Source organism: Nomascus leucogenys, chromosome 9, assembly GCF_006542625.1.
Source record: "Nomascus leucogenys isolate Asia chromosome 9, Asia_NLE_v1, whole genome shotgun sequence".
Lineage (NCBI taxonomy): Eukaryota > Metazoa > Chordata > Mammalia > Primates > Hylobatidae > Nomascus > Nomascus leucogenys.
This window is the reverse complement of record NC_044389.1, coordinates 62,269,749-62,413,927: the sequence shown is the minus strand read 5'-3', so window position 1 is coordinate 62,413,927 and position 144,179 is coordinate 62,269,749. Positions and strand designations below refer to the sequence as shown.

General features: G+C 35.7%; 1 long non-coding RNA gene across 1 annotated transcript; it reads right to left on the bottom strand.

Annotated features, from left to right (window-relative positions):
• Window positions 1–30,395: 30,395 nt before the first annotated feature.
• On the bottom strand, window positions 30,396–105,338 carry LOC100581371. The gene is made up of 4 exons (XR_121776.2): window positions 105,158–105,338; window positions 104,341–104,784; window positions 83,200–83,317; window positions 30,396–31,713 (listed from the first exon to the last, which is right to left on the bottom strand). It is a non-coding gene; the product is annotated as an uncharacterized LOC100581371 (long non-coding RNA).
• Between the last annotated feature and the right edge of the window lie 38,841 nt (window positions 105,339–144,179).

Here is a 144,179-nt window from a genome sequence, read left to right as displayed (position 1 = left end):
AGAGGACAAGTGTTGAGTACTACGCTCGGGACCTGGGTGAAGGGATCATTTGTTCCCCAAACCGCAGCATAATGCAATATACTCAGGTAACAAACCTGCACATGTACCCCCTGAATCTAAAATAAAAGTTGAAAGAGAAAATACATACATAAATAAATGTTTGTTGAATGCTGCAATACCATGCCAAGATCATAATGGGATTAAAGATGTAGGCAACCTATAAACCTAGGAGTTTATGGTTAAAAAGTTGAACATTGGTATGAAATATTCTTCAGTTAGAATTGTTCCAAATAATGACAAGATCGAAGGTACGGCTGTGAAGGTAGATAGCTAAGGTGGATAAAGTCGAAGGTTGTCAGAGTAAAACAGATCTTTTAAAAAAATTTCTACACATGCACGTGTACGTTTATTGCGGCACTATTCACAATAGCAAAGACTTGGAACCAACCCAAATGTCCAACAACGATAGACTGTATTAAGAAAATGTGGCACATATACACCATGGAATAATATGCAGCCATAAAAAATGATGAGTTCATGTCCTTTGTAGGGACATGGATGAAACTGGAAACCATCATTCTCAGTAAACTATCACAAGGACAAAAAACCAAACACCGCATGTTCTCACTCATTGGTGGGAATTGAACAATGAGAACACATGGACACAGAAGGGGAACATCACACTCTGGGTACTGTTGTGTGGTAGGGGGAGGAGGGAGGGACAGCATTAGGAAATATACCTAATGTTAAATGAGGAGTTAATGGGTGCAGCACACCAACATGGCACATGGATACATATGTAACAAACCTGCACAATGTGCACATGTACCCTAAAACTTAAAGTATAATAATAAGAAGAAAAAAATTTCTAAAGTCAATATGTTTGTGGATTATTCAAGAAAATACTTATAATTAAAGTCCTTAGGTTAGAAAGAAGTACAAATGCTGGGGTCAAATTATCTATTTGGTTAGTATGGGGGATTTGTAGATGACTAAAACAGGGAGATGTATAAACTACATAGTAAGATACCAAGGACTCCAAATGAAAAGGAGCTGTTATGTAAGATAAAAAGCAAAATGACTGAGAAATGATTAAGTACTGAGAAGACTGTTGAGTACCTATCAACTCACTCACTCTGAGAAGATCCAGCTCTCTAGGATGATGGTAAGGTGTCGTTGACTCCAAAACAGAGCACTTGGAGAATAAGTTCCACCTTTGTCCTGCCCTGGGCTCATGATTTTTTGGTGCCCCTTCAAGTAGCACTGTAGAGAAGATGGGAAGAAAACTGAGACGTATACCTGCATGATTTGTATTTGGTATATCTGACCAGCGTCCTTAGGAGGAGAAATGAGTTAACAATACACAGTGAATATTCGTTTCTTTTTCACTGTGAAAGCTCAGGTTGACCCCTCTGATACGAATTACATTCTTACCCCTCTCTGAACTCATTCTTTTGTGTAGCACAAATTTCTCACAGTCTTCCATAGATTTTGCCCAAAGCGGAGCTAGCCACTTGAGGCTGACCATAATTTACAGCATCCAGTTGCATATCATTCGTTCCCATAAAATTCTAGTACCATAAAATGGGAAATTTTAAGCAAGGAAAAATAGTCTTAGGAGTAATTCTTTTTACTGAGACATTTAAATCTAACTAGCTGGAAAATTATGATACTATTGGCTATCTTAATTCTTCTGAATAAAAGACTGTAAACGATCCCACTGTCCTGCTCGTTTTCTCTCCTTATTTTCTCTCTCTTCCTCCTCAAAACTGCTGATCTTCAATCTATAATTTGACTCTTGTTTTTATGAGATAATCTCTGTATCTTACACTTCCTGTATAAGATATTCTCTCTCTGGTCAATATTTGCTATTCAATAGCATTCACTAACTATGCCTCATTTATCAATTTGTCTTCGGTGTGTATGTGAGCTTCTTACATCAGAGCATATTATACATTGTAGTAAATTAACAGGATTAATAATTTTACTTAAGGCCCACCCTGAATGCACACCCTGTGGTTTAATAGTTCATCCCACTTGAGCACAAGGACTGGCCATGTGACTTGCATTGGCCAGCAAGATGTCAGCAAATGGAAAAACAGCAGAGGCTTTAAAAATGTATGTGTATTTCTACTTGTGCTCCTAACAATTGCACTTGCTCATTCTTATACCTGTCTCTTCATGAGCGCATGTGAAGAAGAGTTGAGGGTATTCTAGACTAGTCATCAGCCACTGATCCCTAAATACATGAGAGCTCAGTCAAAATGAACACAACGGCTTTCCCAACACTCAGCTATTGGTCAGCACATACAGAGCATAGCTGAAACTACAGGAACTTTCCTGCTGACCTGTAGCCTTGTGAATAATAATCCGGTTATTGTGATGGCCAGGCGTGGTGGCTCACACCTGTAATCCTAGCACTTTGGGAGGCTGACGTGGGTGGATCACCTGAGGTCAAAAGTTCAAGACCAGCCTGGGTGACATGGTAAAACCCCGTCTCTACTAAAAATACAAAAATTAGCTGGGTGTTGTGGCACGTGCCTGTAATCCCAGCTACTTAGAAGACTGAGGCAGGAGAATCGCTTGAGCCCGGGAGGTGAAGGTTGCAGTGATCCGAGATTGCTCCATTGCACTCCAGCCTGGGCAACAAAGCAAGACTCTATCACAGAAAAAAAGGAATAAATAATAATAATAATCTGGTTATTGTTTTAAGTCACTGAGGTTTGGAATAATGTGTAATGTAGCATTGTTGTGTCGTATTGAATTAAACACTTAACTAATTATACATTTTCTGCAAAATTTAGTATTCCATAGCATTGTTTTATTTAAAGATGGGTAAATAAACAATGGTCAGGTTTCAGGGTAAGTTAGATGTATGTGAATGAGACCACCATAAAAATATCTCATCTCTGACTCATTACATAACCAGAGACTACAATCCATTGCCAGAAAATGAGCTTTTCTAGAGCATAATCAATGCATTTTTTTTGTATACCCAGTACCTAGGAGAGTGTCCGGTGTATTCACAATATCATAGGCACTCAGTCAATAAGTGAATGAATAAAAAGACAAATTAATTAATTCTAGTCACTTATTTTCAAAATTGAGTACAGTATTTATTTAATGAATAAAGGAATGAGAATTCAACATTGCTACACAGGAAGCTCTTTGTTTATTACAGTTGCTCCCTGACATATGATTAAGGAGTAGAAAACAATCCAATTAAACTAAGCCTACAAATAAAGAAATATATAGGAAGAAAGCAGAGATGGGCAATCCTGGAGAATGGAATGTATTTTGTAATGCAAGCATCCCAGAGAGAGGAAGAGTTAGGAAGGAAAAACATTCTATTTTGCTAAAACAACTTCCCCAGAACTTCACATGCAATGTTTTCAAAGTGAGTGTGCAAAAAGTCTACCAAGGACTTCTTATTTCTGTAACTTGGGCAACATTGCTTTAGAATGAGATGTATGTAGTTGTATTTCTTGTGATTTCAACCAAAACTAATTTTGTTGTTAGTATCTTTTAAAAATAAATGCAAAAGCTTGCGTTTCCTTTTTCAGATTCCAATTAATAGCAGGATTTTAATAGTTATTCTTGGAGACCAAGTAATGTTGATACATTACTATGCAGATAGCTCCATGTTGCAGCAATGATGTTTTGTGCTTGGATGATAATAACTGTCAAAATGCAAGGGGTTAGTGAACAGGACCCACGGGGAATGGCAGGATGACACTCTATGCAAGACATTTTGCTAATAGGTCTGAGAGCAATTACTGTATGGTTTATGATCACAACACTTAACCCTCTCACTCTCAGATTGTGGGAAGCCTAGCCAGCAAACTGCTTGAGGAAATTTTTGACACTATATAATGTTTTATCAGTAAAGTCTATTGAAGGAGCATGCTATGAAGACTGCTAAATATGTCTGTATATCAGAAACATCAGCTTGGTCTATAACATAGCTGTTGTACAGGAAATGAGCAAATCAGAGAAGATAGGGGTCTTTTTAATTTACTAGATCCTGAACTAGCCTATTCTGGTTACTTGCATTTATAACTTTAAGTTCAGCTGATCAGCTACTCTTTTCTCGTCTTCATTAACCGCCCCTTCACATCAGCGTTAAGATCTCTTCGTGTCATACTTGAGTGTTGTTCTGACATTTTGCTAGTTCCTGTTTCATTTGAAGAAAATGTAATTATATCAGTTGTGTTTACAGAAGATACCATGGGCCCTTTACTCATCATTCAATATTCTTCCCAAAATATTCTAAATCTCCTTTCTGCCTTTCTGTCAAACAATAAGATACCTTGGCTTCTCAACCCCATCATTTTTTGTATACACCCACACATGTTCTGTTATTTATTTGCTCTTCATCTGCTATGAATAAAAAGGATCAAGTTATCTTCAGATTAAACCAGAACTAGGAGTGTGGGGGTCATAAACAAATGTGATTATTAAAAGGAAGCTTTATAATTTAGAGATCTGGGAAGAGGGTGACAATATGGTAGAGGTTAGATGTGACATTAAGTCACTAAGTGATTTGGAGATAGGCTCTGAGCCCATGGCATTCAGATGTAATATGTTTCTAATTCCAATCAGCCTGCCTTGCAGAGATTGACAAAAATTATCTTCAAATTTGATAATTATGTATAATATAGGCATTTTTATAAGTAGCCACTATGAGGTCCTTCTAAAAAATTTATGTTTGGATAAGTGAGAATATAGTTTTTTCCCTAAAATCTGATACAATACACTTGGCATTCTTTTCTGCAATATTTATACTGCATCAATTTGCAAAATAGAAGGACAATTGCCAATAATAATAAGCTTCATTTTAAATGTTTATTAAAGAAAGTCATTTGAGGTACCTATCAGTTCATAAGAACCTCAGCCAAGGCTTTTTGATACATGTGTGCATTTGTAGTCATTATAGATGTGTAAGTACACTTATTATAATAAATTTCTAGCCTTAAGGAGTAAACTTTTGTTGAGAAATGAGCAGATTTTTAGAGTTTACACAAAGGCACTGTTTAGTCCAGCATTAAGGGTGACATTTTCTTAGATATGATTTTTAACCCCAAAATGTGAAGTCTCCAGGAGGAGTTGATACTGCATGACTTTGCCTTCCTGGATAGAGCTGTTTGGCTCAGTGGAGGACACGTGCTCATGCTGGGCTGATCAGAATCACTCTCCTGGTCTATTCCTACTTGAAATCAAAAGCTACAAGGTGGTTACTTTTTGCCTTGTGATGAAGTCAAAGAAGCTAATCTCATGAAGACAAGAATCACAAACCGATGAAGAGAAGAATAGGGAAAAGAAGGAGAGGAGGCATAGTATCTAACAGTTGGTTGGCTTCATTTTCAATGGTTTTCCACCTCCCGGCTCCAGGCACTTCTGAAGTCTGGCTATCTTTTGTTGCCATGGATTTTAGGAGATATGCACACATTATTTTAATGAAACAACTCCCTCCCATTTAAGAAAATCAACTTAGATTGAGCAGAGAATAGTAGCCTCATCAATAGAAAAATTATGATATCAGAGATGGAAAAGAACAGGGTGTGGTGAAAACCTACAGAAAAGACCTCAGACTCAAATTTGGGGAATGTGGTTATTTTCTTGGAGACAGTACCAACCATGGGGGTAGAGAGATAGAGTTAGCCAGAAGAATAACAGAATGGACTCCAGAAAGAAAAAACAGTGTCATGAAGGCCATGGATGAGAAAGATCAACGGAAGTTGAGGGAAGGGAAATAGTTCAGGCTGGTGAAAGATGAGGCTGGACAATAAAACAAAGTTTAGATTTTAAGATGACATAATAAACTGTCATGAAGAGTTTGGACTTGATCCTGAGAGCAAAGGAGAACACCATAGGCAGGGGTCAGCCACTTAAGATATTTGTAGACCTTGTGGTATTCATTATTTTTTATCCAAATAGCATGGGAAGAACAGGTTGGCATTTTAGGCAGAAATAGATACATCTAGTTAGAATTACTATAGAAATGTAGGAACTAAGTGATGAGGAAAAGCAGAAAAGGACAAAAGAAGATTACACGGTTATAAGAGATATTAGTAGATAGCAGATAAATTGGATATGAAGGGTTAGTGAGAGGGAAGGATCTTGGAGGGGAGCTGGCAGTATAAAATTTACCACATTATCAAGCAAAACTAGTGTCTTAGTTTATTTGGTGTTGCTATAAAGGAATACCTGAGGCTGGGTAACTTAAAAGAGGTTTATTTGGCTCACAGTTCTGAAGGCTGCACAGAGCATGGTGCCAGCATCTGCTTCTGGTGAGGGCTTCAAGATGTTTCCACACATGGTATAAGATGAAGCAGAGCCAATATGTGCAGAGATCACATGGAGAGAGAGGAAGCAAGAGAGGCAGGGGAAATGCCAGGCTCTTTTTAACAACCAGGTCTCGTGGGAACTAATAAGTGAGAATTCATTCCCCACCTCCTCACTGCAAGAGGGCATTAATCTATTTATCAGGGATCCCCCTGATATCCCCCACAAATCAAACACCTCCCACTAGGCCACATCTCCAACATTAGAGATCACATTTCAACATGAGATTTGGAGAGGAAAAACATCCAAACTATAGAAAACAGTGTGAGATCTTTATTTCTTTGAGAATCATGTTTTTCTCCCATTTATTCACTTGTATGTTGTGATGAAATAGAAAAAACAGGAGCTATTTAAGATAAGACCAAAGGACCCAAATCACTGTAGAACCTATTCTGTCTGAGAGCACCTGGCTAGTCCCAAAAACTATCCAAGGGGTGAGGTGATCTCTCGTCTAATTTAGGGAGGTGTTAACATTCAGAAGCTGTGTTTTTTGTTTTTTAACAAAAGCACCCTAGTTTGAATTCACTTACAAGGCACTATGCTAGGCATTGGAGGATGTATTGGAAGATATATAGAAGACACATCGGAAAACAAGGTATGAAAAGTAACTACCTTCATGGAGCTTATAGACTACTAGGAGAGACAGGCATTGAACAAGTAATTAAAAAAATTATTTATAGTTTGGGAACTGTATAACAGGGAGTTCTGACTAAACTGTATGTGTTTGAGAAACCTTGAGGAAGTAGTGCTTAGGTTGTATTATGAACCAAATAGGGTTCCCCTTCCAAATTTAGATATTGAAGCCCTAATCCCCAATGTGATTCTACCAGAAGACAGGGTTTTTAAGGAGATAATTAAGGCTAAATTAGGTCACAAGATTGGAATCCTCATCTGATAGGACTGGTGTCTTCATAAGAAGAGGAAGAGACATCAGGAGAGTGTGCACATACAGGAAAGACCATGTGAGGAAACAGAGAGAAGGCAGCATCTGCAAGCCAGAAAGAGAGGCCTCACCAGAAACCAATCCCACTGGCATCTCGATCTTGGACTTTCTACATCCAGCACTGTGAGAAAAAAAAAAATGTTATTTAGGCAGCTCAGTCTGTGGTATTCTTTTATGGTGGCCCAGACGGTCTAAGATGGATGGCATTCTAAGGGACGAGTAAGAATACACTTGTCACGTGGGGGCAGCAGGGGAAAGAGTATATCCTGCCAAGGGAAGAGCATGTGCCTGAGGTGAGAGGCCTTGAGGGTGTTGCAACAACCGAGCGATCTGTGTGGGAGCAAGGAGTGAAGCAGCAGAACCAGAATGGCAGCCTTGGAGCCCAGGTATGTTGACTGCTTTGCTTTTTATCTAAAAAGTATTGGAAAACCCACTGAAAGGTTTAAATTAAGGGAGTAATATAAACAGATTTTCTATGAAAAAAATGTAATCTTGGCTTCAGTCCAGAGAATGGGTTGGAAGGAGCCAACACTCAATGCAGGAGGTGAGGTCAGAGGCCGGTGTAGAAATTCGGGAGTGACAGTTGTGGTGGCAGTGCAGGGCAGGGGAGTGGATGGACTCTAGAGTTGCTTAGGAGGGGCCATTGACTTGTTTTGTGATTGGTGACATATTTTGGGACGAGCAGACGGAGGTGTTCAGAATGGCTTTTGGTTTGGAGGCTTGCTTACCTCGGTGGATGACTTACTTAGGGAACCATAGAGGAAAATACTTTTAATGGGGAATATTCTCATTTTTGTGACAGGTGAAACCAAGAGTCTGGTGGGTCTAAACATAATTTAGGCATGGGTGATTCCTCCTTCCTGAGCCTGCTCTCTCAACTTCCAAATGAATGAAAGTCCCACTCCTCCCTTGTAATTATTGGCCAGGAAGCAATAGTCAGGCAGCTGATGTATTTACATATGTCTGCATAAATTCTTATTTAACAAATGTTTATGCAGTGCATATGCTAGTAACTTATTTTTTCCTCACAAGAACCTTATGAAGTACATAATATTATTATCATCATTATACAGAAAAGGAAACTGAGTCATAGAGAAATCTGTGACTCTTGCTAACAAACTCTAGCTATTAAGAAGCATACAGCTAGGGTTTATTTTTGGAATGTTGGTCTATTCTTACCATACCTACTACAATATTAATTGATTTTTTTCCCTTTTATATGTTTAATTAACTGGAATAACATTGACAACTTATGTTATGGAAGACTCAGATGTAAAAAGGCCTGTATCTAGTCCCTTTTGGTTCAAATGAACTCCCAGAATTGGGCCCCAAGTAGGTTCCATTATCAATCCCCACATTTTAGCAGGTCCTTCTTTGGTTTTGCAAAAAAAAAAAAAAAAAAGTGTCACATGCCCTTTTAGAGGAATCCCAAGAATAAACCATGGTAAATACAGTTGGTGCCAGACAGCCTACGCTAGAAACTGATTGTGTCTGCTTGGGAAGAGAACACAGACAGCCCTGGCAGAAAAGAAGTACAAGCTGTCCTCCTGTCGCCCCGGCGATGCATCCCAATTTCCACTACCTGCTGTTCCCACCTTCCTTTAGAAGGAGACAGAGAACTCTTATAAATCTTCTGCTGGGTTTGTCAAGCCAGGTTACAGAATAAAGCAGAAAACTCCCTTGCACTCCAGACTGCTTCGCAGCTCAGTTGTAGCTGCAGTGTGTGTGTGTGTTTCACACCAAGATGTGTCTCTTAAAGAAAGGCTGCAGCGAGGTACCATGAACTGTTAGTGGAGAGAAGGGCCAGGGCACCAACCATCCACACAACTATTACCCTTAGGGGATGTTAGCTTTCAGGCTGCTATTTTTAAAAGTAAAGTTAAAAAAGAAACTTAAAATATGAGAAAGTACACAGTTATAATTTGCTCAAAGAGAATAATAGAAGGATAAAATTGTAAAAATCAAATAAAGAAAAAATAAAAACAAAATAAATAATATAGATGGCATAAAGGTAAAAGAACTGTCAGACAAAATAAATCTAAAGCTTAATACAAGCAGCATGAGACACATTGGTGAGGGCAGTTACAGAGAAATAAGATATTCTGTACTTCCTCCCTTTTCCACAAAAAGCACCTAAACCTGGTGCTTTAGGCTTTGAGGCATGAGACCCTTGGAAGGATTGCCTCAGTAGAAAGTCTCAGGCAAAAGCACTAGAATCTAGCACCCTTGCCTAATTCAGACATGTCTTCATACCCAAGGTTTTGAAGGAGGTCTAATCCACACCCAGCTACCGTGGGGACCCTAGTATCCAGCAGTACAGTAAATACTGATAAAAACCAAATGATCAAGCAGAAATGTCCATTGCCCTCACCTCCATCTGCCTAGAACTTGCCTTAATTCCACTACTATTGAAGAACATATGGTTCCCCTCTCAATATTCATTTAGATTTTCAGTAAGAAGGTTTAAGGCCACCTATCCTATCTCACAGACATCAAATTTAGCAATATAATATTGTTGGTACTACTGATAATAACTGTGGCATTTGTTGCATGGTATTTGATTCTGTGTGTGGCGGGGGACTGTATTTTGAACATATTTTATCTCTTTTTTTTATTAAATGGCACTGATTTAGGTAAGTATGTACGTAGATTATATTAGTGGCCCTGAGTCTTCACCATTCCCTGTACGAAAGCCCTTTGCCATGTGTATTATTCAGGCTTTGATTTAAATATTAATCTCATCTAGAAACAACTTCACAGATATACCCCGAATAATGTTTTACCAAATGTCTGGGCACCGCATGGCCCAGCCAAGTTGACATATAAAATTAACTAGCCATATGAGTTTGCAGTTGCTCCCACAAAAAATATGAACTGTTTCCTCACCCTTTAACTTAGATTTGGCTATGTGACTTGCTTTAATCGTTGAATGTTAGCTGGCATGTTATGACCTAAGGCTTTAAAAGCACTTTCGTGTTTCTACCTGTCCTCTTGCATCTCTGCTATCACTGTGAGATAACGTGTCTGGGATAGCCTGCTGGTCCCAAGGGGAAAATGAGTGACTCATGAAGCAGAACTGAGTTGCTCCAGTTGAACCCAGTCCAAATCAGCCAATTCCAGCTAACCCACAGCCACATTAACTAAATAAAGCCTTACAATTATAAGACTCAGAATTTGTTGGTTTCATTATGCAGTGTTATTGTGCTCCTAGTTAACCATTGCAGCATCCTTTGTGTAGGTCTTTTTAAAAATCTCTTCTATATGTTTAGTTGTTGTAAATTTTCTTATGATATCCAGTTCTTTCATGTGATTTTTATAACAATACCTGAAATTATTGATAGCACAGATGTTTTACGTAGGTTTAATAGCAACCTCATCAATGGTATAATTCTCACTTTCAGTACTGAAAGTTATGAAGGACAAGTTAAACAAAGCCAGCCCTCTGTAAGTGTATAATATAAGGGAGCATATACATTTATGCAAAGATCTAAAGTCTGTGACACAGAGATGTAATCCTGTCAGCCTCCTGTTCAAAACCCTTTGATGTCTCTCCACCAGCTTGCAGAATAAAATCCAGAATTCTTAGTCTAGTAGTCAGCCCTATGCCATTTTATCCAAACTCCTCTTTTTGTCCTGAGTAACCTATATGTTGAAGAGAATTAATGAAATACAATTATAAAAGTAACTTACTTTTTAATCTTTCACCATCCCGTTAAACCTGTTTGGTATGTATAATCCTTCCCCTGCTCCTAGATGCAAACTTAGACAACTTCACAACATTTTTCTTCCTGTTGGATTTTTCTTTCTTTTACTCCTTTTAAGTTAGATGCATAATCTAAATTCTGTGACTAAATTTGCCAGTAAAACAGATGAATCAAAACTCAAAAGCTAACGTAAAGTCAAATCTCTTTTCTTTACCTGTGCTGGGTCCTCTGAGAAACTACTGCTTGCTGTAGAAAAGAGAGATCTTCCTTTTTGTTCATTCATTTCCTCCTTCACTAGTCAACTACTGTTTCTGACCGTGCCAAGGTGGAACTTGGAGTAGGAAGGAGAGAGAGAGGGTAAGGGAAGTCTCATTGACCAACGCTAAAATAAGATGGCTTCACGTTTTCTGGTCCTGGCAAATGTTTACTATTTCTTCCTCATATTAAACCTCTCTGAATGCATTTAACCATGGGAGCAAGTCCTCTCCCCCAGCTGCGTCCCCCAAATTTCTTTCAGCTCCCAGTGGTCCCACATAACCTCTCACAGCTGGAGGTTCACTCAGTATGTAAGACTACCATCTTGGGTACAATCCCTTTCAAAGCAACTAACCCGCTTTAGTTTCCATGGCCAGTCGTTCAAATTTACATATATCTGACTAGCTATAAGTGGAGCTGTAACTCCTATTTTGTTGCAAAGACCATGGGGCCAGAGTTCCATTGCAGTCTGACATATCCCTGATGACAGATACACACATTAAAGCCTCTGAGTGGCCCCCCATTGAAATTCTCACTAAATTGATGTGAAGAAGTAATAATGGAAGAGGGAGAGATCCCCCAGTGCAGGTTTCTCTCAAGAAATCCTTCTGTCTAATTTTTCCACCTTTATTTTTCAATGTTTTTGCAATTTGACATGCTGAGAAGTTCAAAAGAGTCAGATAATTGGTTTTCAGCCAAATCGTCGGAAATGTTTCATATGGTTCAGCATTCTATTGTATATGAACGCCTCAGTCAAAACTTCCAATTTGTCACCTGTTTCACTTGTTTCTTAGTATTTCTCATGTGGCTTATTGTTCACTTTTACATGATTCTTGTGCTTCTCCACACTTTTAAGCATCCATTCCCTCTTATGAGAGTGCTGCTCTTTCATCCACCCTTTTTGCATAAGGCTAAACTCTAGTCTTCTTTCAAAGATTCACATACTTGTTTTTTCTTTGATCTTCTGGTCAAAATCAATATTTCCTTCTATGTTTTCAGGACATGTTGCATCTTTGTTATAGCTCTTAATAAAGCATAGTGTATATTCAAGTTCTCAACCACCATATTTCATGAATTCCAGGATAAATAGATTTTTACACTAAAACGTATTTGGAATTGACATGCATCTTTCAGTGAATGCAGTGATACCTTATAATTACTTGGCAGCGTTTTGTTTTGTTTTTCTTCTACTCTGTGTTACATGAAATAATGGTGCCTCTCACAACTGATGGCACCTTAGTAGTCTGTGAATCCCTTAAATTTCAAACTTTGCCTCATTACATTGTATATATTGCCCAGCAATGAATACAGCGCCTTGCATAAACAAGAAGCTCAAAATTTGAATGTTGAACAAAATGCGTGTTCTATATAGTGCTGGTATACTATGATTCTCTTCAGTGTCCAAAACATTCCCTATTACAATTTCACTCAAATTAAAGAGGCTTTGATGGGACAGTCACTACCTAAAAAGTAACATTTATTAGTCTATCTGTTGTGATTGGAGCTTTAATATCATCAGGAAGAAGTTTAATTTGACTTCATTTTCACTCCATTAAAAACCTTGTAACAATGTTCATAAATTAGACCTCCAGAGTCATAAAAGTGTATGTCATAGTTCCAATCTGCACAATTTAGACCACTTTGGATATTTAGCATAATTTTAGATTTGGAAATCTCTACCATTTATACACATTAATGTTTCTCATGATTTTAATGAGGACACACAAATATATAAATTGTATAATTTTGGTCTATCCTGTTGTCAATGACACTCATAAACCAGGGACACGTTGCAGCAATTAGAGTTCATTTGTTTGCTTAAGATGAACATTTTTTTATTGTGAGCTCATCATAGGCTTGCCTTGCCTACATAGAATTATAATTAGATATCATAAATACAGTCAACTAGACCTATTATTTTAGGAAAAAATAAGACCTAAGGGAACAAAATAAACTGAAATAGTAGTATTATGGAATGATTGTGATGCTTTAATGTCTTCCTATGCCCAAACCTTAATTACCAAGATTCTCAATTTAAAATCATTCGAGAACACACACATTTACTAACTTGCAGGCAATTTCACTTGTTTAGAGGGGTGTATGAAGACCTTAGAGTGGAAAAGGGAAAACAACAATAAAGAGATGATAAGTCTGCAGCAATAGGCCACCCTACCATACCTCAAATGTTCCCTTTCCTGAATGCCAATATGAAAACATTTGGGATGGGAAAACTTACTTCATGCATATACTGAGTGAAAACCTTCTCCTATGCAAGTAAATATGTAGGTTTCTACTAATCCATTTATTTATTCTTTCATTAACTTTGTTCTTAAGTATTTTCTGAGTTTCTCAAGAAACAAAAATAAATTGTTGGAATTCTAATAAACTGTGAGGTAGTTCATCAAAAGATTGGTTATGGAAACAATAGTTCCTAACTAGAAAATTCATGTTCTATTGTATAAGGTTGTTGTGAGTAAAAGTCATTAGCCATGACTAAGAATAGTTGTTTCCTAAAATGTCCTCTTTGCACATATACTAATCAATGTTCACAATAACCCTGGAAAAAGTGTTATCATACTCATTTTAGATTAAAAAATTGAGTAAGAACTACCATAGGGTGAAGCTAAGATTTGAATCTGGGTCTTGATGCGGCTCTGTCTTTCATTCAATTTCACCACAGACAAGAAATTTTGCTGTAACTCTATTTGTTCTAGAGTGGAATTATTCTTAAGGTTAGCCTTAAGATTATTTTAAAAATTCAAATCCTAAATGCATTGTGTTTAGACTACATTAGCTATTACTTGGTTCACCAGGATATGCTCTACGTAAAATTTTGCTTTCTTATATGGAAGAATCTTGTAATGATTTAGAGCACTTCAACAATGGGATGAAAATAATTCTAATCCTGGGGCAGGACCACTGGCAGAGTTGCAGAGTTACCCTGCTTTGGAAGGAAGTTTGGACAACTTAGATCTGTAAGGTCGTTTCTAATTTTCACGGTTCATGACAACATTGTATAAAGTAGCTGTGATGAAGTAAAAAGGGTAAAGGAATGAGTCACAAGTTCTAGAGTCAATAGTCAAGAGATCAGGTTTGGGCTTTTAATACAAGCCTGTTTGAGGGTTAACTTATTGATAGCTCTCTGTGTCTCACTTTATTCAACTAAAAAATAAAATGGGGGGCAGAATTGTGAAGTTCACACAGTCACTATTAAAATAATTGAGAAGTTAAAAGCAAAAACACATAATAAACTTTAATATACTGGCCACTATATTATGTGTTGATACAAGGTATAGTGGATATAGTAATGCACCCAGAATTATTCTTTAAACTGATCTTTAATAGGGACTTGTCCATTCTGAAGAGAATTAGTCTGTTTCCATTATATAATCCTAAGCCTCTCATATGGTTTTCATCCATTTTTTCTTTTTCACTTACTATTTCAAGTAGAAAAGTCTGTTTTCTTTTTTTTTTTTTTTTTTTTTTTTTTTTTTTTTTTTTTTTGTAGTACCAAGTTTGAGATTTCTTTAGGAATTCAATATGGGTGCCTTCTGTCAGAATAATACAAATTTCCTTTGAGTGTTTGCAGTACATCTTTTTTTTTTTTTTTTTTCATAAGCCTCTCTTTGGGCCCATGGCTCCATGCTAACCTACAGATAACACTAGAAAGTAACTGTTCCCTATCCCATTTTAACTTGTCTCTTCTCTCTCATGCACCTACTATTTGAAATGACTTCTTGTTCAGTGTAGAATATACTTGAATGTAATGGTTAATTATAAAGAAGGAAAAGTAACTATTATACCTGCCTATGCTTTAAAACAAGTATACTTTACTCTTAACAATAATTATTGAAATAAAAATTTCTAGCATTTATTTGCTGCCAAACATTATTTGTTTAGAGACCATGTAGGATTGTTTTCTGGATCTTAAGCCTACTCCACTTCTGATAGTGTAAGAAGGGTTTGTGGGGGAAAAAGAAGACATTTCCTGGGCCTCATTTCTTCCCTACTTGTATATTTACCTAACTCTCATAAGCATTTTATAACTTACTAAAACTTATCTGAATGAGAAACTCAAATATCGTAAATAATAAGAGCCCACAATGGAGGTGTTCAGTCTGTGTGGCTCCACAGAGAACAGTCATTGCAAACGAGCAATGACAAGACTGGAGTAGTGGGGTCAAAATCAGGGCCAGAGCTTAAAGGAGAAAACTTAGCTTATGAGGTGTAGGAAAGATCAGCAGTGGTCAGGATCAGATACTCTAAATTGAAAAAAACAGGACAAAATATCAACATTCCTTAACTTGTATAGAATAAAGCAAGCTTCAGCCAGTGAGAAGATAGTACACAAAAGCTGAGAGGGAAACCTGTGGGTCATGACAAATTATTAAGAATAGTGTTAACTTCTAGCCCCTGGTCAATCTGCTTGTATTCACCTATCCAAGACTGTCAGAATCCCCTGACTTTTGCAGTTGACTAAAACAGACGAAGGGAGCAAACATTATGCTTGGATGTATAAAACTGATTATTCCAAGATAATGTCAAATCAGTTCTGCCTTGCCCAAGGGGAGACTGTATTGCTCCAGGAATAACATTCAGTTGTGGCAGGGATAAGAGAATTCTCCTGATCTATTCCCCTGATCTATGATAGGCAGTGAGACCATGTACCCAAGTCTCATAAAGAAGCAAATTACCAACCTTAATTCTGTATTCCTTCAAGCACTAAAATTAACATTTTCGGGGGAGGAAGAAAACTGAGTATCCTACAACAAAAATCTAACTTTTGTCTTTGCAAGAGCATGCTGACTAACAATTTCACATGCTTAAGGAAAAAATGAGCAATAGGCATCTCTTTTGGAGTCTCATAGAACTAGAGCACATATATTCTTCAACCAACTTTATTAATCTCTCTAAGGGAACAGTGCCTGCTTGACATTGGTTTACAATGTAGTATCATTAAGTTACTCCAAGTCGTTTCTTTGTCATTTCTCTTCTATGTCATTAGTGGTTTGATAGCGTCTGCTAGAACTGCCACAGTGAACAGACTGTCCGAGTCTTAAAAATAAACTCTTGTTGGCAAGGGTTTATATCTGCAATTTGGGGTGGAAGTTTGGCACATGAAAGATCAGCTACTTAAATGATTTTTTTTTTGCATTTGTCTGCATTATAAATTTGTTGTACAGAGTTCTCACATAGAGAATAATAAAATGAAAGCCATGATCAGATCATTTACCTATCTCAAAATACAACTTTTTAGGATAATTCTTTATTCAGTCATAAATTCTTATACCAAAACATTTTGCCACCTTCCTTTCTTTATATTGACATTTTTAATTGTAATTATTTGTGACCTCTTTTCCCTTGTCATTAAAAATACATGCACTTACAAACTGGATTTTGCTTTTAAAGATCTCTTATAGATTAGAATAAAATATAGCTCTATATTAAACAAGCTTCTTCCACATACACATTTATATAGAAGATTATAAGTGAATTACTATTCAAGCTTAGGTAGTCCAAAATGGAAGTAGTAGTCAATGAAAATATAAACTCATTTTATCGTAATTAAAATTATACACACAAATATACACATATAAATTATATATACATATTAAATACACATATTATATATACACATATTAAATATTTTTTCCAACTCTTATTTTAGGTTTGGTGGTACATGTGTAGGTCTGTTTCAAAGGTTTACTGCGTGATGCTGAGGCTTGGGTTACAACTGAACGTGTCACCCAGATATCAAGCACAATACTCAATAGGTAGTTTTTCAAACCTTTCTCTTTTCCCACCTTTCCCTGACTTGTAGGCCACAGTGTCTATCTTTAAGTCCATGTGTACTCAATGTTTAGCAACCACTTATAAGTGAGAACCTGCAGTATTTGGTTTTTGTTTCTGGATTAGTTCACTTAGGATAATGACCTCCAGCTGCATCCATTTTGCTGCAAAGGATATGACTTCATTCTTTTATATAGCTGCATGCTATTTCATGGTGTATATGTGCCATATTTTCTTTTTCCAATTCACCATTGATGGGCACGTATGTTTCCATGTCTTTGCTATCATGAATAGTGCAGTGATGAACATATGGGTGCATAAGTTTTTCTGGTAGAATGATTTATTTTCCTTTGGGTATATATCCAATAATATTTGAATAATAAATGGTCACTTGTCCAAGACTGGTCCCCAGCAAGCTGGCCTCTCAGAAAAGAAGCTGATCCCCTACAAATATCCTAAAAAATTTACTACTGCCCTGTCCTTGAGGAAACAGATCTTAGTCCAGCAAAGCCTGGGACCATCATCCTCCTCATCACACCAGAGGAGCAGATAGAGCTTTCCGCAACATAAATGCAGAAGTGGCAAACCCTGCAGCAAGCTTCCCTTGTCATTCAGCTCCACTGTGTGCCTGGGACTGCAGCCCCCTGATTGCATAGTGTTGAGGAGGCTGGTGCTCCATCCTCCAAACATGTGCACTCACTTGCTAGAAAGATGAGGCTGGAGACAAGATTCCTCCACAATCATACTGCTATTGCATCCCAGCCCGTGCTCAAGCCAGGGAATTGATGGAGGGTTCTGTAATTTTCCTGCTTAAGAACTTCCCCGAACAGAGGGACTAGTCTTTCTTCCAGGGTTGGAAGTCTGGCTTGACTAGTCCTCTGTGTCTGCCTGAGAATGCATAGACAACCAGAGTCCCATCTTAGAATGCTGCTCTAGCAAGTCTGATGTGTGTGCTATCCAGCCACGTGCCTTGTTGACATGACATTAATAACAGTCACCATACAACTATTTACTGAGCTAAAGGCAAAAACCCAATGAAGTAATTAAATTGTCTTGAATTAGAACTGGAATTAAAGTCAAAAAACTTTAATTAACAGGCCCACATCTTCTTAGATAATATTGATGAGATCAAGTTTTAAACCCAGATTTGTCTTTAAAGTCTTTGCTCTGAACCCATATAGTATTATTTCCATGATTTATACTTTTCAAATAGAGGAAACTTAACAACTTAAAGTCCTAAACCAAAAATCTTTAAATCACTGTGGGCTGAACATAAAATTTTCTGAAATGGCTAAAACCACACAAAATGTCCTCAGGGGATAAGCATTTATAATTTTTCTTGAATATATAAAGGGGCAGGTGCTCTCATTTGGGGAACTGGAGCAAAACAACAAATGGAAAATGACATAAGACACATCTAATTTTTTCATTATATTTTATTTTTTCTGAAAAAAGTAGGCCACATTTTACTGAGATCATGGATTTGTTACATGTTACATTTGGTCTTCTAACATTCTTCAGTGGATTTTATCTAAAGTAAGTATGTACAGAAAGAGTTGAATAGTTGAATAAAGAGTTGAATACTCTTTACAAAAGAGTAAATCATGTAATCATTGTGAGATTTTTGGGTTTGTCACAACTGAGAAATATTGCTGACGGTGGATGGTCCTTGAGTGTGAAAATGTTCCTTGTGAATTGCTTGTATCCAAAATATACACACAGCATTAAGGGCTGGCTTTTATTTTTTATTTTTTCCAATCCTCTTTTCTTCTCAAGGTGTCCAAGTCACACAGAACCACAGAATCTCACAGGTGTCTCAGAATTCTTTCTCCTGGGACTCTCAGAGGATCCAGAACTGCAGCCTGTCCTCACTTGGCTGTCCTTGTCCATGTACCTGGTCACGGTGCTGGGGAACCTGCTCATCATCCTGGCTGTCAGCTCTGACTCCCACCTTCACACCCCCATATACTTCTTCCTCTTCAACCTGTCCTTGGCTGACATTGGTTTCACCTCGGCCACGGTTCCCAAGACGATTGTGGACATGCAATCGCATAGCAGAGTCATCTCTTATGCGGGCTGCCTGACATAGATGTCTTTCTTTGTCCTTTTTTTAAAAATTATTTTTATACTTTAAGTTCTAGGGTACATGTGCACAATGTACAGATTTGTTATATATGTATACATGTGCCATGTTGGTGTGCTGCACCCATTAACTCGTCATTTACATTAGGTATATCTCCTAATGTTATCCCTCCCTCCACCCCCCACCCCATGACAGGCCCCGGTGTGTGATGTTCCCCATCCTGTGTGCAAGTGTTCTCATTGTTCAATTCCAACCTATGAGTGAGTACATGCGGTGTTTGGTTTCCTGTCCTTGCGATATTTTGCTGAGAATGATGGTTTCCAGCTTCATCCATGACCCTACCAAGGACATGAGCTCATCCTTTTTTATGGCTGCATAGCATTCCATGGAAGACATGTCTAATGTTTAAAGGTTGTAAATAAGGCAAATAACTCATAAATAAGACATGTCCTGTTATCTTGACACATATATCTTAATAGCAACAAGATCAATGTATATACAAGTGCATTATGTATGCATAAAGCTATGTATTTTTATATGACTGCAAGCCAGTAAAATATCAAGACAGCTTAATTTAATTATTATTGTGCTTTTCTGAATGTTCTCATTAGGCCTGCTGTGCTCTAACAAATAATAAAATGAAGATACATAATTCACAAATACATGTTTTTAATAAATTTATGTTTACCATCATTTCAGCAAAATCACCAATTATGTAGTTGCAATCACTATTTTCACATAATTTGGCAATATTTATGGCAATTACAGATTAACCATTCTTTCTTGGAACATTGTAGCTCTTTGATGGTTTGTTTTAATAAGTTTTCATTTAGAGAAACTTCATTTTGTTAGCAAAGTAACACTTGGGATTTTTTAATGACATTTTAAAAACATTCCTTATATTCAGAAATTAACCATGAATTTTACAAATTATGTTTATTCATTGCAATAGGGTAGAATTGGATGCATGATTATCATAGAATTTATCGCAAAACATTTTAAATGTATCATGTAAGTCACTATCACCTATGCAGCAATTTCACCTCCTCTTAAAGCAATAACTAGGTTCAGAGAGTATTTAAGTTTGACTTTAAAATTTTTAAACACTAGAATATTATAAAGAAAATTATAAAATGTAGTATACATTTTCAAATTTCTCTTTAATTCAAGACTACACTTGATATACAATGTCAAGAAAATAGTCTGTAGAGAAATGATTTTGAGGATAATTTGTATCTGATTCTTCTCTTCACAGTCATATAAACGTTTCCATGTGCTTCTTACTTCTACATATTTTTAAATAATGTCATGTTTGTTACTTGGTTTATTTGAAAGTTTTTATGATTTAGGAAAACCTTTATTTTCCAGATTTTTACTAAAAAATCAATCTTTAAAAAGTGAAATACTCAAACTTGTATCTGCTGGGAGTTTTTTTGTATTCAATAACTGTGAATAGAACAAATTCTAAATAAATTTTCTTTTCCATGAAAGACCATGATTTACACTTTACTTGATGATCTTTTGTTATTTAGCTCAAGTATTCTGATATGCCTCATATCTTTTGTAAGTTAAGTCAAATTAGTTTAACATTCATAAAACGACATTTCCTCTCATGTCCAAGAATCCTTGGGAAGAAACCCAGCAGGGAGCGAGTTAAGGGAAATGCCTTCATGGTCTGTTCTAGCTCTCCATTGGCCAAGGTTAGTGGAAGCCAGAAAGCACAGACAGAAGCTGTTGTTATGCAGCCCAGAGCTGTGAGATCCCTCTCAATGCTATGGTTGGTGTGCTCATTCCTCAGTTGCTGTAGGTGCTTCTGCTATAGACTTACACCTGCATCCTTCTCAGAAGGCTTGCCCTTAGGTGATTGAGGTCCCCTTACCTGGGGGTGCCTGGAAATTATACATTCTTTCCCCATCTAGGGGCCAATGGCCCAGGACTGACTGGAGAGGTACTGCAAAGTCCCTGTTTCCTTGTCCCAAGTTGGAAAATACTCTGCATCAGAATTTACACTCCAGAGCTTTCCATGGGATCATGCCAAAGCTAGATTTCACCTGAAACCACATTTTTCCATAGCTCCTTTTCATTCCATGTCTTCCTCCCTCACTCCCCTGAAGGTTGCTCCTGGGAGCACTCTCTCAATACATCATGTGTACTCGAATTCCCACCTCAGGATCTATTTCTAAAGAACTTGGCCTGGGAAAGCATGGTGGCCTGTGGAATGTAGCCCTGGAGATCAGCCTCCAGAGTAGAGAGCAGAGTGAGAAGGGTAGAGAGTAGATCTGAAGGAGCACATGGAAGATTCTGACAAACTGGGATATTGTGCAGCTGTGGGAGGCACTGCTTGTTGCCATTTCTAAGTATGCTACTGCAGTCTTCCTTACTAACACTTTCTACATTTGTTAGAGAGTGAAACAGAAATAGCTAGGTGTCACAGTTCAGGTCAATGAGATGCAGGCAGAAATCTCAAGGGGGGCAGGGGGGGATTGTGTCTCCCTAATCAAACAAAGCTGCACTAGGAGAAAGATGTCTGACCCTTTTTCTCTTCCTCTTCTTCAGTTTGGAACACAGGAGCTGGAAGCCTGGAAGGGCAACAGCCATCTGGTGACCACGATCTGAAAAGCATGAAGACGAAAGACAAGATGTTAGGATTACACAGTGAAAGAGATTTCGGAGTCTGTTGTGTCAGCCTGGACTGCCTACTCCTCAATATCTGGTCTTGCAAGAAAAATAAACCCTTCTCTTTTTATACTACTCTTGGTCAAACTTTCTATTATTTGTCATCATTTGTAACCCATTCCTATTACAGCAGCCATTAGAAGAATAAAGTAGAGTTATACCAGAGACTCAGAGTTTTATTTTATTAGAGCAACACCCACCTATAACAAAAGATTCACACCTTTTACCTCTAAGCATTCAGTGCAGTTTATGGTTTCTGCACCAAGTGCACTGAAAAATAAAGCCTAGCACTCTGGCAGGACATATCAATGCATAGACTCTTGATTCTGTGGCCTGAGACAAACTATCTGGAGAGTATAAAGGCCACTCAGCATGCAGAACAACTTTAACAGGTGCAAGAAAATTAGCCAAATGGAAATGGGCTGAGGCCGAGGCTAATTCTTCATGTCTTATCCAAAAATTTGTCTGGGAATTATTGACCAGTCCAAATGCTCCTGGCTCTGGTTTCAAATCTTGCCCAAGAGAGGAAATAAGTCTTGTCACAACAAAGTATCCAAGTGCCTTTTTGGCAGATATTGTACATGTTTTCCAGGAGGAATAGTTTTCTGGGTCATGTAACATTCATATTACAGGGACACAGACACAAGTGCCTTATTTAAACAGCAATGCACAATTTGATAAGTGCTAATACTTCTGACAAGTGTTAAAGTTTAGGATCTATTTTTTAAGCCCTTGTGGGTAATATCTCTTTGCCTCTGTGACGTGTATATAATTTTATAGTCAAGTACCAGAAGCTATATCTCTGAGATTGAACTGAATAAATTGAGGGTAGGAGAATTATGAAAAATATTGAAGTAACAATAACCAAAATTAATTTATCACAGCCTAAGTGAATATGCAAAAGATGTAACTTTCTAGTTTTCCAGCAGAGGTGATGAAATTCTGTTTAGTCCAGAAAAGATGCTTTACAAGACATTTTTATGTTCCAAAGTAGACCATCAGAATATACACTATACATACTACACATACATATACATACACACACACTTCATACACATATACACACCTCATCCCCCTATAATCTTTCATTTATTTTATAGCTTGAACCTAGTGTTCTCTCTAGCTTTGAACAGTTCTTTATGAATCCCATTGCTGAAAACAAAATTCAGCCAACGTTTATATAGGGGAGAATCAACCCTGAATTATGTAAGAAATGTATTTCCAGATAAATTATAATTTCTGGATGTAAAATGCTATTATAAGGGGGAAATTTAAAGTTTATTCTTACCAACTACAAAAACAATGGGTCTGACTACCTTAGAAGAGTGTACAAATCAAAACTTATTTGACTAGTGTGTTTAATACAGTCAATTACTACATGGACAAGCAATTGTGGAGAAACACGATTTCAAAAATATTTTCAACTTTTATTTTAGATTCAGGAGGTGCATATGCAGGTCTGTCACATGGGAACACTCTATGATGCTGAATTTTGGGGTAGAGATGATCCCATCACCCAGGAAGTGAGCACAGCATCGAATAAGAAGTCCTTCTGCCCTCACCCCTCTTCCCTCCAGAAGTCTCCAGTGTCCATTGCTCCCATCTTCTCGTCTGTGAGAAATACTCCTTTTTGAGAAAAATCGTTTAGTTTTATGTTCTCAATACTCAAAAAGTTTTCATGCAAGGTGTAGATACTAGTGAACCACAGAAGAGGGTTCATCTTCTAGTTTAAGTGCATGGCCTACTTCATTTCCTGTTCATTCACTCATTCATTCATTTAAAACAGATATTGACTAATTACTGTGTGACTGGCTAAGTACAGGGCTTCAAAGACATAAATGGCAAAATTCCTGAAGGAGCTTACAGCCAACTTAGTAGCAAATGCAAATCTATTAGGGAACAATTACAATTATAAATATATGTGCAATAGACACACACAAACAGGGCTGTGTCATTGTACAACTCCAGAGGGAAATGTAGAAAAAGAATGTCAAGAAAAGGTTCACAGAAATATTTAGGCAAAATCTTAGAGAATCAGTGAGAATTTGTCAACTCAAAACTGAGTGTAAGAAGAGAATACCAAATGAAATGCCTTGCATAGAATATAAAAATTGTCATGGGAATAATTGTAAGCCTAAGTCTGTGGCATAAGGCCTGGTCATTAAAATCCTTGTTGGTCACATAAGGATTTGGATTTCAACGAGCAATGGGGCCTTATGGAAGGATTTTAAGTATGTAACATGAGCATTTATGTATTTTAAGAACATGACTTTGACAAACGTAGCTATATTGGAGGGGAATGAGAGTTGAAACAAAGACAGAGATAGCAGGGCAGTAAAAGAGTCACTTTTTGTATTCAATGACTGTGAATAGAACAATATCCAATAATATTTGAATAATAAAAGGTCACTTGTCCAAGACTGGTCCCCAGCAAGCTGACCTCTCAGAAAAGGAGCTGGCCCCCTACAAATCTCCTAAAAAATTTACTACTGCCCTGTCCTTGAGGCAACAGATCTTGGTCCATCAAAGCCTGGGACCATCCTCCTCCTCATCACACCAGAGGAGGAGATAGAGCTTAGAAACTGGACTAAAACAGCTATTTCAGTGATAAAGTGGACAGTGCTGTGAAATGTTTAGATGTAGAAGTTGGTGGGGATAAAAACAGATAAATTATCTTAGATTTCTACTTTGGAGGGTTAGGTAGATAATGGGGCATTCAGTAGTATAGGAAATATAAAGGAAACAGGTACATGACAAAGAGTAAAGAAGATAGTTCTATTATGGTTATTCAAAACACACAGGTACAATTTTCTGGTGGGTACTGGAAAATATAAATATGAACCTCAAAAGAAAGGTAGAAAATGGAAAATCACTTCGAGTAAGGAGAATTTAAAGTAAAAGGATTGGATGCAGTCTCCCTCATGGAATACATTTTTGAAAATGGGAGAGAATTAATGATAGATCCTTAGAAAATATTCCCATTTAACAGTCAATCCAGGAATGAGAGGATGCTAATTTTAATTCTATCATTATGTCTACTTTACTTATGTCTTTTTGTGTGCATTTATTTGCTTGAATATTTCAATCTGGATGAAATTCCATTCAATTGGCCAGTATAATGGGAAAAAAGCCTGAATTTAAATTCCATATCAATAAATGTACTAAATATTTTCAGATAAGTCTCATAAAATCAATATGAACCTATATTAAAATATTATGCACTTTTTTATTTGCATCAAGAATTTTGAGACTTTTGGAAGAAAAGATAGAAGTAGCATCTGCATAGTAACTTTATACAGACATATATTTTAAATTTCTCCGAACTATTTTAAGACTCTAATACAGTGTTAACACAATTCTTTACGGTGATCAGACCTTAGATTATCAATTCACGAGTGAAAATCTGGAAAGCTGCCTAGGAGAATATAAAAAACATAGAAACCTTTCTGTGAAAAGAATCCCTTTTCTAGGTATATATGTTTTAATGAATATTTACTACTGGGTCAATAGTCTTTTTCATTTTTTTTAAATTTTCAGGGAATCTTAAGGGAGATAAAATATTAAGAAACTAAAGGTTTCCTATTTGGAGAATAATAAGAATAACAACAAAATACAGTGTCTCATTTATTAATTGAAAAAGAAAAAATTAATTGAGATGGTGATTTCGTATATATGACATCAATAAATTTTACTTTGTTGACTTAGGACAATGTAGCTTTGTCATTGACAGAGAGTGATAGCTTTGTTAGAGTAACTACTGTCCCAGTTTTACTTTCTTACTGTTAAAGTAGTAGACAGAAGAGAACCTTGAGATTAACATATCTTCTGGCAAAACATTTTCTAAGCCTTAGCATTTGGCACTGTTTTTCCAAGTATGTTTCTGCCCAAGAAAATTCAAGAAAATCATTTATAAATTTCCTTTTTATATGTATAGTTTTATATACCACATTGCCTCATTTGATACTCAAAACAACCTATAGCATAGACAAAGAAGATATAATTATTTCAACTTTAGTGATGAGAAAATAATAAAATAAATTAGTAATTTTTCAAAATTAGCACGTTGCAAGCACTGTGCTATGAGCATTCATCTATAATTGATCTTATCTTCCAGCCAACTATAAGATTAATACTATTTTTAATTTTAGTATCCAGAGGAAGAAACTGAGTTTTAGAGGTCTGAGAAGTTGTCCAAGGTCACATAGCTAGTGAGTGTTAAAAATGGGACCCAACCAGTTTTGTCTGATGCTAAATTCTATGTTCTTAACTTTTGTTCTTCTTTCTGTATATGAAATGGCTTTGCAGAGTTCTTGTCAAAGAAGAGTATTTAGGAAGAGTTAGAGAATATGGATGTTGTAGCAATTGTGAATCACTTTGAAACATATGGCTACTAAATGGAAGAACTGGAATTGAATTCAGGTTTCTGACTCCAAATCATGGGACCCCAAGTCTTAATCTCTGTAGGGTACCCTACATACTGAAACACTTCAGTTAAACAGATGACCAAGTTCACAATCATCCATGAACTCCTTCAATCAGATGGAAAAGTAACTGCCAACTTTGAATTTTAAATTTTCATATCATTATATGATTATCTATGCTGACACCTAGAGTAGTTAAATTTATTTAGCACTGGATGTGTACTCTATCTAGGATTTAAGGACGGTTGACAAAATTTCACTTGAATACTAAACCCAGAAGAGTCATGGCAATAATGATGTCTTAGGAGTACTTTTTATGTTCTAGGCACTGAAGGTAATGATTTATCAACATTACCTTCTTTATTCCTAAAAGCATCTCCATTGTAAGTTTATTTTTTATATATGTGTCACGTTGTAAGTTTATTCTTTATATATTTAACTTTCAAGAGACATCAGGTTTTCAAGGGAACCAGTGTCCAGGAAATGAAATCAGGCTTCAAGAGTTAATAGAATGTCTAAGAGATTTCCAGAAGCAATATATGGAGTTTACAGCAGAATTTAGTGAGACCAAATTGGCTGTATGATTAAAAGGTATTCTTGTCATTCCTAGACTGGGAAGGTGACTAGAACTGAGACATATTCAACTGAATGGCTCAGCTCGGCCTTCTCTGGGCAGAATGCATTTCACCCCTGTGCTGGCTGTGCTCGCTAACCAGAACCATGATTTCAGTCCAATGACCCCCTGAAACAGTATGCTTTCAAGGCCTTCAGCTACAAGGTTTGGAAAGTCCTACACTTCGAAATATATTGCAAAAATTATACCATCATGAAGAACAAAGAGAAAGCATTAGAACTCAATCCTATCACAAGACAAAAATGTGCTGAAAATGTACATACAGGGTAACTGCCTGTTTTTATTCAATTGCCAACTGTATGATATGAAAGAATCCGTTTGCTCACCTAGTGATTATATATGAAGAGGAGTAACAGCTTCCAAATTAAAATAATACTGTTCCTTTGGCGAGTGTACGTGAGCATAATATTTCATGGAATTTTTTCCCCAGACAGTTAAATTAACTCACTGGAAATGTAGCATACTAAATGATTTCTTCCAAAAAGTAACATGTAATCATTTCTTTTTCAGGCTTGATTAAATTTCCTCTGCCTGTACAAATTTTATATCTGTGCCCAAATTTTATGTATCCATTTCTGATCATTGAACAGAGCATAGACCCTGCATGATCCATCTCTATTATTAGGCAAACTCAAGTAACCGCAGTTCTAGGGCATTGCACTGTATTTGGGGTTATGTTCTGAGGAGTGCAATATACATAGGTTATGTGAATGGCACATACTCCCCATCAATCATACAACAGGATCTCGTTTCTATCTAGTGATAGGAGAGCAGTCTAACTAAAGCAGGTCTTTACTGTAAGTGAAATGCATAACCAACTCAACCTTTCCCATCCCTGTCCCTAATGACCTTCTCAGTAATGTAGAGAAACCAGATATCCTAAATGATCTTATCTCACCTTATCTCTGATCTCACCACCTAATATTCTAATCCCAGCACTGCATGCTAATAATGTAAGTTGTCCATCAATACACTGAATTATTGTTATTCAGGTTTAATATACGGGGCATTCCTATGCAGAGCTGGAGACCAGAGCAGAATCTCAAAGCAGAGTCCAGTAGACAAGCTAGAATGAAAGGGAGATTCCAGTGATGGTGGCAAATTAAGCTAGATTGTGAGCATTTACATTCAGAGAGTCACCACTTGTTCCACCAGCAACATAAAGACATGCTTAAAGTGTGAGGACAGGCACAGTAGCCGCCGCTGCGGCAATCCTGCCAGCCCTCCTTCTGTGGTCACTTCCCCAGTCACTGCACTGACTAGCTCTTCAGTCACAAGGGGAAGGAACTGGGGATACCGCAGACCATTGCCAGAGCTTCGTTGTGGAATCATAGACAAGTGACAGAAATAAAAACTAAATGTGGAACTCTATAGCACTTATTATAGTTGATTATTGCCTACTCCTTTAGTTTGAAAGCACTACAAGCTATGTAGCAAGTTTATGAAACTCTTTAGCTGGTATATAAACTGATTTGGCATTTATTTTTACTCAAATATATGTGAAAAACATTAGAGAGAAATCAGCAAAAAAGGATTTTCTGTCTTAAAATTAGGGACATTAGAAATTAGCCATATCCAAAAATCATTATAGTTTAACACTTAGAAATGATGACTGATATTTTTATCCACGCCTAACTTTCAGTGAACTCATAGTAAGAAATAAATGAAACCTCGGCAAAGCTATTAGGACATGTCATTTGAGAAAGCAATACCTAACCTTCAGGATTATATGAGATACTCCAGTGTCTTTGTAATAAAGTCCCCTTCTTCTGCTTAACTTTGTTTGAATATGATTTGTCATTTGCAAACAAAAAGAATACCAACCGACAAACTGGAATAGTGACATTTCCCATGCAGATTTCTAAGGTTTGGTTCATTTTTTTGAAAAGGGATTGGCACACAGTAGGCATTTCATAAATGGTGGCTGTTAATGGCAGAGTAAATTGATCATCCTAGGTTGACATTATGTGTTGTATCCTCAATGAAATAAAGGCAATGGCTATTCTGTAATGTTGGAACCATAGAAAGAGTGACAGATTGGTGAGGGATGAGGACATTGGATGTAGAAACAAAATTAATGCTGGTGGTCAAAAGACGCCAGATGTTAAAGCTGTGTCACTCTCATGTCCCAGTCAGCTATGCTGCCATGTTAATTCCAGGTGTAGCTGTTTAACAACACACAGTGCCTTCAACTAGGGTTAGGGTTAAGGTTATGTACAGAATGAGACTCAAACTGAGTTTAGTTCTAAAAAAATTGATTTAATAAAGGCTCCCTTGTAAAATTTATATATAAAACTAATAAACGTTTAAGCTAACTTCCAAGAAAAATGTTAATTCTTTGTTAAAAATCAGAATAATTGTCACTCTAATAATAAACAATCTATTAAAAAACATGTTTAGGGTAAGAGAGACTATCCCATAATAGGATTAGGCCAGTCATGTTGAAAATAATTGAACAATATTTCTATTTATTTATTTATTGAGACAGGGTCTCACTCTGTCGCCTAGGCTGCAGTGCAATGGTGTGATCTTGGCTCACTGCAACCTCCACCTCCTGGGCTAAAACCATACTCCCCCCTTCACCCCCCAAGTAGCTGAGACTACAGGCGTGCACCACCACACCTGGGTGCATTTTTTGTAGAGCTGGGGTTTTGGCGTGTTGCCCAAGCTGGTCTTGGACTCCTGGACTCAAGCGATCTTCCTGCCTCAGCCTCCCAAAGTGCTAGGATTATATGTGTGAGCCAGTGCACCCAGCCATATTTTACTTTTATCCATTGATTTAAATGATTGAAAAGTTGAACTATAATTATTTTATAAAGACATGAGGTTAAAAATCAGGTATCTAAACTCAAAAGCAACTAAATATTAATCTTGCCTGTACACAGGACTTAATATGATTTAAATATGCATATGAAAATATAGCACATACAAACCTGTCCACATGAATTAGTTCAAATTGTCACCCCAAAACTGTCTTTATGCTCTGAGAAAAAAAAATGTATAAAATAAGAAATACACGCATAAGGGAAAAAATAATGTGTGATAAACCATGATAATAGATAAACGCGGCTATGATCTCTGTCACACATTCTCATCACAGTCATGTAGACATTTGTGGTTTGTGTTATAATCATCTTTATTTTAGAAGGTTGAAGACTGGTTGTAGATATTTTTAATCAAAGAATTTTACCTTAAATAGAAGGAATTACATATACTTGTATGCATATCATGACTGACATCTCTAGTTCCTTTCCAAAAATAAAGCATCTGCTGTCATAATTTGAAAAATAAATAAGCAAAATGTCTGGATTTTGGAGGATACATGAGCAATGCACTGAAAGCATCCCTCTATAGTTTACATCTAGTACAATTTCCAATCAGTAGAGGGCTCCCTCGTCTGTGCAAGGCCCACAGTAAAAATGCACAGTCTGTACATGCAGCAGTCACACATCATGTGCATGTTCACACGCACACACACACACACACACACTCTCTCTCTCTCTCACACACACACCATCTAGATTAATAAATCTGTCATTTTTCATTGTTTTCAAATCACCTTTAATATCAGTTGAGTTTCAAGCTTAGGGGAAGGAACACACAGGCAGCACCCATTGGCAATATGTTAGAACATTCTCTACCTAAAAATACTGATAGGTGTTTACAAGTTTTCTTCATTTCACTGTGACATTCCTCAGCTCTGATGTGCATTTGGCTGCTTTCCTGAATTCACACATCTCTCTGCTCATGTGCTTGTGCATTTTGCAGAAGTGTCACTACCCAAGTTTTGCAAAATAACGAACTCAATCTTCTAAGTGACGTTGCTGAAGCTATGTCTTTATTACGCCCTCCAAAACTTGAGAGTCAAAAATAAAAATTAGAAAAATGAAGCAACTAGTAATGTTTGCTTTTGACTGAAGTCACTGAGTCCAGCTGTATTTTTCCCCACTGAAAAATAGATGAAGACATCCTAACTGGGTTGAGTTTTATTTGGGATTTTTTTCCCCTCTCCTTGGCCTGTAGGCTAGCTGATTCACTGATGCACAGTGAAAATGTCAAAAATACGCAAACCTCGCTGGGGTAGAAATTTGTAACAGAAAGGGAATTTCTGGCGGTGTAAAACCAGGGCTGGAATAATCTCAGACTGTACCCCCAGGCCAGTTTTCATGATAGTTAAAAACTGGCTGGGCTGCCAGCAGAATCAACTGTTTAAACATCTTGCTGATTGTTTATGGTAGTTGCCCAATAGATGCTTAAAAACATTGGTTTTCGTGGACCTCTGGTGGAAACCTCTTATACCCAGCTGATCCTAGGTTATTATTCATATATTTGCTCAGTAGCCAGATCCAAGAATTCATCTGGAAGCTCTTAAAGGACAGAGAAGAGAAAGAGTCTATGATTTTTCAATTCTAGAATCACCATGTCTGAGAAATTTTTCTTGCCCACACTTTAATGCTCCCCACAAGGCCCTCTGCTTAATAATCTCACCAGTTTCTTTATGTGTCACATATTTCCATTGTCTACTCTAGCCTGCAGTTTAAAATGGGGACATTTTGAAAGGAATGTGCTGCTTTTTGCCCTTTATCCCACTTGCTCTTGCTAAAGTTCAACCTTGAAATGCCTCATCCCATTAGCTATATGTTTCCGGGCCTTTCCAGAAGGCATCTCACATATGCTTGAAACAGATCAGTCAGCTCTCAGGTGGCAACTACCGGATACAACAACCACTTTGGTTCAGGATTAGGAAGCCTGATTATGCCACAGATCTGAACCTTGTTCAGCAATCCAAAACTCCTGCCAGTGAAGCAGATATTTTGATCTCCTCTCCAAAGCTTGTGTTGATCTCTCCATTGGTTTCAAAACTGGAGTGGAAGAAAGAAGCATGATTAATCCTGACTATCTCTGCTGTCCAATCTCAACAGCCATGTATTATGATCTTCATAAAGAAACTAAGATTCAGAGAGGTTAAGCAACATGCAAATATCATCCATTAGTAAGCGGCAGCCCCAGAATTCAAATCCACGCTTTCTAAGTCTTAATCCTGTGCTTGTTTCACAGCTCCTGTAACATTAGATAAGAAGCTTACCCTTGCTCTGCAAGGGTTCATATAAAGATTAGTATACTTTTGCCTATAAAACATGAGATAAAAATATAATGGCCTCATAGACTGAAACGATACACAATTCTAAATAAAAACCAATTCTTTTGTTTCGACATTCAAAGTCACCTACTCTTTATGACCACTACCCTCATTGCAAATGCCTCTATTCTGATGTGCTTTTCCATTAAATAAGATTTGCACCATCCTTCTTTGGAGCCTTTGCTCATGCAGGCCTTCTCACATTTCCTCTATTCTTATTTCTCATTCATCCAGTTCTCATTCATGCTTCAGAACCTTGCCTCTAACAACTTTCACCAGTTAGCTCAGGTTTTCCTCTGACAGCTATTGTTGTAAACCTCTCAGTTTGCATTTATGCATCTTCATGTTATTTGGGAATTGCAAGTGGATATACCATTTTCACATGTCTGGATAGTAATCTCTTGAGATTATGAGTAGTCTTCGCTATATATGTAGATATTAAGGGGGCTTATTTATACCAGATATAGGCCATACAATCTCATCACTTATAGATGCTTTTTCACTGTATTGATAGATTAATGCTCCCCTTTAAACATACCTCTAAACTACTCAAACTCTATAAATGTATCTCCATATATCCCTGCAATTCTCTTTTTGAAACTAGAACAAAGTAAGGGAATTGTTTCTAAAAATTTGAGCTTGAAGTAGAAAAGAGGAGGATGAAAAAATAATAAGTAACATTTTAAACTTTTTCTTACTCTGTTCTATATTCAGAAAATGTTTTAATGATACAATTTTGACATCTGTAGTAAGACAAAGTTCCTTTCTTTTAATCACCAAGTCAAAGAATATTTCCATTGAGCTGGTTTCCATGAACAATGAACTCATATATTTCCATTGACTAACAAAGGAATATTGACATCAAACATATATATTTAATTATGGATGAATATCAATACATGAGCATGGAGTCCTTAGCAAAATTACAAATGCCGAAGTACTTTGTAGAGTATTGCATAACTGATTTTATCAGCCAGAATAGAGGATGGATCTTATGCTCTAAATATTTAAATTTTGGGGACAACTTAACAAGTTTTCTTTCATGGTCATCATTTTTAGAAATCTTTCTATAACTTAGGGAAGCGTTATAAATAATACAGAGTGGGAATATCCTAGGGAGAAATGAGAATTTCTGATTCTAAGAGGGACAGTACATAATTTCATCTCATGTACCAAATCTGAGTGGTTGGCAGTGGCTGTCGAGACTTTAGAGTGCTATGTTGATGAGGATTCTGGGTCTGGGGCCAGGCTCTGTCATGTCACGAGTGATTAGTAATGTTTGCAATAAATGCAGAATTGTAAGGGAAAGCACATATCATATTTTGCCGCTGCTGCTGTATTGCTGAGATTCTGCCATTTTTTTGTTCTTCTTTGGTGTCCAGGAAGGGCTTAGACCCATGAATGTTAACATTATAATGCCATATGGGGACATACAGTAAAAATATATGAAAACCTCTATGTTCAGGGTACGCCCATCCTGGAATATGAATGGTAGTAGATCATAGGCAGTGTTGTGTAACCAGATTGCCAAAGTGATGGGGCAAGGGACAGGGGAGAAGGCATTTGCTGGTTTCCATGCTGTAAAGACTTTTGCCTGGCTGATTCCAAGCCACCAATGTGAGGTCATTAAACTCAGAGCTGGAAAGACACGTGTACAGCCCAGGCCAGTATGAGGAGGCTACAGCCAACCAGTAATTATAAGTGAAATTCTAGGGTTCAGGGTGCTGAGTAAACTCTGGGCCATAGAATAGAGGACGGACATAGGGTTCCAAGGAAGGACCCGAAGGCCATAGACAGATCAGCTGTGTGCAGCTGGGGAACAGTATCAGCTATAAATCAGAGCTCAGGCCAACATTTCAAAGTTATGACAACATAAGAATCAGTTTCAATGCCACCCTCCAAAAACATACATTTTACCGTATCTACCAATATAATGCATCTTCCAGGTCCATATGCTGAGACAGCATAGTATATCAGTAATGAGCATGGTTTTTGTTTTGTTTTGTTTTTGTTTTTTGTTTTTTTTTTTTTTGAGAGAGAGTTTCGCTCTTGTTGCCCAGGCTGGAGTGCAATGGTGTGATCTCAGCTCACCACAACCTCCGCCTCCTGGGTTCAAGTGATTCTCCTGCCTCGGCCTCCCGAGTAGCTGGGATTACAGGCATGCGCCAACATGCCCAGCTAACTTTGTATTTTTAGCAGAGACAGGGTTTCTCCATGTTGGTCAGGCTGGTCTCAAACTCCTGACCTCAGGTATCCACCCGCCTCGGCCTCCCAAAGTGCTGGGATTACAGGCATGAGCCACTGCGCCCGGTCCTAAGTGCATGGTTTTTAGAGCCAGACACCATGGGCTTGAATTCTAGCTCCACCATGTATTAAATATTAGCTCTGAAACCTTGAGAAAATTACTTAGCCTCTCTGTGCCTCAGTTTTCTCATCTATTAAAATAGGGATATTAATAGCACCATCGGGTCATTTTAAATTAAATGAGTTAGTAACTGTAAACCGCATAGAACAACGTGTGCATTTGCTGCATGGAGACTGATGCATAAGTGCATAATAAAGGTACATAAAATGTAGATTTGCAACTTTTATCAAAATATCATTTTCAGTATATAATTTGCCCTTGAACTTAGGACAGAGGCACAGGATAGCTATGATAAAAATGCTCACTAGTGTAACTGATTAACTACATTTATAAGCATAACAATTTCACTTGTCTTTCTATATCATCCCATTTATCTTGGGAAGATAAGTAGGAATAACAATTATAACAGCAAATATACACCATTTTTAAAGTTCCATTTTATAGTAATTTAGATTTTTTATGGCAAATTTAGTAACAAGGCCAAAATTGAGATGTTTTTATTCTTACAGATTTCATTTTACATTGAAAAGCGGCACTGTTTTTCTTATGCTGAAGAGTTTACTGAAGAAACTTCATATCAGAGATTTAGTGTTTTAATCTATAATCGATTGTGCATGTAATAAAGGACATTTTTTCCTATTGGAAACCTAAAAAATATGTCAATTTCTCAAACATAAATTCATAAAATAAAAATTCTGGCAGTGGTCAAGCTCATTATACCACAATGATCCTGTTTTCCTCAGCACTAGATTTAACCTTCTAACTCTGTAAATTTCACATTTAGCCAAGTTTTTAGCTAAAACAAGTTAAAATAGAGCAGAAAGAACCTTTCCTGCCAGTTCTATTCAGTAGCATGTTAATCAGATTGCAGTAATAAGTATGAAACAATGCATGCAATTAGCAGTGGTTAATTTGAAACTACTTCATGTCAGTTTCTTTCAGAGCAATACGTTAGTAGAGTAATTATTTATTACCCTGAGGACATGATCAATGATATCCTTCTATAATAACGTCTGCAAAAAGAGTAGCCATCTTCATTTGCATAAAAGGAAGCTATAGAACCTGTTTTTTTTCAGCTAAATAAAAGCAGAAAACTGTTTCTAAGCTCTTTCCAACCATTTCATTAGTAGTAATAGATAAGCAAATCATTTGTTACACTTCAATATTTTTATGGTAACATAATGCTGAGGGGAAAAAAACAGCATTCATGATTTAAATCCACAAAGACTATCTTTATTGAGAAAGGGGAAAATGACCCATTTCTAAATGTCATTGTTGTCATTAATGTGTATGTGCTAGGCCCTTCCACACACATGATAATTCACTAGTTCCTTAGCTGGAGCTTGAGGATAGTATTTATGGCAAGCCCTAAGTGATAGCAAACACGTAGTCTACACAGCTGAGCCATGGTTAGGCAAAGGCAAGAAAAAGATGTCCGTTTAACCAGGTGGCCACAATTAGATGGTGCAGTTAAATAATTGGGAAGGTGATGTTAGAGGATTCCATCTTGGCTTTCAGAGTCCACTGTGTAGGAGGCAAGAAATCCTGTATGTCTTCATGTCCAATTAATTCATCTTATTATATAAAATACCCATCTTTCTGAGGAGGACAAGAGAAATATCTCACCTTTGGAAGTAGTTAGTCTGGACAATGGAAGAGAGGAGACTGAAAAATGTAATAGGCTGGAAAGGCCTAGTACAGTAGAAATGGTTAGAATGATGCACAAGTCTGAGAAGGATCCTCCACATTTTACCACCCCAGGGGCCTCCATTCATTTGGAGAATGGCATTCTACCAGTTGGGCAGTTGACAGCCTGCACATCTATATGTGAGGGACCCAAACTGAGACGATGATTTGGGGCAGAGGTCAAGGTCAAATTTCAAAGTAGGAGGAACAAATGAAAGACACAGGCAGGTTTTAGAGTTCAAGTGAGGTAGGGGTCTCCAAATTCTATTCAAGATGTCCTCAGTATTTAGCCATTTGTGGAAGGATTTGTAGCTCTAATAGAGTCAAAGATAAAGCTAAACTGGTGAAATTACCAGTCATATTGTACCTTATGTACAGAAAGTCAGCAGAGTATCATGTGTGGAAGAAAAAAATTTTCAAACGTATAAAATGAAAATAGCCAGGCACGGTGGCTCACGCCTGTAATCCAGCACTTTGGGAGGCAGAGGCGGGTGGATCATCTGAGGTCGGGAGTTCGAGACCAGCCTGACCAACATGGTGAAACCCCGTCTCTGCTAAAAATACAGAATTAGCTGGGCGTGGGGGTGCATGCCTGTAATCCCAGCTATTCGGGAGGCTGAGGCGGGAGAATCGCTTGAACCCAGAAGGTAGAGGTTGTGGTGAGCCAAGATCGTGCCATTGCACTCCATTCTGGGCAACAAGAGCGAAACTCTGTCTCAAAAAAGAAAAAAGAAAAGGTGAAAATAATAATCTTTAATAAAATAAAAATATTTGCTTTTAAAAGTTTTGAAAGGATTACATGAGAATTGTGTACATGGTGGACTTTTATGTTACAACCGCTCAGCTCCTTTTTGTTTTTCCAGGAATAGTGTTCCCTTTCTATGAGAGCCATCCTCCTTCCACACCATCATTTCTGCTGGGTATTGTTATACTTGTATATTACTCAGGCAACTTGATCCTATATTATCAATGTGGGTATGGGAACTACCTGCCCTGTTAGGCTAGTTTGAATTCTTTTTTGCAATGTTTTGCATTCAAATAGGGAAAGAAAGTAGCATCTGGTGTGGTACCCATGAAACGTAAAATGAAGAGCTGTCAGCAGCAATGTTACCTATCATATGGAGGAAGATGGTCTGCAGTAGGACAGAAGAGAGCTGGCATGGAGAGAAGGAGAGAGAAAGTCCTGATGAAATTCAGTTCCCTATCATTTTATTTTTATTCTTTTAGGGACAGGGTCTTGTTCTGTCATCCAGGCTAGGGCGCAGTAGCATGATTATAGCTCACTGTAACCTCGAGCTCCTGGACTCAAGCAATCCTCCCACCTCAGCTTCCTGAGTAGGTAGGACTATAGGTGCACACTACTATGCCCTGCTATTTTTTTTTTTTGTAGAGATAGGGGTCTTGCTATGTTGCCCAAGCTCTTCTAGAACTTCAAGCAATTCTCCCACCTTGGCCTCCCAAAATGCTGGGATTACAGTCATGGCCTGTCTGCTTTATCATCTCATTCTTGAGGCCCAGTGGAACCCTTGCTCTTCCTGCAGTTTATTTAGTCAACTCTTCTTTCAGTATTGTTATACACTCCAGTGTCCTTTCAATGAATCACCTTCTCTCCTTAAGCTACTTTGAATTAGTTATCTGAGTAAAGCAGAATGCACTATACTCTGCTTAGCATGAAACACATACGAGGTCTAAAGAAAAGAAAAGAACAGAAGATGAAGAAGAAAAATAGAAAAAAGAGCAACATATTAAACATAAAATCCTATTAAGCTTATAGATAGTTCTTTGTAGATGAGTATTTAATTGCTTTCTAATTGTTTCAGGTATATTAATCATGCTTTACTAAATAGTATTTGACTTTTTAAAATAAGATAATATATAGTATATTAAGTTATCTCAAATAATATCCACTACAGTTCCAGCCTAAAAATAGTAAACAAAAAAAAACTAATTAATTGATCTAATAATTTGCTTTTGTCCATTCACTTTTTAACTTTTCTAAGACTCTGGGTCACCATTTAATGCACCAGAAGTAATAACTTCCTAATGGTGTGCCAATGATAGACAAGATCTAAGGTATCTCTGGGGAGCCATTACCACTTTTTCCATCAGATTTGGCACAATATTTACATGATTCCGTGTGTTACTAATTTGACAAGAATGGTTTCACTTCATGAAAACCTGAAGCATAAAGTAGAATTTGGGGCAGCTTCTTAGTTTATCCACCAGCCAATAAACTTAGTAAAACCTAGAGTAATAGCCAAGTCCCAGACATCTAAGGAAAAAAGTCCTGAGAATCAAGTTGTTGAGATTTTTTAGACTTCTCATCCAGTAAACGGGATAAGTACAGTTAGCAGCAAAGAGAAATGTTTCCTATTTGATTTTATTAACTGATTGATATGAATTAATGCATTAAGATATTTGATTGTGTCATAAAATGTGTATATGAGCATCATGACTCAATTTAATGTACCTATTACTGGTTGATGTGCCATTATATTAGGCTAAATTAAAAGACTTCATGGAAAAAAATTACAATTAAAGACTCAAAATTGATTGCATTCATAACTTAAAAGAAGATATTCTGTTCCATTAATATTTTGAATAATTAAAATAATATATCAGAAAACAATGTGAAAAAATTGAGAAGTAGACAAGGTAAAACAAAGACAAATAGATATAAAGTCAAAAATTAAGTTCACTTTCTATGTTAAATCAGTATTTTCTCTTTAGCTCAAGTTTTTAAGAACTGAACGAGTAAGAAAAGTCACATAGTTAACTGCTTGTCTCAGCAAGTAAGTTTTAGGTCACATTGTCATAAAAGAGATGAATATCCGTCCTTTCTTCTTTCAAATTACAAAACAAATTGATTCCAAATACAGCATTTTAATTTTTTAAAATAATGTTTTCATAGACAATAAGATGACCCTTCGAATAGACCATGAAAACTCTCTAAATGCAACATGTGCCTTATGAAGGGTGGCCATTTGTCCAGGACTGAGGGATTTCTGGGTCATGAGACTTTCAGTGTTAATATGAGGACAATCCTCCGGGCAAACTGAGGTGGTTGGTCATCCTATATGAGCAAATTACTTAGCTTATTTGTAAACATAAGTATCCAGAAGCAGATTTTTTTTTAATGTTGTGATTTACTCTTGAAGACTTAAATTTTCTTCTCTTCCATTTTAAGTAGATAAAGGCTGATTACTATAAAGATATATGGCATTGACATATTGGGATTTTTCTAAGATTTCTTATTTCTCTTAATTCTAAGGATCAGGAAATATTCTACTTTTCCTACTGGCAGTGTGGTCCATGGACCAAAACCATCAGCCTCACCTAGGAGTTTATGAACAGTTCATAATAATAAAATTAAACCCAGGCATACTGAGAACACAGAATCTGTATTACTAACAAATTCCCAGGTGATTCATATATGCAGTAAAGTTTAAGAGGCACTGATCTAAATTCTCTTAAGAATTTTCTAAATGGACTCCAATTTTTCTCTATTGTCAACTCTTTTGAATTCCTGTCTAGTCCACTACAAAGCCAATACAGCCTCATTAGCTCAGCAGCAATTAATTTGAGATGTGTAATCATTTGACCTGGGTTGGACTGACAATTTTGCCCTGCAACCCTTGCCCTACATATGAAAAGGAGTTATCTAAGTAAGAGGGCAGAGTTGGAAAAACCTACCTTTTTAACTTGTTAACAAATTAATTCTTCGTAAAGTATTGAATGCTATCTGGAAATTAAAATAGGCCTAACAGGACCTTTATTTGAAAACTTTTTGCTTGCAGGCAATTCAAATTAGTGAAAGAAAGAAAACTATATGGGATTAAAAAACATTTACACAGCCATCCCCCAGTTGGCCTGATTTTGTGAAGTTTGATTGAACATTTTAGCAACTCCTGTCTAATTAGTTAAGCTCATTTAACGTAATTTCCTGATACATTATACTGCAAAATTGAGTCTAATTCTTGGAAGAAGCCATATTCTTTTAGGCCTCCATGTTTTCTTTGCCTTTTTGTTTTCTGATTAGGAATCCCCTCTGCACCATCCTCAAACCCCGTACCTGTTTTCTGACCAGAAAACTCATACTCATCCTTTAAATGTCATTTTAAATGCTATTTCCTAGGTAATCAATCATCCAGGTTTAGGTTCTCCCCTAGTGTCTCACTCTCTTTCTGTCTTTGAACAGTGTTTAACATTTATTACATTGAATTATTAAGGTTTGTATGTGAGAGATCCTCCAAATGGACTATTGAGTCCTGCAGGCAAATTACCTTTATAGGCTTAACAACCAACTCTGACTATGGGCTTAATAGGTATTTGTTGAATGTCTGTATGAATGAGAAACTGAGTGAATGAATGAATATGTTTTAAGTGATGAAAGCTCACTGAGAATGAACATTTTTAATGTTCATATATATTTATTTCAATAAATTCTTAATGTCCTAGAAGAACCAGAAGAGAGAGGAGATACAGACATGTGTGTCTAGAAATCTGATGCAGGTCCATCATTTCAGTACACATAAACATGTTATGGAAGCTGAAACTGAAGTAACTGATGCTTTTTGCATTATTTCTTCAAAGTTTTCTTTGTTTAAAAAGTCAGCCCATTTGTACCACAAGGCAGATTGTTCTATGGTTTGCTCCAGTTTCCACTAGTCCTGTGCTATGATGATGGGGCACACACTGGCTTGGTCTTTCCAGTCTCACCGTAAGAAGATAGACCTTTAATCTCCTAATGCATTACTGGAATGAAGACTGGCGATTGAGATTTGTTGACATTGGCAAAAATGCCATTTAAAGTTTACAAAGAGCTATGAACTTCAAGGATGAAGACTGAAATTTAATTTTAAAGTAAATTACACTTTTGGAGAAGATTCATGCAAATTGTTAGACGTGAATTTAAGTCAAATGCTTGCCCATAGTTTTCGTAAAATACCTATCTATATGTATGTCTTAAAATTAGCAAAAAAGCACCATTCCGGATCAAGAAGGGTAGTGTTTTATTTAGGAATCTAAATTAACTATATCTTAGTGTACTTACACCCTTGCGGATTTGGGAGCAGGGACTGAATCTCAAATGCCTTCAGAGAGAAGGCTGATAAAGTAAATGAGTGAAGTGAGCCAGGTGGGGCTTGAGGTAACCCAAGAGTTTATGCTATGTCGAAGGGGTAACATTTACTTTGCCTCAACAGATTATGATCATGCAGAAATATGACTTTAAGATTGCCATATATTTTAGTTTTTCAAAAGAAGCTAATGTTCTAGACATTTATACAAAATATCCCATCATTTAAATGTTGGCAAGTAATTCATAATTTTAAACCTGTGTGAGTTAAATAGAATATGTCTGCTGAGTGGATATGGCTCACTAACTAACAATGTATACCCTTTGTTATGGAGGAATGTCTCTCTTTGAAATCTGAATTTAGTCTGTTCTGACTCCATAAATAATTGGATGTCATTGCATGGTAGAATGTGTTCTGCGAGAAGGTCTTTCCTAGTTGTAATGCCTAGTTGGAAAAGACTGCAGAAGGGTCATGTAGACTCTGTCTGTAAAGAAACTAGTCAAGGATAAATGCAATGCAATCTGAAATGGATGGGTGATATGTTACCCAAGATAATTAGTTAAAAATAAATAATCCTGCCGGGCGCGGTGGCTCACGCTTGTAATCCCAGCACTTTGGGAGGCCGAGGTGGGCGGATCACGAGGTCAGGGGATCGAGACCATCCTGGCTAACACAGTGAAACCCCGTCTCTACTAAAAACACAAAAAATTAGCCGGGCGTGGTGGCGGGCGCCTGTAGTCCCAGCTACTCGGAGAGGCTGAGGCAAGAGAATGGCGTGAACCCGGGAGGCGGAGCTTGCAGTGAGCCGAGATTGCGCCACTGCACTCCAGCCTGGGCGACAGAGCGAGACTCCATCTCAAAAAAATAAAAAAATAAAAAAATAAATAATCCACACTTCAAAAAAATGTATTTCAAGACTCCAGTGATAGTTCCTTTGGGGACATCGAAATCTGTGTGGATGTTTCCCCTATGGAAAATAGTTCTTTTAAGTGTGGCCACTTTTAATAGGTGATGAAAGTTTCTCTACACCACACTTCACATCCATTATCCCTGAGTCTTGTTTAAAGTTACAGTGTGATCTATTTTGTGCTATGGAAAATTTAAAGCACCTATACCATATTTTAGGAAGAATAACTAGTGAAAGAGCTGTCTCCTTTCCCTAAGACCATATTGGAAATTCCAGCAATAGCTATCAGTGAAGAACTGTTGTACCCAGTAATAGAAATCTATTAATAGTAGGTCATAGCAAAGGCAGCAGCAAAACACAGCAATAAAAGGCAAGAGAACCCAATATATAGCGTTTCCATGAATAAGCGCACTGGGAATTCTCCCTAACCCCCAGATAACTGGGCATACATTGGCAATCTAATTTCTGGCAATAAAGCTTAAAGGGGAGTAATGCCATAATCATATATATTGCAAAAATTGTTTCTTGTATTATACTTTTAGGATGATGAGGCTTAAAATATATAGGTTACACTCTACAACATAAGTATTTCATAATATAATGCTTTGAATTTTGTGAAACTCAATTAACAATTTTATACATCTGCAATCTAATGTTGGTATTTACTAATATCAGCATTACTGCTGTCAATTTTACAAGAATAAAGTATAAAATATGTGGCTTGTCACCCGTGTTTGCTTTTTGCTCAATTCATTGGTGCTATTCTTACAGCTTAGCAGTCTCATAAACCCAAAACATTCCTTCTTCTCCTTGCCCTTCCAGAACCTCCTCTATAGCACCCCATATGCAAATCTACAATACAAGATCACTTTACTAAAATAAACTGAATGAATGTTATAAGCTATATGAATAGCAAGAAATAATATAGAATCTGTCCAAATTAAATGATTTATTTCAAGATGTTGGCATCATCTTTTGCGTCTTAATAATCATAATATCTTTACAAATGAAATCATCACAAACTGGGCACAAATACAGGATTTATATTTTGTTTTTAAAGATCATCTCTGTTTATTGCAAAGCACTCACTCTTCCAAGATCTTCCACTGCCTTGTTTCTCTAGCTCTTCTGCAGATAGTCATTCTATTTTCCATTCCAGTGTATCAAAAGAAGCTTGAAACCTATTTCTTACATTTTCATAATTTCATAATACAAAACATTTCTTACACTGATTGAAATGACTCAAACAGACAAAGAAGAATTGGATGACCATAATTTTTAATGCTTTCTCATACGTCCACTTGGTCAGAACACAAGTTGACCAATGGACTCTTACACATATGCATGAATTTCTGCTATATTTAAAAATCTGTACAAGAGGCAGTGTGGGATATTAACTCAACTTCTTTTTAAATCTTATTGTCTTTGTCTATATTGTTTTGTTATCTATTCTAATCGAAGATAAATAAGGCATCTCCAAGTTGTTATTCAATTAATTACTGTCTATTTTCATATCTTTAGAGAAATTCACTTTTGATGGCACTTTACTGAGAAGCAGTATGTGGCTTTGGAAGAGGGAAGCCAGGGGGAACAGTCAACAATACTAGAGGGCTTTACCTCTTTAGAAAATGAGTAGGACAGGGAAAGACACATTCATTTCAGCTTGGATCATTACCACACTGGTTCTGTTCCTCTGTTTCTAGGTGATAGAAACAATAAAAAGGGAAATCTGGTTCAAAGGAGATAAAGAAGAATAGGTCATTGCCCATCACTCTGAATATCCAGACATTAGTTCGGCGTGACTCATCTATCCACACTGTGAAACCAGTCTGGAGGGCTGAACTTCTCACATATCTATAAATGATCACTTGTTTTATACTAAAAGGCTAGTATTATATCAGCTGTATTAATTGTCACCCAAATTAAAGTTTAAATATTATTTTGTTTCCATTTTGATTGGGGGAGGGATGGCTGTGGGGTTTCTTTCTATTCTAGCAATGAGGAAAGACCAAGGTGACTTTGGAGAGGAAGTTGCCTTGCGATACTATCATTATCAGTAATTAGCCACAGTTAGTAAGCTTCTATTAATCAAATCCACATCTGGAAAGACTTTAACTAATTCTGTGAGATGAACAGTGTTTGCAAAATTTAAAGCGTGGAAGGTAACATTGCATAATTTTGCAAGCCAATGCAGGGCAGAAAAGAGAAAAAACTCCATCATTAAAGCATAAATAACCTTGTTTAATTAAGCCTATTATCTATAAATTATATATAACATTTATACACGTACATAGAATAATTATAACTATTCCTTTTAACAAAATTGGAAACTCAAAAAAAAAATAACTTCTACATATATCCCTCTCATATATTAGTTAATGAGATACTATAACAAATGTCTAAGCATGTTGTAAATAAATAGGCACAGGTAAAAATCTTAATTTTAGGGAACTATGAGTGTAAATCCTTAGCATTTCTAGGCATGAGGGAAATGTCCAAATTCTAAGGAAGAATGTAAGGGGTGAAGATGTGATATTACTATCCCTTTCCTCTGCCCTAGAAAAGGAGAGATGAAATATAAAGAGGAGGTTGGGCAGCACCTACTCTCCTGTACCTTTAGCCAAGTGTTCTGGGGACAACAGAGAGGTACCAATCCATTCCAAAAAAAAAAAAAAAAGTCTAAAACTTGGAATTTTTATTTTCAAACACAGAGCAATTTTATCCCTGAAAAAAATGTCCCCCTTTGACTCATCTTAATATTAGCCAACTACACAACACACATGTACTAGTCAGAGTTCTCTTAAGGGAACAGAATTAATAGGATGTGTGTATATATGAAGGGGAGTTTATTAAGAATTGACTCACACAATCACAAAGTGAAGTCCCACAATAGGCCATCTACAAACTGAGGAGCAAGGAAGCCAGTCCGAGTCCCAAACCTCAAGGGCAGGGAAGCCAACTGTGCAGCCTTCAGTCTATGGCCAAAGGCCCAAGAGCCCCTGGCAAACTACTGGCATAACTCCAGGAGTCCAAAAGTTGAAGAACTTGGAGTCTGATGTTCGAGGGCAGGAAGCATCCAGTGTAGGTGAAAGATGAAGACCAGAAGACTCAGCAAGTCAGCTCCTTCCACCTTTTTCTGCCTGCTTTATTCTAGCCACACTGACAGATGATTAGATGGTGACCACCCACACTGAGGGTGGGTCTGCCTCTCCCGGTTCACTGACTCAAATGTTTATCTCCTTTGGTAACACCCTTATAGACACACCCAGGAACACTACTTTGCATCCTTCAATTAAATCAAGTTGACACTCAATATTAACCATCATACCATGCTTTATTTAATTTTACTACCTCCTAATCCAAGACTTCCAAGAAACTATATTTATACCTAAATTAGCACAGTACCTACAGTATCTGCTTCCTGGTTTAGATGTAATGAAAAGAACATCAAGTCTTGAGCCTACCATTTTCTAGTCAGGGAATATTGGGCAATTAATTAAACCTCACTGAGTCCTGTTTTTCTCCTCTACATTTTTTTGCAAAAGTCAAATCATTTTATGCTTTCTAAATTGCTCTACGAAGGAAAAATAGTAATATTCTCACAAAATAGATACTGAGGGATGATTGTATTTGCTTATATATTTTTCTTTTATTGTTCTTTCATCCTTCTGACTCTATCTGAAACTTACCTCTTTCCCTAAGACATTCTTTTCATCAGAGCATTGTCTCCTTCACTTTTTTTGTCACCATGACCATGGAGGTATGGCAAATGTCTTCCTTGCTTCTTATAGCTACTTTCAGATTACTGTCTTCCCCTACTCCCTGAAATCCCTGGATTTTAAGCTTATACAATCAGAATATATCACTATATATATCACTGAATATATCTCCTGTCCTTCGTAATAGATTTGCAGCACCTTGGTCCACTTGCCTTCATTCTGTAAAAATTTTAGTCCCCTATTCACGGTCATTTCTCTTAAATACTGCAGCTCTACAATCTTTGATTATTTTAAGATTCATAAAAACAATCTTTTCAATAACTTGTCCCTTCATTTATAAGTCAAATATTTATTGAGTGCCTCAAATTTGTCAGGCCCTAATTTCAAGGTGGGAGATAGAGCAGGAAAGCAAAAAACAAAATCACTGCTTTTAAGGAAATGGCATTCGAGTGGAGGAGATAGATAATAAATAAAACCAAAAAGTAAAAATATATAGAATTTCAGATAATGATAAGGGCTGAGAAGAAGAAAAAGATAAACCAAGAAACATAGCTATGCAATGTATACGTTTGGGGGTGGGGTGAGGAGGGTTTGAAATTTTAAGAGTGGTCAGAAAAAGTATCACTAAGAAGATGACTTCTGAATAAGGATATGAGGGAATTCAAAATACCAAGACTTTTTAGCTTCTTGACCTTCTCTCCTCTAACAGCCTGTTGCCTACCCTACCTCAGCAATATGTCCCCATAGACACAACTTACATCTTCTCAATACCAAGAAATGTACCCTTCCGTTCTCTCAGTTTCAAGCACGCCATTCTCTTGTCACCACCCCTATCATTCCAACCCCTACCTTCGCACATTCTAGCTCATACAGTCCTTCATTCCCACTGGATCTAGGGTTAGTTAATTGTCTTACCAACTTTTTATTATTTCTCATCCCTCCTTTTGTTTTTACTTCCTTCCTTAATTAGTTGGTATTAATGACCCACTACTAAAATGACTTTCTTGTATATCATATTAACCCTCAACTGCCCTGCCTACTCCCATTATTGTGCCCACTTGGCAGAATTCCAATCTTGATTAATCTACTCAATCTTGCATCTCAACAGCTAAATGTGATAATTACCTCATACATTCCTCGATCTCTTCAAACTTTTAATAGTTCCTCTGATTCCCTCAAACTCAATTGAGGATAATGTGTCTTAACATTTCTGAGAAACTTAATTTCTGCATATTTCCAACATTACATTTACCAACCAAACCAAATACAGCTAATATACTCTGCCTTGTTTCTTCTCAGCAAGAATAAACTGTCCATGACTTTTATTTATTTATTATTTATCTATTTATTTTTTTGAGATGGAGTTTCACTCTTGTTGTTCTGGTTGGAGTGCACTGGCGTGATTTTGGCTCACTGCAACCTCCACCTCCCAGGTTCAAGCAATTCTTCTGCCTCAGCCTCCCGAGTAGGTGGGATTACAGGTGCGTGCCACCACACCCAGCTATTTTTTTGTATTTTTAGTAGTGATGGGGTTTCATCATGTTGGCCAGACTAGTCTCAAACTCCTGACCTCAGGTGATCCACCTGCCTCAGCCTCCCAAAGTGCAGGGATTACAGGTGTGAGCCACCACGTATAGCCCATGACTTTGTTTAGGATGAACTCCTCCTTTAGTAGACATAAATTTTTCTCTAATCACATTAAATCCCTCATTTTACTAAATCCCCCATCAGCACACAAACATACTATAATATTTTATATCAAGAGAGAAAGAAAGAAAAGAAAGAATGAAAGTGAAAGAAAGAGAGGAAGGAAGGAAGGATGGAAGGAAGGAAAGAAAGAAGGAAGGAAGGAGGGAGTGAGGGAGAGAGGGATAGAGAGAGGGAGAGAGGGACGGAGGGAGGGAGGGAGGGAAGGAGGGAGGGAGGGAAATTCTTTTCAACTTCATATTCCTCTTCAACCACTATACCATATCTCTGCTTCCATTTACGGAAAAGCTTCAAAATAGTTGTGTGTACTCATTGTCTCCATTTCCTCTTCTTTCTTCACTCTGGAACCCACCAAGATTAGGCTTTTGTCTCACCATTCCAACAAAAAGCTCTGGTCAAAGTCCCTGCAATGTCCATTTTGATAAATCAAGTCCTGCATTCATAATTTTTATCTTAATTCAACCTATCTGTGCCTTCCACACAGTTGATCACTTGTTCTTGTAGTACCCTGTCATTTGGCTTCCAGGACACTATTCTCCTTGTTATCCTTTCATCTTATTTACTATACCTGGTTATTTTACTTTTCTGATCTCCTATCATCTTATAATAATGAACTTTTCCAGGGCTTAATCATCAGACCTCTTTCCTCTTTTTGGCAAAACCCACTGACTTTCATTTCACCCTCTGGATGTAAATACTATGCCTATACTGACACTTGCAAAAATTCATATTTCCATTCAGTACCCTTTTTGAACTGCAGATTCTTATTTTCAACTAGTCACTTTACCTCTCCTCTTAGATATCTAATATATAACTCAAATGTAACAGCTGCAAAGGTGACTTCATTTATTTTCTTCTTCCTTCCAAAACTATTTTGCTTTTCTGAATCAGCGACACCTATTTCCTTTAAATTGCTCAGGTCACATTTCCTGGGGCCATTTTCACTTTTCTCTTTCTCTCATACTCTAAACTGTGAAGGAAAAAAATGCTCTGGAGTGATTCATTAGGCAAGGAAAACTATTCGGCTCAGTGCAGTGGCTTCCACCTGTAATTCTAGAACTTTGGGAGGCTGAGGTAGAAGGATCACTTGAGCCCAGGAGTTCAAGAGCAGCCTGGGCAACAGGGTGAGACGCTGTCTCTTCAGAAAGAAAAAAAAAACACAAAACTAGCCAGGCATGGTGGCATTCACCTGTGGTCCCAGTTACTTGGGAGGCTGTGATGGGAGGGAGGTTGAGGCGATAGCAGTCATGTTCATGCCACTGCCTTCCAGCCTGGGTGCAGCAGAGCCAGGCCCCATCTCCAGAAAAGAAAAAGAAAAACTTTACTCAAAACTATCGCAATAAGGATCAAGTCTATTGCAAAAGGAGAGGTAGGTTGAAACAAAAAGTAGGAGAGATTTTAAGCTCAGGTGTGAGATAGTGCAAAAATACTGGAGAAAGTTAGCCAGGAGGTTGGTCAATGCCAGTAGACCATCTGTGTTTGCTAATTGTCATTTTTTGCCCCCTTTCCCTTTCACAGAGACTGGGAGATAAGGGCCCTGTGTTTCTAGCTTATTACATTTAAAAGAAAAGGTGTCCAGGTCTTTTGGAGAGACATTCCTGGGTTGTAGAAAATTTACGTTTCAAAGAAATAGAGAAGGTATTTAAGATTGCAAAATTTCTAAAGGAAATGCCTGAAGAAAAGGGAGGCCAAGGGCCTATACTCAGAAAAAAACCTGTCTAAAGTTAAGTCAAGATGAAGGGAAGTCACAGCCATTTTAGTCAATATACAATCAATCACATATCTATCCACAAAATTCACTTCTTACAGGTCTTTGCTCAAAGGTTACATGACTAGGGAGTTTTCTTGATCTCTCTTTATAAAATAGCAGTCTCCCTCACAATTTTCCACTACACATGCACACCTGTCCATTTTATCACCCTTCAAACTGCGGCATTTATTTATTTAGTTAGCTCATTTTTTCTATTTTATAAATTTTTGTTGTTTTTTAGATTCAGGGAGTATATGTGCAGATTTGTTACATGGATGTTTTGCATAATGGGGGTTTGGAGTTCTATTGTACTCATCACCCAAATAGTGACCATTGTACCCAACAGGCAATTTTTCAACCCTCATGTCTCTCCCACCCTGCCTGCTTTTGGAGTTCCCAGCGTCTATTGTTTCCATCATTACATTCATGTGCACCTAGTGTTTAGCTCCCACTTATAAGTTAGAATGAGCAATATTTGATTTTCTGCTTTGGAGTTAGTTCACGTAGGATAATGGCCTCCAGCTCCATCCATGTTGCTGCAAAGGACATGATTTCATTCTTTTTCATGGCTGCATATTGTTCCATGGTGTATATATACCACATTTTCTTTATTCATTCAACCATTGATGTACACTTAGGTTGATTCTATAACTTTGCTATTGCTATTAGTGCTATGATAAACATACAAATGTAGGTGTCTTTTTTATATACCAATTTCTTTTCCTTTGGGTATATATCCAGTAGTGGGGTTGCTGGGTTGAAGGGTAGTTCTATTTTTAGTTTTTTGAGAAATCTCCATACTGTTTTGCATAGATGTTTTACTAATTTACATTCCCACCAAAAGTGTATAAGCAAACCCTTTTTTCTGCATCCACAACAATATCTATTGCTTCATGACTTTTTAATAACAGCCGGAATGCAATTAATAGAAATTGCATCAAATCTGTAGACTGCTTTGGGTAGTATGATCATTTCAACTACGTTAATTTTTTAAATCCATGAACATGGGATGTTTTTACATTCATTTGTGTCATCTATTATTTCTTTCATGAGTGTTTTATAGTTCCTCTTATAGAGATCTTTCACCTCCTCAGTTAAATATATACGTATGTATTTTATTTACTCATTTTTGTATCTATTGTAGGAATTGACTTCTTGATTCGGTTCTCAGCTTGAATGTTACTAGTGTATAAAATTGCTACTAATTTTTTACATTGATTTTTGTATTGTGAAACTTTACTGAAGTTGTTTATCAAGTCAAGGAGTCTTGGAAGAATCTTTTGGGTTTTCTACATATAATAAGATTCTGTTATCAATGAACAGAAATAATGTGACTTCCTCTTTTCCAAATAGGATGACTTTTATTTCTTTCTCTTACCTAATTGCTTTGGCTAGGACTTCCAGTTCTATGTTGAATAGAAATGATTAAAGGGGATATCCTTGTCTTGCTCCAATTCTTAGGGAGAATCCTTTCAACTTTTCCCTGTTCAGTATAATGTCAGCTGTGGGTTTGTCATATATGTCTCTTATTATATTAAGGCACATTCCTTCAATGCCTACTTTGTTCAGGGTTTTATCATGAAGGTATGCTGGATTTAGATGAATGCTTTTTTTCTGCATCAGTTGAGATGATCTATGGTTTTTATTTTTAATTCTGTATATGTGGTGAATCACATTTATTGATTTGTGAATGTTGAACCACCTTTGCATTCCTGGAAGAAAACCCATTTGATCATGATGAATTATCTATTTAACGTGCTGTTGGATTCAGTTTGCTATTATTTTGTTGAGGACTTTTGCATCTGTGCTTATCAGGAATTTTGGCCTGTAGTTTTCTTTTTCTGTTATGTTCTTGTCTGATTTTGTTATCAGGGTAATAGTGGTTCCATGAAATAAGTTAGAGAGGAATACGTCCTACTTTATTTTTTGGAATAATTTCAATAAGATTAGTATCAGCCTTTCTTTGTATGTCTGGTAAAATATGCCTGTGAACCCATCTGATCCTGGGACTTTACTTGTTGGAAGATTTTTTATTACTGAATTACTTTCATTCCACCTTATTGGTCTGTTAAGGATTTCTTTTTCTTCCTGGTTCAATTTTGGGAGGTTGTATGGTTGCAGGAATCTATCCACTTCCCCTAGGTTTTCCAGTTTGTGTCTATAGTGATGGTCCTAGTAATCTATGATAATCTTTTGCATTTCTGTGGTACCTATTTTAATGTTGCCTTTATCATTCCTGATTCTACGTATTTGAATCTTCTCTTTTCCTCATCGTTAAACTAGCTAGTGGTCTATCAATTCTGTTTATCCATTTAAAGAAACAGCTTTTTGTTTTGTTCATCGTCTTTATCATTTTGTCAGTCTCGGTCTCATTTGGTTCTAGTCTGATCTTTGTTATTTCTTTTCTCCTGCTAGCTTTCGGTTTGATTTGTTCTTGTTTTACTTTGAGTTGTGACATTAGGTTGTTAATTGAGATCTTTCTGTCTTTTTGATGTAGGCATTTAATGCTATAAACTTTTTTTAGGACTCCTTTTGCTATATCCCAGAGATTTTGCTGTGTTGTGTCTCTATTTTCACTCATTTTGGAAAATTTTCTTATTTCTGCCTTGATGTCATTGTTTACCCAAAAGTCATTCAAGAAAAAGTTGTTTAGTTTTCATATACTCGTGTAACTTTAAGATTTCCTCTTAGTACTGATTTCTAATTTTATTCCACTGTGGTCTAAGAAGATATTTGACATGATTTTGATTTTTTTGAATTTACAGAAATTTACTTTATGGCTAAGCAGATGGTCAATTTTGGAGAATGTTCCATATGCAGATGAAAAACGTGTATGTTCTGTTGTTCTTGCATAGAATGTTCTGTAAATATCTATTAGTTCCATTTGGCCTAGAGTCCAGTTTATGTCCAGAGTTTTTTCGTTGACTCTCTGACCTATCTAGTGTTGTCAGAGGGGTGTTGAAGTCCTTAACTATTATTGTATTGCTGTCGGTTTATTTTCTTAGGCCTAATAGTATTTGTTTTATGAATCTGGATGCTTAAAACATTAAGTGTTAAGTGTTGGGTGTGTATATATTTAAGATAATTAAATCTTCTTATTGTATTGAACACTTTATCAACATATAATGTTCTTTTCTTTTTTCTTTATACTGTTGTTGGCTTAAATTTTGTTCTGTCTTCTATAAGAGTATTTACCCCTTCTCACTGGTTTTCCATTTGCTTGATAGATCTTTTTCCACCTCTTTACTTTGGGTCTTAGGTGTCCTTATGTGTGTCTCTTTTAGGCAGAAGATTATAGAGTCTTGTTTTTTTATTAATCAGTTTGTGGCATTTAAAACTATCTGACATATTCAGATATGTAATACATTTACTAATTTCTTTCATATTTATCTCCCCCTACTTGCCTGTAAACTTCATGAAGACAGGTACTGTTTTGTCTCCTGCTGGTTCTCCAGTATCTAAAACAGTGTCTGATGCATAGTATCCACTCAATAATTATTTCTGAATGAATTAATGAATGAAATGCCAGATTACTTCTGGCAATTAAATACACCTATTTGAGCCCCAAAGTGCCAAATTTCACATTATAAATATCTTGGAAAAATCTGATGAAAACTGTATATTCTTTCTGCAGAATGATACACATGAAGATGCACTCACTTGATTTTTTGCTTGTGATTTCAGAGAATAGTATGGATTTCATAAAGTCCTAGGGTTTCATGTAAACTCTAGGATCTCACTGATTCCGGGGAAACCTCTCTGGACTACCGAGTACCTGTAACTGTCTAAATATTTTGAGTCCCAGCAATCACATAGGCTTACTAATTTATACACAACATACTTCTACTGCAATATATTTCAACTTAGGAAACTGAAAGTAATGCATTTAAAGATCACACTCAAATCCTGCTAAATTGTCCACAAATGGGATGGTGTCAAGATTTCTTATAAACTGCTTCAGGAAAAAAAATGTTTTTAATATTCTAATACTTCGTAATATACTATTCATATAATGTCAAATAAGCATGTTTTTTATTTTCCTCTTTGAGAAACAGTATAGTACATGTCAGATTCTTAATTTCGTGTCTATATCTTCGACAAAGACCTGCGATCAAGGACAATCATTTCTATTATACTATTTAATGCCGCAATTATTAATAACTTCAGAATGTATGAAAAATGCACAAACATCAACTTACTGTTCATAAAGACGAATCTGTTTTAATAAAAACCCACCCAAATATGCATAGCTTAAATATCCATTTCCAGAATGACTATGTAATTGTGTCAAGTGACTCAGTATTTAAACTCATTGATATAAAAGCCTACATTCACTTAATAAAGCCCTTTCTCTCAGTCTGCAAATGAGTATTCAACCTGGAGAGGCCTTTGTTTACCTGAGGTACATTCTTTATTATATTCTTGGATAGCAACTTGATACTGATTTCAATAGGCTAGAAAAATAAATTATGGAATATTTCATCAGAATGAAGGTTATATGCCCATTTAAGAGTATGGAGTTGGACAGGGCAAAATGATGTGTGTGAACGAAGAGAGTAGAGAAATAATGTTTAGGGTCAGTGAAGAACATCCAGGCTATGATACTGTTAAACATCAAAGGGGCCTGATTTTCTCTATTTGAACTTTGAACCAGTGGGAAAAAAGGAAAAATTGTGAAGCAGATACAATCAATGTATCACTTTTAATCCTAATAAAAGCTTAGGTTAGAACACACAGATTAAGCTTGAGACAATTAAGGACTTCCTAATTCTAAAGGCAAAAATTAAATAGAATAATTTCCAAATCACAGGCTGTGCTTGACTTTGCTTGTAGGGACTTGATGCTATAAATGTATTATAATGAAGAAACTAACAAAAATATATGCCTCCTCTGATCAGGTAGGTCCCATGAAGAATAGAAAAAAGCGCTTAGCTTTACAGCCCCAGTTTCTAGGATGAGGGAGGTATAGAAGAGTAATTAGCATTATATTAACGTATTCACAGAAGGGGACATCAGAAATGGGGTGTTAACGTTCACATTTAATTTGAAAGGAGGATTGTGCTATCTAGCCAAGGTGGACCACCAAGAGGGAACTTGTAGAAAACAAGAATCAAGCAAAAAGAAACATGAAAACTTATCCAAGAATGAGGGTCAAGGAGATCACTGACAAGGTAGCAGCAGACTAGAACCCTCACTAAGATGATTCTATACTTTCAGGCAGCTTTTCACACATGGCTATGACTAGACCTCATACAACCAACTTTTTCTGCTAAGATGTAACTTAGAAATCATTCATTTATTAGAATCATGTTTCTTATTTTGACACAATACTCCTTTTGCTAGAATTTTTATTTCACTCACTTGTGATCTAAGATCTTTAGCACTCTTTAAAAGCTTCTCATTATACGCTTGTTTTTTAAATACTCAAAAATTCTACTAGGTAGATTCATACTTTGAACCTAGGAGAAGTAACTTCTATTTTACAGTTCTATCCTGTGTATGCCAATCATTGATTACTGCCAAATTATTTTATACAATTTTTAAATTTAAAGACTGACACAATGCATTTAAGTGGGAAGACAAAGAAAGCCCAAATAAAGAAGAATATATTTATGCAATCAGCTTCTCCACCAAAGGCAACCATTCTTAACATTTTAGTGTAGGTCTTTCCAGTATCTTTTTTGTTCATTATACTTTTTCTTTGAATCAAATGGTAGCACTTTTTAATATTATTTAATAGCAATATTCAATATGTATTTTCTTAGGATAAAACACATTTTCATTCACAGACATCTACAAATTCAACTAACATTTACTGAACTCTTCCTATGTCTCAGGCACTGGGTTAAGCACTGGGTCTTTGAGGATGAGTGAGAAAAACAGGCCTAGGCAGAGCCTTCATGGTGCCTAAAATTAATGGATAGAGAGACAATAAATAAGTAAACAAACAAACAAATTAATCAACAAATACCCTGTGAGCCAACATGCTATTATATATGGTATGTTCTTATTTTATTTTCTTATTGTTTATTGAGAAATACAATTTATTTTTACATATATCAATTATTGATGAATTAAAGATCTACATGTAATAAAACAATAACTACCTGGTAAATGGAGTAAACACAGTCTACCCTATCTCTTCTGCTGAATACAGCTATGAAACTCGGACAGAATATGTGAAGATGAGAACTCTGAAAAGTAAATAATATAAGGCAGATGAGAAAGATGACCAGAATTTGAAATATCAAACTGGCAGTGGGTTTTACCCAGAAAGCACTGGATCACAGAGATCACAGTACGGAAATCACAGATAGGGAAAAGTTTAGGAAAATAACCATAAAGTTGCTTATGGACGCCTGGGCTCAATCTCCACCTGGGCTCAATCTCCACCTGTGCACGAATGGATCTAAGCTTAAGCATACCAAAAACCTTGAGAATTAAACTAACAGATAGTCAACTGCCCAGATTCCATACTGGCCACTGGGGCAGTGCACATAGAAGGAAATGTCAAAAAGGGGCGTTACTGTTTGTATTTAATCTCACAGTTAATATCGGAATGATACTGCAAAGGCTTTGAAACTGAATTGACAAGGGAACCACAGCCTACAGAAAGTGTGTCAGAACTGGTGAACTGTCAAATCCAAATAGCTTGCCAATACAAAAATTATCAACATTCTGTATATAATTCAAACAAGACTCAGAGTCTCACATCATATGCAATGTATCCAGAACACAATTCACAATTACTCAGCATTTGAAGATCCAAGAAAAGCTCACAGAAGCCAGAAGAAAAATAGAACAAACTGCAAGAAAAGAGGCGTCAGCCGGGCGTGGTGACTCACACCTCTAATCCCAGCACTTTGGAAGGCCAAGGCAGGTGGATCACTTGAGCCCAGGAGTTTGAGACCAGCCTGGGTGACATAGTGAAACCCTGTCTCTACAAATTTTTTTTAAAAAAAGATAGCTGGGTGTGGTGGCACATGCCTGTAGTCCCAGCTACTCAGGAGGCTGAGCTGGGAGGATAGCTTGAGCCTGAGAGTTTCAGATTACAGTGAGCCAAATGGTGCTACTGCACTCCAGCCTGGGTGACAGAGCAAGACCCTGTCTCGGAGGAAAAGAAAACGAATAGAGGAGAAAAAGAAAAAATCTATCAACTCAAAATTCCGTATTCGGTAAAATCACTCTCTAGCTGAAATTAAGACACACTCAGATGAAGGACAAATAAGACAATTTATTGCCATAACACCTGCTCACAATGAAATCCTAAAGGAATTTGTTTAAACAAAAGAGAAATAGTGCCAGAAGAAACTTAGAGCATCAGGAATAAAGAAGGGGTAGATGTTCAATATACTGACAAATATAACAGCTTATCCTTTTCTTTTTGAATTTGAAAAATATATTTGATGATCAACTTCTAGCAAGACTTAAAAAGAAAATTCTGAGGTACAAAGAAAAAACAGAGAAGACACAAATTACTAATATAAGACATAAAACAGGGGATGTCACTATAGGCACATCAGACTTTAAAGGAATACAAAGGGAATACTGTAACCAATCTGTGCATATAAATTTAACAATGTAGATGAAACTGGCCAGTTCATCACAAACCACAAACTGCAACAGATAACATAGATAACCTGAACAAATCTATTTGTTTAATATCTTTCCCCCAAATATCTTTAGACCTAGAGTATTATAAGTAAATTGTATGAAACATGAACATGTAGAGAAGAAATAAAAAAATAAAAAGTAGAAATAATAACAAAACTACACAAGGTGTTTCGGAAAACAGAAGAAGGAAAAACACCTACTAATCTTTTTTTTTTTTTGAGACAGAGTTTTGCTCTTGTTGCCCAGGCTGGAGTGCAATGGTGCAATCTCGGCTCACCGCAACCTCCTCCTCCCGGGTTCAAGTGATTCTCCTGCCTCAGCCTCCCAAGTAGCTGGGATTACAGGCATGCACCATGCCCAGCGAATTTTGTATTTTTAGTAGAGATGGGGTTTCACCATGTTGGTCAGACTGGTCTCAAACTCCCAACCTCAGGTGATCCTCCTGCCTCGGCCTCCCAAAGTACTGGGATTACAGGAGTGAGCCACTGTGCCTGGCCAACATCTGCTAGCCTATTTTATGAGTCAGCACTACCCTGAGAGGAAAACCAAAGATAGTACATATTTTTTCATGAACACATATACAACAATTTTTGAAAAAAAAAATCAAATTCAGCAATATAGAAAAAGCATTATACACTATAAGCAAGTGAAGTTTATCCATATTATGTACTACTAGTTCAATATTCAAAAATTAGTTAATGTAATCCACCATTTTAACAATCTGAAGAAGATATGATATCATACTCAATGGTGAAAGACTGAGTCCTTTGCCTCTAAGATCAGAAACAAGGGAAGGATGTCCATTCTTATCATTTATATTCAATGTTGCATTGAAAGCAGTTTCAAGTTTAACAAAGCATGAAGAGAAATAAGTCATACAGATTGGAAAGGAAGACAATGTCAAGGAACCTGAAAGCAAACAAACAAAACTCCTAGGAATAATAAATGATTTTAGTAAAGTCAGAGGACACAATGTGAACACACTAAGATCTATGGTATTTCTATGTAAAATATTAAAAGAACACTTAAAACTCAACAATAAGAAAACAAACCCACTAAAAATGGGCCAAAGACTCTAACAGACAACTTATTGAAGAAGACATACAGATGGCAAAGTATATGGAAAGATGTTCAATATCATATATCATTAAGGAATTGCAGATTAAAACAATAAGACACCACACACCTATTAGAATGGAAAAGAAATGTAAACACTGATGGCACCAGATGTTGGCAAGGATGTGAAGCAACAGGAACTCTAGTCTATTGCTTACCTTGTAATCCAGCAATCATGCTCCTTAGTATTTACTCAAATGAGTTGAAAACTTATGTTTACACAAAAACTTGCACACAGATGTTTATAGCAGCTTTATCTGTAATTGCCAAAATTTGAAAGCAACCAAAGTATCCCTCAGTAAATGAATGAATAAGTAAACAATGGTTCATTCAGACAATGGAATATTATTCAGTGTTAAAAGGAAATGAGCAATCATACCATTTCCATGTAAAGACATGGAAGAAACTTAAATGCATATTAGTAAATGAAAAAAAGACAATCTGAAAAGACTATACAATTGTGTGAGTTCAACTGTGTGACCTTCTGGAAAAGGCAAAGCTACGGAGACAGTGAAAATATTAGTGGTTGCCAGGGGTTGGGAGGAGGGAAAGATGAATAGGCATACCCCAGAGGTTTTTAGGGTAGTGAAACTATTCTGTATGATACTTTAGTGATGGATACATGTCATTATAAGTTTTTTTCAAACCCATAGCATGTACAAAAAGAAGAGTGAACCCCAATATAAACTATGAAATTTGGGTGGCAATTATGTATAAATGTAGGTTCATCAGTCATCACAAATGCGTCACTCTCGTGTGGAATGTCAATAGTTGGTAAGCTGTGCATATGTGGGGACAGAGAGTACTGTATATGAGAACTCTTCTACTGGTTTCTCAGTTTTGTATGGACTTAAAACTGTTTTAAGAAATAAAGCCTATTAACAAAAAAACTCGATGGTCACATTAAGATTAAAAATGTCTACTCTTTGAAAGACATAATTAAGAAAATAAAGATGCAAGTCACAGAATAAGATAACATATTCACAGTCTATATATACTTCTGTCAAATATATATATGTAACTATATACATTTGGCAGAAGACATATTCAGAACAGACAAAAAAAAAACTCTTAAAAGACAATAAGAAGAAAAGCAACCCTATAAAATGGGCAAGGGCTGGGCATGGTGACTCTTGCCTGCAATCCCAACACTTTGGGAGGCCAAGGTGGGAGGATCACTTGAGGCCAGGAGTTTGAGACTGGCCTAGGCAACATAGCAAGACCCTGTCTCCACAAGAAAAAATAAAAAACTAGCTAGGCATGGTGATGCTTGCTTGTAGTCCTAGATTCTTGGGAGGCTGAGGCAGGAGGATCACTTGAGCCCAGGAATTTGAGGCTACAGTGAGCTGTAATTGTGCCACTGCGCTCTAGCCTGGAAAATAGAGTGAGACCCCATCTCAGTAAAATAAAATAAAGAAAATGGGCAAAACATTTGAACAAACACATTACAAAAGAAGATAAAGTGTCCAATAAGCACATAAAAAGAGGCTGAACATCATTAGCCATTAGGATATGAAAATTAAAACCACAATAAAATATACCCCAGAATGGCTAAAATTTAAAAGACTGACAATATAAAGTGTTCACAATTATGAGGAAAAATACTCTTATACAGTGCTACTGGAAACGTAAAATGGTGCAGCTGCTTTGCAAATAGGTTAGCAGTTTCTTATAAAGTTAACCATTTATGTATGACCGAGCAATTTTATTTCTAGATATTTACTCACAAAGACTTAAAAACAAATATTCATAGCAGCTTGACTCAGAAGAGCTAATAAATGGAAATAATCCAATGTTCATCAACAAGTAAACAGATAAATTATGGTATGTAACACAATGGAATATTACTTAGCAATAAAAATAAATGAACTAACAATATATAGAGAGCAACAGAAATGAGTCCCAAAAACATTATGCTATGAGCAAGAGACCAAACACAAAAGAGTACTTATTGTATGGTTTCATTTATGTGAAGCTCTAGAAGAGATAAATCTAATTTTTAGTGATAGAAAGTGAATCAGTGGTTGCCTATGGCTGAAAGTTGGTGGCAATAACAGGATAGGGGAGCATGGGAATTTTGGGATATTAGATATCTTCTATGTTTCAATTGTGATAAGAGTTACATCAGTATATAAACTGGTTAAATTCATTGGAAATATACAAGGTGTATGCATTTTATTGTATTTAAATCATTCTACAGCAAAGTTAATATTTAAAAACTCTCAACGGTTTTACTAAGACTCTTGCTTTCATGATACTAAATACACCTTAAATTTGAACAACAAAATAATTTATTGGCTTACATAGCCAAATATATACTTTATACACTCATAGTATAGGAAAGGCAGGCGGGAAGCCTACCTCAAGTAAAACAAGAATCAGGAACTCAAGTATTGACAAAACTCTCTCCATTTCTCTTCACGGAACTATCTCTATTGCTGGCCTTGATTCCTCAAGATGGCAGAAACTAGGGCAGCTGACAACTCCTGCACTTACATTCTCATGGACTCATCAACCAGATAAAGATCTGTCTTTTGGGGGTCAAATTTGCAAAATCTGGAGAAGGGCTTCAACTGGCTCCACTTGAGTCATGTGGCTATCTCTGGATGGACCACTGTAAGGGTTTAGGGTACTATGATTGGCTCAGACTGAGGTAACTGGTGATTTCCTAACCAAGCATTCTGATGAGAAAGACCAAGTTATACAAGAAGAAAGAGGATGCTTTTAGAATATAAATTAAAACCAGAAGCAAAAGAAACTTTTTATAAAAAGAAAGAAATAGTATAAACAAGGCTACTGAATCATTTAAAACTAAAAATCTATTCTTATTTATTTCAGATAGTGAATATTAAAGAAAAATATTTTAAATTCTCAAAGCCTGTGTCTAGCTGAGACAAAAAATTCATAAAGCATTTATTTCCATCTCTAAACTTCGTATTTACTAAGAATCTGAACATTTTATATCACCAGAAGTTGATCAGGCTTTTTTAGTCATGTTATGAAAGAAGAAAACAGTTGTTCCTATAATCATAAAATTGCTCAGTTCAAATAGAGAGATGAACCCACTGGAGACATCACTAAGTCCCTTCTTACGTGTATATTGTAACATTATTACACTGTTGGATTCCTCTTCATAAGTTGGGTTACATTCACTGCAGATGGTACCTCTGACTTTAGAGCAGGTGTTGTAGCAGGCCTGGCCCACAGCATCCTGATGTTTATCACCTGGACAGTTTCCAGCCACAGATTGGTCTTTGAGTTGTTGAGGAGATTGTCAGAGAGATTAATGGTGTGAGCCACATTGGAATTACCCATGATAAATGACACGATTTCCTCCACCCTTCTCAAAAGACAAGCTGTGAATCACTAGACTGCTCAGCTAAACTTGATGAGTACTTCTTTCCACATGGAAGTTGCCTAAAGACATATTTACATCCAGACTTGGGTCACCTGCACAAATCAGAGCATTTAAGTTTCAATGACTCACTCTTGGAATATGGAAATCAACTAATTGAGTACAAGATTTGTAGACCTAAAAGATAGTTTTGGTAATTTTTTTGTTATTTATTTTGCCAACTATTATCTATTTTATGCTTAGTACTGTGCCAGTTAGGTTAAGCTAGGCTGAAATAACACATAAAGCCTGAAATATCAGTGTTTAAATATAATGCAATTTGTTTACTCATTTAATAGTCAAATGATATTGCTGAAGTGGGAGGGAAGGACCAGTAGTAGAATCTACACCAACTAGTTATTCAGAGACACGTTTCTTTTAATCCTAATGCCTCTGAATTCAATACGTCTCTTGAATAACTATTGGAAGAGGAAGAAGATGACAGATTATGTGGGAGAGATTTTTATGGGGCAGATCTGGAAGTAATATTTACCATTTCTACCATATTCATTGTCTGAATCTGGGTTACATATTCCAAATTTAACTGCAAGGGAACAGAAAATGTGGTTTAGCTGTTTAACTAGGAAGAAGAATAGGGAAATGGATATTGGTGATTATTAGCAATCTTTGCTACACAGGCACTGCAGCAATGCAAATGGGAAAACAGCAAGTTGATTGAAAACCGAAATTTACTGGAATGAAGTCGGTGATTTTTCATCTACAAGGAAGTCTCATACTTTTATTTATTTCTTTATTACTACTGGATAAAATTCTCTTCTTAGAATGGGTAAAACTATTTCTCAAACCACAAAAGTAAAGTATGTAAAAATCTCCAAAATTTCAATATTGTCAGCTCAGCTATCATAGAGAATGATATGTAATTTACCAACTTAAAACATGCTTTAAACAGAAGGCAAACTAAAATTCAGTTAACAGATTTATCAAGAGAGAAAAGGTGCATTTAGAAAATTCTCAATTAGGCCAGGCATGTTGGCTCACACTTATAATCCCAACACTTTGGGAGGCAGGGGCGGGGAGATCATTTGAGGTCAGGAATTTGAGACCAGCCTGGCCAACATGGTGAAACCCCATCTCTACTAAAAACTAAAAAAAATATTAGCCACGTGCTATGGCCCACACCTGTAATCCCAGCTACTGGGGAGGATGAGGCATGAGAATCACTTTAGCCTGAGAGATGGAGGTTGCAGTGAACCAAAAACCCAGAGAAACCAGTAATAGCATTTTTTAATAGCTAAATTACATACAAATTTAAAAAAAAATTATAAATAATCCACAATCAAGAAAAAATATCTGTATTCTTTACTTCTGTTCTCTTTATTGTCCCCTACCCCAACTCTCTGAAAGTAGAAGCATAAGTGATTTACTTATGGCTAAATATGGTGAGAAGCTGAGAGAGTAGTTTACTTCTGAAATGTCGGAGGAGACCTCGATCATGATTGCTGGGGTCTTGATAATTACATGGCAGTAATGTCCATCCTAGCCCGGACTTTATCCACCGTGGTCTTCCTGGACTCAGGAGCTAAATGGCTCCACTCATCATCCCCATATCAAACCTTGTAGTGATGTACTTTTCCTGGCCTGATAGGTAATTTACCAACTTTCATTCATTCATTCATTCATGATAAGTTGTGGGGTTTTTTTAAAAAAATTCAATTTTAGGAAAAAGAGAGAAAGAGGGAAAAAGAGACAGAGATACTAAAGAGAGATATCATTCAAGAAGTGTATATATGAATATATTACAGACTTAGATTTCTTATGCAAATTCAATCCACTACTAACAAAATACAAGAGTATTATGCCATATTTACCAAGTGCTCATTTTTCAAGAAGCATTATTCTAAATGCTTTAGAACAGCAGTCCCCAACATTTTTGGCACCAGGGACTGGTTTTGTGGAAAACAATTTTTCCAGGACCAGGTGGTGGGGGATGGTTTTGGAATGATTCAAGTGCATTACATTTATTGTGCACTTTATTTCTATTATTATTACATTGTAATATACAATGAAATAATTAGACAACTCAACATAATATAGAATCAGTGGGAGTCCTGAGTTTGTTTCCTGCAACAGGACGGTCCCATCTGGGGTTAATGGCAGATAGTGACCGATGATTAGGTATTAGATTCTCTTAAGGAGCATGCAACCTATTTCCCTCGCATGTGCAGTTCACAACAGGGTTTCCCCCACTATAAGAATCTAATGCTGCTGCTGATCTGACAGGAGGCGGAGCTTGGACAGTAATGTGAGTGATGGGGAGCGGCTGTAAATACAGATGAAGCTTTGCTTGCTCTCCAGCCACTCACTTCCTGCTGTGCAGCCTGGTTCCTAACAGGCCATGGACTGGTACTGATCTGCAGCCTAGGTGCTGGGGACCCCTACTTTAGAATGTCTAATGTGTGTCTAACGTTACTTGGCATCACTATTATCTCTTTCCAAGGCCTCCCCTGAATGGCAGAAGTGAAGCTGGGAGATTTGTTTCCCAGAATCCTCCTTTCTGTAAGATTCCTGGTTAGAGTTTGTAAATTATAGGAAACTGAAACCAATTAGGAAGATGTAGGTGAAGGAGCTCTTAGTCTCCAAAGGCTGATCTACTCAGACTCATAGACTTCCTGATGAATCCTTGACAGCCACCCGCTTTGCTGCTACAGACAGAAAAATTGATAAAATATTCTCAAAGATTCTGGAGAATTGCAGCAACTTCTCTTAGAAGTTTTATGAGAACCACACTATTTGTTGCTTTAATATGAGATCTTCAATGATTGCTTCCCTGAAATCGGAGGCAGCTTCTTGCATTTCTAGTGGGGGTTTGAGGGTCAACAATCACGAAAGTCTCTATTTTGATATTAAGCACTTATTATCCAGAAAACATGTGATGACTTCTGTTTTACTGACCACACATTACTTTGATACAAGTAATCAAAATCATTTTGTAAGATAGACATATTAGTACATCACCTACATTTTTTCAAATGAAACAAAAGCTTAGAAATGTAAATATCTTGTTAAAGTTTTCACAGCCAGAATTCAAACTCAATATGTTAACTCCAGAAATTATGCTTTTCCTTATAATGTTCTACTCTCGATAAAGTCAGCACTGATAAGAGATAGAAAGAATTTTATAATAAAATAATAACTCAACAATATTAAACATGTACCTTCCTAATCAGCCACCATTCCTCTTCTTTTTCCTTAAAAAAAATTAAACCCTTTCTACAGCTTCTTTTCCACAGTATCAGTATTAATGGTTTGCATTAGCTTTCTCATTAATCAGCCACCATTCCTCTCCTTTTTCCAAAAAAAAAGAACTTTCTAGAGCTTCTCTCCTACAATATCAATATTAATGGTTTGCATTAGCTTCCTCATCATGTCTACAATCTATCAAATTTATTGGTAAATGTTGAACTTTCTAGACTCCTAGATTTGCTCATAATCACCTTAAGCTATTGAATGCTCAAGCATTGTAGTTTCTGCTTAGTTGGTAGTTACAACTCTGAACGCAAAAAAAGAATCTTACTTTTTTCAGTAATTGTTTCTCACAGGAAATTGCAATGAGCAATTAAGCATGGTAGAATCACAAACTAACCTGGAAGATTTCAGGAGAAGAAATGTTTCAAAATTAAAAACAAAATAAAAAGACAAAATAGAAAAATTTTATCATGTAAAGTGATCAGGACAAAAAACAGAGTTCTCAACTTAGAAGAGGTATTAATAATTTGGGGGTCACTTTAAATTACCATTCCTTTAGACCATTATTCTTCACTTTTCCATTTCCTTGAAGAATGAAGAATAAAACACATGCAAACTTGAATTGTATGCAAGAAAACCTGTTCATTATGAGCCATTGATCATGTGTTTGTGGATATAATTTATTATAACAAGATTGTATCCTAGCTCTTCTAGAAGAAATAGACACAGTCTTGAAGAACTTTTTTCTCTGAGTCCCATAATTGGAACCTTTAAACAAAGTTATAATTTTAAATTTAAATATTTAAATTTAAAATATTATTAAATAATTATTTAAATATTTAATTATGAAAATTATTTTAAATGAAAATTTTAAATTTAAATTTAAACTTATTTTAAATTAAATTATTAAAATTATTAAAATATTTAACTGTTTAAATTATTTAGTATTTAAATATTATTAAATAAAATTTAAATGTTACTCCTTAAATATTATGAATAGAAGCTTCTAGGATGCTTATGACTGCAATTATAGATAGGATAAAATCCTTCCTTCCAGATGAGATGAATCAGTTATTCTAATTTGTTTTCTTGTGCTTTATGATTTTTTCCTTGAAGTCTCATGGCAGACTTTCATTATTCTCCTCATTTTAAAAAATGAGGACATTGAAACCCATACAAGTTTGCTCAGAATGACTGAGAATCTAGGGTAAAAGTATACCCAATTCCATTTCTCTCACTAAATCCTCATCAATAATGCCATAGGAATACTGAACTGATGGAAAATAGCCATACACAAGGGGAATACAGAGAAAATATTTGCCATACAACTTGAACCAAAAAGAAAATATTTATTTATTCATCAGTTTATTTCTTATTTGTCACATGCAATCATTTATTCAGTTTTCAGCTCATCTTCAAAAATAAATTTGAAGTGGCTTATGCCAACATCACTCCATTAAAGAAGTCCTAGATGAGTTGATGTTAGTACCATCCCACATTCATTAGATTACTATTATTGCCTTTTCCTAAAACTGATTTTGATGGCAAATGTATTAAAGCACTTGCAATGTGAATCTAAAATTCCAAATGTTAGTATTTAGATGTTAAACTTGAATTAAGTCTCCTATTTCCTCATGCTGATAAAGGAATGAGGCTATTTCATATTGTGCCTTTGGGAGAACAAGAAAAAGTCTTCCTCTCTGGAGAGAGGCAGGCATACGGTTGGAAGGCTGGGCAGCCAGTCAAAGTCATGGTGAGTATTCAGAAAAATGTGCCCCTTCTTCCTAGTGGATATAGGCCCACATCAGTTGTTTGGCTTGGCAAGCAGACTATGAGCTGTGTCATAGCTCCCACTCACCCGGACACGGGGTGCTTCAGTGCAAGGTATTAATACAACCAACACAGACACAAGTAGTAATTACATAAGCACCCTTCTTAGCCCTCAGATCCCTGATTCTGCATTACAAAATACCACGTTTTTTTTTTCTAAGAATGAAATAGATTAACTTTTATTCTTGTTTTGTCAACTACTTACTTGTAATATTTTAAATTTTACATTCTCTTACCATTTAAAGGACAATTTCTTTGCAAATGAGCCCTTTTCTGAGCCCTTTGATATTCATTGGAAATGTTATTCTTTTGTTCACTTCTTGCTCCCTCTCTCTACCTGATTTCCTTAGATAATTATCCCAAGTCCTACCTACTTTCCATTTCCTCTCAAACCCAAATTCTTCCATCTTCGTCACTAATAGCCTCTCATTTTACTTAAGTGAAACAATAGTACAATCATAAATGAATTTTAATTTTCTTCTCTTCTAATTTAGAATATCTCTACATTAGTATTCTAAGCATTCCTTTCCTGTGTTAGAATTTTTCAAGTTTACTTTTGAAAACTGAACCACCATGTTTATTATTTGTTTTGTGTTTTTCCCCATGTTTATTATTTGAATACAAATGTATTAAGTGCTCATGTTTGCAGGGTCCTGTGCTACCTGCTGGGGGAACATTGGTGAAAGATACTCATGTGTTCCTTCATAAATACACAATCAGATGGGGAAGTAAACAAGGACTAGGCAATTGATGATCATACAGTGTAAAAATTTTGTCTGACAGAGGGATGGAGTATTGTGTAAGGACAAATCAGAGACATCCACACCAGATTTGGAATCAGTAGTAGTTTCTTTCTTTCTTTTTTTTTTTTTTTGAGACAGGGTCTCATTCTGTCGCCCAGCAGGCTGGAGTGCGGTGGGGCAACCATGGCTCGCTGCAGCCTCAACCTCCCTGGCTCAAGCAATTCTCCCAAGGAGAAGCTCCTTAGAGGAAGGATTGGTCCCTCAAGAATGAAGAGGAGATGACTGAGCAGAGATAAGGGAGGTAGGAATAGTTTGCGCATTCTTGTGAGAGGGAAGAATGGGTTTAAAGGCCTGGAGATAAGAGACATTGTGATTGGCCTTGAACATAATTCAACAACAGAAGAGAGTGGGCCTTCATGGTGCTAAAGGGAATTCTGTGTAATTGAAGCATGGAACACCATTGAAGAACAGTAATAGAAGAAAAAACAGAAGTAAACAGGGATAGGTAACTCAGGGTTTTGGAAGCCATGTATTAATTTTACTTTTTTACTGATAACTTGATTTCAATGTTACAATCTTTTTACCACTTTTTAGCAAATACTTTTCAAGCATCTATTACGTATTAGACTCTATTCTGTGCTAGAAATTTAAGATACATCTACAATATGCTAGATTTTCAAGATACATCAGTGAACAATAGAGCAAAATATTCTCTGCCCTTCTGAAGCTTATATTTAACAAAGAAGATGCAATATACCTAAGAAAGCATAGAAGTATGAAGAAAAAGAAAAAGTAGAATAGAGTTGAGGGAGTTGTGAGAGGCACGAAGTTGTGTTTGAAATGCACAGCTGTGGATTGGCTTCATTCAGTATCTCTTCCCTGTCTTTCTGTGCTCTCTAGTTTAATTGAGAGCATCACTGTCCACCCTGATACCGATGTTAAAGCTCATTGGTTGCTAAAGTCTTGGGACTCTGCTTCTCCTTTTGTATTCTCATTGCCATTGCCCTACACCACAGCATCCTGTACCCTCATTCAAATTATTCAACAACTACCAATCTGTTGGTCTCCATTATTTCTCCGTTATAAATTCTTCTTCATCCTTAATCAGAGTCTTCATTCCAAATGACAAGTAGTCATGCCACTCCGTTGTTCAAAAACCTTTCCCACCTCTGTAATGTCTACAGATAAGGGTCCTGACACCACGTATGGCATTTAAATTCCCCCAAAGTCGGACCTCTGACTAGCTGTGGAGCTGTCTTCTAAAATTTTTCTCCTGTAGCCCACCAAGCTAATAGAGCATTTAAGCATGGACTTTTCCCTCTTTTGGATAATATTTTGCCTACAATGTTTTGTCTTTTATGTCTCCCTCTCCTCATCATTGTATTTTTGTAGTCAAAATCTCCTCTATCTCTAAAGCCAGGTCACATTTGCTTTCATTGGTGAAGAGTTTCCTGTATCTTCCCAGTCATTCTAAATAAGTGTTCCATTTTCTGTTCTCCCACGGAATTATGTTTTTTTCCTTATGGCATCCAAGTCTTGTAGTTCATTCTGAATAATTCTGTCTGTAATTGCTACAGACAGAAGACAGTGCAGTCATTAGACTGTAAGCATGCTCAGGACAGGAACCTTCCCGTTGCTCCTCCCCTGGTTTTCCTGCTATAATTATGGCTCAGTGTTTTCTATAGAGTAGGGGCTCCATGAGTGTTGAATTTAAATTCATTTTCTTGAACTCTGGTTTAGGCAATATTTTATTTTGGAGGTCAATGTATTAGCGAGCTCATTCATAGAATTAACATGATGGATAAGAACATTTTTAACAAGCATCCTTTAATAATTATAAATGCCAGATTTCATCAGAAGCCTAGAGCAAGTATTATCACTGTGAGACAAAATAAATGCTACATGTGTCAATATTTACACAAGCAGATTACAACAGTGTGGTCTCATCAGTTCAGCTATTGTGTCTTGTGAGCTTAACTAAATTTCAAACTCCATAAGGAACTGCATTTTCCCCTGAAGTTATTAAAGATTTCTTTTAATTAAACTCATTTGCATGACTAAATTAGATTTAATTACTCTCATTCATTTCACTAATACCTTTCTTTGATTGCAGAAGGAGAATTTTTATAATTGATTAAAATAGGATGCTCTGGCCTTCTCCATTGATTCTGGAGAATAGTTCTATTTTATGCTTTTAAATGACTAGGGAAACATTTTTTTTTATCTAGTGCTACTGCCAACACTCTTCATGAACCTGGGATGGACACATAACCAATCTGCTCCTCAGCTTCTCCCTCTGATAAGCACTGTAGCACTGATGGCAATGATACTTCTTTTGGCCTATTATGCAAAGGCAAATGATGCTTTCAATGTGGAAGTGCTTGAAACATTCATATAGATTATAAATCATGAATATTATTGAAATCATTAATATCAGAAATTAAAGCTTTTGTTTTAAATGTTTTCTAAAAATGATGTTCCTCTTTACCTTTTGGGTGGTAATCATTGTTTTCATAATTTTAGATTATCAAAGTTTACTATTGTATTCATTCATTCACTCATGCCTCCATGCATTTATTCAGTGTAAATTTGTTTTCACACAATATTACAGACATGGTGACTGTCATTGGACAGAATTAGATAAACTCTTAACAAGTCTAATAAAACATATTCCTCCCTCAGGAGTTCAGTCTTGAGAGAGAGAGGTTAATATGTAAAGAAATACATTTTGATAAATGGAATAAAAAAATTGCATACGAGGTTCATGGTTGAAAAGGGGAAGTTTTTAACTCAGCTTGAAGGTACGTAAAATAGATCTTATGAGATAAATGCATTTAAAAAGATAGGAGAGGAAGGTTAGTCTAGGACAAAGGAATTCTGTGTTCAAAGGCACTCAAGCAAGAATAGAATGACATATTTGGAAAATTCTAGATTACTTTGGCTTAAGTTTTGGCTTAGAGCATGAATGGACAGGGAAGGAGTCTGGAGAATAACTCATCCTGGGGGTGATTTGGCTTAAAGCAGGTAAGTAAAATGAATATATTTATGTATTAGAATGATAATGAAATAGCAATATGGAAAGTAGATTCGAGGGAAGTAAGTCCAGTTAGGATATTCTTCAGTTCAAAGATAACATATACCTGCAATAATGTAGTAACAATAAATTTGGAGAGAAAAAAACAAATGTAACGTATTTCATTGGTATTTATTTAGCAGATAGAATTGTCAGGCAGAAGTTTAAGATATCTTCTATGTTTCTGCATTGGATGATATTTTAAGTAGTGGTAGCATTACCAAAAGCTTAAGAAGATAAATATGTTTAGGGGTGTGACTAGAAGGAATTCTAATTCAAGTTTTGGGGATGTAATTTTGAAATGAAGACAATACATTTGTCTGGGTCCTAGGATAAGGGTATAGAAAAACGTTCTAGATTTGAGAGTTGTAACTGAGGTTTTCATGTGTTGTTTTGTTTTAAATCTACTATTTACTTTCTTTTGTGAAACGCCTCTTTCCTGAGTTACTGATTCTGGTTTGACTATTAAAAAGGCCATGCCTTTCCCTCTGATGGTGGAGGGTGCTTGAATCAAGTCAGACCAATCAGAAAACAAACATAGGTACTGGTGAGGATGCTGGAAGAGAGGTGGTCATGTTTTTTCCAGTGGGATTACTAGCTGTTAGAATAAGTAAGCCCAGAGTAACTGGTGGTGTCTTTGTTTCCGTATAGGTCAAGTTTGCAGATGAAGACAATACAGAAGTTAAAAAGCTAACAAAAAAAACAGCTCTGCTGATATTTTTGCACTACTGGATCCAACCAAGCCTTTAGTTAACTTTCTCCTTACTGTTTTAGATATGTGAGCTAATAAATTTTGAGTTTCATGCCTTATGCATGTTTTTATTTCTGTTACTTGTATCCAAAAGCATCTTAACTAACTCAGAGGTTTTCACCAAGTGAGTTGTAATTCACATTGGGAGGAGGAGTGTCATAGCTCAGGTCAGGGTGTGGTAAGTGAGGAGAGAAAAAGATTAAGATAGAATAATCAGAGGAAACGTGAAAATTGAAAGATAGATGGAGGGAAAGAATCCCACAAAGAAAGGTAGATCAATTAAGAAGCTTAGCAAAGGGTAGCATGATAGAAGCCAAAGAAGTAAAGAAAACATCAAGAATAATGGAATGTCATAGGGAAGAGATGAGATCATATTAAATAGGATAAGATATATCAAAATGTCTGTCTGATTTAGCAATCTGAAGGTCATAGATGACTTTAGTAAGAACTGTTTCAGGAGAGTGGTGGGTGCAAGACAGATGGAATACGTGTGAGAAAGTGAAGTCAGAGAACTGATTTTGTCTCTCAAGAAGATTATGTGTAAAAGGGCAGTGGGAGATTGGGCTTTGTCTTCAGTGAAATGCATAGTCTTTCTAAAGTCTAGAAAGAGGTTTTTTTTTCCTAAGTTGGGAAAAGCAGCACCTGTGTAAGTGCTAAGAAAACGCACCATTTTTTCTTCTGTCCTTTCTTGTTTAAATATGGTACTTTTTACATGGCTTTAACAAGAAAACTTGTGGTGATTACCAACATAAAATGCCAAGTAGATAAGAATAGTGACAAATATAAATCAGAGACCTGTTGGTTTCTTTCATTCACTTATGTAAGTCCTAGAGGTTTCCCATATTCTGATGCTTCAGTTTTCTTTCATACTAAAAAGTAGAAAATCTTTTTTTAACCAAAAAATGCATACTGAGACATAGAAAATCATAATGTATGCCCTGTATCCATATCATAACACATATAGGAGCTAATGACTGGCTCCTGCAAATATTTTCAAAACAATGCTCTTGATTTCAAAACTTGTGTTTTGTTACTGAACAGAACTGTTTTCCCAACAGAGGATTGTCATTATTCATTTTAAGACACCCGTGTTTGCTGAAGTTGATATAATATGATTTATCTCAATAAACTAAGCTCAAAGCTTTGCATTATTTGGTGCCATTTCCACTCATTAAATGTCATATTTTTAATCTCTCTATTACAATGTATAAGTAACATTTATCAAACCACCTAGGATATGAATCTATTTGTCAGTTTCATGTTTTTAAAAATATAATAATAGTAAATATTGAAAAGAAACATTTAAAAATAAAGCACTGTATTGCTTCTCAAGTAAGGCATCACATTGTTAATAAGTGGCCTATGTACTCATTAAAAATAAAATTCTCAAATATTACAGTAAGTAATAATGTGGTAATAGTCATGTCTGTCTCTTCCAGCCTATAAACAAAATCTAGGGTAGGGTAAGCGAAAATAACTCACCACAATGGATCAATTTTTGGAGAGTTAAAAAGCCTATCAGCATTCTGGATGTAGACACCTGATTCCTAATCAGGAAGTGCTTTGAGGTGAGCACCTTCCCTTTCAAGCCTGCATTTGGGTATTTGGTTTGGGTGTACACAGTCATAAAAAGGAATGTGTCATGAAAAGAAATGGAAACAAACAAGCCACAATATCAAAAGGAGGAAAAAAAAATACCACAAACCACACTTTCACAGTCCTCTATTTATACTAGCACATTCTGGGAAAATCACTCAAAAACCTGTTACTAATCATTTAAACCTTAGGCTGTCAACATTTTTCTGCTTTGCTAGCCAAATAGTCATGTGCAGCAGCCAGAGGGTTAAAGAGCCAGATTTCCTGTCCCATACTGTAGCTTTGTGTGAGCAATATGGAGGACTCCATCATCAATGCAGAGGCTCCTGTTGAACATGAAGAGGTCTATCCAGGCAAAAATATGTGCAGCCTTCTGGGCCAGATTTGCTCCGGAAGGGCTTCTGAGTTGGCTGTGCAGTGAACTAAGCTGTCCAGACCTGCTGTTCTGCAAAGGCCAAGATTCTCCCTTTGTGCATCTAGTTCTTCAGCCACCAGACCATACAAAGCCTACTTTCCCTGGGTCCAGACACCCTACACAATCATAAAAAGGTCTTTGTTTTGTTTCAGGAAATAAAATACACAATTTAATATAAATTTGATATTTAGATTTTGGTAGACTGAAGACAAACATTTCAATATTCACATTGAAATGAAATAAGTGAAACCAAACAAATAACTAGATAGTTCTGGGATTTAGACTGTGGAAAGTAACAAAATTTTCTATTACTTGATTTAAAAAAATACTTACAGTCTGTCAATTATGCAACAGTTTTATTTCCAGTGGCCTAGGCACAGTGCTTTATTTGTATTATTTTAATGGAAGATTTACGATATGCTGATAATAAATACTGTATCCTATGTCTTTAATACCTACATTGGGAGAGTTCATTGTCAAGGGAATGGGAAATTAATGCTCTCAAGACCCCAGTCACACATCATGATTGTACTTTGTGACTTGGAGTGAGAATTCTTGATTTTAATTTTCTCCAGGCTCTGCTCATTTGACTTGTGCTCATCCCTGCTTAATAAACAAGATAAGGACAAAAATATTTAAAGTCGGCAATATTTTGTGGACAATTATTAGTATTTTTCACTTCATAAAAATTCAAAGTTCAAATTCAGTTTGACAAGAAACCCACCCACACTACCTCCTTCTACGAAGTTCCTTATTGACAGTCTGAAAATCTAGTCTCTTCTGCAATAAGAGACAACAGAAACCTATAAAAACAAGCAAGAAGTCTGTGTCACACACAGGCTATAGCCGAGGACTGCTCTCTTCAATACTCATGTGATTCAGTCATCATGAACAGAAATTTGAAATTACACCTTGCAGGTGAAAACAAAACCAGTGAAACATTTGATTTATCTTTGACATCTAAACATCATGTCTTGCTTGTTTGGAAATCTGACTAAACGAGATCGACCATAAGTCCTGTTGTAGTCAAAGCTCAGTGATCTAGAGGAGGCGAAGTTTGACTCAAGATTAACATAAACCACTGTGGGTCCTTGGAGTCAGACTCAAAAACTTAGATTCCATCATGCCCTTAATTATCAAATGTGTTTCCTGTGAAGAAAGGAGTACCGTTTAAAATGTTTGATAATCTGACAAGGCCATAAGGCTTAATGGAATCGATGATTACACACAGATGGACGATTAACTCTCGAGATTTAACGTTAAAAAAAAAAGAAACTGTGCTGGATTGCTACTTAATGGAATTACACTGCCCATATGGAAAAGAACTATACCCTAAATATACCCAGAATGATGGAACAGGTGGCAGAATCTGGGCAAGACTGCTTGGAATGCACAAAAGCATTCTGAACTTGTAACTGCCAGAAAAGATTCTTGGAGAAAAAAAAAAAAAAAGAGGGGAATCTTTGAAAGTGTGTTAACTTTTCTACATTTTGGAAATATGAGTTGCAAAAATAATTAGAAAACTGAAACCCAAAGTACATTTTTTTCTAGTAGGTCTTTTTTCTATACTATCTTTTGGAAACCTACACACTATGACTGAGGTAATGTTACGATGCATGAATTAGTATTTAGCTCCAACATGAACTCAGCAAGGGCAGAGACCATTTCTTTCTTAGTCATAGCTTGATCCTTCAAAAAATATACTTGAGGAAAGGAAATTAAAACTATTAGCAAAAATAGTTTTAAATGAAGATTGGCCATCATTTCTGAATTTCATATTCTTTACTAATGTTTTACATCCCCCCTGCCATGAATAAACAAGAGCTGCATATGTGAAAATAGTGGCAGGATATGAACACAAGTAAGCATTTACATATAAATAAGCAAATGATAAGGTAATATAATTCCAATTAAGAAACTACTGCTGATAGAAGGTAATTTATTTGTGATGTTTTGCTCCAACTCGGCAGGGTTTTTATTTTAAATATTAATAACCTTTCAGATCGCACAGACTCCATCCTTCATGGACATGGAGGGGCACGAGGATAGAATCTGGAAGGCCTTAGTAATAATAAATTTAGCAGGGAAGTGGCTCTGAGCACTTACTACGTGCAAGAATTAATTTATTTATATGCATCTTTTTATTTAATTCTTAATATAGCCCTTTGTGTTGTTTCCCTATTTTACCAGTGAGGAATCTGACATTAATTAGCTTTCTAAGGTCGCAGAGCTAGTAACTGATAAAGTTGGGACTAAAATAAAAGACCGGTCTTGTCAAAGTCCTTTCACATATAACCATTTTTGTCAATGCCTATTTAGCATGATCTCTCCTTGCTTCTGTGTTACTTCTCCAGTTTTGCACATGCCTGAGCATTCTTGGACTCTTTCTTGTGCCTGATGCCTTCCATAAACATTATGGATCCACACTATTTGCCAGGTCTCTGTTATTAAGATCTTTAGAAAAGTCATAAGGATAGAAAAGACAAGAGAGCCCTACCCACAACAAAATAGTTAACCACACACAAAAAAAATACGAAATGATGAAATGAGTGTAAAGAAGGTTTACAACATTTGGTTTCTCTTCCATAAAGTACTAAGTTCTTTTTTTAAATTAAATGTTAAATTCTTAAAAAAATTTTGTTGGTGTCTCTGTTTTATTGATGCCTGTAGCATATGCTTGTTATGCCTACTGGATAATTCAGGAAAACTCTATCCCTGGGTCTACTAAACAATTCTTGCTGTGGACTGAATATTTGTGTTCCCCAACCCCCAAATTCATATGTTGAGGCCCTAATCCCTATTGTAAGGGTATCTGAGGGTCAGGCCTTTGGAAAATAATTAGGTCATGAAGATGGATCCCTCATCAATGGGATTAGTGCCCTTATAACAAGAAACATGAGAGATATGATCTCTCTCTCAAACATGTGAGCATACATGAAGAAGGTGGCCATCTGCAAACAAGTAGGAAGCTCCTCACCAGACGTCAAATTTGCTAGTACCTTGATCTTGGACTTCACAGACTCCAGAACTATGAGAAATAAATATCTGTTGTGTAATCCACCTAATCTATGGTATATTTGTTGCAGCAGCCCAAGGGAAAACCATTCTGAAAAACTGGAAAATAATTACCTTGGTTAAACCAATCACTGCATTTCATCATATAATTTTGGCAAATTAATACTTTTAGATCTCTTTTATGACTCTACCATGAAAGTGGAACACACTTAATTGTTCTCCCTAAAAGTAATTTTGACATAATCCCACAGACCAATTGACTACTAAAATTATAGACACAACTTCTTCTAACTGCTTGCTCCTTAGCATTCCATATGCCTAGGATTTTTTATACATTTTTATATATGTATATGGTTAAAATATTTTTTTCAGACTTTTTTCCCTACCCAGAGGAATTTTATCACTGACAAGATACAAGATAAAACAGAGAACAGACTTCTGGTCCGGTGAGAAGACCTCCTTCCAGTCTTTAATATTTTATTTTCTGCTAATTAGTTGCAAACTTTTTTCTCTTACATGTTCCAGGCTTCCATTTTTCTCTTAGGATACTTACCTTCATTATATGATAGGAATTACAAGACAAATTAAGAATGAAATATGGAAAATTACTTGAAAAAATGTAGAGTAAATGAGCTGTTGAAAACTGGGGACAATATGCTTTCCTTCCTCGCCGTGTACTGCACAGTATAGATGTTCAGTCAGCCTCTATCACAGATAGATGAAAATAGTTCTTATCCAAATAGGTTGTAAAAAACTTGAGAGTAAGGGGCTTACCTTACAGTGGGGCCACAAAAAAATGTTGCTTTTGATAAGAGATTCTACAAAATACAATGACTAGAGTGGCATAGAGTGCAATGAAATCCAAATATTTTAGGTAGAAAATACATGCACTTTCTTTTGCACTTGTATTATGGACATAGTATCCTTTGTTATTGTGCAGATTTTTTTTTGGAAAATAAAGAGTATTTTATCAAGGTAATATAAATTATTTATGCTACTATCAAACTTATTTTGTGCCTATCTAGAAATCTTGAATTTCTAGAATTCTAGAATTTCTAAAACATTTTGAATATCAATTATAGTCTTATTTTCCAACAATTATTATAGCTTCCAGTTCTACGTAAGATATTACTTCCATTTCCCAGCAAACAGCTTACTGTTTTGATGATGTGGAGTGAGGGAAATACGTTGGTAGAAACTAGTGTTGAATTATATCTATCCTTTTAGCAGTTGATAGGTGTACTTTTAATAAGATATAGAGAATCACTATTTAATATCCTTAAAACATTTAGTATTTCATCACATTGGACATATTTTGAAAATTTCTTATTAGTGTTTTTTAAATGGTGGGCTTGTTTTATTTATTCATTTTTGATACAGTGTATTTTTGCCTGATATATACTCAGTCTTATGATTGAAATGAAATCTTAAAAACTTATCCTAGTCCAGAGTGGCTGTCTCAAGGAAACTATTATGCTACAATGTTTAATGCAAAGTTAACTAATTAGGAAAAATCCTAAGGCAGCCTGTGAGATGGAAATCACCCGAGGACTCTTCCCAAGAGTAAATGGGTTGGTAGAAATGTCACAGTTGCCCAGATAGAGACAACGGAAATAACGGTATTCCTTTGAGACTGATAGCAGGCTCTCTATTTAAAGGCACAGTTTTCACACTGGGAATTTCAACACATTTTGCTTTTGTTTCTGTAGATCTAACTATGGTCCTGAAAATGATCCTGGTCACTTACTTCTTGGCTGGTCCAAGTATATGACTGCCTCACTAAAGGCCAAATAGAAGAGAAAGAATGGTGATTTGTCTACTGGATGGACTTCAAAACTAAGAAAGTAGAAATCGTTGTTTATTGGTTTTATAGAAATATCATCAGAGAAGATGAGAAATTGCAGGCTCTGGAGAATACACACACACACACACACACACACACACATTCAGTCAGTTAAGGAACAGAGGGTCAAGTAGAATGAACAGTACCATCCAGGTTCCCTATCATCTATAGAACATTATCAGACATGGCTTTTCTTAGCAGGGCCAAGGAAAGAATATTTACAAGATCACAGCTACTCAAAACCCAACATGGCAACTTCTAAATATACGCCGTGGGAAAGTATAGGAGTGGAGAAAAATATAAGAGCTTAAAAATGTTGGTTTTTGATGCTTTTGAACCAATTCTCATGGCGATTTACACCATAGCCTGCAAGACATATCTCAGGCATTTCTTGTGCAGAATAAGACTTTCCCAACAAACAGCATAATGGCTTCAAACCACACATGATGAAAACAACTTTATCTTGATTGTTCTTCCTTATAAGACATCAAAGGTAGAACAGAGCAGAATAGTCATAACACAGATGAAAAAAAAAAACATAATCGTCAGTGCTTGTTTTTACCATCCTCCACCTAAATGTTTTCTTACACTGTTTTCTTTCTGCCTTCTCCCCTCTCCAGGCTCTGTTATCCTCCCTACATTCCAACTATACTACTCTAATTTTGCATTCTGAATGTCTTTATGCTTTAGTTCGAAATCTCCTAAAACAGGTCCTGATATTTCATATTTAGATGTATATGTATATAGTCTCATTCTTTTACTTACCAGTGTTCATACACACACACACACACACACACACAGACACAAGATACAGAAAAATGAGAAAAAGGAATATCTCAATTAAATCATGATTAGCAACTTCTCAAAGACAAGGTTGTAAATGTCAGATCCAGGGAAGTTGGCATAATGAAGTGTTCCTAATTTTAGTTTGCATTGAAGGTGAGTGGTCTGTGGCTAAAGATTAACATCCCTCTCAAATCAGAAATACCTGAGACACTCTTTATTCAGGTATGCCTAGCCCTTTTTCTGTAGATGATTCTAGTATAGCTTTATATTTCATGACAGTCAGTCTATGAAACCTCCTATTTCTGAACCCATAGTAGTAGTCCCTTAGATAGGACTTCTCTTCACCAAATCACCAATACATACACAATTCCAGCATTCTTTAATTCAAAATCTGGATTTTTTTCATCACGTGGCTCCAGTGAAGCTGGTGTTTCACAATAATCTACCCAAGTTATATGTTCAATACCATTCACGTACGTCTGAATGATCTGTTCTATAACCATGAAGGATATCCAGAATGCATTGTTACAGAGAAGCAAGACAAAATCAAAATACTATGAGCCCTATCATCCCCTAAGGTCCAATTTTAGGCACATTAAAGGTTTTGTATATATTTAAAATATTCATTATTCTTTGTTAATTCACTTTCAGAATTCCTTATTTTCCCATAGCTTCTGGGAACCAGATGCATAAACTTAGCACAAAATTCTTGTACAAATTTACCCTTGTGTCTTTACTGCCAATCATTACATGTCCTGTTGACATCCTAAACCAGACATGCCTATATTATAATATAACTATTTATTATAATAGCTTAAATAGTAAGCTATTATAAGAAATATACAGACTTTTATCTTAATATAATGTCATCTATATGTTGCTGTGAACCTGGATTTGAAAATATAATAGGATGGTCATTCAAAGGCAAGAGCGAGAGGGAAGTATAAGGTTTTTACAAGTACCTTCCAAAGCCTAATTCAAGCTTCAATGTGGTGACTGACAAGCGTTTATTTCATTCTTTAACTGAAAGCTATTCTGGGGTTTATTTTGTCATTTTAGGGGTCTTCTTTTTGTTAATTAAACCATCCTTTTGGAGAGTTTTAAAAATATTTTTTTCTTTGTCAGCTATTGGTTATTAAATTGTAGTCCTCAGCTTGTGACTGCAGTAACAGATGTCTCCTAGTTGGAGTGAAGTCAGAAGGTTCCTTTTGAATGAATGTAAGGAAAATACACCAGTACAATAGAGCAAAAGGTATGTATGTCCCAGACAGCTGAAGAAGTCTGCTCGGGATACGAAGTAGAGATAGGGCATTAGTGCACTTAATCACTTTTGTGTTTGGCCTAAAATAATTTAATGATTAACTTAGAAACCAAGGAAACAGTCATAGAAAGTTGACAGTTTCATCCATGTAATTTTCTCTTAAAATGTATTTCACTCATGTTAGCAAATAATACTAGGTAAAGCACTGTCCTTTCGCATCCCTTAGAAACTGTTACTGCAAAAGTATTTATTAGCAAAATTGAAACTGTCACTTCAGATTTCACTTATACATTTTCACATAGCTCACCTTCAATGTGATCCTATATTTACATCTGTCTAAGCTCAATATCTTTCAATATTTACTTATTCAATTTAACATTTACTGAGTACCTTTTTATGCCATAAAACATACTGGAACGTGGCATCTGCCTTGTATCTTGAGGATGCTATATAAAGAGATAGATAAATATAGATATAGATGGGAGGATTGATTTATAAAAATAAATGCAGAAATGAATATGTAAAAATAAATATAATAAGGTGATAATACAGTGTGGATATTTAGAGAGTAGAGAGCTTATTTAAAAATGCTTTTTATTTTAATATATTTATCTCATTATTTAACAACTATTTATTTGTAAGCCTGGCAATACAGTTGTCATGATTCATACATATTATAGAAACTTCAAAACAGAAATGATTCCTAGATTCTGTTCAGTGTTAGAAATTGTTATTAGATTGAATGCCAATTCATGTCTTATGGAATAGCTCTATTTTCAGAAACTCACAAAAAATGTCTATCAGTCAAATCCCAAAGAAGACCCAATCATTCGTTTATCTTGAAAAAAAAAAAACTTGCTCAGTTTAAGCTCTCTTATACTATACTTTTTAATTATCTAATTCCAGATTATTTCTATTATTTTCTTCTCCAAATATAGTTTTTTTAATTTACTTTTTTTGTTGTTTTGAAAATAGCTGTGTTTTCAACAATCTGAAAGCTGATTCAGGTGCTTTACTCTCAAATAAAAGGTCAGCATTTCTAGATTTCCCCCATGGAATTTTCTAACATTGTTATCTATGTTGTTTCAGTGTTAGGAGTTCTCTGACAAAGAATTTAAAAAACCAACCAATCCTAGGACATAGTGTGAAGGGAAAGAGGAGAGAGGCTAACTCTCGCTACCATTTGCAATGAAATCTCTGCTAAAGCTTCCTGGAAGTTGGTATACCCAGTCCATCAGGAGTCATACTATCTGATACTCTCCTAACTGAAATCTCGACTTCTTTATTACTTTGTGAAGCTCCTACAGCCACGTTAGATGAATCATCTGAAAAGCTATTAATAGGTTAATTCTGAATCCACCAAATAATCACATGTCCTGTCACAATTCCATCAACGCTGGACTCATTGAAAATTCAAATCGTAAATTGTTTGCCAGGGAAATATGTGATCTATTTTCAGTGTGTGCTGGTGTTCAGTAAGATGCTGCAAAACTAGAAATAGAACATCGATTTTTAAATTGAATATAATATTTTCTTGAGCCACCACTAGATTCAATGCACTGCAAAAAACACAAATATGAATAAGACAAGCCTAACTCTCAAAGGTGGAGATTTCAAACTGATAGCACAGGATGTGTTTTTAAGACATGTGTTAAACAATCCTGTACATAATAAATGATAGAGAATTTTGGTAAAGGGAGAATGAAGGGCTCATGAGTTCAGGGTAAAAAGGCAATTAAAGAAAGCTTCAAACATAGGTGACATTTGGGTTTGTCTTCAGGGAAAGACAGTGAGTGGAGAATATTTTAAGCAGCAGAAATCAAATGAGCAATAAAAGTAGAAAACTGCAAATGCTTGATAAACATTTACTGAATGAAATGGTCCTAGTAACAGTCAAATCTTTTTCCTCTTTTTTTTTTTCCTTTTGGCAGTGGTAAGGATTTCCCCATCTTAAACTCTGAATTTTGGGGATGTTGAGTGTATTTTATCACTTTTTATAACTGATTTCCACAGATAAAGTGGTTGTTTCCATATCTATCCATCTGCTAATCAAGGATCATTTTGGAATTAAGTGTAAGGAAATTTTTTTAAAAAAAGAGACCGTGAAGCTGTGTTACATCTTGAAGTGCATTAAAATATAAAAACAAAAAATAGGAACACACTCCAAATGACTCACTTGTGTTTCAGTATTCCAGAACTTAGTGACAATAACTGGCAGTAGATAATTTCACAGTGTCATCCTGGTGGAACATAGGGTTCTCATAAGAATACATTTCTATCTCCTTCAACATCACTATTAAAATGACTTATTTGTTTCTGATTAATTAGGACCCGGTTTCTTCCTTCTTGGCATTGAGTTTTTCCTCCTGTTCGTCTATCTGGACAGGCTAAATCTGCGTGGGCATGTACCAGTTTGTGAGATTCTGGATCAGAACTCAGTGGCTTTGCAACAGTGATAAACCTAACTTCTGGTAACTGTGAATTTGTGTTCCAAAGTGCCACAAACCACACGGTAAGATGCCACAAAAAGGAGCAGTAACTAGGTCGAGTTTTTGGCAGTCTCCATGGAGCAGTAGCTCCAATACTGGCATGCCAGTGATTAAACAGAACTAAGAAATATTTTTTCCTTATCTTCCTGTAGCAGAACAAAAGAGCTCAGATTAACTGATGGGGAGTGCAGAGGAAAAAAGAAATCTTTTTAGATAAGAGGAGTGTAACTGCCAACTGTCTAAAATCTAATTATTTTTGTCCAGTATGAACAGAACTCAAATAAGGGTACATACCATGGGTATAGCCAGAATGTGTGTGTGTGTGTGTGTGTGTGTGTGTGTGTGTGTGTGTGTGTGTGTTGGGGGAGGGGTTTCTGTTAGAATGGGGTAGAGGTGAGTCTTCTTTTGCTTTCCCACAGTGCTATCATAGCCTATGGTTTGCAGCTGTGAACGAAGTCTTCAGAATAATGCCATTTCCCTAGTACTTTTACTGAGATCATCATTAGGTAAGTGCTAAGACATTTGCTATTTTGGAAAAGCAAAGGAATGTGCTAGACTTGGTAGTATAACATTGAACTCCAGGAGAGGCTAAGCCTCCTTCCTGGGAGCATGATAGGAAGTTCACTGTAGTGCACACTAATCATAAGTGTCATTGCTGTTCATATTTTTCATATTTGCCCCATGCAAAGATGTACCCAACTCCCTAATTCTGAGTGTACTCTTTCCAATGAGTTCATGACTCCCAATAATTAAAAAATAAATATGCAAGAAAGCAAAAGACTAAAACAAAACTGGTGAGCAAACAATTGAAAAAGCATTGAGAAAGCTAATTGACATGCTTTGTAAAATGCCAGAATTATTACCTTTCTGTGTGTTTAGAAAAGAAATTATCTTAAAATGTAACACTTCTTTCTCTATTCATCCTAGTGAATCCAGTCGACAGGATTTAGCACTGGGAAGAAACCCAGAAGGTTTGAAATCCTGTAAGAAAGAAAAGTATATTTTTAGAATTATGGTAACAGCTGCTAAGAAATGTATTTCTATTTTGTAGTTAGTCTGAGCTGCCTAACATAAATGTGTGGTAGAAAAAAGATAACAGAGATAAGGCAAGTGGAGAGAATTATAGCAAAGTGAACACTATCTTTGGTTGTTGTTGAAGGAAAAATTGAGTACTAAAGATGGCATTTTATCAAAATAAAACTATATATTGTACATCTAAGAGCTAGAATTAGATGTCTATCCTCTCCCTCTCTCTCTCTTTTTCTCTCCACTCTTCTCCTCCCGTCCTTGTATTTCTTATCTGTTTTTAAATCTTTTCCTAATGGAATCTTAGGGAGTATTAACATAATAATATTGATCTCATTAAAAATCACCTTCTAATATTCCCAAATCTGCTACCAACTGTCAAATACACAATCTATCAAAATTTTACATTAAAACTAACAAAGATATTTAAATAAAGCTCTAGGAAGTCAATCATTTTGCAAATGACTAAATAAAAATTTTATTATTGTTTATTTTCTCATGCAATTTTTGTTTCTTAGATTTTATTATGAAAGTATAGGGTAAGTACAAATAGAAATAAAAACGCATTGCAATTTCTTCACATAATGAAATGGGTATAATATTTCACATTTTGTCTTGCCTGTGATTGGGTTTGTTAAAAAATAGTGACATCGGCCATGCGCAGTGGCTCACGCCTGTAATCCCAGCACTTTGGGAGGCCAGGCGGATCTTGAGGTCGGGAAAGCGAGACCACCCTGGCCAACATGGTGAAATCCTGTTTCTACTAAAATACAAAAAAATTAGCCGGGCGTGTTAGTGCGCGCCTGTAGTCCCAGCTACTCAGGAGGCTGAGGCAGGGGAATCCCTTAAACCCAGGAGGCAGAGATTGCAGTGAGACGAGATCGTGCCACTGCACTCCAGCCTGGTGACACAGCAAGACTCCGTCTAAAAAAAAAAAAAAAATAGTGACTTCACATATTTGGGAAATGGTTAAATATTATCAAACATAATACACATTTGTGTTATGTTTCTACCTCTTGGGCTTATTTTGTCCTTGGATTTGATGGAAAGGGCCACTTCTCCAAATGAAAGAAAATGGATGCTTTTTCTTTGAGGACTTTTCAATCTAGTCTCCACTGGGAAACAGCCTGGGCTTGGTATCAAAATGACATAATGTGCATGTGGTTTGTTACCTAGGGGCTGCTATAGAAATTTAACTTATTGTCTCATAAATTAACTACATTAATAACATACATATTGTTGTTATGGTTAGTAACAATTATTAAATGCATACCTGGGAGGGTCAATGTTTTACAGGTTGAAGAAATCTCAAAAAATGCTCTTAATAATTATTCCTTGGTCTAGAATAACACATTTTAATTAGTCTTTAATTTTGCTCTCCTAGATTTTCTTGGAAATATTCTATGGCTTTTTCTATATTCCATATACACATATAAAAGCCAGGACACCATATTTTTCTCATTCATATCCTAGAAGATGAAATTTACCATCATTATCAATGATTACTCCTTCTACTCCCTTCCCCAACAGCTCAAATTTATGTGCTTATTCTCACTCCCTTTCTCTTTCACTGTGTCCTTCTTGTGCTATGCTGTTCTGACCACCATAATTTTTACAAGGGAAAAATAAGTGGCTAAATAGTATTGGGACATTTGAAATATTGAGAAATAATGATACATACATCTGCATGCACAAAATATCTATTTTCAGAAATACACTTTATGAATCAGATAGAGAGAAGAGGATGAGAAAATAATATTCATCATGGTGAAAAGTTTGAAAACTGAAAGATTGGTGGAGAGATCAGATCTATTTGAAAAGAGCAGATTTTTAAAATGGCCACAATTCTTTTAAAATTGCCACTGTTTAACTGTTTTTCTTCTGTCCCTAAATCCCTCCTCTTCACTGTGATGTATTCCATAGATTTGAAAGGTTACTCCTCAGAGGATTCAAAAGGTTTTTGTAATTTGTTCAACACATAGCCCACCTCCAACCCCCATACCAAACTTATTCCAGATTTTACAATGCTATATTTCTCCTCTATTGGCAACCTTTAAAGAAAAATAATTAATAATAATGTTGTTTGTATTTGACCATGATATATGCCCAGGAGCCACTTAAAAAAATACTGTCATCAACATGGTAGCCTGGGATAAGATGATTATAGGGAATCTTTGCACTTTACTGTTAGAACCATGTCTTACTCTTCCTTATACTCACAACATCTATCAGAAGGACTAACGTAGCAGGAGATAGTCCAATATCTGTTGTACCAAATTTTATTTAATTTTTTATTTCTATTTTGAAATATAAATTGAACATTTCAAGTTTAATTTTCCCAATCAGTACTGTTTACTGAATTCCAAAACATTTTCTCCCCAAATTAGTAACATGATACAACAGAGACCAAAAAAAAAGTATTAAAGCCGGTCAACTGAAAACCAGTTATGGACATTTGGTTGTTAATCAAAACATCTGTTATGTACTGAGTAATTCTATATGTTAGGGACTGTTTTAAATGTTTTACACTTGTGGTCCAGTAGCACCATCACTCCACCCACTTAACCTCATTTAATCCTCAAAACAAAAGTATAAGGCAGGTACAATTATTATTTCTAATTTACAGATGAGGAAGTTCAGGCACAAAAAAGATAAGCTACTTGCCCAACAGATAGAGTCAGGATTTGAATCAATGAAACCTAAATAGAGAGTGAACAAATTTAAAACTAGACTTTCAGGTTTATATGACAACCTGGGACAAATTTGATTTTGATTTCCACAGTAGATAGTAGTATATATTTATATAACAAATTTGGTTTCCACAGTAGATAGTAACATGTATTTATAATACCATACTGGACACAAAGTTTAATTATTTAAACTTTTTGTTCTATACTGTTCTGACCACTATAATTTTTACAAGGGAAAAATAAGCAGCTAAATAGTATAAGGACCTGTGGAATATTGAGTAATAATAATACATCTGCATGCACCAAATATCTATTTTCAGAAATACACTTTATGAATGAGATAGAGAGCAGAGGATAGGAAAATAATATTCATCATGGTGAAAAGCTTGAAAACTGAAAGATTAGTTGAAAGATCAGATTTATTTGAAAAGAGTAGATTTTTTAAATAGCCACAATTCTCTTCTCCCTGAATTTGAGTCTCTGCTAATTCTCCCATAAAGAGAATTCTATTTCTCCATTTCTTGAATTGAATCTTGTAACTTGATTTGGCAAATAGAATGTGGTCAAAAGGATTTGCCAGTTCTGAGCCTAGGTTTCAAGGAGTTTTCCATGATTCCACTCTTGCCCTTGGAGCCCTGCAACTACCATATAATCAAACCCTGCCTACCCTGTTGGTCGTTAAGAGAAATGTGGTCCAGTAGCACCATCACTCCACCCAGCAACCAGCCAACTCCCAGAAACAGAGTCACCTAGATGACCTGCTAACTGAACATAAATGCATGGGCAGGTCCAGTCAAGATCAATCAGGCCTGGATCAGATCAACACAAAAATCCATCTGATCCATAGATTTGTGAAAAGTAATACATTGTTATTATTATTATTATTTTGAGACGGAGTCTCGCTCTGTCGCCCAGGCTGGAGTGCAGTGGCGCGATCTCGGCTCACTGCAAGCTCCGCCTCCTGGGTTCACGCCATTCTCCTGCCTCAGCCTCTCCGAGTAGCTGGGACTACAGGCGCCCGCCACCACGCCCGGCTAATTTTTTTGTATTTTTAGTAGAGACGGGGTTTCACCGCGGTCTCGATCTCCTGACCTCGTGGTCCGCCCGCCTCGGCCTCCCAAAGTGCTGGGATTACAAGCTTGAGCCACCGCACCCGGCCTACATTGTTATTAGTTTAAGGATCTAAGTTTTGGAGTGGTTTGTTATGCAGTAATAGGTAATGAGACAGCATGTATTACAATGACTTAGATATTGGTAGTGCTGCTTTAATGTGAAAATGTGCTTGGTGTTTTCCTGGAATGCCATGACTCAATATCACTCATTTTTAACTGTTTAAACTTTTTTAACAAATCAAAATGAAAAGAAAATTTGCTTATCTGAGAAATTTCAGCTTTGCTGTCTATGGCAGTGGCATTACCCATAATGATTTGTCATGCAATTTTATTTTCAAGGCGCAAAATTAATTACAAACATGAAACAAATCATGGTGTTAAGACATACATTAAAAACAAATTATGATCTGAAAATGCATAATTTACAGCTTGGAAAATTAATTGATTAAACCCAAAGTGCATAAAAATAATTGGAAAAACTGAGGACTGAACAAACCATTAACAGTGTTATCTAACTGAGCAGAGAATAATGTATAATGAGCAAACATCACAGCCAAAAAAAATCAATCGTCATAATTAAATCATAAGAACCTGGGTGGAGATAGGTTGAAATTCCAATTTGGGGATATCTCTATATTACAGCGATGGGCACAAGAAATCAAATCCCATCTTTCCAATAAAGTCAAAATAGAAACTATAATATTGGCATCAAAATCAATCATAATTTTTAAAAAAGATATGCAATAAATTTTACATATTAAAGCAGCACTACACACGTAAGTAATTTAAATGTGCTCTGTCAGTTATCTATTACCATTTCTTCTATTCTTTTCATGTTATTTTGACCTGGCTTTTGTGAAATATATATGTATAAAATGTATTCAAGATATTGTCTATAAATCAGAAATGATAAGAAAATAAAGCAAATAACACATCATTTTTATACCAAATAATATTTTGTTCTAAGCTTTTTAGATTGTTTAATACCCATTTTTAGAATGATGAAGATTTGAATTTTAATATTTAGAACTGATATTATAGGCATTTAAACATATGTGATGGTCAATGAGTATGTTTCAAGCAATTGTCTACGTGTTAAAGTTTTTAGGTAGCCAAATTTCCATTTTATGGTGTATCAAATGCGTTATGAACAACTTCGCAGAGAAGTGCAACACAAATAAAACATTTAATCATCATTGTTTTCATAACAACCTTCAATTCTGCTTATATTTAATATTGAAAAATTGAAGTAGACTAGGTTATTCAGTTTATCCATAAAAGTTTCTATGGGCTCAACTTTTTACCAAAAAATTCAAACTCCGTATTTGGATCCCCTTTGGTCAGAGTTTGGCAGCTTTTCAGAGGAATTATATCACTAATTCACCCATGCCTTCATTTGGATTCGCCCCATGGCACTTGGAAACCAGATCTTGTATTCAGGTACTTTATTTGCGATTGATTCAGGCAGGAAAAGTGAGTGAATGGGGAAAGTGAGCAAAGAAGGGCGAAAAAAAATCAATAAATAGACACGGATTTACATTTTGCCATTGTTAGCAACTGGGACTTAAGCTTTCTAGAATTGAATTATGCGGAGAGCAGTAAAATCCTGTGAACTAGCTGGACTCTCAGTCCCTGTGGAAAAACTTGATAAACTCCAAGTGTTATTTGAAGTCAAGAGTTAGAAGAAGATAAAAGAAAAGAATGAATGACCTAAACAACAGAACTAAAAACGTGATCTACACATTCTAGTAAACTACTTATTTGTTCATTTATTCATTTACTTATTCACAAACATTTTCTAAGTACTAATTATAAGGACACTTATCAAAGTCTTTGGTGATTAACTTAATCTTATTCTTGCATAAGAGACCTATAAACACATATTTTGCACTTTACTAAAATACATAGAGTAATGTGATTCCTGAATTTATTCATGCTATCATTCAAACATTGTTTACTGAATAATTTTATGGTTGTGGGTTGTTAAGAAGTGTTATGAAGGTAATTCAGGAGAGAAAGGATAGGGTTTTCCAGAAGTAATGTTGATAAAATTGGTCATCCATATGCAAAAATAAAAAGCCTTCAAACTGTGCCTCATATCATACACAAAAATTAACTAAAATTAATCTAAATGTAAAACTGCAAATGATAGAAGTTTGAGAAGAAAACTTGGACAAAAAATCTTTGTGACTCTGAATTAGGCAAAGTGTTTTCAATATGATGCAAAAATAATGATCCCTAAAAATTAAAAGTGATATATTGTATCTTATTGCAACTAAAAGCTTCTGCTTGTCAAAGCAACTTCAATAAAATGAAAAGCCATAGACTAAAAGAAGATATTTGCAAAGCATATATCTGATAAAGGACATATATCCAGAGTATATAAAGAACTCCTAAACAGAACAATAAAAAGCAAACAACCCAATTAAAATAAGCAAAAGATTTAAATGGACACTTTACTTAAAAAGATATAACAATGGCAAATAAGTACACAAAAAGATGTTCACATGATTAATCAACAGAAAAATGCAAATTAAAACAATAATGAGGTATGGCTACACACCAATGAGGGTGGCTAAAATAAAGACTGATCATACTATGTCTTGGGGAAGGTGCAGAAGAACTAAAACTTTCGTACATTGCTACTAGGAAAGTAAAATGGCAAAACTACTTTGGAAAAGTTTGTCAGTTTCTTAAAAAATGAAAAATATAACCCCCATATTATCCAAACAATCCAATTCTAGATATTTCCCCAGCTCAACAGAAAGCATACATTTATGGAAAGACTAGTATGTGAATGTTCATAGTATTAAGAGTTTTATTTGTAAGAGCCAAAAATTGTCAAATATCTATTGACAAGTGAACAGGTGAACAAACTTTGGTATTTTCATACAATGAAATGTTATTAATACTTAATAATAAAAAGGAATGAACAATTAATGCACACAACATGGATAAATCTTAAAATTATTATGCTGACTGGGAAACTTCAGTATCCACTATATGATTCCATTTAGCATCTACTATATAGTTCTATTTACATAAAACTATAGAAAAGGCAAATAATCTATAGTGACATAAGTTATATCAGTGGATTCCTGGAGAGAAGGAAAAAGAATGGGGGTGGGTGGAAAGGAAAGACTTAAAAGGAACACTAGGAAACGTCTGAAGGCAATGGATATGTTTCTTATCTTGATCGTAGTGATTGTTTCACAGACGCAAATGTTAGTCAAAACTTATCAAATTGTACATTATAATTTATTATACATTAACCATACTTCAATAAAGCTGTTAAAAAAAAGAACTCTATTCTGGTATAAGTTGTGTCAGGCATATATGGAAATTGTAGCCTTATTGGTCATAAGAATATTAATTGCCCAAACTGAAAAAATCTAGATGTGACTAAATGTGACGGCAGGGCAGAGAGGTTGTCCTGAGAAGGGAATACCAAATGATACAGTTGAAAGAAACATCACAGCTAGAAGATAGTGGTAAACTAGGACTGAGGGGATAGACGAATGGCCCCAAGAAAAAATACAATCTAGCTGAGACACATGGGGTTCGTCCCTCTCCTGACATTTAATATTTTCCTCTGTGCCATCTTTGGCTACTGTCGCCTGCCCCACATTACTGCTACCAAAATTCTAAATATTGCCATTTCAAGTGAATGATTGCTTTTTTCCAATATGCAAAAGAATATGCTGGCAATATGAACATTTCCACAAGTGCAAATAATGAGTTCTTTGTTTTAGAATTTGAAATCAAATTTGGTAAGTAAATGTGTTAATGTTCAGGGAACTTTATGTCTGAGATGATCATGCTACTATAAAGACACATTCACACGTATGTTTATTACGGCATTATTCACAATAGCAAAAACTTGGAACCAACCCAAATGTCCATCAATGATAGACTGGATTAAGAAAATGTGGCACATACACACCATGGAATCCTACGCAGCCATTAAAAACGATGAGTTCATGTCCTTCGCATGGACATAGATGAAGCTGGAAACCATCATTCTGAGCAAACTATCACAAGGACAGAAAACCAAACACCTCATGTTCTCACTCATAGGTGGGAATTGAACAATGAGAACACTTGGGCACAGGGTGGGGAACATCACACACTGGGGCCGGTCGAGGGGTGGGGGGCGGGGGAGGGATAGCATTAGGAGAAATACCTAATGTAAATTATGAGTTAATGGGTGCAGGAAACCAACATGGCACATGTATACATATGTAACAAACCTGCAGGTTGTGCACATGTACCCTAGAACTTGAAGTATAATAATAAAAAACAACAACAAAAACCACGTTTGATCACTCAGCTGTCAAGTTGAATACTTCCTATCCTCCTTTCCAAAACCAGCAAGTTAAAACTACTTAAATGATTTCCTGAAACACTGTGGTCAGTAGTTGCCTCTGGAGAGAGTGTTCATTTAGCATAGGACTGTAAAACTTTAAAACCAATCCATGCTTCTTCCTGACATATAGCTTCAACACCCGTTTCTCTTTCAGCTAAAGCTCTTTCTTCAATTTCATTCGTCTTCAGACTCTTTTAGACAGAGTGCTATACCATATTTTTCTGTTAAATCATGAAAAATGATAGAATTTCTACCCTTTTGCAAGAGTCATTGTCAAATTATGCCCTCTAATAAGTAATATACAGCTTGAGTCAGTAATTTCAACTATTTGTATGCATTTCAGGTTTGCCAATTACCCTTCCAAGCTGTAAATTGCCTATTTTGAGAGCATAATTTGATTTTTAATGTTTGTCTTAACAGCCTTATTTGTTTTGTCTTTTGATTTGTTTCACATTTTAGTAATTAATTTTAGACTGAAAATGTCTCTCCTAAAAGGAAGGTGGAGTTTGGAAGACTTTGAGAACTACAGCCGTTCGATACTGACATAAATTTCTGTCTAGGGTCATAGACCTTAAGCAAAAAATGCCAGGCTCCATTTTCTTTTCTTTGGAAAGAGGTCATCACTTCTTTTCCAGGAGATATGCTATTTTGAGTTTCAAATGCACACTCCGTAACCCCCCAAATATAAATACACATGAATTAGTAAAATTGGCCCCAAGAAATATACTCAAAACAGAAGTGGTATTTCTCAAGGAATCAGTCTGAAAATAGACTAAAATGTGTCTTGGGGTTATATAAGTGTATTTGTTCTCAAGTGTCTTTTGAATTCATTCTGCATCTTTAGCCTACTGATGAAAACTGTAAGGTGAAAGCGAATCTCTGGTTCCCAGACACTGTAAAAATTCTGTTAGAGTTACTTGGGAAACACTAACACTTTTGACTTAGATCTATAGCCTTTAATACCCTCAGTAGCATTTTTAGTTAGTTCTGTGGGATGCAACAAGTTTTTCCTCTTATACATTTTTTTGAGAACGAGTGTAGCAATGAAGAAGGTAACCAAAAAGTAAGATGTGTAAAAGCATGAGAAGCAGATCACAGCTGATGGAGAAGGGAGAAATAAGGAACACTCAGGAATAGAAATTGGAAATAAAATTGGGGGGTAAAGCTTTCCATGATTTGTAAAACATGTGAGGGAACCTCTCCAAATCATTTAATAATTCCCTAATGACACCAAATTGCCAAACTATAAAAAAGTTTGATTTCTGTTCTATTTTTGCAAGAACATAGAGTACCCAGTGTCTTATAACTGGTGGGCAAATTGAATTAGAGGCTTTTTTTTTACATTTATTGTCAGTAATACATTCATGAAAGACAGAGTTTCTTTCCATTTGCAATATGTAAAATGTGCATAAATTATAAAAAGAGAATGGTGTCTGAATGTATCGCCTGTTCCAAATGGGGAAAACTTTCTATATTTCAATTACTATTTAGAAGTATTGGACAATGTAGATAGGAGAGAAGAGCAATTAAATGGTTAATTATCAGTCTAGAGCACACATGTTCTCCTGGAACTATGTGTTGGATATTTAACACTTCAATTTACCGAATTCAAACATTCCAAATAAAAACTACTTGTGTTTGGGGAGTTGAGAGTGAATTTGAGATCTTTTTGGGGATGGCTTTTTTTTTCCACAGCTACTTGTTTTATGAAGATTGTAGATTCACACAGAGTTGTAAGAAATAATTTCGAGGAATCTCATCCATATTTCTCCAGATTTTCCCAAAGAAATATCTTGCAAAATTATAATACAATATCACAAATGGGATACTGACATTGGTGCAGTAGAAATACAGAAACTTCCATCGCCACAAGGATTCTTCATGTTGCACTTTTATATTCATACCCACTTTTCTTCCACTCACTCCACCCCCTCTTTAATCCCTAGTAACCACTAATAATCTTCTCAATTTCTATAACTTGATCATTTCAAGACTATTACATAAATGAAATAATAAAGTATGTAACTGGAATCAACTTATTTTCACTCAGCATAATTCTCTAGAGATTTACCAGGTTGTGGCATGTATCAGGAGCATTTTCCTGTTCATTGTTGAGTAGACCACTATGGCATGGATGTATCATAGTTTAGTCATTCATCCATTGAAGGACATCTAGGTGGTTCCTACTTTTTTCCTATTATAAGTAATGTTGCTATGAACACTACTAACGTACAGATTTTCATGCGAATCTAAGATTACATTTTTCTGGAATAAATGTCTAGGAGTACAATTGCTGGGTTTTATGATAATTGCACATTTAGTTTTTAAAGAAACTGCCATACCATTTTCCAGAGTGGTTGTCCACTTTACATTTATGCAAGTAAATATGAATGATCCTAGTTTCTCTGTATCCTCACCAGCATCTGGTGTTGTTACAATTTTTTGTTTTAGACATTTTAATAGGTGTGTAGGGATGTCTTCTTGTGGTTTTAATTTGCATTTTCCTAACAGCTAATGATGTTAAATATATTTTCAAGTAATTCTTTTTCAACTTTATAGTATTTGGAAAAATGCCTGTTCATGTCTTTTGCCCCCTTTCTAAATAGATTGTTTATTTTCTTAATTTTGAGTTTTAAGATTTCTTTATGTGTTCTAGACATAGGATAGATACTAGATTCTTGGGAGATTTGTGATTTGCAAATATTTCTCTTAGTTTGCAGATTGTAACTCTTTGCATAGCCCCAGATCCCAAAGACTTTGTTTTAAGTTTTATAGTTTTACACTTTATATTTAAATCCATAATCTATTTTGAGTTATTTCAGTTTAGAGATGAGGTTTAAATTGGAGTTTTTTTTCCTTTTTTCGCTAGAGATTTTAAATAGCTCCAGTACTATTTGTTGAGACTCTATCTTTGTTGATAGATTTGTTGACACTCTATCTTTCTTCTATTGTATTTCCTTTACAACTTTGTCAAAAATCAGTTGCATTTATTTATATAGATCTATATCTTGGGTTCTGTATTCTGTTCCACTGTTCTATGTGTCTATCCCTCTGCTAATACCATACAGTCTTGATTACTGTAGCCATATAAGTCTTGAAATCAAGTAGACTGATTTCTCCCATTTTATTCTACTTTTTCTAAATTGTTATGGCTACTCTAGTTTCTTTATTTTTCATATAAATTTTGAAATAATCTTACCTATATCTATAAAAGTATGGTTATGTTTTGATAGAAATAGCATTAAATCTGTATATCAATTTGAAGAGATGTGAAATTTTTAGCATACAAGTCTTTCATATCTTTGGTTAGAGTTACACCAAAATATTTCATTTTTTGAGCAATTGTAAAGAAAACTGTATTTTTAATTTTACTGTACTTATGTCTATTACAAACAGAAATTTGATTTTTGTAAGTTAACAGTATTCTACAAACTTGCTTAACTTATTTATTAATTCTAGTAATTTTTTGTACATTACTTTGTATTTTCTACAAAAACCATGCTATCTGCAAATAGGTACAGTTTTCTTTCTTTCTTTCTAATCTGTATGACTCCTTCTCCTTTTGTTTCCTTCCTGCAGTGGTTAAAACTTCCCATACTATGCTGAATAAGAGTGGTGGCAGGAGATAAGTCCCACTTGTTAATAGAATTGGGGAAAGCATTCAGTCTTTTACTATAAAGTGTAATTTTAGCTGCAGATTTTTTTGCTTCACATATTTTGCAGCTCCATTGTTTGGTTTATAGACATTTAAAATTGCTACACCTTCTTGATAAGTTGATCCTCTTTATCATTATGCAATCTCCCTTTCTGTCTCTGGTAATTTTCTTTGCAGCGACGTCTATTTTATCTTATAATAAATAGAAATATTCCTGCCTTATTTTGATTAAGGTTTGCATGATGTATTAGTCCATTCTCGCATTGCTGTAAATACCTGAAACTGGGTAATTTATTAGAAAAAGAGGTTTAATTGGCTCACAGTTCTGCAGGCTGTGCAGGAGGCATAGTGGTTTCTGGGGAAACCTCCAAATTGTGGATTACAATTGAACACAAAATTTGAGCGGGGACACAGAGTCAAACCATATCACATGATACATATTTTTTCCATTACTTCACTTTCAACTTATCTATCCTGTTATATTTGTAGTGAGTTTCATGTAGGCAGCATATTGTTGATTCATATTTTTAATTCACTCTGCCAATCTCTATCTTTTGTTATATTCAGACTATTTCTATTTAAAGTAATTATTTATATGTTAAGGCTTAAGTCTGGCATCTTATTTTTCATTCTGTTGTTCTTTCTGTTTTCTTTTAAAATGTTTCTCTCTTCTTTTTCTTGCCTTTTTGAGGGTAAACTGGAAGATTTTTAGAACTCTATTTTTATTTTATCTATATGGCATTTGAATGAATCTGTTTGTATAGCTTTTTTACTGTTTTCTCCAGGCAGTATATATATGCTATATATATATATTATATGTGTATATTATATAAATATTCTATAGATAGATGATTGATTGATCAATTGATCAATTGATTGATTTCTCTAGTCATACTTTTAAAATAAGCCTAGTGGTCACATACTCGTAGTTTTCCTTTACCTGAATATGTTTTCATTTCTCTTCAGTTTCTGGCAGATATTTTCACAGAATATAGAATTATAAGTTGACCATTCTTTTCTTTCAGCACACAAACATGGAAACGTTATGCCACTTCCTCTGTCACAGGTTCTGAAGCGAACACCATTGTAATGTCAGTTTTTTAGTCTTTTTCCCCTATAAGGTGACATTTTGATCTTGATGCTTTCAAGATTTTTAGTTCTTGTCTTTAGTTTTTAATTATTTGTTTATGATATCCCTTGATAGGAGTTATTCAGAGATTTATCCTGTTTAAGTTACACTCAGCCTCTTAATCTGTAAGTACATATCTTCACCCAAAATATGGAAAATTTTCAGCCATTATTTTTGAATATTTATTCCATTCCACCCACTTTTTCCTCCCCTTCTAGGGCTCTGATTACATAAATTTTAGATGTCTTGTTATAATTCCACAGATCTCTTAGGCTCTTTTTATTTTGTTTGGCTTGTTTTCTCTGTGATTCACATCAGGTCATTTCTGTTGTTCTAATGTTCTTTCCTCAAGTACAATGAGTCTTTCCTCTGGTCCTTTTATTCTGTTACTGAGTCCACTCGTGTTTTTATTTTGGTTATTGTATTTTTCAGCACTAAATTTTTTACCTAGTTCTTATTTATATCTTCTATTTCCTTATTGAGAATTTCCATTTATTTTATTTATATTCCTTGTTAAAGATTTTTTTTTTATTGTGACTGCTTCAAAATTTTTTTTTTTTTTTTTGTGACGGAGTCTCGCTCTGTCGCCCAGGCTGGAGTGCAGTGGCGCAATCTCGGCTCACTGCAAGCTCCCCTCCGGGTTCACGCCATTCTCCTGCCTCAGCCTCTCCGAGTAGCTGGGACTACAGGCGCCCGCCACCACGCCCCGCTAATTTTTTGTATTTTTAGTAGAGACGGGGTTTCACCATGGTCTCGATCTCCTGACCTCGTGGTCCGCCCGCCTCGGCCTCCCAAAGTGCTGGGATTACAAGCGTGAGCCACCGCGCCTGGCGACTGCTTCAAAATTTTTGCTAGCTAATTGTGAGATCTCTAGCATTTTGGTTTTGGAGTCTATTAATTTTTTATTACATTTAAGTTGAGATTTTTCTGGTTCTTGGTATGATTTATAATTTTGTAATGAAACTTAGACATTTTAGATATATAAGACTGTACATTTTCTTTAGACTTTCTGTTTTAGCTGGCTTTCTCTGATGCCACTCCAGCAAGAGAAGAGGTGAAGGGGATTGCCTCATTATTTCCGGATGGGGTTAGAAGTCCAGGTTCCTCACTCAGCCTTCACTGATACACAAGGAATGGTGGAGCCCTCTTTGCTGTTGGGTGGCGGTGGGAGTTTGGCACGCTTCTAAGCCTTCACTGTTACTTCTCTGGCTGGGAGAGGTGGGAGTGCCTCATTACTGTTCTCCAGATGGCCGGACATGGGAGTGATAGTGAGATTGCCTTCTTACTGCTGGGCAGTAGTGAAAGTCAGTGGGGGAATGAGCATCTCATTGCTGTTAAATCAGAGTAAAATTACAGGCTTCCTACTCAGCCTTCTCTTATACCACCCCAGTAAGAAAATTAGGGTAACTTGTTTTATCTTGGCAAAAATGATTGTGTAGGATCCCCATGTGATCTTTGCTAGTATGGGTGGAGTGGGGCCACAGTTTTTTTTCTGTGGTGTTTAGGTGAAGTACAGTAGCTTTTCTCTAAAACATTTTTGTTATCCTGCTAAGCACCTTTTCAGGCTTAACTAAAGAGAGAAGGCTTTTGTTGGAGCTGGGTGTTTTTCCTTTGTTGTTTTTGTTGTTGTTGTCTTCTACCATTTGTGTTTCTTGATTGCTGTTTACTTCAGGTCCAAGTCTAGGATATATGAGGCAATAAATACCTACCTACATACATACATTCACATGAAACTCACCACCATGTACTTACTTGGGACTGAAAGTCCCTAACTGGTCTGCCTTTCTTTCTCCACATTTCAAAGTCTTCTATTTGTTTTGCACATAATTTCCAGGGTGTTTGTTTATTTAGTGAGAGGAATAGGAAAAATTAAATCTATTCTATTCGTGGCTATTTTTAAATAGGAAGTACTGAACACCATTTTCTCTTGTCAGTTTTAAGTTACTAAAGGTGTATGAATCCCTTTACCAAATTGTTTTGGTGGTAAAATCTAAAAATCACTTTGATCATAACACATTAATCAAAATAGATGCAAATGCAATAATTGCAAGTGAGAAATTCACATTAGTTTATATCAATAACGTATTCATATTATTTTATCTTGAAATGGAGATAATTTTAGTAATATTTTAATACTTGACATCTAAGCTGAAAATTAGAAATAAAAATAAGTCAGACCAAGTTGCCACAAGTAAAGCAAAACAGAAAATTATCCCTTTACCTGGGGCTAAAACTTTTCTTCCTCCTAATATTTTCTACATTTCTTATATCATTTGTAATAACTTAAGCAAAATAACACACTTTAGTATTTGAAGAGCCTAGCAAAATAGATGAGGCAAAGAGACATTTTCTCTAAGTTGAAGTGTTTAGATAAATCCTAATACACCGAAAACCTACTGTTAAAGTGAACCTGCACTGTCCATTAAATTTCATGGAAGATAATATGAAGAAAAAAACAATAATTTGTGTCATTTGTCACAGATATGAAACAATTATGAGATTTTACAATCCTGCAAAATATGCTTCTACAAACTGCATAACTTCTGAAAAGAATGTATAATTTCACAGTATCTTAACAAGTATTATTTCAAAGTCCTCCTAAAAACAAATACAGATGTCTAAAGTGATTTCAACAGCACAGGCCAAATACCCTGCTATTGGTAGGCTAGTGTAAGTAGCTCCTTAAGGATTTTTCCATTTAGCTTAACTTCTGAAGGACACGAAAGTTCAAATAAAAGGGAACAATGAAAATAATTACGCCAAGATACACTATGTTACTACAGAGAAAAGAGAGCCAGGATCAGTTTAAAGAGGTACCTGTATTTAATATAGTTTGTGTAAATAACACTAACTAACTGCTATAGCCTGAACCTTTGTGCCCTTTGACCTTAAGATTATCCCCAATGTGATAATCTTAAGAAGTTAGAGCCTTCGAGAGGTGATTGGGGCATGAAAGCAGAACACTTGTGAATGGGATTAGTGTAAGCTAGTTTGCTCCTTTCATCCTGTGAGGACACAGTGAGAAGTTGGTAGTCTGCAACCTGGAAGAGGGCCGTCACCAGAACTTGACCACGTTGGCACCCTCATATTGCACTTCCTACCCTCCAGAAGTGTAAGAAATAAATTTCTGTTGTTTATAAGCCATATAGTTTATGATAGTTTGTTATAGCAGCCTGAATGTACTAAAACAATTATATCATGACTATATAAGTAGTTTTCCAATAAATGAAGCATTGTAAGCATCACCTTATCCTCTTCAAACTCTATTGTCTTACATAGATACAGATGTTTAGCATTTTTCACTTCACTTCCTCTATATATTTCTTGCCTCAGCTTAATGGAAGAGGCAATGTGCTATAAGGAAGCCATGAAGTAAAAGTCCAGTGTTTCGAAAGGTTTACCTCCTGCTTCTGTGCAGATTATCTCATCATCAGCAAGCCAAATGAGCCATTCTCCTTTGCTTAGATAAAATGGGATTGATAATAATAATTAAAGACAAAAATAATAACAACAAAAACAACTACTACCAAAACGATGGTCTGCCTGCCTTAAAAGCATTAGCTTCTCAAATTCTAGAGCATACCACAGGTTGTTCTTTTTATGGTACATGCTTATAAAACAATCATCTTGATTCTTAAAAATGAAACCAGTCTCATCCATAGCATTGTCACTGATACAAGTGCATTTTATTTGCACTTATGCAGCATGAAGTAGTGCAAGAAAGCCTTTTATGGTGATAAAATAACTTCTTTTTTTTTTATTATACTTTAGGTTTTAGGGTACATGTGCACAATGTGCAGGTTTGTTACATATGTATCCATGTGCCATGTTGATTTCCTGCACCCATTAACTTGTCATTTAGCATTAGGTATATCTCTTAATGCTGTCCTTCCCCCCTCCCCCCACCCCACAACAGTCCCCGGAGTGTGATGTTCCCCTTCCTGTGTCCATGAGTTCTCATTGTTCAATTCCCACCTATGAGTGAGAACATGCGGTGTTTGGTTTTTTGTCCTTGCGATAGTTTACTGAGAATGATGTTTTCCAGTTTCATCCATGTCCCTTTTTACACTGTTGGTGGGACTGTAAACTAGTTCAACCATTGTGGAAGTCAGTGTGGCGATTCCTCAGGGATCTAGAACTAGAAATACCATTTGACCCAGCCATCCCATTACTGGGTATATACCCAAAGGACTATAAATCATGCTGCTATAAAGACACATGCACACGTATGTTTATTGCGGCACTATTCACAAAATAACTTCTTAACAAGGGTGAAAAGGGAAAACTGTTAACTTGTGCTCACAGGACTAATGCTCACATATAATTGTATCTATATATGTCCTAGATGCTATGATCCTTCCCATATGTGAAATCCTCCTGTTGATGTCAATCCAAAACACTATGCTCATGTTACAGTATCTCCTCTACATCATCATGGTAAATTCACATTCTGAGTTACAGCAGCTGAACGTCTAGTCCTCAAACAGCTGACTCCAATTTTTCCTTCCCTGTCCATTCCTACCCTCACTGTTGTAAGATGGGCACATTCTTTGTTCCCAAGAAAGATGCTTAACCCTTGTCTTGTAAAACAAAAAACAAATAAAGAAACAAAAGAAACTAAATAACACCTCCTCAAAGATAACATATACTGGAGAAATGTTTGTTACATTGAACTAAATTGCATTCCACAGAAGATAGAAAAGGGTATCATGAATATATCAAAATAACTAAGTTAAACATAAAATAAACTACAAATCTTTTTCATGCCTGAATCTATCTTTTTTTTTTTACTTTTCCCTCCTCACCAAAATACTGAATGGGAATGAAACAATTCAGATATCTGGATCATAAATCTATAAAATTTTAAGTTTTCTATCAGTATGAATAAATTAAAGCAAAGCAAATAATGGGCAGAATTTTTGAACATGTGCTCTAGAAGTGTTTTGTTATTTCTATATCTGTACATTTTATAAATTATTGAGTTTCAATATTTTATTGAAAAATATATCATGATTCAATCCAGCAAAGTTATAGAGGGTGACATGCCTCCAACATAGGACTCACTGATTAGTTTAAGCATATCAGAGACTGTATCTTCAGTTGTCCCTCAGTATCTGTGAGGGATTGTTCCAGGAAGTCTGCCCTACCCTGAGCTGCTCCTGCAGAATACCAAAATCCTGTGATGCTTAAGTCCCTTATATAAAATGGCATTGTATTTGCATATAACCAACTCACATTGTCTCCTATAATTTAAATTATCTCCAGGTTACTCATAAAATGTAATACAATGTAGATACTAGTGAATAGTTGTTACACTGTATCATTTTTTATTTTGTGTTAGTTTTATTGGTGTACTATTTTTTTTCTGATATTTTCAAAGGCAAGATTGATGGAAAACATGGATACAAAACCCATGGATATGAAGGGCTGACGATAGACTTACAATGTTTGGGTATAATAAAAACTTACTAATGCTTCAATTTAGAATTTTGATTTTAGCATTTATATCCTAAGATGAGAAGAAAAAAATGTATCTTCCTTTGCTCTGAGTGGTTTCATCTTTTCTTTGACGTTTTGATAGGAAAAAAGATTTTTAACTCAATTTAATAGTTGTAGGAATATGCCTACTAATAATTGTACTGACTTCTCCAGAACAAAATGAATTGTATATCCAATTCTCTTCAAACTGTCATGCTTATCTCAGTGTGTATGTGTCACTATAAGATGAGAAAGCCTGTCAACACCAACTTCTTCATTCTAAACAAGAACACTAGGATGTTCATTTCTGGTTGAAAATTTGAATTTCTGAGCTGTCTCCTTCCCTTAACTCCTACCCTCCAACACAGAACATGCCTGATATCAGACCCTTACTCCTGAGCCTTTTCCCACCTCATTCACCTGACAGCCTCCTCCACAACAGACATCTTATCAGACGTGACTGATTGCTATAATCTGTACTCTGGGCAGCCATTAAGCAAATTACCTGAATCATTGCAAGGATTAGTCTCATTAACACATGATTAGCATCAAATTAAAATAATGAGTGTTTAACTTCTGATGTCTTCCAGTTGTTTGAACAGCTTGATCAGCCACACCAGGCTGGCAGGGAGGTGGAGGTGTCAAAGAGCCACAGAAAAAAAGGGAGGCAGCACTGTACAAGACAATACAGCTCACCAGTAGAATGAGGTAAGATCAGACTCAAACTGTCTGGATGAAAGGTTTCTTCCAAACAGCAAAGATGCCAGGTCCAAACAGAGGTCTCTCTCTCTCTCTCATTGGCACTGTACTCCTAACCATTCATCTGAATCAAGGCTTTACATACTAATGGTGCACAACCTCGCCCTCTCCGCATCCTGGATATTTTATTTCCGCTGAGCTTCCCTGTTTCAAGAGCACAGAATGCAGCTTTTCTCTTTCCTTTTCAAAACTTTATCAGACTTAAGACCCCTAATGTGCTGGGAGTATGGTAGACTGAAGATCAGAGCACAGATCCTCCTGAGTTCCCACATTTGTCGCTGGAAACGGCTGACCAAATACCAAAACAACAGAAAGCTTGCATCAGCTCTGGAAACTATGAATAATGTCATCCACATATAGAAAGTTAAAATAATCTGCTAGATCCTACATAGACTGGTCCCAAATTATGATGGTCTGACTTAGGGTTTTTTGACTTTAAGATGGGTTTATTGGGGTATTAAATGCATTTAGACTAATGATACTTTTGATCTATGATGGATTCATCCAGATGTTACCCCATTGTAAGTCAAGGAGCATCTGTGCCCATGTCGAAGATTTGATGGAAGCCTAAAGGACCAACTCACTTTTGTCCTACCTGTGGAAGATCAGCATTTATGGAAAGTAGGTGGGTAGCTTACAGTGACCCTTCCACTCCAAAACAGGGCACCTTATCTGTCTGGTGATGGTCAGGACAATCAGAGAGCCTGGATGAGCTCTTTTTGCCTGAGCTAGTGAATAAAATAAAGAGCTGTTGTGATAAATTTCTCTATCATTCCCTTGAAAAAGATTAATATGAGGAGTTTAATGTTATGGAAGAAACAATCTATGATCAGGAAAAAAATGTGAAGATAAAAATCATTGCTAATATAAACACCCACAGTTAGGTATTTCAGGAAAGGAAAACAACAAATCGTTTCCTCTACTCATCTTAGGTTCTCCAGCAGAGGCCCTGTGCATTAGACTAGCCATAGACAGATTAATTAGAGACAAACAAGCAAAGTTTTCTCAGTGGCCTTTAACAACAGCAACAAAAAAAATTGTATTCCAAAGAGGCATATTTTGGAGTGATATATTCCAGTACCCCTCAGAATACATTTCTGTCATATGAAATAATCCCATGAACCATAAAGGAACAAAAAAACAGAATGTCTGTAGATCAGACTTTATTTGCAATATTAAACGCTAAGAAAAACAAAGGTTTACAGAGCTTTGGACAGAAAAGATTGAGTTCCAAGGCATATTAGTTAGAAAAGCTCATATTTATATGCTAGAGCAACAGAAAGTTGTTTTTAGATACACTAGACTGAGAGGCAATGTCATCTAAAATTCTTTGCGAAAAATAACTATTTGACTAGTCACTTAAGTCAATTAAGAAATAAATATAAATAACTCAGCAAATAGAATTCTTAGCTCTATAGAGTGATTAGCTTTAAAATTTCAAATGTAGTACTTGTAAGATAAAAATACATAATATTAAGCTAATAATTAATAATAACCTTGATCTGAAATCTGAGATTATATCAACAAAACAGTGTGAAGGAAAAATAGAAATGTGAAAATTATGCCAAATGTATCATCTGAGCTGGAGGGATGTGAATGATAATAGTTACTGTTTTACTCTGTTCATAGATGATGAGAGAAAAATAGATTCATGTAAGTCTTTAAAATGCTTAAAATTTAGAAAATTGAACTTTCTGTGTATCTGTATTAGTCAGGATTCTCTAGAGGGACAGGACTAATAGGATAGATGTATATATAAAGGAGGGTTTATTAAGGAGTATTGACTCACACGATCACAAGGTGAAGTCCCACAATAGGCCATCTGTAAGCTGAGGAGCAAGGAAGCCAGTCCAAGTCCCAAAACTTCAAAAGTAGGGAAGCCAACAGTGCAGCCTTCAGTCTGTGGCCAAAGTTCCAAGAGTCCAAAAGCTAAAGAACTTGGGGTCTGATATTAGAGGGCAGGAAGCATCTAGCATGTGAGAAAGATGCAGGCCAGAAGACTCAGCCAGTCTAGTCTTTCCACATTTCTCTGCCTGATTTTATCCTAGTTGCACTGGCAGCTGATTAGATGGTGTCCCCCCAGATTGAGGGTGGGTTTGTGTCTTCCAGCTCACTGATTCAAATGTTCATCTCCTTTGGTGACACCCTCACAGACATACCCAGGAACAATACATCCTTCAATCCAATCAAGTTGGCACTCAATATTAACCATCACGGAATCCTTTCCAAATCCCTAAAAGAAAAAAAAATTGATGTAGTCAATATAATAAACAACAGCTAGAAAAGAAATAGGTGAGCAAAATAATCTCTGACAAGCTAGAAAAGAATAGTATAATCAGTGTAAAACGGTTTAGTAGTTCAATTAAAAACTAAAGTCTCTCAAATTTAAACATTATTTTAAAATCTTTACTTAATAGAAAAAGACCAAAAGTTAAATGTCAGAGAAGTAGTAAGAAATTTTTTAAATGGCAGAAACACATCATAAATACAAAGAAAAATAAGGAAATAATAGCAATCATAATGTAGAATAAAATATAATTCGAGATAAAATTGGTGAAGAATCACACCAGGAACATATCAGAGAAACCATTTCACATATCACAGACCATTTGAAATAAGCAGCTTGCCACTGGAAACTCCATGAGACCGCCAAAAAACTGAGTGCCTAAAATATGAGAGGGGGAAATCCGTCTCCAAACATACATCGGCCCTGGAGAACCTGAAAATCCAGAAGACGGGAGAAGAGTTTAACCTTACCTAGAGCTGAAATGAATTTAGAGAGCCGAGCGAAATAGAAAAGTAAAAGAAGAAGTGGGAAAAGAACTGCAGGCACTCTTGGTCCCCAGGGAAGCCAAGGATAGCCATTTCTGACTTTATCTCACAGGGGTCCTTGAGGAGGGCAGCCAGTGGAATTGGGGAAGGTCCACAGGGAGAAGGAGACTTCCAGCTGAACTTTGTAATAATTTCCAAAGATGACAAATTTTCCTAGGCAGAGTCCAGGGGGTTGGGGTGTGGGGAACGGGAAGTACAGATAGGAGCACCGAAGCTGCAACAGGAAGGGAAGAGTGAGGACTGAAAGCCATGCTTGCTCTCTCAGCAGGGAGGCTTGTAGCCTGGGGCAAGATCTCAGCCCTGTGCACCAGAGGCCTGGATATAAATTCGGCACTGTTGGCTGCTGGGGGAGTATGGCGGTAATGAGACTGGCCTTGCTGGCTGCATGGGAGCTGGGTGAGGCCTGTCACTGATGGCTTTCCACTACTTCCTTGGCAACCTGTAGGAAGCAGCAGAGGCAGCCCTAATCTCCCATGGAACATAACTCCATTGGCCTGAGAAATGCCCCACATCCCTCACAGTGGCCACTGCAAGCCCAAGGAGAGTCTGAGCTGAGACCCGCCTAACCCTGCCCCCACCTGATGGTTTATTCTACCAGTCCTGGTAACCAGAGACAAAAGATATAAACTTGTGGGAGCTCTATGGCCTCACCTATTGCCTGAGCCAACTGAATACTTACCCTGGCTGACTTAGGGAAAGCCTGTATCCCCCTTCTACTACTGCAGCTGTTGCTGTCTTGAAAGTGCCACCTCCTGGCTGGAGGTCAACCAACTCAAGCCATTACAGCAACTTAGAACAATCCTACTCCAAGAAAGGAGAAAACACCACCTGTAAAACCCTGGCTAACCAGAGGTCCTGACTCTGTCCACATGACAGCTTCACTGCTAGCAAACCAGCATTCGAGAAAACCTGCACACTAAACAAACTACAGCCAGCACTCTCACAGAGTCCACTTTGCTCCCCTGCTACCTCCACTGAGGCAGGTACTGGCATCCACATCTGAGAGACCTGAAGACAGGTCTTCACAGGATCACATCACAGGAATCTTTGCAGACACTCCCCAGTACCAGCCCAGAGCCCAGTAGCTCCACTGGGGGACTAGACACAGAAGAACAATAACAATCACCGCAGTTTTGCTCTCAGGAAGCACCATTTCTAGGGGAAGAAAAAGAGCACCACATCAAGGGATCACCCCATAGGAAAAAAAAAATCGGATTAGCAGCTCTTGAGTCCCAGATCTTTCCTCTGAAATAGTCTAACCAAATGAGAAGGAACCAGAAAAACAATTCTGATGATATGACAAAGCAAGATTCATTGACACCCCCAAATGATCACACAAGCTCACCAGCAATAAAAAGCAAACAAACAAACAAAAACAACAACAACAAAACAAGGTAGTCAGGCAACAACTAGCAGGATGAATAGAACAGTACCTCACATCTCAATAATAACATCGAATGTAAAAGGCCTAAATGCTCCACTTAAAAGATACAGAATGACAGAATGGATAAGAATTCATCAATCAAGTATCTGCTGTCTTCAAGAGACTCGCCTAACACATACGGACTCATATAAATGTAAGGTAAATGGATGGAAAAAGATATTCCATGCAAATGGACACCAAAAACAAGCAGAATTAGCTATTCTTTTATCAGACAAAACCAACTTTAAAGCAACAACAATTTAAAAAGACAAAGAGGGACATTATAGAATAATAAAAGGACTAGTCCAACAGGAAAATATTACAATCCTAAATACATACGCACCTAAAACTGGAGCTTTAAATTTATAAAACAATTACTCCTAGAATTAAGAAATGAGATAAGAGGCAACACAATAATAGTGAGTGACTTCAATACTCCACTGACAGCACTAGACAGGTCATCAAAAACAAGTCAAACAACAGACTTAAACTATGCCCTAGAACAAATGGACTTAATAGATATATTCAGAACATTCTACCCAACAACTGCAGAATATATGCTCCATTCATCAGCACATGGAACATTCTCCAAGGTAGATCATATGACAGGCACAAAACAAGTCTCAATAAATTTAAGAAAATCGAAATTATATTAATATGCTCTCAGACCACAGTGGAATAAAATTGAAAATCAACTCCAAAAGGAACCCTCAAACCATGCAAATACGTTGAAATAAAATAATCTGCTCCTGAATTATATTTTGGTAAACAATGAAATTATAATGGAAATTTAAAAATTACTTGAACTGAATGATAGTAGTAACATAACCTATGAAAACTTCTGTGATACAGCAAAAGCGGTGTTAAAAGGAAGGTTCATAGCGTTAAATGCCTACATCGAAAAGTCTGAAAGACCACATATAGACAGTCTAAGGTCACACTTCAAGGAACTGGAAAAATAAGATCAAACCAAACCCAAACCCAGCAGAAAAAAAAAAAAAAAAAAAAAAAAAAAAGAAGAAGAAGAAGAAATAACAAAGATCAGAGCAGAACTAAATGAAATTGAAACAAAAAATACAAAAGATGAATAAAACAAAAAGCTGATTCTTTGAAAATATAAACAAAATTGATAGACCATTAGCAAGATTAACCAAGAAAAAATGGGAGATCCAAATAAGCTCAACTAGAAACATAACGGGAGATATTAAATCCGATAACACAGAAATACAAAAGATCATTCAAGTCTTCTATGAATACCTTTACACACACAAACTAGAAAACCTAGAGGAGATGGATAAATTCCTGGAAATATACAAACCTCCAAGATTAAACCAGGAAGAAATAGATACTCTGAACAGACAAATAACAAGCAGCAAGATTAAAATGGTTACAAAAAAAATTGCCAACAAAAAAAAACTCCAGGAACAGATGGAATCACAGCTGATTTCCATCAGACATTTAAAGAAGAATTGGTACAAATCCTACTGAAACTATTCTAAAAGCCAGAGAAAGAGGAAAGCCTCCCTAAATCATTCTATGAAGCCAGTATTATGCTAATACCAAAACCAGAAAAGAACATAACAACAACAAAAAACTACAGACCGATATCCCTGACAAACATAGATGCAAAAATTCTCAACAAAATACTAGCTAACCAAATCCAACAGCATATCAAAAAGATAATCCACCATGATCAAGTGGGTTTCATATCAGGGATGCAGGGATGGTTTAACATCTGCAAGTCAATAAATGTGATACATCACATAAACACAATTAAAAACAAAAATCGTAAGATCATCTCAACAGAAAAATAAAAAGCATTTGACAAAATCCAGCATTCCTTTATGATTAAAACCCGCAGCAAAATTGACATAGAAGGGACACACCTTAAGGTAATAAAAGTCATCTATGACAAACCTACAGCCACATTATACTGATTGGGGAAAAGTTGAAAGTATTTCCCCTGAGAACTGGAAAAAGACAAGGATGCCCACTCTCACCACTTCTATTCTACATAGGATGGGAAGTCCTAGCCAGAACAATCAGATAAGAGAAAGAAATAAAGGGCATGCAAATCAGCAAAGAGGAAGTCAATCTGTCACTTTTTGCTGATGATATGATCATATACCTAGAAAACCCTAAAGACTCATTCAAAAAGCTCCTAGATGTGATAAACAAATTAAGTAAAGTTTCAGGATACAAAATCAATGTACACAAATTGGTAGCACTGCTATACACCAACAGCGACCAAGCTCAGAATCAAATCAAGAACTCAACCTATTTTACAATAGCTGCAAACTAAATAAAATATTTAGGGATACACCTAACCAAGGTGGTGAAAGACCTCTATAAGGAAAACTACAAAACACTGCTGAAAGATATCATAGATGACATGGAAACACATCCCATGCACATGGATATGTAAAATCAATATTGTGAAAATGACCATACTGCCAAAAGCAAACTACAAATTCAACGTAATTCCCATTGAAATACCATCATCATTCTTCACAGAACTAGAAAAAACATATCTAAAATTTATATGAAACCAAAAAAGAGCCTGCATGACCAAAGCAAAACTAAGCAAAAAGAACAAATCTGGAGGTATCATATGACTTGACTTCAAGCAATATTACAAGGTTATAGCCACCAAAACAGTATGGTACATAGACCAATGCAATAGAATAGATATCTCAGAAATATAGCCAAATAGTTACAGCAAACTGATCTTCAACAAAGCAAACAAAAGCATAAAGTAGGGGCCGGGCGCGGTGGCTCACGCTTATAATCCTAGCACTTTGGGAGGCCGAGGCAGGCGGATCACGAGGTCAGGAGATCAAGACCACGGTGAAACCCTGTCTCTACTAAAAACACACACACAAAAATTAGCCAGGCGTGGTGGCGGGCGCCTGTAGTCCCAGCTACTCGGAGAGGCTGAGGCAGGAGAATGGCGTGAACCCAGAAGGCAAAGCTTGCAGTGCGCCGAGATTACGCCACTGCACTCCAGCCTGGGTGACAGAGCGAGACTCCATCTCAAAAAAAAAAAAAAAAAAACATAAAGTAGGGAAAGGACACCCTATTTAACAAATGATGCTGGGATAATTGGCAAGCCACATGTAGAAAAATTAAACTGAATTCTCATCTCTCACCTTACAAAAAAATCAACTCAAGATGGATCAACTAGTTAAATCTAAGACCTGAAACCATAAAAATTCTGGAAGATAACATTGGAAAAACTCTTCTAGACATTGAATTAGGCAAATATTTCATGACCAAGAACCCAAAAGCAAATGCAACAAAAACAAAGATAAATAGATAGGGCTTAATTAAACTAAAAAGCTTCTGCACAGCAAAAGAAAGAACCAGCAGAGTAAGCAGACAACCCACAGAATGGGAGAAAATCTTCACAAACTATGCATCTGACAAAGGAGTAATATCTAGAATCTACAAGGAAGTCAAACAAATCAGCGAGAAAAAACAAATAATATCATTGCAAAGTGGGCCAAGGACATGAATAGACAATTCTCAAAAGAAGATATACAAATGGCCAACAAACATATGAAAAAATTCTCAACATCACTAATGATCAGGGAAATGCAAATTAAAACCACAATGTGATACCATCATACACCTATGAGAATGGTCATAATTAAAAAATAAAAAAAAAATAGATGTTTCCTTGGATATGGTGAAAAGGGAACAGTTTTACACTGCTGGTGGGAATGTAAACTAGTACAACCACCATGGAAAACGGTGTGGAGATTCCTTAAAGAACTAAAAGTAGATCTACCATTTGATCCTGCAATCTCACTACTGGGTATCTACCCAGAGAAAAAGAAGCCGTTACATGAAAAAGACACCTTCACACACATGTTTATAGCAGCACAATTCACAATTGCCAAAATATGGAACCAACCCAAATGCCCATAAATCAACAAGTGGAGAATGAAAATGTTATATATCCACACACACCATGGAATACTACTACTCACCCATAAAAAGGAATTAAATAATGGCATTCACCACAACCTGGGTGGAGTTGGAGACCATTATTCTAAGTGAAGTAACTCAGTAATGGAAAAACAAACCTTACATGTTCTCACTTATAAGTGGGAGCTAAGCTATGAGGGTGCAAAGATATAAGAATGATACAGTGGACTTTGGGGAAGAGTGAAAGGGGGTTGAGGGATAAAAGACTACACATTGGGTACAGTGTATACCGCTTGGGCAATGGGTGCACCAAAGTCTCAGAAATTGCCACTAAAGAACTTATTTATGTAACTGAACACCTCCTGTTCTCCCCAAACCATTTTTTTTTGAAATTTAAAAATTGAATATTTAAATGTACTTACTCTGTAGAAGGAACTTTCTATGCACTGGAGACAGCAATTAACAAAACAGAAAGTGATCCCCGCCTTCATGGAACATCTTACTGATTTGATTAGATGATGATGATCATGATGATCATGATGAATATAGATACATAGATAGATAGAGAGATAGGCGCGGTTCTGCTGGCCAGAAGTCCTAAACCAAGATATTAGCAATGCCATGTTCCCTCTGAAGCCTCTACGAGAGGATTCTTCCAGGCCTCATTTCAGCTTTTGGTAGTTCCAGGCATTTCGTGGCTTGTGGCAACATCACTCCACTCTGCCTCTGTCTTCACATGGCTGTCCTCCCTGTATGACTTTGTCTTTTCTTCTTCTTATAACAACAAGTTATATTGAATTCGCCCCCTCCCTCGCCCCACAAACAACCTCATCTTAATTGCATCTGCAAATATTTTATTTCTAAATATGGTCACATTCACAGATACAGGAGTTAGGACCTCAGAATATTCTTTGGAGATACAAAATCTAACCCATCATACCTCTCAAGAAGCTAAACAAAACAAAATAAAGCAAAAACACTGGATTAAACCAAAAAAATAAAAATATAAGTAATAAGTAAACTTGAATCAAAACTTCATCAGCTAGAAAATAAATGTACAGTAAAGAAAAATAAATAAAACCAAAAATCAGTGCCTTAAAAACACTAAAAATTCAATTGACTTCCAGTAAGACTGAAATGAAAAGAGAGAAATCACAAACACCATACAAATAATAAAGTGGTAATAAGGATACAGAAAAAATACCTTATGCCAATAAATAAAAAAATTAAATGAAATTAAGAAATGCCTTGAAAAACAGCACCTTAAAATTATAAGAATAAATTAAGAATCTAAATAGTCCTACATCTACAAAAAATTAATTTCTAATTAAGACTCTTCCCTTAAAGCAATCTCCTGGCTCAGATGACTAGTAAATTCCTCCAAAGATTTAAAGAAGAACAAAAGTCCAACATTACATGAAATCTTTCAGAAAAGAGGAAAATTGAAAACACCTCCCAAATTAATCTTGATACTAAATCCCAAATAAGACAATAAAAGAAAGTTAAATGACAGGTTAGATTCTCTAATAAATGCAGATGTAAAACTTCTAAATAAAATATTAGCAAATCACATCCAGTGACATACAAAAAAGAGCACACATCACAGGCAAGTTGCTTTTATTCCAGGAATGCTGGATTTGTTTAACATTAGATATCAAATTAATGTTATTCACTACATTAAGAGAATAAAGGAGGAAATATATAAGATCTTTCCAATAATCATTTGATAAAATTTAACACAATATGAGTTTTTAGAAATCAGCATACTAAAAAGTAGAGAAACAATTTTTAATCATAACCATACTTGTTGAAAATTTGAGATTACTCTGGAGATTGTGAATTAAATATTGATACCCACTATTACCACTTTTATTGAATGTTGTAAAGAAAGACCAGGTCAGTGCAATAAGGCAAGAAAAAAAGAAAGAAAATAAATAAAACTATCAAGATACCAACATCCTTGTTTTTTTTTTTGTTTTGTTTTTGTTTTTCAGATGGAGTCTCATTCTGTGGCCCAGGCTGGAGTGCAGTGGCACGATCTTGGCTCACTGAAACCTCCGCCTCCCAGGTTCAAGCAATTCTTGTGCCTCATCTTCCCAAGTAGCTAGGATTACAAGCATGCACCATGATGCCCTGCTAATTTTTATATTTTTAGCAGAGACAGGGTTTTGCCATGTTGGCCAGGCTGGTCTCAAACTCCTGACCTCAAGTGATTTACCTGCCTTGGCTTCTCAAACTGCTGGGATTATAGGCATGACAAATATCAAAATACTTAAGATAAATATAATAAAAGATACATACAAATGTTATTCCAAAAAGCATAGAATAATATTAATAAAAATTAAAAATCAAAGCAAATACAGATATCATTTGACTCAACAATTCCACTCTCAGATATATATTCAAGAGAAATGAAAACAAGTGTTCATGTTTTCATGGACTTACACATAGATATATATCTTGGCATTTTTTATAGTAACCAAAAAGTGAATAAAACCCAAATGCCTATCACCTGATGAATGTGTAAAAAAAAAGTGATATATCTATACAATAGGATATTATTAGGTAATGAAAATAATACAGTTCTGATACATGCTACAGCATAAATGAACCTTGGACATACTATGCTGAATACAAGAAGCCAGTTACAAAAGGCCATATTATAGAATCTTATTTATATGGAATATTTAAAACAAATGAATTGATAGAAACACAAATTAGACTGGGGTTTCCAGGGACTAGACGGAGGGTCATGGGAAATGACCTGTAATGAATGGATGTGTTTTCTTTTGGGGTAATGAAAATATTCTAGAATTAGATAGTTATGATTATTGTAAAAGTCTGTTAATATATTAAAAACCACTGAATTGTATACTAATGTAGATTGTATGCTAGGTTAATTATAGCTCAGTAAAGCTATTATAATAAATAAGATACATTATTTTATTTATTTATTTATTTTTGAGACAGAGTCTCACTCTGTTGCCCAGGCTGGAGGGCAGTGGTGTGATCTTGTCTCACTGAAACCTCTGCCTCCCAGGCTCAATCAGTCCTCCCAGTTCAGCCTCCTGAGTAGGTGGGACTACAAGCATGTGCCACCACACACAGCTAATTTTTGTATTTTTAGTAGAGATGGGGTTTCACCATGTTGGCAAAGCTGGTCCTGAACTCCTGACCTCAGGTAATCCGCCCACCTCCCCAAAGTGCTGGGATTACAGATGTGAGCCACCACGCCCAACCTAAATAAGATAAACTATATACTATGATTATGGATTAGAAAGTCAACTATTTTAAAGATATCAATACTTTCAAATTAATCTATAGATTTAATGAAATTCCAATCAAAATTCAAAAAAATTTTAGTAAAAGTGGATGTTATTGCCAAAATTTATAAGAAATATAAAGGATCGAGAATACCCAAGACATTGGGAGGCCAAGATGGGTGGATCACCTGAGGTCAGGAGTTTGAGACCAGCCTGACCAACATGGTGAAACCCCATCTTTACTAAAAATACAAAAATTAGTTGGGCATGATGGTGGGCACCTGTAATCCCAGGTACTCAGAAGACTGAGGAGGGAGAAAGAATGGCTTGAACCTGGGAGGCGGAGGTTCCAATAAGCTGAAATCTCAGCCCTGCACTCCAGCCCTGGTGGCAGAGCAAGACTCCGTCTCAAAAAAAAAAAAAAAAAGAAAGAATAGCCAAGAAAATCTTCAAGAAGATGAATAAAGCTGAATGACTTACACTACCAGATATCAAGGTTTATTAAAAAGCCACAGTAATTAAGACAGTTTGGCATTGTACAAGTATAGAAAAACAGGTCAATAAATCTTAATAGAAAGTAAACAAAAAGATCCACATGCATTCAGTCATTAGATTTACGGCCAATGTAAAACTGCAGAGCAGTAAGGAAAAGATTGAGGTTTTGTCCATAACGAGTCCATCAGATGGCCATATAAACATACATTTTTACCCTTACATTATATGAAAATCTATTCCAGATACCCTTTACATCTATATGTCTATGTGAAAATGGGACAATTAAAAAACTAGTGAAAAAAAAATCATATTTAGAAAGAGAACAAAAAATGAATAAAGGAAAAAAAAATGTACAAAAAAAAAATTGGATGTCCTCATGAAAAAGAATGTAATTGTATCCTTATCCCCATACAAAAAACCCCCAAAAAAAAAAACTAAACCTAGCCAGAAAAGAAAAGCTTACATTATTTGGATTTTTTTTTATTATACTTTAATTTTAGTACATTGCACAACTCAGGTTACAATATACATGCCATGGGTGGCACCATAAGTCATAGCAAGATATCTAAGCATCACCAAACAAAAAAAAAAAAAAAAAAGACAAATAGGATTGCATCAAACTACAAATTTCTGCACACCAAAGGAAATAAGCAAAGACTTGAAAAGTCAATGTACAGAATAGAAGAAAATATATGCAAACCATATATCCGATAAAGTTATTTATAAAATATAAAAGAATTTATATAACTAAACAGTAATAGAACAAAAACCTGATAAAAAATTGGGCAAAGGACATGAACAGACATTTGTCCAAAGAAGACATACAAATAATCAACAAGTATATAAAAAGGTACTCAACATCACTCATTATCAGGAAAATGCAAATCAAAACCACACTAAGATATCACTCCATGCTTTTTAGGATGGCTATTACTAAAAAGACAAAAGATAAGTATTGGCAAGGATGTTGAAAAACAGGAATGCTTGTTGGTGAGTACGTAAATTGGTACAGCAATTATGAAAAACAGTATGTAGGATTCTCAAAAATTAAAAATAGATCTACCGTGTGTTCCAGCAATTCCACTAGTGGGTATATATCCAAAGGAAATTAAATCAGTATGTCAAAGAGATATCTGCACTCCCATGCTCATTTCAGCATTATTCACGACGGCCAAGATATGGAAATAATCTAAATGGCCATTGAAGGATGAACAGATTTTTAAAATGTAGTTTGTGTGTGTGTGTGTGCACGCGTGTGTGTGTGTGTGTGTAATGGAATATTATTCAGCCTTAAAAAAGAAAAAAATCCCCTGCTATTTGCAACAACATGGATGAACCTGGAGAACACTGCTAAGTGAGATGTAAGACACAAAATGAAAAATATTCCATGATCTCACTTATATATGTGATTTAAAATAGCCAAACTCAAAGAAGCAGAGTGTACAGTGATGGGGGAGGGGGAAAGAAGGAGGTCATGGGCAAAGGTACAAAGTTTCAATTATGAAAGACAAACAAGTTCTTGAGATCTACTACTGTAGAGTTAGTGCCTTTATCTAACATTAGAGTATAAATACTTGTAATTTGCTGAGAGGTTAGATCTTATGTTCAGTATTCTTACTGTACACAACAGTAGTATTAGTAGTAGTAGTACTAATAATAAAGGTGGACAGAGGAAACTTTGGGAGGAAAAAGATATGTTTATGGAGTTGATGGTGATTATTGTTTCAAAGGTGTATGATTATCCCCAAATTCATCAAGTAATATATATTAAATATGTACAGCTTTTCACATGTCAATTATCTCTCATCTAAGTGATTTTTAAAAACTTACACAAAATTGTTTTGGTTATTCTAATTACTTTGTTTACCCCAATACATTTTAGATTCAATCTGGTAATTTCTATCAAAAATATTCCTGAATTTTAGTTGTGATTGTGTTTAATCTATAGATCAAACTGAAGAAAATTGATACTTAAAATTCTAAATCTCCCACTCCATAAACACAGTATATTTCCCCATTTATTTATTTTAATCCTTCTATCAGTATTTTGTTATTTTCTGCAGAGATTCTGCATATTTTGCAAGATTTATTCATAAGTATTTAATGATTTTTGTTGCTGTTACGATTGGCACTTTATTAATTTTAATTTCTAATCTCTTATTGCTAGTATTTAAGAACATAAACATATATATATATATATATTACCAGTAAAGCTAAATGGATGGACACATACAGTAACCTGTATTATTATAATTTTGCTGCATAGAATTTAAATGACAAAAATATGAAAAGTTGAATCTATGTTAATGAACACACAATACATAAAGATGTGATTTGTGACATCAATAACAAAATGGCAAAGTGACGCTGTAAAAGAGGTAGTTTTTGCACATGATTGAAGTTAAATTTTTAGCAGTTTAAAATAGACGGCTATAATTTTGAGATGTTTATATAATTATAATAGCAACCACAAAGAAAACCCAAAAAAGGAATGCCCAAAAAAGGAAATTAGAAGATAATCAAGGCACATCACTACAAAAAATCAAGAAAACACAACAGAAGGCAGAGTAAAACCAGAGAGAAAGTACAAAAAACTACCAGACAACACAGAAAATAATTGACAAAATGGCAATAGTAGGTTTTTCCCTATCAGTAAATGTAATGGACTAAACTTCCCAATCAAAAGGCATAGACTGGCTAAATGCGTTGAAAAAAAAATAGAGTTTAACCGTATGCTGACTATAAGATTATTCACCTTAAATCTAAACACATACATTGAAAGAGAAAAAATGGAAAATGATTTTCAATGAAAATGGAAACAAAAGAGAGCAGGGGTGGCTGTACTAACATTAAACAAAATAGCAAGGCAAAAACATTTATAGAAGACCAAAAAAGAATATTATTTAAAGACAACATGGTCAATTTACCAAGAAGATTTAAAAGTTATAAATATTTATGCACCAAGCCTCAGAATTCCTAAATATATGAAGCAAACTCTGACAGAACTGAAGGGAGAAATAAATAGCAACAAACTTATAGTAGGAGACCTCAATACTCTACTTTCAATAATGGATAGAACAATCAGACAGAAGATCAATAGGAAATAGAGAACTTGAATAATACTGAAGATTAATTGTACCTAACAGATACATACAAAACACTCCATGCAACCACAACAGTGTGCACATTGTTCTCAAGTTCATACGGAACATTCTCCAATAAAGAGCATATATTAGCCCACAAAATAAGTCAAGAAATTCAAGATTGAACTCATACAAAGTATCTTTTCTTATTACAATGGAATGAAACTAGAAATCAATAGCAAGAGGAAAACTGGAAAATCCACAAATATTGGAAATTAAACAGCACACTCCTAAACAACCAATGGGTCAAGGAAGAAGTTACAAGGGAAATTTTAAAAATGCCTTGAAATAAATATAAATGAAAATACAGCACACAAAATTTCATGGGATTCATTGAAAGCTGTGCTAAGAAGGGAGTTTATAGCCATAAATAAATATATTAAAGAAGAAAAATCTTGAATTGATAACCTAACTTTACATTTCAGAGAATTTGGAAAAGAACAAACTAAATCTGAAACTAGCAAAAGGTAGGAAATAATACAAACTATAAGAAAGATAAATGAAATAGAGAACATTAAAAAAATCATAAAGAATTGGTTTTTTGAAAAGACCATCAAAATTGAAAAAAACTTTAGCAAGATTAACTAAGAAAAAAATGAAGACTGAAATAACTGAAATCAAAAATAAAAGAGGGGTCATTAAAACTGATGCCATAGAAATACAAAGAATCATATGAGAATACTATGGATAATTATACACCAATAAATTAGATGACCTTGAAGAAATGAATAAATCCCTGGAACACAAAATTTGCCAAGATTTGTCCTCAAGAAATAGAAAATCTGAACAGACTAACAACTAGTATGGAGATTGAATCAGCAGTCAAAAAACTCCAAACAAAGAAGAGTCCAGGACCAGTTGGCTTCACAGAAGAATTCTACCAAACATTTAAAGAAAAATTTTCACCATCCCTCCTCTAACACTTAAAAATATTGAAGAGAAGGAAACACTTCCGAGCTCATTCTATGAGGTCATCAGTATCCTGCTACCAAAGCCAGCCATAGACACTACAAGAAAAGGAATCTACAAGTCGATAAGTGATGAGCACTTATAAAAATACTCAACAGAATACTAGCAAACTAAATTCAACAGCATATCAAAAGAATATGCAGTAATAAATTATCTAAGTAAATTATCAGGTGGTATTTTCTTCTCAAATGCAAAGCTGGTTCAACAAATGAAAATGAATTAATGTAATACACTCCATTAACAGAATGAAGAGCAGAAACCACATGATCATCTCAGTGGTTGACATTCTTCACAGAGCTAGAAAAAACTGTTTTAAAATTCATATGGTACCAAAAAAGAACCCAAATAGCCAAAGAAATCCTCAGCAAAAAGAACAAAGCTGGAGGTGTCATGCTACCCAACTTCAAACTATAGTAGAGGGCTACAGTAAGAGCTTTGCATGGTACTGATACAAAAAACAGACACATAGAACCATTGGAACAGAATAGAGAACCCAGAAATAAGACTGCACACCTATAACTATCTGATCTTCAATAAGCCTGACAAAAACAAGCAATAGGGAGAAGATTCCCTATTCAATAAGTGGTGCCAGGAGAATTGGCTAGCCATATTGCAGAAGATAGAAACTGGAACCCTTCCATATACCATATACAAAAATTAACCCAAGGTGGATTAAAGACTTAAATGTAAAACCCCAAACTATGAAAACTCAGAAGACAACCTAGGCAATGCTATTCCAGACATAGGCATGAGCAAAGATTTCATGACAAAGATGCCAAAAGCAATTGCAACAAAAATAAAAATTGACAAATGAAATATAATTAAACCAAAGAGCTTTTGCACAGCCAAAGAAACTATCAACAGAGTAAACAGACAACCTACAGAATGGGAGAAAATTTTTGCAAACCATGCATCTAACAAAGGTCTAATATCCGGCATCTACAAGGAACTTAAACAAATTTACACAAAAAAAGCAAACAATCCCATTAAAATGTGGGAAAAGGGCCAGGCGTGGTGGCTCATGCCTGTAATCCCAACACTTTGGGTGGCCAAGGCAGGTAGATCACAAGGTCAAGAGATCGAGAACATCCTAGCCAACACGGTGAAACCCCATCTCTACTAAAAATACAAAAATTAGCTGGGAGTGGTGGTGCGTGCCTATAGTCCCAGCTACTCAGGAGGCTGAGGCAGGAGAATCGCTTGAACCTGGGGGGCGGAGGTTTCAGTGAGCTGAGATCTCACCACTGCACTCCAGCCTGGGTGGCTGAGCAAGACTTCGTCAAAAAAAAAAAAGAAAGTGGACAAAGGACATGAACAGACATTTCTCAAAGGTAGACATACATGCAGCCAACAAGCAAATGAAAAAAAGCTCAACATCACTGATCATTAGAGAAATACAAATCAAAACCACAATCATATACCATCTCACACCAGTCAGAATGGCTATTGTTGAAAAGTCAAAAAATAACAGGCAAGGTTGTGGAGAAAAGGGAACATTTATACACTGTTAGTGGGAATGTAAATTAGTTCCACCATTGTTGAAGACAATATGGCAATTCCTCAAAGACCTAAAGACAGAAATACCATTCATCACAGCAATCCCATTACTGGGTATATACCCAAAGGAATATAAATTGTTCTATTATAGAGACAAATGCACATGTATGTTCATTGCAGCACTACTCATGATAGCAAAGACCTGGCATCAACCTAAATGCCCATCAATGGTAGGCTGGATAAAGGAAATGTGCTACGTATACTTTATGGAATACTATGCAGCCATTAAAAATAATGAGATCATGTCTTTTGCAGGGACATGGAAGGAGCTGAAGGCCATTGTCCTTATGCATAACTAATGCAGGAACAGAAAACCAAATACCACATGTTCTCACTTATAAGTGGGAGCTAAATGATGATAATACATGGACACATAGAAAACAACACACACTGAGGTCTTCTTGAAGGTGGAGGGTGGGAAGAGGGAGAGGATCAGGAAAAATAACAAATGGGTACTAGGCTTAAAACCTGGGTGATGAAATAATCTGTACAACAAACCCTCATGAATTTAATTAAAGTTTGCTTAAAATAAAAAAGTAAAAATACTTGACATTTATTTGCACTACTGAAATCATTGTATAAATAAATATGCATGTTTTCCATTTTTCCCCTGAGACAAAAGGAAGAGATGAAGCTATAAAATGTCTCACTGGTCAAAATGTAATTGAATAATTTTGGTTCTCATTTATATTTAGAAGAAAGCCACATATCCTTCATGCCTAGATTGTTTCTGGTTCAGTTTCTCCAGAGAATAAATTATGTTTCCAGAGAGGTGAATGAGTGTTAATTGCCTGCCCACATGATTGGAGAGAGGGTAAGGAGGGTGAAAACCTAGATTACCTATTATTCCATAAGTTGACACTCAAAGGATATTTTTGATTTCAGTTCTTTTCTCCAAACTTGCCTTCCCTGGAATCAGATGGTTCCAATTTTTTTTTTTTTTTGAGATAGGGTCTCACTCTGTTGCCCAGGCTGGAGTACAATGGTGTGATCTTGGTTCACTGCAACCTCCACCTCCCAGGTTCAAGCAATTCTTTCTCCCACCTCAGCTTCTTGAGTAGCTGGGATCACAGGTGCCTGCCACCACACCTAGCTAATTTTTGTGCTTTTAGTAGAGACGGGGTTTTGCCATGTTGGCCAGGCTGGTCTCGAACTCCTAACCTCAAGTAATTCACTCCCCTCGGTTCCCCAAAGTGTTGGGATTACGGGCATGAGCCACCACACCCAGTCTGGTTCCAATTTTTGAGCTTTTCCTGGAATTATTCTGGGAAAATAACTCACTTTTTGGCAATATCCACAGCTGTGGAACACTTAGGAAGGATGTCCCAATTCTGCTAAATGATTTATCGTTCCCACAATCTAGTTGGCTTCCCAATGCCTCCTATTTTCTGTGTATTGTTTTCCCTGAGTTCTTAGAGCAAGCTTCAAGAGATGAGAATGTAAAAGTACCTTCAAAATGGGTGTTTCCCACCATATCAACTTAAAATTGAATCTGTAATGAGTTGAAACAGTGGTTCAGTTTACCAAAATCCAATTTGAAAACAATGTTTTCAGCACATACATGGTACATTTCCTGGAAGTGTGCAGGACAAACAATGGTTCAGGAATGACTGTGTTTCAGAATTTAAAGAACTATTTTTTTTTCTTTAATACAATGAAGGGAAAAATCCAAGCTTAGAACAAATAGTTGTGTCCAAAATCATATGACAGGGCCACGTTCAGGTAACACATATATTATTCACTGATCCAGTAGTCTAAATGGTTTTTGTTATGTTATAGACCATAATTTTTTGTCTTCATAAGAATCAAAATAAAGCCCAATTAATTAATACATATGTGTTTTGTAAAACCTCTTCATTAAACATATTTAAATTAGTCAAGCAAATTGTTCTACATATCTTACCCATAAATTGTGAAAAGATAAAGATTGTATTTTGCTTGAAGGAGACAGATACAGGGATGATATGGTGGGAGTGAACTGCATATCATGTTAATTCTTCTGGTTTCCCATACCTGTCTATTTCTTTGGGAGTACTGTTATTCAGTTGATAATATTTTTAAGACTATCAGTTTCTTATAGGCTAAGATTGACAGTCATTTTACTTTAAATTCAGAAGCCATTCTAATCATATTATTTGAGATTCATAGGAATTATGTGAGTAATTTGATGATTTGTGGGTTCCCTAAAATTGGAAAAACAGCAAAGTTCTCTTTCTAATAAGGACCATTAAAAATGGTCATATCCAATTCTTTTTATGGGCAGAATTGTAGTCATATGGGTACATATAGGCAAATTACTTAAATAGCTGTAAAAACATGCCAGTCACATTATTTAACTATTCACCAGAAACAATCTAAAGATCATAGGTAAGATATTTTTATGTGGAAGAGTTTGCTGTTCTATTAATTTCCATTGAACTGTACAAAACAAAATGTAAAAGTACGAGCAAACTAAGACTGGTTAAAAATAACTGAAACTAACAAATAAACAACAAACAACTATCCCCACCAAAGTACAGCTGTGCTTTGATACTCAGAGACCTCCAGAAGAATCACATAGAATGTATTTAAGATGAAGTATTAAGACTCGGGATTTCTTTGCTTAGCTGTGGGGAGCCAAAAAACTTCTTAGATACTATAATGCCAGTTCAAACTTCTGAAAGATGACTGATAGCCAGGTAATAAAATAATAAAAAAAATTGTAGAGAGCAATAATCATGAACAAAAATTTGGAGGCATAAAATAGCAACGATGAATATGTGGAACAAGAATGTATGATAAAATTACCTATTAAATTTTATTTCATTGAACGAGCACTTACTACTTGCCAACTACTGCCAGTCCCTGTGCTAAGCAGTGAGACTCTAGAGAAGAGAATACGCATGTTTCTTGTTCTCATGAGGCTTACTGTCTACCTAACTTAGGAAGTCTTATTTCGTAAAGAAGTTTTCATTTTCTCCGTTATTTTAACATTCACAAGTCCGCTATTTTCAGTAGTACATCAATATTTGTTTAATAAATTAACATACTGAGGGAAGGATATAATTATGCTCATCATATCAGATTAGCAGTGTGGTTTAATTGCAATTTTTAAAAATTCATCTGATATCAGGCTTGGCCCTAATGAAAGAGAAGGATCAAGAAAATTAGGAAGAACTCTGATTGAATATTGTTTTCAAATTTCACATTTTCTCAAATGTACCTTCAAAAACTGATGTAACATCAACATGTTATTTCATATTACTTATAGTTAATTACTATAAATAAGGAAGAACTCCTACATTGAATAATCTCCTCAGTTGTTGATCATGTCTTGTTACCACCATAGAAATAAGTTAATTCCATAATACCTAATTTGGCAAACAACATTATTATGAATAATTGGAAACAACTGATAATTAGAATTGTAGAAATCACTACTTTTGATATAAAAAGGCAAATTAACTTGATTTGCTCAATTTATTACTGCATATTTACAAATCATATTTTAATATGGAAGAATCAATGCTGAGCCTGTCAATTATTTATTTTTAGTCTGGTTAGGATTTGTGAGTTCAAATTTCAAAATATATCTACATAGCAACAACATTTATATAGCTTTTATTTATAACAACTGTACTAACATCCTTTGGGCTTTCATTTGACTAAGTCAGCTCTGGTTTCTAGAATCAGATTTTGGATGCTAAACGGCAACAGAGGTTAAAGAATTATATATGAATAGTAATATGTATGTTAATATAAATACTTTAGATAAAATAAGCATGACAGATTAGGAAGAGATGACTATTAAAAGATAAATTACCTTCACATTTAAATTGAGTTAGTGAAAGGGAACAACTATTTTTAAACATCATAAATTCTTTTATGAAAGTAAAAAGTTGCTCCTTGTCTCAATGGAAATTAAAGGCAGCATTAATTAAGGCACAGAGATACTTTAAGCCACAAAATAGCAAGCCTCATAACAGAAACAGTATAGACTTTTAACTGTGATAGCATGTATGGCAAATGACTGCAATAAGCAGGGAGAAGTGTTCTGTGTGGTGCTGCCGTGATAAATATTCATGGAATAGAAGATACTAAAACTAGAGCAGTAAGCTCTCTTGTCACCACTTGAGTCTTGATATGTCTTCATTGCCTGTAAATGTACATGCTGAAAAATTCAGGGACTGTGTCTGAAAAAGAAATGTGATTTTGTCATCTGTCCACCCTCTGTCTTACCCATTACAGCATATATTATCACGTCATTTGCTCTATCAGTTCTTCATCTTCTCTTCATTACTTCTTTTGAATACAAATGTCATATATTATGTGCCTATATTAAATTTCAACTTGAAAAAAAATCTAGTGTTTATCAGACTAGCAGGTAAATGAGACTTCCGTGCTGCAGTTAAAGAAGGAACGTGATGTCATTACATAAATTGCAATCTGAAGTTAGTTATGGACAGGGCTTTTTTATTATTATTGTTCCTGATTTACTGACTCTGTAAAAGCATGCTAACATATTTATCACCCAGTGGAAAGTGCCCTTGCTGATTAGAAAACAGCAGAAATATTGTATAAAAAGTAATTCCTCCAAATATTTGAAAGTACATTCAAAATTTTGTTTTGCTCTGAAGAATTTTATAGAGTGTTGGGATGAGGCCAATGAGTCAACAAAAACTTGCTCAAAGGGCTCAAGAACCCCAATTAAATTGTGATGCCAAAATGTGGTGTAACTAGTTAACTGCCAGTAAAACAACTGAGCCACTCAAAGATAATTGACCTAGATGTGTTTCTCTATTGTGAAAGGTTAGTTAATGTGACCCAGTGTTTCCTAAAATCATTATTATCCTGACTTACACAATGGTAAAACAGATGTTTCTCCCATCAAGAATCACTTCCAACTGGCAACAAAGGCAGAAGACACAGAAACCTGGAAATGCTAAGAGCAAACCCATTTTATAGATGGAAAAACTGATGCAAATAGAGCTATAAAATTTGAGATTTAAAAGGGAATTTCAGAATAATTTACTGCAAGCTCCTCATTTTAATAAGTGAAACTACTGAGGAACAGAGAAGTTAAATATTTAGTGCAAAGTCATATGCTAAATAAACTCAAATTAATCAGAAAACTATAGGATTAATAAATGCCTTTGACAGTTTAGTATATTATTCAATTTCACATGCCTAGTTTATTCTGAATACTTCAGCCTATGTATGGGATCCTTCACTAGTTTAGAACCATATTTTCAAATACTAAAAATATGGCTAAATCAACTGTAAGGTGATGAAATACAAATGGTCACAAATCAAAAAGGCAAGTTAAGATTTTATTTCCAGAATCAAGGCTCAGTACAGCTCAGTAGGACACATATGGATCTACTGAAAACATTTGACAATTTGAACACATTTTCTGTGTTTCATTTCATTTAGCCTAGAATTTTCCTAGATCTGGCTCTGATTAAAGACGGCATGTAGAGGGGCATCTGGAGAGTCCAATTCAAAAATGAAAAACATAATTTTCTTTCTCCACTAATTCAGTTTTCAGTGTTAAATGAAATAAAGTTCCAATTACGAGTATAAGAAAGATTCAGTAAATAACTACATTACAGATTTTTATTCTTTTTTGATACAAATTCCTCTGTTATCATAGAGAAAACCATGGTCTTCTCTCTTTGTTTCATATCTCAATTTTATTTGCCAGGCATGCCAAGTTGCGGTAATGATTCCAGAAGCTGTGTGAAAGGCATCAAATTATTCTACAAAGGAATGGAACCAATTATGTGTTTTGCCTTCTTGTTCCTTCCTTCACTGAAAGACAGAATATTTCCTCATTCAGTCTTCCATGCCCTATTTTCTTGAAATTTCCCCCTTCTCCGTCTCTGGCTGCTTCCTCTGTTCCTCAAGATGCGAAGTATGTCAGAACTTGACTGAAAATACCTCAATCTTCAGAGGTGTCCTCTATCTACCAGGAAGTGAAGAGCTTTTGTTCTAAACCAAACATTCTTTAATAAAAACTTTACCTTAAACATCACATTATACAAACATGTCTGTTATCCCTCTACCTTAAATAGCCTACAAAGAGGATAAAGAAAAATCCTTAATTAATTTTAAGAGGAAGAAATAAATGTTCTTTTCTGACATTTGATATTTTTATATAATTTTTGCATAATTGAGTCCAGATGTTAAGTAACAATAGTCTCAGTGCTAATTGTGAATATCATTTGGGCTATTCAAATACTGAATTTGCATTTTATATAACACCTCTCAAACTAAATCTGGTGCTTCTTAGTGATATTACCTAAAAGCTTTCGGAATAACTTACATTTATTCCTATCAAATCTGTACAATTTAATATGCTTTATTAATTAGAGTTAGGATTCTTTTAAAAGTAGAGTATGTTTAGTATGGCAACGTTCATAGCAGCACTGTTCACAATAGCCAAAAGTTGGAAACAAACCAAATGCTCATTGATGTATGGATGGATAAACAAAATGTGGTATTTACAAACAATGGAATACTATTAGGCCTTAAAAAGAAATAAGATTCTGGCTGGGCACGGTGGTTAACACCTGTAATCCCAGCACTTTGGGAGGTAGAGGCAGGCAAATCACCTGAGGTCAGGAGTTCAAGACCAGCCTGGCCAACATGGTGAAACCCCGTCTCTACTAAAACTACAAAAATTAGTTGGGTGTGGTAGTGCGTGCCTGTATTCCCAGCTACTCAGGAGGCTGAGGCAGGAGAATCACTTGAAGCTGGGAGGTGGAGGTTGCAGTGAGCCGAGATCGTGCCACTGCACTCCAGCTTGGGCAAAGAGTGAGACTCCGTCTCAAAAAAAAAGAAAAAGAAAAAGAAAAAAGAAGTAAGATTCTGACCCATGTTACAACATATATGAACCTTGAAGACAGCCAGACAAAAAAGGATTATGTGATTCCACTTACATAGGGTATCTAGAGGCATCAGACTCATAGAAATGGGAAGTAGAATGGTGGTTGCTGGGAGCTGGGTGAAATAGACATGTGGAGTTAATGTTTGATTAATACAAAGTTTCAGTTTGGGAAGAAAAAAGGATCTGGAGATGCATGGTGAGGATGGTTACACACATACAAACAGTGAATGCACCTAATGCCACTAAACCGAACACTTAAAAATTGTTAAAATGGTGGCTTTTTAGCTATGTATATTTTACCATAATGAAAGAGTGAGTTTAACATTAATAAAGCTTTGTATTTTGATATTCACTGATTCTAATAATAATAGCTGCAGTTACATGTCACCCTTTTGCAAGGTAGATGACATAAATTATCTTTGTTTCACAGATGGGGGGAAATATAGGATAATAATCTCCATAAAGCCTTGGAAGACATCAGTGTCAATATTAGAACACATTTCTCTGATATTTATTTTCTTTCCACTATAAGAAAATATGGTCATAAACCAAAAAATGTAAGACTAATCTTTTGTAAAATTGAAGTTGACCATCTGAATTTTCCTGACTCCTCCCTTTAGAATACAACCTCTAATGGCCAATTCCTTATTCTCCATGCATTAACTCAAAGGCAAGATCCCTTCAAAACCCCTCCCCATACTTAGTCCAGTGTTTCGAAAACTCATTCAGACCTACCCTCTCAGACACCGGAATTAATCTCACTTTTTCCTGGTCACTCACTCAACCTTGCTGATACTCCTCAAGCTAAATTACTCTGGCCTCCTTCGGCCTAGACTAATCTAATAAATGAAATAGTGTTCAATTACGAATGAATAATGATACAACAGTATGGTTATTCCTTCCAGAAAAAAAAATTCTAGGGTTTCCAATATTTTGATTTAAAGAGTCAATTAATTCGGAGATTTCTCATGTTAAGCCAATCCGTTCAAGGTGAATTTTTTTCAACATAGGAAACATTTTTTTTTTTTTTTTGAGACGGAGTCTCGCTCTGTCGCCCAGGCTCGAGTGTAGTGGCGCAATCTCAGCTCACTGCAAGCTCCGCCTCCCGGGTTCATGCCATTCTCCTGCCTCAGCCTCTCCGAGTAGCTGGGACTACAGGCGCCCGCCACCACGCCTGGCTAATTTTTTTTTTATATTTTTAGTAGAGACGGGGTTTCACCGTGGTCTCGATCTCCTGACCTCGTGATTCGCCCGCCTCGGCCTCCCAAAGTGCTGGGATTACAAGCGAACATAGGAAACATTTGACACTACCTTGGAAACATTTGACACCACCTTGGATAGGTGACTGTCAGCCCCACCAGACCTTAGGCCAAAGGTCAAATTTACACACTGATTTCTTCCTTGCTCAATACCACTATGGAGAACCTATATTGACAAAGGGGACCCATGCTGAGTAATGCACAAACTACTCTGCCTTCTAGAACCCTACAATTAAAAAAAAAAGCATACATGCATTAGAAATAAGATAAGAAGTATCTGTAAGGATGCAGATAGTATTACCAGTCATCAGAAAAGAGATAGATAAATGTTATTTTATAAATCCAATAATACTTTACAGAACAGATGATTCTCAAATATATTATCTTATAATCTCAAAATAATTTTGTGTTTTATCTGTATCTGAACTAAAGTACTTATGTCAAAAATACTTTTGAAAAATAAAATAACTCTCAATTTTTACTTTTTAAAATGTTTATATAGTAATTGCTTAAAGATACATTTAAAATTTATAAATAATATATTATTTCATTTAATTTTTGGGGTTCTACATGGTATTTAAATAAACTAATTAATACAAAAATTTTATATGCTCATGTTAAGATAAAACAGTAAACAAAACTCCAACTTTTACTAATGCCTAGTTTTCCTTTCACACTTTTTAATGAATAGAGAAGTATATGTGTACATTTTTGTGTGTATACGTACATATATATTTGCATATATTATTAAAAACCGAAATGGATATTATACACAGTGGTCTGAGGCTTATTTTATTTTTTTAACTTAACAATTCATCTTAGAGATAATTTTTTTTTTTTTTTTGACACCCGGCTAATTTTTTGTGTTTTTAGCAGCGACGGGGTTTCACCGTGGTGTCGATCTCCTAACCTCGTGATCCGCCCGCCTCGGCCTCCCAAAGTGCTGGGATTACAAGTGTGAATCACCGCGCCCGGCCTAGAGATAATTTTTATTGAAACATATAAGCCACACTATTTTTTACAGGTCTACTTGGTCCTCTCCTTATTATTGTATTATTATGACACAATTTGTATAACCATGGACATTTAATTTTTTTCCCATCCCTTTCTATATTTAAACCAATACTATATTAATATTCCTATGCACACATCTTTCTGTTATAATATGGTTTTAACTTCTAGAAAATACTTACAATATCTGTAGACTAAATTTCTAAAAATAGAATTACAGGATGAAAGGATGTGTATATTTAAGCATTATTTGTTGGGTATTGCCACATTGCTCCAAAGAAGTTGCACCAACTGATATTCTAACTAACAGTATATGAAAGTACACTTTCCCCACACACTGGGTAATTCTTTTGTTTTCCTCAAATTTGTGATCTTGCTGTAAAATGGTATCTCATTAATGGCTTATTTTACATTTCTTTAGTCAAATAAACATAGAGAATTTTTAATATGCTGATAAGCCATTCATACTTCCTTCCTGTGAAATACCTGATCAAGTCTTTTCCTACATTTTCTTTAGGAGAAAAGCAAATCTAGAAGAGGCAGAAAGCTTGATAAAAAGCCTAACTGGCATCTATTGAATGAATGTCTCCACATGATGATACATATGTAAAAATTAACACATCTTTAAGAAATTCCATAAAGAAATTTGTGAAATTTTGCACCTACATATGCATCCATTTAGAGATGACAATTCTTAGTATGAAGTATGACTCTAAGAAGAAGTGAGTCCATGGGGAAGAGGTAGGAGAGGAGCATGGAGAAGAGCATCAAAAAGTGGAAAATACGAGAGAGAAGAAAGAAAACAGACAAAAAAAGGCAGAAGAGGAGAGAGAAGAAGGTAAGGTACATAGAGGAGAGGAGAAGAAGCAGGGGAACAAAAGTCTGTCTATGTCTAAACTGATTTTGCCCCACTTGAATAGAGTTGTTAATAATGCACAAATCATTTCATATATAGTTTCTCTGAATTTTGCTTTTCAGGCTATCAGTAGAAATATTAGGAGTTTTGGTATACACTCGGCAAACTTATGGCATATCTTTTCTTCTAAAGCTAACATCTGTTAGCTTATAGTTTTCTGAGATGTATAATTGTTACTTCATTCTTATTTGACACAGAGTCTGTTTCTTGTAATGAATACAGTTGGGACCTCTTAAGGTAACACACTATAATACTTTCCAACAGAGTCCTTTTATGTCTTTGTATTCAAATCATTGTGGATGGGGTCAAAGAACAACTCATCTTATGTTGCACTCCAGCCAAGAACAAACAGTGTGCTAGGAAAAGCCCAGTGAATCATTGTAATTGTATTGTTATAATTAGTTTCAGAATTCGAGCAGGAATTCAGTCACTTTTATATAACTTACAAAGCTTACCAAATTTTATAAAATTCTGATCACTTTAATTGTTCATCCTTTGATTTTTTTTTCAAATTACTGTATTTAGTGTTTCTGTTTTCTAAAGAACTGTGACAGAAGCAGCAGCAGCATGAGGTCCATACTTTATCCACCTGTGCTTTGCAAAAACCCATAGTGATTCCAAGAACAATGCATCTCCGAAAGAACAAAATTAACTGATTATTAGGCTGTAACTGCAAGAGGGAAGATAATTAGTGGCTTTGAAAAAGAAAATTGTTAATAAATTAAAAAGAAAATTTTTATTTGGCAAAAATGTTTAAGAGTTCTGAAATAATTCATTTTAGAGAAGACATCCAAGTAACTAAATTATAAACCTTCACTAAACAAGTACAAGGAAATGGAACACTAATTTTCTGTGATGAATTAAGTTGGTAATATTTAGAAAGGTATTAAGCAATTTGGAAGCCTGACTAAAATAACTGAAAATTTGTCAGTATAATAAATATGACAAGGGCAGGTGGTCTGCCCCCCAAAATATTTCATTTTTCATATATCTTTTCAATATTGTATAAGTAGAGCATTATATCAATGCATAAATAATCTGCTGGTAAATCCTTGGCTCTTCTTGACTTATACAAAAATTTACATTAACTTGAAATAAAAAGCTAAGTGCTTTTCTTTTCCTTTTCCAGCCAACACCCCTGCCCTACTCTTAGAATTCTGTGTACTATAGAAAAGTCATGGAGCATTGCTCCAGCCTAAGAACATGTCGTGAGTCAAATATGTATTCCTGCAAAATGAGATGACCAAATGGAATTTCTGTTTGAGCAAATGTTAGTATTTAGAGCCAAAACAGAATTCTATCATCACAAATTCAACTGAAAAGGGAAAGCATCAACAAAGAAAAATATTTAAATATTTAGATAACTTATCTAAATATTTATCAACATAATTTGCTTTACCAAAAATCTACATACATCATATTTAAATCTGTTAGTGTGAGAGAGTAGGACAATAGGAATGAAATTCAAGCTTTGCTGTTATTTTTTTAACATCTGTCACTAAACAGATATATGGCCCTGGAAAAATCACTTTATCTAGGGCTTCAGTTACCTATCTGTAAAATGTAGGAGTTAGACAAATAATTGTTCCCAAAATGCATTTCATGCAGAGTTCTATAGAACAATGTTTGATAAAGTAGCCCTCCAGGAAAATACACAATATTGTAACACAGTAATGATTCAGAAAATCCCTTTAGGAAAGAAGCCTGTAGGATATTGCTTAACCCTCTCTCCCATACTTATTTCACCATGAAGTTTTCTTCAAAGAAAGGCTACAAGCATCCTAAAAGTACTTATTAATTAAAAAAGAAAAAAGGAATCATAAGTTTCTTTCAGCTCTAAAATTTTATATTTTAGAAGTTATTATAACTGAAATAACATACTCCTGATTATTAAAATTTGACATCATACTTTAAGAAATAACCTTAGTAATCAGTCATAATAATAATGTATGTAAAAATCAAATAATTTGTATCCAAATTAATTATAATCATGCACTTCTAATTTTGATCATTCAAATTTGAAGGTTTTCAAAATAACGTGTTCATAGACTAGCTCAGTAGATGACCTGAGCCAAGACATATAAACATGTTTCTACTGAAAACCAGGAATGTTTTAAATAATCAAATACATTTTAGTATTCTGCTTTTCAAAAAAACAAAGTGAAAAAATTCTTCATGTAGTAGTAGTAAAGTAAAACATTAAATTGTATATTATAACAACAAAATAATTTTTATTTAAGAAAAATTCACCAAATATTGAAAATCTCAAACTCTTTCTTATATGCTTTCCTATGGTTTGCCCTTTGTGAGTGTGTTGTTGGTACATGAATCAAAAAATTCCTATTACACATTTATACTACTGGTTCTTAATTGTAGAACACAGATTCCACTGAGAAGGGATCTCTGGGTGCTAAAAGCTAATCAGATAATCTCAGAAAGTCCCTTCTGACTGCCATTCAACATTTAATCATGCATTTACCATAAATTAGGCATTCAGCCTCTGCCAGCCTTAGAGTAGTTTGGAGGTGCAGGCTTGCTATTTACAATTTTGACCTGTTACCAAGCAGTTCAGCCCACTTGCAGAGAATGAAAGCTTAAAGGGTTGATACTTAAATGTAGGCTAATGTAAATTTAAATTGGTCTTTCTAACACTGGCTGATTAGAAATTTCTTAATACTTGTATCTAGCGTCCTTCAATGATCCAAACCTGTCTCCTGAGCTTATCAAAAATCAAAACTACCTGATGTGCGCCCTCTTCTTGTATCCTTGACTAGGATAGAACACTCCACCATGCTTAAGTGATAATGGGAAAAGAGATTTCAGAATGAGACCTCTAAGAGTCAAACTCTTAATCCACAGGTGTCATGACAAGCTGCTTGGCCCTCTCAGAGCATTACTCAGGGAATATTTATCTTTCCCCAAATCCTGAAACAACCTCACAGATAAAGATATTCAAGTAATCTGATTTTTATGATAGCTTCATATTCCAATAAATCCCCTACTTGGTGAATGAATCATTACCTCTTGAATTGTACAAAAATTGTGTGTATGTGTACAAATAATGTGTGTGTACTTTTTATGTTGTTGCTAATAAAGGTTGATTGAAGTAAGATAATAGGAAAGTTGGACGGGAAGTCAGAGCCATTCATATCAACTAAGTGACTTCTTTAGAGACATAGAGCTGGTTTCTTATGAACTGCTTATTTTTACTCCAACCTATTAACATATACTTCCATCTTTCCCATCCTTACACACTCCTTATAATCATCTGTCCCACTCCAATGTTATCACAGTTTTTGGTTAACCATTTTTTCCTTTACCCTCTCACCTTGTTTTGGGAACTTACTGCTTCCTGAGTGAATTACAGCCACAGATGCTTCAGTTTTCTTCCCAAAACCAAACTTTCTCATCTCTGACTCGGGTATTTACAAGTGATTTTTTAAACAATGTTTTCATCATGTCATTTCTGTAATCAAAAGGTTGAAGTCTTATTGACTAATACACAGTATTGATAACCCACACATAGGAAATTTATTCAAACGTAAAGACATACCAGCCTTAGTAATTCCTACCTCCTCTCATCCTCCTCAGCTGCTATTCTAATTTGTTACCTTCCTCAAATCTATGCCTGTCTCTGCTTCTAAAGGAAAACAGATTACTTCTCACTTTGCCTCCCACTACAGCAAGAAACTTGAAGTCAGCAAGTGTGGATTAGTTCACAGTTTTGCCTTTCCATTCTTACCTACGTTGATTACAATTATGTTCCTCTCTTCCATCACTGAAGACAAGCTATTTCTCTACTTGTTTATTGCTAATTCCTATCTTTGTCTGGGCTATGAGTCACATGCTCTGCAGACTCTTCAAGTATTGTGGTCCATCAGTTATCCCCTCCCTCTTTTCTGTTTTCTCCCTCCCTCTCTTTCTAATAGTCCTTTCTCCTCATCTTATAGACCCGCTGAAATCTCTCCCATCATTAAAAATCCTTACTTTTCCCAATCTTCTGATTTTCTTAGTCAAGACACTTAAGTCAGTTGTCTACATGAAACTCCACTTACTTATTTGGTATTTGTATCTCAACCAATGGAATCTGGTTTCTGTGTCTAGTACTCCTCTAAACTCTACTGGATACTCTACTGGAAAAGGTCACAAATTGTGGTGGGCAGATTTCTTAAGAAAAATCCTCCAATGATCTCCAACGCCTGGTACTCATGCCCTTGTGTAATCCCCTCCCCTTGCATGTGTTTCTAACCAATGGAATACTGCACAGGTGATAGGATGTCTCTTTCATAATTAGGTTTCAAAAGATCATGACTTCTATCAGCCTTTTTCTATTGCTTTCTTGGCTCTTGTGATTTGATGAAGCAAGCAGCAATGATGGAGCGCCCATGTAGCAGGGAGCTGAGAGCAGCCTCTGGCCAACAGGCAAAGAGGAACTGAGGCCCTCAGTCCAACGACCTATCAGGAACTAAATCCTGCCAACAACCACATGAACTTAGAAGTGGATTCTTACCAATTTGAGCTTGTACATGAAACCCAGTTCTAGCTGACACCTTGACTGAAATCATCTAAGAGTCTGAAGAGATGCCTTGCTCCTGTTCTTTACTCACAAAAACTGTAAGAGAATAATTGTGTGGTTTTGTGCTGCTAAGTTTTGGGGTGATTTGGTGTTACACAGCAATACATGACTTCTACACAATCAATTCTATATTTTCAAATTGATTAAATATCTCCCAGATTTTATCTAACTTGAATTTTATATCATTTTATTTTAATGACCATTTTTCTCCCTTCTTAAATTCCTGTTTTCTTTGTTTTTCATGTCTTCACTGTCTAATTCTTTATACTTACCTTTCTTTATCTCCAAACATCTTGAGCTTTCTCCACTGAATTCTCTTCTGTGTACACATTAAATTTTGAGAAGGTTAAGCATTTGCCTTCTGTGTCCTTCTCCTTTCACTCTATGTCTCCTCTCCTTTGGATCTCAAACTCATATGATTTGGGCTAACATTTTCATTCTGAGTACAAAACTAATGTATCTAATTGTTTACTATACATGTCTACTAGATATTTCTACTTCAAACTCAATATATGTAAAATGAAATGCATTATTATCCCCTTACTAATGTATTTTAAGAACCATATCTGACTAGTTATCAAAAGCTTGGTAGTTTTGTCTCTTGTATCCAAACTTTGTCTACCACTTCTATTGCCTTTGCCTTGGTTGTGGCCCACATTATTTCCAGCCTGAATTGTTTCAATACTTCCTGACCAAATTCCTGCTTCCATAATTATCCTCCTTACATCATTCTGAAGGAGAGTGGGTTATCCAAAAGACAAATCTAATGATGTTACAGATCTGCATAAAATTCTTCAATGACACATAGTACCAACAGGTAAAAAACAACTTTCTTAAAGGAAAGATCCTCCTTATCTGCTCTCAAGTGCTTTTTACTTCTAGCCACCCTGATCCCTCTCTTTCTCTTTCCCACTCCATTGACACTTCCCAGCTACTAACAGTTTAGTATTTATTTAGTTTATTAATAGTTGCCTGAACACAGTATGTTATTTCAAGACCTAAGATTCTTTCTCCTACAAATTCTACCCACTAGCCCCATACCTAATTACTTGAAAAACTCCTGATAATCCAATTCTGCTATCATTTCTATTCAGTATATTTAAGTTAAGTAAACATATGTGGATCAACATTTATACACCATGCATGAGACGAGGTCCTGGTGAAACTAACAATAATCTAATGGAGCATTAGAAAATTTAAAATTTCATGGTAGCACCATGCCCAGAGTTTTGTGAGAAGAGCCATTCACCCAGATAAGAGATTCAAAGAAGATCTTCTGAAAGTGATTTGTCATCAGTTAAAAGTAAGACCTAAATAAGTGGGGTGTTTTAGATACTACAAGCAGTTTAGTAATTTGATCTTTTCTCCCTGCATGTCTCTCTTTTCTCTCTGCCAAGAAAAGGCTAAATATTCCTTGTAAGTACCGCATCTTTCTTTAACACCCTTCCATTGTTGTATTTTGCACACTGAAGTGGTCACCGTTAGAATTATAATATTCTTAATTTGATTGTGAGCTTTTGCAAGTTGGGACTAAAGCTGAGTTATCCCTGTAGTGAAGCTACTAGTCCCCGTAACTTCAGTGACTAGTGTAATTTTGATAACTTTATAGATGCTCAGTAATTGTTTATTTTATTCAAAGTCAGGTTTATTGAAGTATAATTTACATAAAGTAAAACAAAATTTATATACAGTAAAATGCATGTAATTTAACTGTACAATTCAATGATTTTAATAGTTGCCTCTTGATTAAATTAACTTTGCAATCTTTTGTCATCTGTTATTTCTCTGACAATTTTCTATGCATTAAAGAATAAGATCCAACCAGACAGTTTCTTATAAATTGGATGGGCTCAATAGTTTTTTAATAAACGAACAAGCTCACCAAAATGTTTCCAAACTATCACTTCATTGTTCATAAAGGGAGAAAAATAATAAAAAATGTAGTAAAGTTAAAAAATATATATATTCATGTTACGGGGTACTGACAACCCATGTCAAATAGTAAAGTAAAAAAAAATATATGTAGTAATGTTACAGGAAACTGACAACCCATGTTAAATACTCAAAAAATAATTTCCTTATGTCCCAGAATCCAGACTGGTCAAAACTATTTTTAAATCAAAACTGAATTCTTTGGCATTTGTAATTTTATACAGTAATTTGTTAATAAGCTGCTTCAGAATCAAAATATCACTTACCTTCTGCTCACCACAAATTTAGAAATTACTCACAAGTAGGCAATTACCTGTGCCACAAATCACCTACAAAAATTTGGGCTGGGTTTTTGCCAATCACTATGCCAATTAATTACCCCACAAAGACTGGTTGGCACTGGATCAAGTAAAGCCTCATTGATATGCAAGGCCACTCCTATTAGAAAGAAAACAAGAGAAAAAAACAATAAGATACTTAGTTCAAGGAAAGCTGGTGGGAGGCGAAAATATATTTCTTTAATGTTTCTTAGACTCTCACAAATTTCTAAGGACTCTAGTCCCACCTGGATCATCAGAATTGGCACACAAACTCATCCTGCAGATGGATCAGGCCAACATCATCTGAAAAGAAGGCAGAGACCGTAGCTGCCACACAGGTGTTTGGTACTGGGTTTGCCCCCAAACAGAAGGCAGTCTTGGGTGATAGTAGTGGAAGGAAAGAAATGAACTAGTAACATAAATCATAATTTTTCAGAGTGATATGTGTGTCAATTTTCCATTTAAGATAAACGAACACTGGGAACCATTGCACACTGGAGTTGATCCTCTTCGATTTGTAATCCATTTTTGTTAACAATGGAAGTTTAGAGGAGAAATGATATTAACACCTTGCTTTTATCTAGGTTATTTTTATCTGTGCCAAAAATCTGAAGTGGTGCGTTTTGTCCATGTACCATCAACTTTTCTCGTTCCCCCTCTCCTGCATTTTTTATGGTTTAGGTGAAGACATATTTTCAACAGAGCTCTATTTCTTAATACTCCTTTGGTATTTTGGAAGATATTTCATCTTAATAAAGTCACTGGAAACCAGAAATAATTAAATAACTCTGGACTTTAAATCCGAGTTACTCTAGGATAAAAACTATAGAGGATATTTGAATGGGTACAAGTATATATAAACCTCATTAAAATGATTAATAAATACATAATCAAATATAAAGATGCATTCTACAGCTTATTTTTATAAAAAAGTGATTTATATTATCAGCAACTTAATTCAAAAACAACTTTTAGGGAATGTTATAGACCCTTCTATTAAATTTTCTTAAAAGAAGAGAAAATGTGTCCCCAATAATTTTACAGTGGTTGACAGATAATAGATGCTAAATAAATGTGAACGAATAAATGCCATAAGTGCATATTAAAGCAAAAAGCAGGTAATGATTTCTTGTACAATGAGGAAGTGAAACTGATAACAGGTTATATGAATCAAAGACAAATTAAACAAAGTTCAATATACTTTTCTGACAATTCTATTTTATCATCATCCTTTACTTATGTTTGCATGGCAAAATGTCTCATGCAGGTAATTTTCTTACCACACACACACAAATAGCTCTAAAAGTGTATTCAAGTCATTCATTCTTACAATACAGAAACTTGTTTGCAGTTTTAGAAAAATATGTTTCTTAACTTCTACAATTCTCATTAAAGTGTCACAGATTTAGGGGCCAGATTTCATCAAGATGCCAGCTCAAAGTATCATTGTTTTTTTGATAATTCTTTCTTCCACTTGAAGAAAACTGCCAAACATATGACCTAGGAATGGAAGATTCACCCTAAGATTGTAACAGAGCTCCATTTCTCCTTTTCACATCTTGCTCCAGGAATATCTCTTTTTTCCTTTTTGTATTAATTCCTTGAATACACAAAAATATTATCCATCTCTAAGAGGAGCATGTAATAAAATCTTAGATGATAATTCATGCAAAAACATGAACACATTCACAATGAAATACCAATAATCCAGTGTCATATAAAGGCAGAATTTCTAGGCAATTGGAGAAGAAACAACCTTCGGGATTAATTTTTTCACACAGCCCAAGAGAACAACAGCCCAAATCAAGACACCTGTTAAAACAAGTTGGGCAAATCAGAGTCCAAAAACATGCAAGAGAGAGGATTAAAGAAGTTAGAAGCTCATAAAGTAAGGCACATATATAAGAACCAAAATGCTCTAAACATTATCTGGCAGAACAATGAGGAAAATCACGGATTCAAGTATATCAGAGAAGGATACTATAAGCACCAGTATTAGGGCACTGGTAAAAAATACAGATGCTCCAGTACTGGTACCAAAATAGAGATATAGATCAATGGAACAGAACAGAGCCCTCAGAAATAACGCCACATATCTACAACTATCTGATCTTTGACAAACCTGACAAAAACAAGCAATGGGGAAAGGATTCCCTGTTTAATAAATGGTGATGGGAAAACTGGCTAGCCATATGTAGAAAGCTGAAACTGGATCCCTTCCTTACACCTTATACAAAAATTAATTCAAGATAGATTAACTACTTACATGTTAGACCTAAAACCATAAAAACGCTAGAAGAAAACCTAGGCAATACCATTCAGGACACAGGCATGGGCAAGGACTTCATGTCTAAAACACCAAAAGCAATGGCAACAAAAGCCAAAATTGACAAATGGGATCTAATTAAACTAAAGAGCTTCTGCACAGCAAAACAAACTACCATCAGAGTGAACAGGCAACCTACAGAATGGGAGAAAATTTTCGCAACCTACTCATCTGACAAAGGGCTAATATCCAGAATTTACAATGAACTCAAACAAATTTACAAGAAAAAACAAACAACCCCATCAAAAAGTGGGCAAAGGATATGAACAGACACTTCTCAAAAGAAGACATCTATGCAGCCAAAAAACACATGCAAAACTGCTTATCATCACTGGCCATCAGAGAAATGCAAATCAAAACCACAATGAGATACCATCTCACACCAGTTAGAATGGCCATCATTAAAAAGTCAGGAAACAACAGATGCTGGAGAGGATGTGGAGAAATAGGAACACTTTTACACTGTTGGTGGGACTGTAAACTAGTTCAACCATTGTGGAAGTCAGTGTGGCGATTCCTCAGGGATCTAGAACTAGAAATACCATTTGACCCAGCCATCCCATTACTGGCTATATACCCAAAGGACTATAAATCATGCTGCTATAAAGACACATGCACACGTATGTTTATTGCGGCACTATTCACAATAGCAAAGAGTTGGAACCAACCCAAATGTCCAACAACGATAGACTGGATTAAGAAAATGTGGCACATATACACCATGGAATACTATGCAGCCATAAAAAATGATGAGTTCATGTCCTTTGTAGGGACATGGATGAAACTGGAAACCATCATTCTCAGTAAACTATTGCAAGGACAAAAAACCAAACATCGCATGTTGTCACTCATAGGTGGGAATTGAACAATGAGAACACATGGACACAGGAAGGGGAACATCACACTCTGGGGACTGTTGTGGGGTGGGGGGAGGGGGGAGGGATAGTATGAGAAGATATACCTAATGCTAAATGACGAGTTAATGGGTGCAGCACACCAACATGGCACATGTATACATATGTAAGAAACCCGCACATTGTGTACATGTACCCTAAAACTTAAAGTATAATAATAAAATTTAAAAAATACAAAAATTAGCTGGGCATTGCGACAAGGGCCTGTTAGTCCCAGCTATTAGGAAGCTGAGGTGGGCAGATCACTTAAGCCCTGGAGGTCAAGGCTGCATTGAACAGAGATTATGCCACTGCACTCCAGCCTGGGCAACAGAGTGAGATCCCATCTCAAAAAAAAATCATTTTTGTTTTTGTGGTGTTCTCTGTTACTGCCTTATATTATTATCTACCTTTCAATGCATTGCCCTTCCCACTAGATTGTCATTGTCTTGAGGTGAGGATCTGTATCTTTCCTTTAATTTTCCACATTGTTGCAGAGTACGTCCTCAAAACTTACGTTTTCTCAGCTCCTTGGATGGGGGAAGGGCCCTTATTTTTTAGCAAGATGGTTTACATATATAAACAATAATAATTTAAAAAAAAGAAATACAGATGCTCCTTAACTTCTGATGGGTTTACATCCTGATAAACCCATTGTAAATTGAAAATATCCTAAATCAAAAATTCATTTAGTATACCTAACCTACCGAACATCATAGCTTAGCCTAGCCTACCTTCAGTGTGCTCAGATCACTTACATTAGCCTACAATTGGGCAAAATCTTGTAACACAAAGTCTATTTTATGCTAAAGTGTTGAATATGCTATGTAATTTATTGAATACTGTACTGAATGCATATCACTTTTGCACCATCATCAAGTCAAAAATCATAAGCCCAACAATCATAAATCAAGGACTGACTTTGTAAGACAGTTTATACACTTCTGAGCAGAAAGAAAGAAGCTAACTTGAATCACAAAAGTAAGTGGAAGACCACAGCTGGAGTGAGAGAGAATCAGGGACTATAAAGTCAGCTCCAGACAAAGAAGGAACTAGGCTGGAGCAGAAAACATTCACTCCATTAACAATAAAAGAAAAGGTAGCATAGACTCTGAGAAATACACTACCCAAAGTGATACAACATGCTCAATATAGCTGAGAGGAAACCTTTCAGCATTTTCTCACATGGATCACCCCATCCTACCTGAATAATGCTTTCCCAATAAAGACTCTCTCTCTTTTTTGTATTCTAGAAAAAGTTGAAAGTCAAATTTCAATGAGAATTTCTTCATGACTAAGGACAACTGCCCTCCTCTATCATAAATAGAAATGTGCATTTAGGTGAAATGGGACTGAGAATTTATTTGATGGCAGTTTTAAGCACTAGTTCTTGAAATTGTTACTGTCTCCTGATGTAGTCTGAGAAAGATATATTGACACTATAAGCTCTGACACTAGAGTGATTAGCAGACATTACAGCCTGTTTTGGAGTATTCATAGGGGATCTTAATTCACACAAAACAATCTGCAAAGAAAATCACTAATAAGGATTACCTATTACTGAACACCTCATCACCTGAAAAAAGTCTTATGCTGACATTTTCATTCAATGATTTATTAAAAAGTTTCAAGATCCTTTAAAGCCTATTTCTGTTATATTTAAAACATCACATACCATTGAAAGAAATAGGCTCTATTTTAAAAAATTGACTTGGAAATTAAGTAACTGTGTTTGGAATAAGGTAAAAATCAGCGTGATAAACAATGCTAAATGAGATGACATAAAGACAGCATGGTCTGCATGTGATAAGTTTGAAGCTGGGGTTGTTTTATGGAATAAAAGATGTGGTTCCCTAACATAACTTCAAATGGGGGAAAGCTTACAGAGAAATTAGTTAGAAAAGGCATTTTACTGCTAATTTCGCTACACTTGTCCTGAATTCTCATGAATCCTGCTCCACAGCTTTCTCTCAGGCATCTTCCTTTCTATAGACGACAACAGTCAGCCCCTTCAGAGAAACCAGAAAAGCCAGTAAGTGACCGGAGTTTTCTGCTCAGCACCACCATCAGTGTGTGCTAGTTCTGTGATTTGTAAGCTGAAGTAATAATTCTAACCCTTGCACAGTAAAGTCATACAGATCAGAGAGGCAAATATTTCTAAACTGTCAAGTGGTACATAGGCCTGTTAAAACAATGGCCATAAAAGTAAAAACTTTGTAGTCTGGAGAACAGAGAATTGTATCAGAGATAATGAATACATTTGACTCTGGAAAACCAGTTTAATTTTCTAGTTTTCCTTACCAGCTCTGCTAACTCCAGAGTTATAAAGAATATTGAAGGAGGTATCAAAGATGCTCTGAATAAAACAATAGAAATCCAGGGTGTTTTTTTTTTTTAATCACTATTGATCCCTGCTTTCCACAATGAAGAAAGGCCTCAGGTACAACCAGATTCTGAGGGATACATCTGATTTCCTTACGTATTTATTTCTCACTTTTACCTTTATTCTTTTTTCTTCCCTCTTTCCCTTACTCTCTTCCTTCTTATCTCCCTGTTAATTCTTTCTATTAAATGAAAAGGAAAAAAGTGTATTTACCACAAATATACCAATACAGAATTTATTTCTAAAGTATTCTCTCTCCACTGGTAACATTTACTCTTAAGGGAGGCAGAAAGAGGACAGAGATAAAACAAAAGACACAAAAGCAAACAAACAACAAACAAACAAAGACATTGTCCTTGTCACCTCCCTTTTGCGAATGTTGGGGAGCAGAGACTTCTATTTTCTTTTCAAGGTCATCTCATGTGTGTTGTCATTTGCTTGCAGCATGATAGTCTACTGCTCCCTGGTGCTTTCTTAAGTTTAAATTAGTTTCCAATAAAGATGCTTTTGCACCTTGCAGGGGGAAAGCATTGTTTTTCATACACTTGTAACTAATGCTGCTGGTCCTTGGGGAGTTTCAAAGGACCTCAAAGGCAATAGTTCTCTACCCGGGAGCAAAGAAGCCATTACAGCTTGTACTGGAAGATTTAATAGGTGTCATAATTTATCATGTAAACCGAAAAGTGTTTCTTAATTAAGTGCGTACATTAATGAATTTTTTAATTTGATCCCTGTAAGTACCTTGCTATACTAATTGCAATATTCTACACATTAGTCATCTGCTGTTGCCCTTGGCTATTTTCTACCCTGAGAGGAAGAGAAAGAGAGCTTTTCAGTTAAAGTTCATTTAACTCTTTCCACCCAACAGATTAGATTTAGTCTACGTTGGAGTGACAGCTGTAGTTGAATTTCTTTGAGCTTTCACAGTACTTGCATGTGGGAACCAGCTTACATTTCTGTTATTTTCAAATAATAGGAATTTGGGGTAACTGGCCAGAAACTGAAGCCCTGCCCTTTCCTAAAGGGATACTTATTTCAGTTCTGTTAAGACTGATGAGTTTTATAAGGGATAAGATGGAGAAGGGACACATTTTCTTCTATTCTGCTGTAAGAGTCTGACATAGCATGATTAATGAAAGGCTTAAATTTGTATAGTATGTCCCAAACCCCAAAGAATTAAAGGAAAAAATTAAACTTAGATGTATTTACTTGACTGGACATTAGATCTACAATACATACAGTGTTATTTGTAATAAAAAAGGAAGTACTTATGATATAATATGAAGCCGAAAAGCATTATTATCATACACTATGGTACAATATTATTGTAACTATGAAAAAAGTGTTTACAGGAAAATATTTAGAAAATAATATGTTCAACCATTAGAATGATTGCATTCTGTTGATTAAGTTGTGGGTAAGTTTGTTCTTTCTCTGTTTTCTAAATACGATGTTCATGTGTTATCTAATAGGGAAAACCCTTTATTTTTTTAAAAAATAGCAAAATATTATTGTATGAGAAGACTTTAGGT